The sequence below is a fragment of the Haliotis asinina genome, chromosome 13, assembly GCF_037392515.1.
Source record: "Haliotis asinina isolate JCU_RB_2024 chromosome 13, JCU_Hal_asi_v2, whole genome shotgun sequence".
In the NCBI taxonomy this organism is placed as follows: Eukaryota; Metazoa; Mollusca; class Gastropoda; order Lepetellida; family Haliotidae; genus Haliotis; species Haliotis asinina.
In genome coordinates, this window is record NC_090292.1 from 11,913,934 (window position 1) to 12,053,623 (window position 139,690).

Sequence of the window (139,690 nt, forward strand, 5' to 3'; positions counted from 1 at the left end):
AACATGCAATATATTGTACACGGCTTCTCAAATTTCAGCAAATCGCGTGTGATCGATTGTACACGTTCTATAAGCAGGAGGACACTGATGGTCAGTAGAAGTAGTTGTCTTTAGCGTGTCAGTTTCAAGCTGAAGGGTTGGCAGGCATATTGTACATGTAGACATCTAAGATTGTACGCCCTCGGGACAATGCAGTCTCTATTCGGTACAGATACAAAATCTGAAGGATTCATATGGTTCCGATCATTGAGGGAGTTGTGTCAGCAAGATAATTTAGTTTATTACAATGGCATGAGTTACTTGGTATAAAAACCTTTAGTATAGATTTACAATAAGTGTTAACAGACATTTGATCTCTCATAAATTGACATTTGGCTGCAACTAGTACCGAATTACGTGCATTATCAGAAATTATAGTCAGCAGATAAAATTCGTGAAAACACACCTATGTTTTTCTTTTAGGGAGAGCTCAAGTGTTTTGTTATTGCCTCAAAGTGTATTCTCACTGTCCTTGAAGACAATGGCTGTGGGTCCAGTATCAAGAATCTGTCCCAGTCCTTCGACTGTCGTTGGCCAATGTTCCATACTTTACAGTTTTGGAACTAAGAAAGCTTTGTGAAACCGGACCTCGACTTTTCGTCAGCCATCAAATTGTTTCATGGGTCACAGTGACCAGTGTTTGACAGTTGGAGTGCTGTTTCCGTTCAAGTCACCTCATGCGACCAGCATTAATTACAGTTGACGAATGACGAAACACCGTGTCCTCTCTGTTACAATAATGACTGAGTGAGACTGGATACATAGGGAAAGTGAACAGTATGTTCCCCACTCGACAACACTACAACAAACATCACAAGTGTGCCAGAAGTTGGTCTGTTTAGGCTGAGGAAGGGCTGCAACAACCGATGCAAGCGCAATCAGTTTTCACTTAAATGCACTGTACGCTGTAGGTACGAGGTCCAGTATTGATAACATTGACCCTGCTATATTTTTAAGATGTTTAAAGGTCACATGCAACCCAAAATCCAACATAATTAAAACACAAATATCACTTATTCAGGACATGTAATATACATTGCCACTTGTAAAAAAAACACAAATAAACAAAATTATAAGCGTACAATCGCGATTCAAAAGTGCAACATTTTGTACTTGGGCTTACTTCCCTCGAAACGAAGCCCTCGTAAGACCGAACTCAGTCATAGCGGGTACCGGTGCACTCAAGTGTAATGACGGCGTCCGATTTTGCTGGTTCATTTGCTGATACGCTGAGGGTTCATTGTGTGTATAGAAAGATGATCTGTTTGGTGGGCATTTTAGAAGTAAGGCGAGTTGCAAGAAAGTAAGATTCTTTATGAATAAAAACTTCATTTATTGTACTTGATGCGTCGTTTCAGTATGGATTCATATACCGTTGTCAAACATAATCATCTACACTAAAAGAAGTTATCCATAATAAATGTATGTAGTGATGTTGGGTTTTGGAAATACATGTTCTCTGAATTTGCGTTCGATCCAGTCAAAAATCCTTTCAGTAAAGATGGTGAACTACTGCGTGGCTGGAAACTGCCATTCGTCCAAGTAAAAAGCAGGACTTGAAACTAACAAGAGTTTGTACCAGTTTCAGTCTGATCCAGTCTTCTGAGAAAAATGGATGTAGTTTTTTTGCAACCCACGGACATAAAAACATGTCATGTGTACATGTGTATGAATGTTTGCCTAATTACATAATGTGGCAGAGACAGGACTGGGGTGCACGAGCCATAAATCAATTAATTTTTGTTTATGGCGTATAGTCTGATTGGTGTTAAGTTCATGTGGTCAATGATTGAAGCTGTGTATTGCATAATGTCTTTAGCAGACAAGCGGGCAGGCAGACTTATAGGTGTCAATAAACAGGACATTGAGCTTTCTCTGTGAAAGAAGCTGCTTACCACAATCAACAAGTTTTTTTCTTTTTATGTAACGAGTAGATTATTTACTTGTTTGTGTACACAACCAAGATTAGACTACTGCTCACGACCTCATACTCCGGGCATGCATACTGTTCAAGCTCCGCGAACCTATTCACTGCACATGCGTTATGGGTGTAGCGCAGCATAGCTATTCAAACCACTTTTCCCCCCAGCACTGGAGGAAATTTAGTGAATCTTTTGAACTCCGATTTCGCGGGCTTTTTTTCATCACGTTTTTTTTCAACTTTATAGGTTGAACTGGCATTTTTGATGATTTGTTAAGGTAATTGCATACCGAAGGGTATGAGAATGTGCAAAGTTGTGTTTTACGTTTTATGTGACCTTTAACCAGTATTTCAGGCCATTATCTGGGAGACAAATCATCCCATTGGTGCATTGATGACAGCCCCACATCCATAACGGGAATCAGAAATAGACCTGGGTGTAGAGCTGGGTAGATCATGATGTGGGAGGACATACACATATAGACCTGGGTGTAGTGCTGGGTGGATCATGGTGTTGGAGTACATAGACATATAGACCTAGGTGTAGTTCTGGGTACATCATGATGTGGGAGTATATAGACATATAGACTTGGGTGTAGAGCTGGGCAGTTCATGGTGTGGGAGTACACAGACATATAGACCTGGGTGTAGGGCCGAGTACATCATGGTGTTGCAGTACATAGACATATAGACCTGGATGTAGGGCTGGGTAGATCATGATGTGGAAGTACTTTGACATATATGCCTGGGTGTAGGGCCGGGTAAGTTATAGTTTGGGAGTACCTATACATATAGATCTGGCTTTTGGTTGGGTACATCATTGTGTGGGAGTACGTAGACATATAAACCTGGATGTAGGGCTAGGTAGATCATGGTGTGGGAGTACATAGACATGTAGACCCGGGTGTAGGGCTGGGTGGATCATCGTTTGGGAGTACTTGGACATAGAGACCTGGGTGTAGAGCTGGGTGGATCATCGTTTGGGAGACATGGACATGTAGACCTGGGTGTACGCCTTTGTGGCTCATGCTGTGGGAGAACATATACCTATAGACCGTGGTGTTGGGTTGGGTTGAGTTATTCGAGATAAAGGAGTTCAACCACGAAGGACAGAAGGAGTTGTCATTGGCAACGTTTTCGGGATGGATTTCAAGGCACCTCGCTTGTAAGCAGGGTACTTTGAAAACAACCACAGATGCGCACAGCCAATCAGAAAGTGACATTGATGTGTGAGGTAAGATAAACATGTAAATCTGTCATCAGAGTTTCCGGACAGTTTGTCAAAAATCAAAACAAATGCCATTTGAAGTTTACCAAAAACACATTATGTGAAAACTAAGATTTCTAATTGATAAGTTCTTTGTAACATTTGGGCGTAGAACATTTCGACAAGAAGTAGGCATACCCATGTGCACCAGCTGTGCTCCCCTTCTTGTGGCCTATGCCTGCTTGCGATGCCAAAATCGAAACAAGATAATTTGACTAACTCAAGGCTCTGGTATATCAATGTTTTGATTTCGTTCAATAGCCATCAAATCGCCAATTGCCTTCCGCTGATTTATCCCCATGAACTTGACATTAAGGCGACAAGTAAGACCGCCTCAACTTGTTCATATTTAGATCTGTGCATTAAGACCCCATCCCACAAGGGTATATAATAAACAGGGTCGTTTCAGCTTTCTAATAGTCAACTTTCCGTTCATGTCGAGTCATAGTCCAAACGTATTTCTGGGGATATACCAGCTATATCAAGCATGTAGTCTAGTGTGGTTTGTGTGGGACTATATTGAATTTTGACATCACGTTGTAAGGGATATGTGGATTTAGAGGTTTATGTGGGACTATATATGGTATTCTGGCCCAGGTGTTGGTCGTTTATGTGTGGCAATATGGGGGATATGGACCTGGGTAGAAGGGCTGTTTGCAATATCAGGCATTCATAGGACAATATTGAACATGATGATCTGGGTGTAGGCGCTGTTTGGATCAATAGGTATGTGTAGAACTGTCGTCTAGATTGCCCGAGGTGAAGGGCTGTTTTGGAAAATAATATTTACTTTTACTGTGTTTTAGGGTTTGTATCATTGTGTATTTGAGGGACACCAAACAATAATAAACGTTATAAGTCTTTCCGAATTAATCCATCAGAAGAATCTAAGGAGAAAAATGTCTGGGTGTTTCACATTTCCTTGTTTATGGATGTAATTTTGATTTTCACATGGAACATCTAGTTCATGGAACATAATACAAACATTCTGTAAATTAAGGGAACACAGCATTTTTCCGAATGATGTATTAATATTCTGTGTCTTGCTGTACAATATGGTTGTTTGTGGGGACGAAACTGACGCCACGTCATTACGGAATACAAGGGTGTAAGTGGGAAAAAACACTGTCATCAGCACAATATGAAAGTAATGATACCAATGACACCACTCCTTACTCTTTGATAAGTTAAGGTAACACTAATGCTTATCATTATAGAGCGCCCGGGTATCCTTGTGGTTAGAGCGTTCACTCGTCACGCCAAACACACGGGTTCGATTCCCCACAATGTGTGAAGCCCATTTCTGGTATTCCCCGTCGTGGAAAACGGCGTAAAAATGAACTTAGTCATCACTCATTCACATTCTTATAAGGGTAACGCTATTTTCAAGGCATTATCATTTGCAGAAACCCGAGGTCTTTCATTAACTGTCCGACGACCGTTATTATAGCCAAAATGAATAGAATTTTTAATAAAATAAGAATAAAAACAGTGGCATCGGTTTAGAAGCATTTACTGCCAACAACAAAACAACGGAGGTCACTGACACACATTTTACAAATATAGACACGTCATAGAACAACACACATGACGTCACTATTGAGAGTGACGAGATTCGTCCTCGACCTTTGCTCATAGTACAAGCCGCAATTGTTTTCAGTGATCAACAACGTTCAAGTCGATATTTTCATTGCTGTATGTTGTAATTTGTTATGGTTGGCACAGGCAGGAAAGTGCATCATGGCACAGGCACATGTGACGAATGTGAGCCAGATATATGGTGGATAATGAACACAAGTTCAATCGAGCCGTAGGTGATTGACCTTCAACAGCTGAGCTACTTATGACGTCACCTAACAACGGGCTTGATAATGGCCCGTCGTCAAGCATTTTGCGGGCATTATCAAGTTTCAGTGGCCCTCTCAATTTTGATTACGTGCGGTCGTTTTAATGATAATTCTATCCATTTTAGCTATAAAAAGTATTTAACCCTAATAGAAACCAGACGTCGTCTGGGGGAATTTAGCTGCATTACAATATCAGGGTCATAGTGTGATACCAGTCCTTATGTCATTCATTCCGCTACATTGTCCTGTACTGACATTTCACCATGACAACGCGGCTGCCTTACTGATGCGTCTTGCAATACCAGTGTTGATGTCACAGACTGGCCTTCAGCAAGGAAGATGAGCAAGACAGATGAATCGGGGTGACATTATATATATATGTTATATATTACCCATGAGGTTTTTTGTAGTATTCATCTACATTTCCGAGGGTAGATTGTCTTGTTTGTTGGTTTGTCTAAACCTGCAATCGCAACAATTGCTTTGAAATATATATATATATATATAAACCAACAAACAAGACAATCTACCCTCGGAAATGTAGATGAATACTACAAAAAACCTCATGGGTAATATATATATATATATATATATATATATATATATATATATCATCTACATTTCCGAGGGTAGATTGTCTTGTTTGTTGGTTTGTCTAAACCTGCAATCGCGACAATTGCTTGAAAAATGACAGCTCTATGGTTTCAAAGTCTACTGCCATCTTGTCACCTGCTCTGCTTGTTTTTCGAGATACAATTTGTTTTCACTGACAATTGTATTAGAATCGCTTGTTGGCATAATTTAATGTTTACAAATCGTACTGGTGGTTCTGTTACAAACGGTGTCATGCAAAGTCTTTTTGGTCATGATTCACAAACATATTTAACTACGAGTAGGAAGTATTTTTGATCGTTTACCTTGATGACACATGATTGATTCCCAAAACAAACTTGAGAACGTGACGCCAAGACTTTAAATAATGGCGTCGCCCTGTCGCAAACAGCCACCAGTCTGAGTATAAGTGGTGTTTAGAATTGTTTTCACCGAGTTACGAAATCTACAGTACCTACTACAGTACTACCTACAATACTGTCTTTGATTGGTGGACAGGAGGATTTTGCATGACATTGCTTATAACATAACAATTTCACTCTTTTAAGCGAGGCGGGGATCAATGCAATATTACTTACAATATTACTGTCACTTCGAACACAACCTCGCTTCCAAGGAAGAAATCGGTTTGTTCAAGTAAAATCCTTTATCAGCATTTACTACAACTAGTAAGAAGTTTAAATAGCGTCTTCTATCTTGGAAGCGAAGTAGGTGTCCAACCACCCAATTAATACGTACAGGCTTCGCACTCACAAGCAACATATATAGCTCAAACTGATAGTGATGGTGGAAATCTGTGCATGGTGACACCATCACTTGACACCTGGGAGCATTTGACGGCAACACAGCGATTCGGCATTTTTTTTGTTGACGTCGAGAGATCAGCAAATTCACAAGCTCACTCACGTTATATACAACAAACTGAAAATCGCTCCTATGACGTCACTGTTGGGCTCTGACGACAAAGATACGCAACCTGTTCGTGATTTCGTTGGAGGGCGAGAGTGAAGGAGATGACGTTTTGAAGTATTTTTAAGAATGACTTCGGCGTTCCGCTTAAGATTAACCACAATCCTTTCATATGTAATGGTTAAAACAGCACAGTGAGTGTGAGTCTATTTGTTCTTTAAAGGATCATGGAACCAGTTACATTATGTCTCTAATAGAATACCGCGATTCACTTTTCCACGTCTATATTGCTATCTTCATGATAGTGTATGATGCACTATGTCTACACTTTGACCTGAGTGCGATTTGACATTGCGTGTAAAGCGACTACATTGCCTTCCTGTGTGTTTGAGAAGCCTTTGTTATGTCGCGTCCGTAGGTTAAGATAACCTTGAAATGAGAAGTGCACAAGCGTGACCGAACAACCCAGGAAAGCTGGAGAGTGGATTCCTGAGGAATAAGTATTTCACCGAAGTTTTGTAACTGAAGGTGTTGCAATGCATAGGTCATAAGAACCTGGTTGTGGGGGCTGGGTAGATCAAGGGGAAGGTTTGGGACTACATGAGACATATAGACCTGAGCGTAGACTATATCGCGTGAAAGATATTTGGTGCCCTCAGACAGATAGACCTGGTTGTATAGTGGAGTAGACCACAGGGGATAGTTGTGGACTACATGCTACATATACAGACCGAGCTGTACGGTGGAGTAGATCACGGGGGGTAGTTGTGGACTACATGCTACATATACAGACCTGGGAGTAGGGTGGAGTAGATCACGGGGAAGATATAGGCTACAAGCTACATATACAGACATAGACACAGAACTAACTGTGATGTATGATTCAAGCTGTAGATGTCAAGTATACACCTTCCGTCTACTTAACTGCAGCGGTCGCAGTATACATGACCTTGCCATCATTACGAGGCATAATGAAACACCCAGCTATACCTAGAGAATTCTCTCTGTAGGATTGGGTAGATCAAGGGGAAGGTTCAGCACAGGGGACATATGAACCTGAGTGTAGGGACTGCGTAGATCAAGGGGAAGGTGTGGGACTACATGGGAGATACGGGAAGATAGCGGTCACCCCCCCACCCCCTCCACCCCACTTTTTAGAACTCCACAATGCCATCCCTCCTCCAAATCTAGCTGCAAGTGAGCTACGTCTGAAGTAAACCCAAGGTAAAAGGACAGACTGAACAGACGAAGGTTAGATTTTCCTAAGCAATAGTTGCAGATTGCAGCAATGACAAAGGTTACCTTGCTCCTCTGGAAGGTATTTCAGAACAACGAAACGCCCAGCTATACTCTGAGAATTCACACTCACACACATGCACTTACACACGCACGCGCACACACATATGAATTAACATGTGCAACGATGTACTCAATACGAGTCAACCACTGAGGCTGTCCTGTTAGTAGGCTCGTGCAACAAGCGGCACCCGTGGCGAGCCACCTCCTCGTGGTGGGTGCTGGGTAATGCCAAGAGCTCGCCGACACCCCCGTAGTGGACCCGGGGTGATATTTGGTCCGTTTGCCGTGGGTTGCGGCCCGTGTCGGTGGAGGAAGGGATCCTGGTGGTTCAGGGCAGTAGGGGCCTGCAACTGTGTTCCTGTTGCCTAATACACCACTTTGGCCCTGACTTCACCTAGACGGGAGGTTGAATGGGCCCGGTTTAAGGAATCGGCTGGTCATGCCAAGCCCTGAGCATTCTCATTGTTTCTGCTCAAATTTGACTTTTTCAAATGTTTGTAAATGGGCCTTTGTCATATAGCTTGTAGACCAGTAACATCTATTGATATATTGATGCCACATTAACCAAACTGTTATTACCTAGAGTCTTATGCCCAGAAGGCGATGGCTCATGGGTCAGTCTGGTGGATTTATTGATCTTGAATTGATACTTCTGCTGGAGTATATCATCCCAGTATCCTTGGTGCTGTCAGTAGGAAACCCACTGGCATATAGCATTGTCTTTATGATACTCCGTGGTGGGTGGGGAGCTGGGATGATGAAGTTCTATGACTTTACCATGATACCCCAAAACAACTCAAACGTACTTTAGAGGATAGTTCATCTTCTGATGATGACACAGTCTCCAAAGGCAAATCTGACCATTGGTCTCGTTATTTAGTGATTTCTTCTTCAGATGATGGTCCGTTGAAACTAAATCCTTTTTCTCTGTCAAAAGCGATTTATGGCATTGCTGGTGACGTTGTGTCAATGAAAAAGATGCGATCTGGTCTAATATTACTTGAATGCAAATCAGCGCTTCAGTCATCTACACTCTTAGCTGTTAAGCATCTCGTGTCCGTACCTGTTACTGTGTCCCCACACAAAACTCTCAACAGTTCTAAGGACATTGTCAGAGTCAGAGAACGTTGTCTGTTAGACATGTCTGAAGATGAGATAGCGTTTGAACTAAAAGACCAGGGTGTAACAGGTGTAAAACGTTTTACAAGTCTGCAAAATGGTCAGACTGTAAGCTTAAACACGTATCTGCTCAACTTTTCTGTTCCTGTTCCACCGTCATCCATCAAAGCAGGGTACTGCAATATCAATGTTGATAAGTACATACCGAACCTGCTTCGGTGTTATTCATGTCAAAAGTTTGGTCATGGTGCTAAATCTTGTACCAACAGCAAGAAATGTCATCGCTGTGGAGAACTTGCTCATGACATGTTAGATTGTCCAAACAACCCTAAATGCGTTAATTGCTCTGGCGATCATGCTGCCTCATCTAAATCTTGCCCTGTCTGGCAACAACAACATCACATTTTGAAACTTAAACATGAAAGAAACATTACATTTGCGGAGGCTAAACGTTTGGTTGCACATGATAACACTCCAACTGCAACTATGTCATACTCTGCAGCTGTTACCCCTCAACCTACTAAGACTGTTAAATCAGTTCAATGCCAGACTGAAATCACTTGGGTGAATACTGAGACCTATTCTACGTGTGAAATGCAAACTGTTGCTTCCACGCAAACAGCATCACAATCCTGTCCACAATCTCGTTCACCATCACCTGTTATAGTGAATGCTAGCAAGGCAGTGAACTATTCAAAAACGTCAGATCGGGTTCCAAAGAGTCAACGGAATCCGGTGCAAATATTAAATCAATATCAACTTTTGGAAGATATGGATGTCACTCCTCACCACCGTGTGCGCCAAAAAAGTCACTCACCACAGTCCAGGAACAGATCGCCTGTGTTACCACCTAATGTAACATGAATAATACACTTATCCAGTGGAACTGCAGAGACCTTAGGACCAACTTAAATGGAATACAATTATTAGTACAAGATTTTCAACCATCAGTTTTCTGTCTCCAGGAAACATATCTTAAGCAGACTGATAAATTTGACTTACGTCAGTACAGCTCACACCATTCCTTTTCTCCTCCGGGTGACAAAGCCGTGTTTTATCTTGTCTTGTCCTAATAGTTCCGACAGTTTTACCGTTCCACACTAACTTTATCCGTAGCTGTGATATTCTAGTTGTTTTACTGTCCTTTGACGACAGGTTTTTTAAAATAGTATGCACATTTCCCATTTCAATTTCCAATCTGTTCTCGTCATGATATGGCTGAAATATTGCCGATGTGACGTTAAATGCTAACTCACTCACTCACTCGTCCAACATGTATGGAATCCTGAAGGCAAGTTCTAGCCCGGATCTTCACTACGAAACTTTATGTTGATGTAGACATGAAATGTCAGGTTCAACACAATAATGTGCATTCCATAATCACCTAATGACATTACACAAACAAACAAAACATACAAATAAACAAGAGCAGTTTAGAACATGTCAAGACAAGAATATCTGGTACAAGTTAAACTAGGGAACTGTAGCAGTCACCTGTATTCCTCATTTCCAAGACTAAAATTCCCTGTCGCTTCAAGCGTGGAGAAGATTTTACCCATAAAAAATGTAAAATGAATGAGTTGATAAAAGATTGTTCTACCAAAAAAAAATAACATTAGAGAAAACAAATGATGATACAAAGCTGTACAATGTAATTTATACATTGTTTTATTATGTTAGGTTTAATGAAATCGGTGAAGAGATAAAGATTTTAGACTATTCTACATCTTCACTCCCGATTAGAATACACAAGAGTTAACACTCTCGGTGTTAAAAATTTGATCGAAAACTGGGTGGTCCAAACCAACGTCCGGTTCAGTGAAACCTTTCGTTTTTCACAACATTGCGTTCAGCTTACAGGTAATTCTTTAACCTTTCTTCCGATCGTATTCAGTTTGTCATGTTTGACCACTGACCAATCTTTGAAAACTTTGACCAAACGCAATAGTTCTCTGATTGACTTGGAAACAGCTCGTATTGGTCAATTTTCACATGGGAGAGAAAACGCATTGTTCATGTTTCATGCAATAATCGCACATGTGGAAATTGACCAATAAGAACTGTTTCCAAGTCAATCAAAGATACTTCTCGGGCCGGCATTACCAAAGTGTGGACACAACATTCTCTACCGAATGCCAAGCAGTTCGTATGAAACCCATGTTGCCTTCCTCAACCTTTTCTCGTATCTGCTTACGAATCTCTTCAAGACGCAGTTCTTCTTTCCTCAGCTCATATTCTTCCTTTTGTTTTCTCTGAATATCTTTAATTCTCTCAAGCTCTCTTCTTATTTCTTCCTGTGCTTTCTTTAGTTCTGCCCCTCGTTTCTTTACCTTCTCTTCCTTTTGCCTCAGTTCTAGGGCTTTTAGGCGTTTTATCAAGAAGTGTTCAACGTTTTGTTTTCGAAGATGTCGTTCTCCCAAAACAGCGGCTTCCCCTTTAAGTCTGTCCTCGAATTCCTTCTGCCTCATCCCTTCAAGTTTTTCCTTTTTCTCGGTTTCTTGCAGATCAGCCTCACATCTCTCATACATTTCATTTGTATAGCACTGGCCACCATTTTTATCAACCATATCATTTACCATGTCTATCAGGTGTTTGGTAAATTTCTCCTTTTCTTCATCCGTCCCTCTGTTGTTGGTAGTAATAAAGCGAAGACTTGTATCAAATAAGAAAAGCTTCAACATTACTGGGAAATCACATAAGTAGTCGTCAAGAGTTTTACCCTCCTCTTCCAAGTCATCTTGTCCAGTAAATACAACAATCACAAATTTTTTAGCTTCTTGTCCAAAGCACTGCAGGAACTTTTCCAGTGTATTTTTGTCTTCTTCGGTGAATCTCCCTATCCTTACGATGAAAAGAATGGCGTGTATTCCAGGAGATGACATCCCCACACATTTCATGATCTCTTGCTTGATGTCTTCATGGGATCGTCTTGTGTCACAAAAACCTGGGACATCCACAAGTTGCAAGTCGTACCCAAAGCGTTTGAAGGAATGCTGCTTGCATTTCTTTGTGACAGACACAGGACTGAATGATTGGAATACTTTTTCCTCCTTTCCGCTTCCAATTATTGTATTCCCTGTTTCACTTTTACCTGCTCCAGTCTTTCCAACAAGTACCATTCGAATTTCCCTCTTCAGAAAAGTGCTTGTATTTTCTGTGAAGAAGATAAATCATAGCTTCACACACTATTAACGATTATGCCATATTATACAACATCAATATCGACATCTGACTTTCAATCAGATGCCATTAGAAAGTGGTAAGATGAAATACTAGGTTTTGAGTGTTGACATTTTGAGCTTACTAGGAATTGTGCTCATAAATATAATCACAACCTAATATTTATTGACATGGTTGTAATGTTCCTGCTTTATTCAGTTCTGGCTATATTCTAAGGTAATGACAAGGAATCACCCGAGTCGTAACGAATCAGTCAGCTCAGTTTAAGTATCAAAACCTGCGACGAATCCCTCCCAAAGGTGCACAAAGACGGCGTCCGTGCTTCCGTAAAGTTACAACAGGAATTACATGAGTACGAATCCAACATGGCACCAGGTGTTTTGCGGAGAAAGCATCGGTGGTCTGCTCTACCTAGTACTACTTTGATACACAAAATTCAAGTGTTCCCTTGTATGTTGTGCAATATAATAAAGAATGGTGAACATATGTTACAGATTGATACAAACACGTCACAATTTAATTCTGGACTCACAAAAGTCCAGAAACTCTCAGCACTGTGGCCACTCTCTTACAAGGGATTTGTGTCATGATACTTATTAACATTTTTCTTTCATTTACAACCTCCAAAACATTTATTCTGGGCGAAATTAAACACTCTCATGGGCGAGTGAGTTTAAATTTTGAGTTTTCGAATAAAAACATTTTCATTTTTTCAACCCTCGCACATACACATAACAGCTGCATGTTTAATTTTGCCAAATCCCTTGTGAGTCCAGAATTAAATTGTGACGTGTTTACAGTTCCACGTATGCACTTATTCAGCTTCAAAGCAGTTTTCTCATTCATCTTGAATACATTTCTGGATAGTAAATAAATACCTTTGCCAGCCATTGCCCGTTCCAGTCTGTAACTAAAAGAAAATAGTATTAACACCATTGTCTACATTCCTACTCAATGTCAAAATTGTAGACACCTGTGAAGGTCCCGGGGTAGAATAGGCCTTCAGCAACTCATGCTGGTCATAAAGGGCGAATATGCTTGTCGTAAGAGGCGACTAACGGGATCGGGTGGTCAGACTTGCTGACTTGGTAGACACATGTCATTGGTTACCGATTGCGCAGATCGATGCCCTTTTTGTTCATCACTGGATTGTCTGATCCAGACTCGATTATTTATAGACCGCCGCCATATAGCCTGAATATTGCTGAGTGCGTCGAAAAACTAAACTCACTCACTCACTCACTCAAAATTGTAGACATTGTTGGTCTGTTGAAAAACTAAACTCACTCACTCACTCAAAATTGTAGACATTATTGGTCTGTTGAAAAACTAAACTCACTCACTCACTCACTCAAAATTGTAGACATTGTTGGTCTGTTGAAAGCAGCACGGTTGTTCTTCAGCTTGTAAACGTGTATTTATTCAACACACGTCAAGCGTTTCATCGTTTTAGGACTTCTTGCTTCTGTGACGTTGTGTTTAAAGGACTCATTGTGAACCCATACAGTGAATTATACATTTTGTTTTCAGTAATACAGTTTGACGCCCAAACAGAGACATGATTAGTAAACAAGGCACGTCGGTAAAATATGGTTATCATTGTCACGATATAACCCTGTAAACCCATTTGTTCAGCTGGGCCAGTCTCTTGTAAAGGATTTCACACCCAATGGGACCAGCTATTGTTACTATAGCATGGATACCTACTAAGGATGCACAATGAACACAACATTTGAAAGACCTATACAGGTTAAACTTCACGCATGGATGAGATCACTTTTCCTATGTCTTCAGGTATCATGACACATGATTCAGCATCTTAAAACATTCCTAAGTGCTCATTTATCAATCTGGGCATGCATGGTATCTCTTACCTCAACGAAACTTGGAACTCAAAAACCTGAACAGAGTAGGATCAGAATTGGTCCTGATTATGAGGCGACTAACGGGATCATGTCCTCAGGTTCGTTGACATGTTGATGCATGTCATAGTATCCTAACTACGCAAACTTTTACCATGATGCCAGTCTTCTGATTGTTTGTTCAAGCTGTTGACTCTATAATTGCTGAATGAAGATAGAAATGGTTGAATTGTGTGCTATGATACATGTAGACACAGTTTTAAGACAGGAATCGTTTAACGTGTAGCTGAATCCTATCCAGAATCAGCACTAAAAGTATCAGAAATACTCACCCCCTGCGTGCTCGTCCTCCCTAAGTCCGGTCCCAGCTGTAACCTTGTCCGTCACGCCAACCCCTGGCTTACTCATGCATTTCAGGTAGAGAGAGTCACATGACCCGACCAGTTCAACATCACATGTCATCTGGGTCAGGCGCCAAACTTCTGTCGAGACAAACAGAGAACACGTGACTTTCTACTGGAGTCAGGTAGAGGGAAAAAAAACAGACATCATTTATCCAAAGAAGACAAAGACAGCCATGCTGATTCATGGCCGAATCACGTGTCTCGAGAATCAGAAGAAGTCGCATAACAAGAATATATAAATGCAAATATATTCATGTATGTGTGCATAGACACAGACGGACAGACAGACAGACAGACAGACAGACAGACAGATAGACAGACAACATGACAGATTCCCTGACATTGTTCCTGTGTGTTGGTTTCTTTGATTTGTTTGTTTGTTCAAGGCTGCAGTCAGAAATATTGACCAGCTATATGGCAGCGGATCGTGATAGAGATCATGAACTTCCATTTACGCAACTGTGTTACGATGACATGTGGTAACCAAGTCACTGAGCCTGACCATCCGACCCCGTTGGTCGTCCATCAAGACAAGCATGGTCTACTTGAGGATCAGTTCTAACCTGGAGCAGTTGAGTTAACATCAACCAGTAAAATATGATCGTAATGATACTGTTCACAGTCTTTTAACCAAGTTGATTTAAATGTCGACAAATGAACTCAAGTGGCGTTTACCTTATCTACAATTGTTCAGGAATTATTCAAAGACGATTCTGCTTTTCGTAAGAGGCGACTAACGGGATTGGATGGTCAGGCTCGCTGACTTGGTTGACACGTCATCGGTCCCCTTTGCGAAGACCGATGCTCATGCTGTTAATCACTGGATTGTCTGGTCCAGACTCTATTATTTACAGACCCCCACCATATACCTGGAATATTGCTGAATATGAAAAACTAAACTCATTCACTCATGAATTATTATATCTTTTGAAATTGGTGCTGTTTGCACATAGTAAACACATTCAGTGTGAACGCGTACAATTCCTGAGGTAGAATGAGGCCTCAGTTTATCCTGGCTGGTGTGAAAAGCTGTTAGTGGTAGACACTGACTAGCTGGTATCTAACATGCAATATATCCCAACCCGGCCTTAACCCATATCCCTCGCTCTACTAACTTTCATGATAATGTTGTATTTTCAAAAAGGTCTTTGAATAGCATTCATACCGCATGAGTGACTGCATCAACGCTTCGTAGGGTAGCGCTACATTTTATCCACCACTGAATAAATCTGGTCCTCTGTTATCACAATGTATTACTCACGTCTTCCTTTTTCACATTTCTGCTTCATAATCACTGGATGCCCGAGGAATGGATTGTACCTACACGTGAAATGTTGCACTCACTTTATAAACAGGTAGAGAGGATGTCGTTAGTGGTTGTCCTTAGCGTGTCAGCTGAAAGGTATTTTTAGACTGAATGTTGTGTTTGCAGCTGTTGTTTAACGCGGGAGTCAGCGTTGTTCCACCTGTATGACAGATGTCTGTATATAGTCTTGTATGGACCAGACAATCCACTGATCAGCAACACTAATATCAATCATGGGGAAACGACGTTTGTTTATGTGACATTAATAAACTGAAAGTGATTATTTGGCTTGCGATTCCTAAATCTAAACTAATACGCCACGCCCACTAGCGACCTATTTGCGAGACATTCCGTGTCCAGTCTCCATTGGGCTTTCTAAAAAATATGCAAGTTGATCCCGAGGCACTTTCACTTGGTTCAATAATGCAATGGTCCGCATGTGTTGGACCTCCTCCTTCAACGTTTTACGCTTGACTGGAAGTCCTGATATGGTTACACAGTGTGACACATGACTGGTTCCCCAGAATGCGTGAAGCAAATTTATGGTGTCCAACTCCGTGATATTGCTGGAATATTGCTAAAAGCGACGCAAACCCATACTTACTAATTTCCTTACTTTCTGTAATGATGTACCCCCATTGGTACAATGTACGAAGCAAATTTGTGGAGTCCCTTGCTGGGATATTGCTGAACGCGGCGTAAAAGTGTACTCACTTATTCACTCACTGTATGGATGTCCTCGCATTGGTACAATGTACGAAACAAATTTGTGGAGTCTCTTGCCGTGGTTTTGCTGGGTTTTTGCTGAACGCGGCGTAAAAGCGTACTCACTCACTGTAAGGATGTCCCCACATGGGCACTTTGTATGAAGCCCATTTCACTCACTCCACTCACTCACTCACTCACTCACTCACTCACTCACTCACCCACCCACTCACCCACCCACTCACTCCACTCCACTCCACTCCACCCCACCTTACCCACTCACCCACTCACCCACTCACTCACTCCACTTCACTCCACTCCACCCCACCCTACCCACTCACTCACTCACTCACTCAGTCTTACGTTTAGGGTCACGGGAACAAATATACTCTAATCAAAAAGAAACACAAAGACCATATTGATGGATGAAAATTCAAATATGTTTCAAAATGATATTTGTTATACATCATTTTCCATCATAATGTTGTTTTGTGTACATTGAACGAACGCACTGCTCAAAAACGTATTTTCGGTAACTGTAATACACGTTTACGCTTGAAGTATCATCTTGCCTGCACATGGATGGATGAAATTTCAAATATTTCCCAAAGTTATAACTGTTATGATTTCAAATGTTGCAACTGCTGCTGAATGTGCCCGGGTCTGTTATGGAGCGGATGTTGGCATAAACCGTTCCTAATCGCGTACTCGAAGCTCCTCAGCTCGACTTCGAGCCAGAAGACCCTTTGATTCGACGACTATATCGACGTCGATGGGGGCACTTGTGCATTAAGGTTGGATTCTGAAAACTGCAAAACGTGCGACGTGTATAATGCAGTGTAAATCACGTTTTCTGCTACAGTGCTTAACAGGTGAGTACGTGTCTATTAACGTCGACATGAACGATTTGCTCAGAATTCAGTTCGGCAGGTTGACCAATATGGTAGTGAGAGTGTCATGATATGGGAGCCATGTCCTACACTCATACAGCTAACTGTTTGCGTCTTCAGGGCAATTTAACTGCTGTTCGAAAAAGAGACACAAGTTTACGGACTCACATAGTTCCAGACATTGAGGGAATGGCTCTAGAAAGATAGTTCCGGGCTTCACACAGCAGATGACACGATTCATTATTACAGTTTCAACATTACAGTGCTTCTGTGGCTAGATCGCTTGACGTCAACTCCATCTGGCAGACGTGGCAGACGGACATCAACTGTCGCATGTATTCAATGAAAAATGGTCCAGAATTCCATAACTTGGAAAAACCGGAAAATTGCTTCATGGGTTAGAGTGGCCAGGATGTAACATTTGCAGGGCTGTTTCCCTTTAAGTCACTTTTTGTGACCAGCATAAATTACTGCTGATTAATGTCAGTCTGTAAGATGGCAATCTGGTGAGATGTAATAGACAAACGACTTAGTTATTTTTTCATGCCATACTGACTGACCATGATATCTCCAGGTTACAGGTGCCCGGTACAAACCATCTTGTAGCACCTTGAAAGATTCCCGGCATACCGTGCCTGCTGTGTTTCACGAACCATCGGGTCAAATGGCCATTATCTTGAAGACGGATCAAATTAACTTACACCCATTCAACGAGTTTGATAGCGCCATATAGAATTCATATAGGTGTGAACACAAATCGAAAATCTTCTATCTAGACGCAAACAACCTGTACGGCTGGGCATGAGCCTATCTTTAAACACCAGAGAATTCGATTTCGAATGGAGGACGCTTCAGGCAGGCCTCACAAATTTACTACGCAACTGAGAGTGAACAAAGTCAGGGAGCCTGACCACCCGGTGTCTTATTATTACCATCGCATGGCGCGTTAAAAAAAATACAAAAAAATGTCACCAATACAAAAGCGTTTAGAAATTGTTATATTGGATAATCGGGGAATAACCTTTTGTAATTCCCCGTACTAACTTTGATTCATACTCACTGATTTCATGTTAAACACATATAACTACTTATTTAAGGACATTAGTCAAGGGCCTGTGCCAGAACTATTTATGCAAAAATATTCAGTCAAATTTAATTAACAGTATTAATGCCACCACATACTGATATGTTGTTCATACAAAACGCGCACAGGAATCAGGGGCATTACCACGTGGTTATGCATCAGAGTTCGAACAGCCTATCCACTATCTCTGCTTTCATTTTAGGCCTGTTCTGTTCAGTTCAGTTCTGTGATGTTACTTTACACTGTTCAGTCCTGCTCAACTGCTCCAGTTGATCTATGGTACAGACTAAATTTATTTACACACCATATACCACGAATATTGCTTAATCAGGCGTAAAACTAAACTCACTCACTCACGCTTTAACTAGCAGAAGTCGCCTCTGGTAGACTGTGTGGTATCGGGCAATATTTCCATCACGGGTTAAAACAACTGGTATGCCAATGAAATGTTCCGGCTCTTTAGACTTAGAAGTGATAGGGCCTCTCCGCTGGATCAGATGGCCTTAATTACTGTTATTATTCAGTGCATGAGATATCGTTCTTGATTTTAGATGGTTTTCAAGAAAGGCGACCATTTATTTTGGTCATCATCTTGTGTCTGTTGATCACACAGCTGTTAGTATTTGTTGCTGTAGCTGTTTGAAACTGTAATGTCGCTTCACGTGATGAACGTTTACGTGTAGCTGACATGATGCATGCAAGTACTTTCCAGTTTGGCAAACACGTGAATATTTCGAAGTCAGTCATTAACTGACTTTGAAACAGATATCAACAAACCCAAATGGTGACGATCGACCTCATTCAGGTCGTCAGTCAACAACAAGACTATAGGTTTTAAGAAATCGAACTGTACCATCCTATCAAAGAGCAGCGATTCTGTATCAGATTAATGATATTACAGTTACTGGTTAGAAAATAAGGAATCGCTTCCATGCAGCTCACTTGAATGCTCGACACCACCGGGTTTTGCCATCCTTGGATGATCGTTACATGGCTGTTACCAGGAGCGTAAAAACAACTGTCCCGCCAAGATCAATACTGACCATGTTGACATGAGACACTGCCCCTCTAAAAGAACATGCATACAAGTCAGTTACAGTCAATTATTATCCCCCTAGTTATAAGTTCTGCTATTTGTGAAGTGCATAGGAAATATTAGGAACTAGATCAATTAATCGATATACATTAATATTTTTGGACGATGTAAGTGTTTATTTTATAAAACAAATTTTGTCCTAAATGACGATAGGTCGATAGAATTATCGTGTGTTTAGTAAATTGCGAAGTATGAAAGGGACTCTTTCCTTGTTTCTGAATTTTTACGAATTTGCAAAATCCATTAACAGGAATGAGGAAAGTGTCTATCAACCTTCTGCTGCAGTTCAATGGTAAATTGTGAAATATAATTATCATATATTGATAATGTGCAATAAACGCATGTTTTCATACTGCAATTGCTATGTTTAGCAAGCTACTGACGAAGTACAATGCAAATGATGTTGGTTGTTTTGTTTTGTTAATACAGGAATAGAACTCGATTATGAGGGTATCCTGAGCATACAGTAAGTGACCAGTAACATAACAGTTATAACTAACGCTATTAGTGGATTTGGTTATAGCTTATTTGGATTTGGTGGCCGTCATGTGTTTCATTTAGATCGATATCCTTTTTAAAGTTGCAGTATGCTGACGTCAAATAGTTCTTTAAAAATACTATCGACAACTGGACTCTTTCCTCTTTCCTCATACTGATTTTTTTCAGAATTTGCAAAATTCAATAGCAGGAATGAGGAAAGAGTTCATGAACCCTCTTGAAAGCAATGACATTCCTGGCACAACTGCTTTTTTGTGGCACATCTATAGTTCGGAATATCATTTCAACAACTACAAATACTATGAATGTGACATTATCATTTTTTAGTGATCGTTGTTCGGAATAGCCCGACAAGGATGTTTAGTCGAGTCGACAGGAGTTAGAAAACAAATATAGAAATTTCATCAAGAAATACCAAAATGATCGAGGACTGGACTTACTTGTCTTTGTGTGTACATATGATTGCCACTGATCAGTTCTTCGTTAACATTACCTATTGCTTTATATCATAAAACACAACAGCAATTGGCTTGGTGTGGTGTTAGCTGTTCGGTAATACCCGACACCCATATATCATACATGTCTTAGTTTAAATGTCTAATTTTACAATAGAAAGGCAATGGTCTTTGTCATCAATATCATGTGTCCCAGTGACATCCGGCCAGATATACAAAATTTGAGAACAAATTCCGCGCTGGGAATGGACCACGTGTTTGGAATGAAAATCCAAGCTCAGATATTACACTATGTTTTCTCATTTTATGAGGGATTCGTTTGAAATCCCCGTTGCATACTCTGGTTCATAAATGGTAGGGCATGCGTGAAAACATTACCGTTTAAAAGAAGTAGAGAAAAGAAGACAGGTGCAATCCAATGATGTCCAAGCTGCGACACAATAAAACTAACGGACAACTTCAAAACGACAAACCACCACTATGAAAATGAAAAGTGAATTTGATACCAGGTGCAATAGAGAGCTTCGGAAATCTAGGCCCAGTAGAGAGGGTACGGCAGTCGTTGCGCTATGATAATACTTGAAATACTTATAATGCTTAAAAAGCTGATTACTATACTGAACTACAATAGAAACGCAAAAAAATCCCATAAACGTAAGCGTTCATGTTTATGGCGTCAATTAAAAACTTGACAGAGTTGAGTTTCTTTTGCTGTTCAGTATACTTAAATCCGCTACTGGGCTATGGAAGTCTGTCCCATTTCACCTCAAATATGCCCTTGTTTGATTACTTTTAAATTTTGCTTGAAGTCCCATCTGGTTTATAATCACTGACAATTGTTCACCCACTTAGAAGGTCGAGGTTGATTGCCATGAAAGTGTCATATCATTCTTATTATTATTAACTCCATGTGTCATTCAGAAGTGTCCATGTCATTCTTTTTGTCATTATTGCCTCATGTGTCATTCAGAAGGGCGAGGCTGAATACCACACATGAATTCAGCATGAGAAGAGATTACGATTGTGTCCCTTACATTGCTAGTATACTGCTAGATTTAGAGGAATATCGTCAGACTGACCTTTATGCCAAAGAGACGATGTATCCTACAAAGGTATATCTCAGTTTATAATGTCTATGTCATAGCAAGACACACATCAGCTGAACATACAAATTTTGATTTTACTGGTGGAACATCAAATATCATGTACAGCTATTGACAACATGTTACAAGACCTGTAAATGTTTGTGGGTTGAACCACGTCAAAAGACTCCAAAGTTCCTTCTTCTGGACATAAAGATGGCGACGCCAGTTCCCAGGACTCCCCCAACGATGACCATGGCGACACTCACACCCACGACAGCACCTGGGAGAAAATAATCAGCAGTGCGGATCATATTTCGTCAGTTAATCTTTAGTTATAAGGACGGCGGGGTAGCCTCGTGCAGTTCGCTCGTCACTTTGAAGACTTGGGTTCGATTCCCTATATGGGTACAATGTGTCCCCACCGCGATTATCTAAAACGACGTAAAACAATATTCACTCATTCATGCTATAATGTTCCTAAATTTAGTTTCAGTTTCAATAAAATCAGCAAATGCAATATTGTAATTTTCTTGATAATCGATCACATTACAGGTAAGAGCTTAAAAGGTGACCAGTTCTTTATTCAGGTGATTTGATCTTTCTATATACTTACAGTCAAGAATCTGTATGGAAATATCGCATCACCTGAATTGAGATGTTGTTCTTCCATAATGTTTGTCCTTATCTGACTCTCCAAATTGTAAAAAATGCCTCTCAAACGAGTGATCACAGTACTTGCAGGCATTGTAACTACTGCCTGTTTGAAGTTGCTGGCAGTGCAAAGTATTTGGAGCTGGTCAAATATACCACCGTATGTTCGCTCGCTGTAAAGGAGGCCTCAGACTACATTTATCCCGTTAAGTATTACTCTCTCCCGGAAGCAAAATAAGAGAATATAGTGCCTTGTTTAATTTTGCTTTTCTGTCTGTGCTGGTTGCACATGCACTGTTCAGCTTCAGACAAAACTTGCATATCATTGTATGTAAAGAGTGAGCTGATCAAACTTCAGTTCCTGGCGATCTGCAGCCCAGTTTAATATTGTATTGCTACGTAAAGAAATCAAATATTAGGGATAAATTGTAATTTCAGTTCTGCTTCTGCGATATGCTAGTTGTATTATTGTCTTTGGTCTACAGGTGTTTATAATTCAACCTTATGTACCAAGATTTAATACCTTGGTGACTATCTTGATGAAATACTGTCGATGTTACTAATACATTTTTCACCCATCTATTCGTTCATCAACCTCTCTAACTGGTAATTGGTGGTCGATAGGCCGATGTTATCACATAGAAAGCAAGGTACGAATATGTCTGACAGTGTCAATTCTGTGATATCTTATGAAATCAGATACATTATTTCAATTTTTGAGTACTAATGATCAATTATATTACCCATTTTTCTGTGCCATGCTAGAATTAATGTTATTGTATTTGAGGAGTCAGTCATGACGCCGCTCTTAGCAACATTCCAGGAATCTCACGGCTGTGGACACCAGACCTTTGCTTTCACACATTGTACCCATGTGAGGAATCGAACCTGGATCTTTGGCGTGACGAACCTGAACGACATCATCCATATCAGTAACTCTAGTCAGTTTGAGTTTTGTTCGGACCTGGGTTCGAGTCAATATGCGTTTCTGTCGAAGGTCACGTGACCGCCTCTCGTCCAATCAGGTAGTCGGTAAAATATGCCTACATAATAATAGGCAATAACGTTTGGTCGAAACCCGATTTAATTCACATGGACTCGCATCATTTTGTTCAAAAGTTCATGCTAAACGTCAGCAGTGAAACGCTACGAAACTCATGTTGGAAGTTTAGTAAGAATGGGCGAAATAGTCACAAAAGATCAAGTAAAGTGTTCTGTGAAATTTTGTAATGAAATTGTAAGAGAGGGAGTTAGTGAGTCTAGTTTCCGTCGCTGTTAGCAATATTTCAGCAACGTCACCGCGGGGGACATCAGAAATTGGTTTTACACATTAAACCCATGTCAGATATCGAACCTGGATCACCGGTGTGACGAGCAAACATTTTAAACACAGGTGATCCCACGGTGGGGAATCAGTAACAGATACATGGTCAGTGTGAAAAACGTCCGCATTATACTTGCACGGTTTCTTCGAAGCTCCTATTAATTAATTCTTGCGTCGGGCAGAATCTCAGATTGTGACACATGTGCTCGGGTTCTCACATCGACAATGAATATTATTTTCTCCTAAAATGTACTGCCTATGATACTCTAAGTACATAATATATTCCTGTGAACTAAATTTCTATCCATCATTGTACAAATGTAATACTTAGATGTCTATAGCTATAGACAATTCCACTGATCTATAAAATCTAGCCATGTGTCTATTTTATGCGAATGAGCTGTGAGCAAGTCATCTGTTGGCTGTATGATCTAACTTCACTAATGGTTCAATGGTCTGCATGCTCCGGAATAAAGAGAGAAAGATCAAGCACGCGCATTAATCAGTCCATATCTTACCTGTCTTGTATCCTTCCTGGTTGTTCCTACACCGACTGCTAGCCAGTGATGGACCAGGAAGACCTTGTGTTGTTACATGGGATTTCGCTGAGCGGGGCACATGGGTAGAGAAACGTTCAGAGGTAGAGGGGGTGGTCTTTCTCCCTGATTTTGTTTGTGTGATCCCGGATTGAGGAATGTTCGTCCGTTCAGACGGTTTCGCAGGTGTTGTTGAGGGGGAAGTGTTTCTCCTTGATTTTGTTTGTGTGATTCCAAATGGAGCCGCGTTTGTGGGTTCTGAGGACTTCACAGATGCTGTAGGTGATGCGGTTGATGATACCGCCGATGATGTTCCTGGTGCTGCCGAAGATGTATCTGGTGAAAGTGATGATGCTCCTTGTGTAAGTGATGTTGTTGCTGATGTTGAAGTCGTTTCACTTTCTTCAGTAATGTCCCGAAAGGACGTAGATATAGCCGGAATAGAGTGCAGAACCTAAAACATACGTTTGACTACATTCAGGTTATGTTTGTCCAAGTCTTGTCAAGTGACGTCAAAGACGTTTATTGTATTAAAGGCCATCGGCCCATATACAGGTTAATATAAATACACTGGGTGAGAATATACTGATTGTAGACACAATGAGAAGAGCAAAAATATAATATTTTTTAAAGAAACGGATGTAATCAGGAGGACTTTTTAGAGTAGGGTAAATAAAAATCTATAATTCCATCCAAGAGGTTATTTCTTAGTAAAAACAGTCCCATTCCATATTTTACAAATAAAGAAAATCTTAGAATATTTCATCGGCATCATTCGACTGCAAAACAGAAACAAGCCATTTCCTACTTGTCTCAGATAAGAAACATTCCTGCTATATAATTATTAAAATGCATTTCGTCTTCTATAGCAGAGTTACACAATGATTGATAAACATTATATCAGTCACGGGATTGTCTGGTTGTCGCTATTCGTGAGAAGACAATTAAACAAACAAACAAAACCCCCCAAAAACCGAAACAAAACAAAAGAGCACAACAACAAGAAAAAAACACAAAAAACCAACAAATCTACAGTTATCGTTACTGTAACCTGTCGAGATAGCATCTCTATTCACTTTTGTTTGAGTTTGCTTGCGCTAAACAATATTCCAGCTGTATGGCGTCTGTAAATAAACAACTATGGACCAAACAGTCCAGTGATCAACAGCATGAGCATCAGTTTACAAGAAAATGATTCGATGACATGTGTCAGCCAACTCAGCGGGTCTGACCTTTCGTTTGTTGCCTTTTATAACAAGCATGGGTTGTTGAAGAACGTTTGTTATCTTCACGGGTGATAGGATCGTATAACCTACGGTCTGGACGTTGGAGTTACATTACTATGACACAGGACGAGGATGAGCAACATGACTGGGTTCAGTGTTTATACTTTGCAACATACCCCAACTTGACCAGCAAATGTTGCTATTATCAGGAAATCATTATCCTTCACCAGCTTTGCAAATTTGGCCACAGCACTGTCCAGTGACAACTCTTTGAAGATCATTTTGACGTCACCCTTGATTGGTGGAGTATCCAGCAAGGTGAAGGTCACACTCACGTTCTTTGCCACATTCAACTGAACATTAAAGTGAAACAGCTTGGATTAAACAGGATCAGTGGAGATCTCATCGCTCTGCCACATGGGCCCAATGTTAGGATGTAAATTTATTTTGGGAATACATTTCCAACGAATGAGGAAAAATAACGTTAACATAACAAAACGTAGTTAGTGATTTCAAACAGGCCTTAAAAAGAAAAACGGACCTAAAGGTGAAGGTCAGTAATACAGCGAGGTGAAACGAAAAACAATACTTACCTGTAGATCAATTTCATTTATACGGTGAGGTGAAAGAAGAAACAGTACTTACCTGTAGATGAAAGTCAGTAATACGAAGAGGTGAAACGAGGATCAATGCCATTACTACGTAGAGGTGAAACAGGAAACACTACTTACCTGTAGATAAACGTCAGTAATTCGGAGAGGTGACACAAGGAACAATACTTAACTGTAGATGAACGCCAGTAATACAGAGAGGTGAAACAAGGAACAATTATTATCTGTAGATGAACGTCAGTAATACAGAGAGGTGAAACAAGGAACAATACTTACCTGCAAATGAATGTCAGTAATACAGAGAGGTGAAACAAGAAACTATGTCATTAGTACGGAGAGGTGAAACAAGGACCAATCCTTACCTGCAGATATATGCCATTAATATAAAGAGGTGAAACAAGGAACAATACTTACCTGTAGATGGAGAACATTAATATGTGAGGTGAAACAAGGATCAATACTTACCTGTAGATGAGTGTCATTTATACGGAGAGGTGAAATAGTCAATAGCTCTGGCATATATTTGAAGGCCATTGATATGATGAAGTTAAAACATAAGGAAACGTAAGCTTTATGTGAAAACTGTAAGGAAGGGGTGCCCATGTTAAATCTTGTAAACGGAGAGAGAGAATATACGATGAACACTTACCTTAAGGTCAATGTGATTGATCCGGAGTGGTGACAATGGAATCGAGTTAACTATGGCATTGAGTGTCTCGCGTTTGAACGTCTTTCTGTTTAAAGCTATCTGAGGTCTGTAGGAGCCTGTGGAAGGGAAGCGTTCCGTTGTATTTATCAACACTGTTATAAATTTAATATATACTACTCACACATTGCTAAGGATTAAATTAGGATTAGTGACGTTACACTGGACTGCAAGCAGTGTAGGTAGTTACATTATCTGTTTCACGGTGATGTAATGACAACCAGTGACGTTACGCTGGACTGCAAGCAGTGTAGGTAGTTACATTGTCTCTTTCACGGTGATGTAATGGCAACCAGTGACGTTACACTGGACTGCAAGCAGTGTAGGTAATTACATTGTCTGTTTCACGGTGATGTAATGACAACCAGTGACGTTACACTGGACTGCAAGCAGTGTAGGTAGTTACATTGTCTCTTTCACGGTGATGTTGCCATTTACACTGGACTGCAAGCAGTGTAGGTAGTTACATTGTCTCTTTCACGGTGATGTTGCCATTTACACTGGACTGCAAGCAGTGTAGGTAGTTACATTGTCTGTTTCACGGTGACGTAATGGCAACCAGTGACGTTACACTGGACTGCAAGCAATGTAGGTATTACATTGTCTGTTTCACGGTGATGTAATGACAACCAGTGACGTTACACTGGACTGCAAGCAGTGTAGGTAGTTACATTGTCTCTTTCACGGTGATGTAATGGCAACCAGTGACGTTACACTGGACTGCAAGCAGTGTAGGTAGTTACATTGTCTGTTTGACGGTGATGTTGCCATTTACACTGGACTGCAAGCAGTGTAGGTAGTTACATTGTCTGTTTCACGGTGATGTAATGGCAACCAGTGACGTTACACTGGACTGAAAGCAATGAAGGTAATTACATTGTCTGTTTCACGGTGATGTAATGGCAACCAGTGACGTTACATTGGACTGCAAGCAGTGTAGGTAGTTACTTTGTCTGTTTCACGGTGATGTAATGGCAACCAGTGATGTTACACTGGACTGCAAGCAGTGTAGGTAGTTACATTGTCTCTTTCACGGTGATGTAATGGCAACCAGTGACGTTACACTGGACTGCAAGCAGTGTAGGTAGTTACATTGTCTCTTTCACGGTGATGTAATGGCAACCAGTGACGTTACACTGGACTGCAAGCAGTGTAGGTAGTTACATTGTCTGTTTCACGGTAATGTAATGGCAACCAGTGACGTTATAAAGGTCTGCACTGACGCGGCGTTGCGATCTCATCATAACCATGTCTTCCGTTAAGTCTGCTTGGGTGACAGAACTGATAACTCACCAGGTACAGCAAACTGTAGAACCCTCTTCTTTTGATCTGTATAGCAGGAGCTGATGTCCCAGTCGAGGAGGTTGGGCTTGGCCTGGATATAGTTGTAGATGTTGAAGGTGTAGCTGTTGTTGTACTGAAACCACAAGAATTTACCTTTACGCTGCTTCTCACCAACATGCCGGCAGGGAAGATAATGAATGGGTATTGAACGCATGAAGTTTTTTGGGGATAAGAGTGAACGCTTTAACGACTAGGCTACACCACCGCTTCAGTGGCCAAAAGGAATTTCCTCAGTTTGAGTAGAACAGAAGAGTTCCACAGCAAGTCTATAAGTCATGAGGGGATTGCTAATGGATATGGTAAGGTTTAGTGAACTGGTTGCGAGAACGTGCCACTGGTTGGTTATTAATGACAAAATAACTATACCTGGAACAAACACGCACACAAGTATGCATGCATGCATGCATGCATGCATGCGATAAGCCCTGGTTTGTCCAACGTTTCGTCAGGGCTGAATATCGCTGGGTGGAACAATGTCCTAAATGACATCAAGGACATTTGTGAACTCACCAAGTTCAGGCAAATACTAAGACCTTAGCTTCTTGATACCACTTTTACCTGAGGTACTCTGATCAATTTCTTGGTCCCGGGGCTATGAAAATGTTACCTTAATCTATTTACTTACTATTATCATTATTAAAAATCATCTTCATACTGCCCCTATCACTCTGAAGAAAGATTCTGTCCTAAACTCAGTCATTGCTCCATTAGCCGTGCTACGGACTTAGTAACTGAGAGCTACTTCCAAGTATCCCCTCCCTCTTACTGTCCTGATGGTAGGTTCAGTCACCTAACTCCTCCATCCGGAACATGTTTAAGTCACCAATTACAGAAAGGTTAAAGGTACAGGGCGGTGGTCCCCACACTGTGCGAGTCAGAGATATTATTTACGGGCCGTGATGGACAACAACTCACTTCGGGCATACTGATCTGTATCTGCACTGGAACTCCATCGCTGTAGATCTCCTGGCTCTGCTGAACTCGGGAATATTGACTCTGAAACATACCGCAGTAGTCAGAACCCTAGAGATGTCGTAAGAAGGGTTCATTTAACGGACGTGTTTAAGGAGCATTCAAGGTATTTAAGAAAATGAATGTTTGATGGTTGGTTTGTTGGATGGTTGATTGGTTGGATGTCAGTTTAGTTGGCTGGTTGCATGGCTGGTTAGATGACAGGATGGATGGATAGAATGGATGGATAAAATGATGGATGATGGTTGGTTGGGTGGCCATTTGGTTGGTTTGTTGACGGGTGGTTGGATGGGTGGATGGTTGTTAAGATGAAGGGATGTTTGGTTGCTTGTGTGGATGGCTGATTACTTGAATGGATGGATGGGTGGATGTTAGTTGGACGAATGGATGGATGGATGGTGAATTTGATGGAGGGATTGGTGGATGGATGATTGGATGGCTGGTTGATCACCAATTCGTTGACTGGCTGCTTATTTTGTTGCTACGTGGCTGGATGGGTGGGTGGATGGACGGGTGGATGGCTGGCTGGCTGGTTGGTTTGCTGATTGTATTGATGGATGGATGATGAAGGGAGGGATGTGTGATGGATGGAGTGATGACTGTTTGGTTTACCAGCCGATTGGTTTGGTGCTTGTTTGGTTGACTGGATGGATGGAAGTATGGTTAGTTGGTTGAAAGAATGGTTGGATGGTTGGCTGAGTGGCTGACTGGATAGGCTTTGGTTGAATGGATGGACTGAAAGATTGTTGTATGGTTGGACGAATGGATGGAGGGTTGGTTATGTGGATGGTTGGATGATCCATTAATTCTCTGGCTGACTACTTGTTTTGTTTTGGTTGGTTCATTTATTCTTTCATTCATTGATCGGGTAGTAATCATAAAGAATTTCGCTTTGAGGACGACTTTTGCAGCGTAGGGGTGGAGATCATCCATGGTACACTGATGTCCATGTTTTGAAGTAAGGGATCATGTTTCCCCAATGGAAGGGGCGTTAGGTATAGATAATTAGTTAGTTGGTTGACTGGTATAGTTGACTGTATGTGTGTGTGTGTGTGCGTGCGTGCGTGCGTGCGTGCGTGCGTGTGTGTATGTATGTATGTATGTGTGGATGGATGGATGGAAGGATGGTTAGATGGCTGGTGGGTTGATAGTGTACTAACCGTGGCGAACCGCCATTCATAAGTGGAGTTCTGTTGCTCTATTGGCTTGTCTGTCTTGATAGCCACAAACCTGTCTGTGGGGATGTCTCGCGTCACCACCTGTCAACATAAAGAGGTAGGTTGCAGATGCAAATTGTACTCTGTGCAGATGATACATGCACGCGTCTTCCTGCACCTGTTCCTATGTAATTCAGAAAACATACCGGCTACTACTACTACCACCATTACTACTGTTACTGTTGCTGCTACTGTTGCTACTACTACTGCTGCTACTACTACTACTGCTGCTGCTGCTACTACTACTACTACTGCTGCTACTACTGCTGTTGTTGCCTCGATTGTTGCTAATGCTGCTGTTTTGCTACGACTACTGCTGCTGCTACTACCACTAAGGTGTTGCCTCGATAGTTACTGTCGCTGCTCTTTTGCTGCTGCTACTACTACCACTGCTGCTGCTGCTACTACTACTACTATTGTCTCAATTGTTACTGTCTCTGCTGTTTTGCTACTACTACTATTGCTGCTGCTACTACTATTGTTGATTCGATTGTCTCTGTTGTTGCTGTTTTGCAGCTACTACTACTGGTGCTACGGCTTCCTTCCTGTTGTTGCTGTTACTATTCATTCAGCCACGTTATATAATACAAGTACCACCACTATTGTTACTGCTGCCAGGACAGCGCAACCGCTGTTGCTGCTGCCAGAACTCTTACTACAACCACTAGTGCAACCGCTGTTACTGGTGCCAGGACTCTTACTACAACCACTAGTGCAACCGCTGTTACTGGTGCCAGAACTCTTACTACAACCACCAGCGCAACCGCTGTCACTGGTGCCAGGACTCTTACTACAACCACCAGCACAACCGCTGTTACTGCTGCCAGGACTCTTACTACAACCACTAGTGCAACCGCTGTTACTGGTGCCAGGACTCTTACTACAACCACTAGTGCAACCGCTGTTACTGGTGCCAGGACTCTTACTACAACCACCAGGCAACCGCTGTTACTGGTGCCAGGACTCTTACTACAACCACCTGCGCAACCGCTGTTACTGGTGCCAGGACTCTTACTACAACCACCAGCACAACCGCTGTTACTGGTGCCAGGACTCTTACTACAACCAACCGCTGTTACTGGTGCCAGGACTCTTACTACAATCACTAGTGCAACCGCTGTTACTGGTACCAGGACTCTTACTACAACCACCAGCACAACCGCTGTTACTGGTGCCAGGACTCTTACTACAATCACTAGTGCAACCGCTGTTACTGGTGCCAGGACTCTTACTACAACCACCAGCACAACCGCTGTTACTGGTGCCAGGACTCTTACTACAACCACTAGTGCAACCGCTGTTACTGGTACCAGGACTCTTACTACAACCACCAGGCAACCGCTGTTACTGGTGCCAGGACTCTTACTACAATCACCTGCGCAACCGCTGTTACTGGTGCCAGGACTCTTACTACAACCACCAGCACAACCGCTGTTACTGGTGCCAGGACTCTTACTACAACCACAAGCGCAACCGCTGTTACTGGTGCCAGGACTCTTACTACAACCACTAGTGCAACCGCTGTTACTGGTGCCAGGACTCTTACTACAACCACTAGTGCAACCGCTGTTACTGGTGCCAGGACTCTTACTACAACCACCAGCGCAACCGCTGTTACTGCTGCCAGGACTCTTACTACAACCACTAGTGCAACCGCTATTACTGGTGCCAGGAATCTTACTACAACCACTAGTGCAACCGCTGTTACTGGTGCCAGGACTCTTACTACAACCACCAGCACAACCGCTGTTACTGGTGCCAGGGCTCTTACTACAACCACTAGTGCAACCGCTGTTACTGCTGCTGCTGCTACTTTCACCACTTCTACTCCTACTTCTGACTAAAGCAACATCTGCAGCACAAGTAGCCTCTGCTAGTACCACTACTACTGTTTCGCAATGATTTCTGAAAAGTGAACAGACCCGTGAAACCAATAACACTGGATGAAACCAAACCAGCTATTGTCGCATTATTGTTATGGTGCAATATTAATTCTAAACTATTAAACTATTAAACTATTAAACGTATATATTAAACTACACGGTAAAATAATTCTTCCTCACAAAACTGTTGTAACACAAGGAGAAACACAAACGCATGCACGCTCCCTGGAGTCCCCTTCAATATGCAAACCCGCCATTCCTCCACCCCCAGCCCTCCCTATTAATAGACTCACCATGCCGTCATAACACCCCACAACAAACAATCATTTTATCTGTTTAAAAAGTAGGGTAGTCTATTGAGCGGCCTTTATACGGCAAACTAGAGCAATCCTGTTTCTCGACAACACTTTGGCAACTCTGAAACTGGTGATACTGGCGAGTTGTTGGAATGTTCACACTCATTCTAACAATTGGCCACAAACATCAATTTCAGAGTTATCGAGAAATAGGATTTATACTAACGAACATTTCCATCAAATTTTGGTGTTTTCAAAATCGAGCTTGACGTGTGAACTGTTGTCAAACTTGTGTAGTTCAGAAACAACTAATCGCAGTCAACGAAATTACCACGTGATATTTTCGCCGTCTGGTCAACACGAACATTTGACAATATGTGCTTGACTTGTGAAAACGCGAATTTGACAACTTCACAATTTTAACATGTCTTGTCAAAGTCTACTTGGCCGTGTGAAGGCCGCTTTACATGTCTCAGCAAAAGTCAAGAATTTAGCTATGAGAGAAGATGACGTTTCCCCGTAATAATACTACCTGTCCTTCGTATGAATAATCCTTGACGTCTATTGAGAATAACTGATGTGGTGTCTTTATTAGAATTGAGTTGTGATTCTTTCTGAAGTCTGCTAAATTGCGGTTTTCTATGAGTTGACAAGTGCAGTTCCCGGTTTCCAGATCCATGACGTAAGCAACTCCTGAACAAAATAGAACATACAGTCTTCATTAAGTTGATTTAGACGATGCATTATAAGCTGTATGTTGTAATACAGGCTGATGTACCGCTCTTTTTCAGCAGTGTCACCCGAGGTGGCAGGCGAGGGATAACACCTCTACAAAAGGACGTATTACCCGAGGGAGAAGTATACAATGCATTTTTTTAACCCCCATGTTGAATGTTATTATTTGATTTTATTTTGAAGATAGCCACAGAATGGCGTCTGTCTATCGACTGGATTTTTAAAATCCGTGAAACATATTCTGACACGCTTAAATCTGTTATAGAAATGGTGCAATTAAGTGGACAATTACATTAAGTGGGCAAACGATTCAATGCATAAAATATTTTAAATAAAGCAGTGAAAGTAGGTGAAATAAATGTCTACAAACTGAAGTCAAGAACAGCTGATCGAACGGGTTCAGAACTGCGAGCACTGCATTCGTCATGTTATGGCGTCTTACGATTGTTAGCGATATAGCTTCTCGGCGTGGCGGCGCGTAATATTTTTTACTCCTTCTCCTGGGAGGGATGACACGGAGGCTTGTTAAAGAGTCATGGACCAATGAAACTAAAGTATTTTACACGAAGGTAAAATTAAACAAATCTCATACATCTAAACTAGTGCTTAAAAGAAACTATACCCCGCAAAATATCACATAAAAATTCACAAATAGAAGTGATAACACCATGCTCAGCCGCGTCACACACGGACAGGCCGATCCTTTCCAAATGCAAACGGCGAAACAAGTTAACGAATCGCCAAAACGTCGCAAAACATCTGATGCAACACGAAATTGACGTGCATACTGACGTTGTGAACCAGCCCACGCGACACGTGAGCAGCAAATTGGTAAACAGAACACAACAGAAATATGCAATGGTTGTGGCAGATCAAAAGAGAGAGAACTGCCGAAATGGCCCGCAAGGATCCATCCACACCCTCAACCTCAAGTGCATGTGTCATTAGACTGATGCAACACCAAAGACAATCAGGTAATGCATCAGAGGGAAACATTCAAAACGTAGACAGCAATATCTTAGACAGATTAAAACAACAACATTTCTAATTCAGTGTTCGTCAAGATAATACTTTTACCTATTTCTTATAATAGATCAGTCCAGGAGAATCAAATAGATGAGACGTTGTTTATTCAGTACATTTATTACAGGTTCAACAGAGATAAGAAATAAATAGAACTGCTCACAATAAGTAGGGGATAATGAAAAGTAAAGACATATATACATATAAGTCAAAAAGGAAACTTCGCAAAATGTAGTTTCTAAACATAATGAATATTTTGTCTCTCATGATACATCTATGTATCCGAAATTGGATCCCTATCTTTCGACTCTAGAAAAAACGTTATTAGCCCACTCGAACCCATCCATTCGTCGTGCAAATGACGTTAGTGCCAAATCAAGTTTGTCACATGCAGTCGATCACGTGATCTTTGCGTCGAACTTTCCTTCGTTTGCATTGGCCTCAAGAATTGAAAAACACTTTTAAACCACAGTTCTAGCGGTACTTTAAATGCCACGATTGTCAGATGTTGTAAGCAGGCATGTTGTAAGCAGGAAGATCAGTTATTTATGTCGCAAGAGCAATGGGATGCAGCAGTCGTACTCTGTTTGACTTGCGAGATCGTCTACAACAAACTGGCAGCACTTCTGATCCCCCAGGGTCGGGTCGTCCACAGGTGACGTGAAGAGCAGAAGACCGTCAAATAATCTACGGGACAGATTTCTGCCTGCTACACGAAGCAGGGTTGAGACGGTTTGAGGTCGACATAAGGCTTCGTGGTCTTAGAAACCTAATGGAACTGATTGTGGCACTGCCAGTGTATCGAGTACATCAGAGATCTCAGCAACGAAACAATAACGACTTAACCATCTTACCATCTCTTGTTCTTTTATAGTGCCCTGAAGAAAGAATGTTAAGTTTTTTTTCTTGACTAAGTATAAAATCAAATGAATGTTTAATCACCGTTTGCAAGCTATGCACATGCGCAGATGAGTAAGTCAATGAACTGTTTTCAGCAAATGATCTTTGGTAACGGTGCGTATGACCTTTGTGGACACTCTCAGGTTCATAAGGGGTGGTAACCCAAATGTCACAGTCCGCTTAATAGGCCCACCATTAGCAACCCAGCAAACTTGACACCGACGTCTCATGCTCGTAATGAGTCGACCGATGTCAGGTTGGGGAATCCTCTGCCACTCCTCTTGGAGTGCCGCCTCCAGTTGTTCCAAGTCTTGACATGGGGGATGTCGTCGTTCGAGCATATCCCACACAATAAGGGACAGGTCTGGGGACATTGCTGGCCATGGGAGAGTTTGGATTCGGTGTACCTGGAGATGACCAAGGACAACTCGAGCACGGTGAGCCCTGGCGTTATTATCCTGGAACACAAAACTTTGACCGTGGCGACGTGCAAACGGCAGGACGTGTGGCGTGATGATGTTGTCACGGTAGCAGAGACCAGTGACTCTTCCTTGGCAAACGTGCAGATCAGTCCTACCAGTCATGGTGATCCCACCCCACACCATCACGGATCACCGTCCATATCGATTGTGTGGAATCATGGCAGCTGGATGTTGGCGTTCCCCACGGTGACGGTAAATAGAGCGGGGATTATAACAAACAGAACTGTGTCATCTGCATAGAGCAGACCTAGAACCTGTATCATTAAGCCCATTTCATCATCTATACATTTGATTTGAGCTCCCTCGGAGCCTGCTTTGTAAAGTTGAGACTCAAGTTCATGTATCGATAATGGTAAAAAGGGAGGTGATAGGTTTTCAACTTGTCGTGCGCAAGAGTAACAACGGAAATAATCCGATTGTTATTAATGGCGATGCAGGATTTAATGTTTTCGTAATTATTTTCGACAGCATTGAACAATTTATCATTACTGCCATGTCTTTGTAATTAATGCAACATTTCCAGTTCGCCAAACATTACAGATATTGATGTTCAAAAAGACATGTAAAGATTTTTGTATTATATCTAATTTCCACCTAAAGCGGATGAAAAAGATTGAGTGGAATAACACGTAAAGAATGAGCTATGCATTGTATCAAGGGAGTTGGCGTGGGTGCTGATCCTTCAGTTCATCAGAATGTGTGACTAATGGCACGTGTAACCAATGGGAGACAACCTTTAAACAGTCGCCTCTTACGTCAAGCATGCGTTGATGACAAAAAAATCACAACAAAACATTATTTTCAGTTAGTATGATGTCTTTGGCTCATAAGAAGGATTGTGATACTCTCAGAGTGTGATATGAGGGGTTTTTTTCACAAGTCATTTGAGGTGGGAGTTTTCATTTGCTGTCTGACACCACCTCCAAGTTAATCATGGATAGTTTTACTATTATGAATCTGATCACTTTCATTTTGACTTCTGTGTATTGCTAAAGGATGTAGAAATTATTTGGCATGATTTTGTTTACGAAAAAAAATTCAAAATGGCTGCCATCTTGTTTAGTCGTGTGTTGTAACATTCTCTGCACGCACATATACATAAAAATGAACACCAGATGTTTTCATTTACATCCAAAATTGATACTTTTGTCATCACAGCGCCGGAGTGTGACGGGCACTTTTGCATTACGCCACAATGTATGTGGCGTTACTACGCCATTCTCGTCTCGTAATTGAACACATTTGTGTTACGACGCAATGTATGCAACGCCACGATGGATGTCAGTTGTTATCGACTTGTACAGCCTTCTACAGTAAACTACTCAGTTGCATCCCGTTTCTTGGTTTGTAATTGCGTCACTCAGCTAGCATCACTGGTTGATATATTATGTTTATGTTTTCCGACGGATAAAACGTCTTATAGTTCGACTCATACTTTTAAAGCGACACGGTAACGTTCGCAATGCTTACATTCCCACAATGCAATAGTGGAATGTCTCTTGACTAGTTAGCTCATCTGAATGTATTGATCAAACTTACGTTGGTAGTAGAAGTACGATGTTCATATTGCCCCGAATGTTTTACTTTTATCACAGATGTAAGTAAAACAATTTAGAGGATATATTTAACGCGAACGTACATTGCCATCTTCTTTCGGTAAGGCTGGTAACGTAAGGGGCAGACACGTCAAAAGAATAGCCCTGAGCGAGCATTTGTAATTTATAGTACCGAAAGCGTCGTTTGTTTTCTGCCTGTGATTAATCGAAATTATTCTTAGACAGTATTACATTTGGCATCTCACAATAGAAATACAGTTTGCTCTGCCACCATGTATAGTGTAATAAATCACACTTTCGCCCTGAACAATTATAACGTTAAACGTAACTAACTGTAATAGTTCAGGGCTAATGGGTGCTTTATTACACTATACATGGTGGCAGAACGAACTATGTTTCTTAAATCAAGGCGGCCTTCGCCATCTTACCTGTAGTAAAATCGTGCACTTCAGTCACTCTGGGTCCAACATGGCTCCCGTACATACTTTGTGCAGGTGTGTGGGTGAATTTCGCTACCTCATACTCCATGTCATAACTCTCCTGCAGCCATACAAGTTCGTTTTTAAAAATGAACAATGTACATTTACGTGTCACTGAGATTATTAGACAACACAATTAGACAAACATGATATGGAAATACACACACACAACTACAAACACACAACTACACACACACAGCTACACACACACAACTACACACACAACTACACGCACACAAATACACACACAGATACACAAATGCACACACAAATACACACAAACACACACAGAGATGCACACACAAATACACACACACACACACACACACACTATCGACCCAAACCCCTAAAAAAACAAAACCAAAAAACACACAAAAAGTAAGGGAACAGTGTTCGCTTTAGGAAACAGTCCATGTATCAACTTGCTTATCTCTTTTGAACAATGCTGGAAGTATCTGACGAGAAATACTTTAAAATTGATTGTGTTTTGATCTTATGGTGTTGAAAGTTTTAGCATCATGATACGTATCGTATCGCCACCTTTATGTCGGGATTCGATTTAGTATCGTATCGAATCGTATCGTAACTCAAGTGCACGATACTTTGGCGTTATATGGTCATGACTACAGAAAAAGGCGACTAACGGGATCGGATGGTCAGACTCGTTCACTTGAGTAAAGTCATCGGTTTCCAAATGCGCAGATCGATGCTCATGTTGTTGATCATTGGATCGTCTGGTCCAGACTCAATATATTACAGACCGCCGCCATACAGCTGGAATAGTACTCAATGTGGCGTAAAACTAAACTCACTCACTCACTCATGACTACAATTTTAGCATCGTGATGTATCGTTTGTTGTAAAAAACGGCCTTGTATTTGCATCTTCAAACCAAAACATGTGTCTCATTAACCAATTTAGACAATGACCCACTTTTTAGCCGATCTGAATTTTCTCCTGTGAAACTATGGCTACACTGAATTCCAATTCTTCATTCATAAAAATGGTATTTACAAACGAATTTAATTTTTTGAACCTCGGTAGCATCGTATTTGTATATTTTATGGCGAGTTGTTGGCAGCATTTACTTAACTAAGACGCCATCGACCATCAGTTTGAAGGGGTCGCAAAAAGATTCACAATGCACCTGACTCACTGGTTACACCTGTTATGTGTTTCTGGCGCTTAATCAGTGTAGTTCTATAACGCACAATGTAATTGATATGATATCATTTCCGTGCCAGAACCGCCAAGCTCTTCTAGCGGCAAAGCCTTGTTTTGAGATTTCCACGATTTTCAGGTTTCCGTTTCTCAGAGCTCGCTTCATGGCAGAGCACGGTGTAGGACGTGTTTGCAGAGGATTGGAAGGAGCATAGAATTGCATTATACAAATGCTTAGATATACCTAAAGATACTGATAAATATATGTATCCAGTTAAATGAATTAATTGCAAGACAAGACTATTGTGTAATCAATGTTTTGGCTTGTTTTAAAGACCTTTAGAACAATGGAATGAACCTTCTGTCATGTCGACCCCTCTGTTTGTGGTATGTCTTACGCTCATTTCACTCACTACCTCCACTATGACCTGTAGACTCACCACGGTTTAGTGATGTGTCCTCCACTATATGACCTGTAGACTCACTTCGGTGTAGGTGATGTGTCCTCCACTATGACCTGTAGACTCACCTCGGTGTAGGTGATGTGTCCTCCACTATGACCTGTAGACTCACCTCGGTGTAGAGGATGTGTCCTCCACTATGACCTGTAGACTCACCTCGGTGTAGGTGATGTGTCCTCCAGCGTTGTCTATTGTTTCTATTGTAAATGATGCAGCAAGTGCGATGAATGGAAACGATTTCTTTGGCGTTCTACCAGGGCAGGTGATCAGATCAGGTGTCTGTGATAGACGTAAAAACTGTCAGACATATCCTTTTTTGTAACCGAAAAAAGAGGACTTTCACAAAATATCGTACTATCTCATTTGGCTCCCCACAGCATGCGATACGCTCCTCCATTACACACCTAAGCCCTTTACCTGAAGTGCTTAAAGCGTTCGCTCGTCACATCGAACACATGGGCTCGATTACCCGCATGGCTACAATGTGTGAGTCCCATTTCCAGTGTCACCCACCGTGACATGGCTCGGACATTGCTAAATAATAGTTAATACTGATTAAAACTCAACTCACTCCTTTACCTGAAATGCGTCCTCGGGCTGTACGAAGTTCCTGAACTGGAAGAAGTTGTAGACGTTCTCGTAGAACAGAACTGACGTCGCGTTGACGTCCTCCAACAAAACGATGGCCCGGACGGGGCTGTTAGGCCAGTTCAGAGCTGTGTCCCAGGTGTAAGGGTCTAAGTGGGAAGAACAGAGTTTCTCAGGTGGCAAAAATCTGAAATAATCGTTACTTGGTAATTGACAAAACCCGTTATACGCCCATATTACACGCAAGTAGAACGCTTCCTTTCTATTACACCAATGATACGCCCCTTCGCACCCAATGTTACAACTCCTAGCCTTTCCCACCGAAACCCAAACGATACGCTCCAATCCAGTGATAACACACACACACCCACACACTTCCCCCTCCATATTGCACCCAGGTGATACATTCCCTTCTCTGTTGTACCCAAGGATACGAGCCCTTCTACACCGAAAGATACCCCGCTTCCCTATTGTACGGGCTGAACACTGAGCATAGTCTCGGAACCTGTTTTTAAGTAAAGGTTCATTTTGATATCTAAAATTGTCAACACATCTGTGCAAGTGCCTGTGGTGTAAATGATTGTTCACTGAAATATTATATTAACCATTCAGAAACACACAGATTGGTGACGAAAACTTTTGCAAATTTACAACAATTTACATCCTGGCAATCTGATCACATGATCAGAAGCACATGGGCTCAGTCAGTCAGTCAGTAGGCCTCCATGAACACACCGAGTCATGGCAGAACACAGATGTGAGTAACGTCTTGAATTTATCTTCCTTCTATGCCCAAACGAGATACGAAAAAAACATATTTCACGTAAATGCTTATTTTTTAAATTAGGGATTTTGAATATTTGTACACTTCATTAGGTCCAATTTGTATTGTTTACTCAACAGGTATTTTGTTTATCTTTTTTAGTTTGAACCTCTCGTCCACTGTTTCACAACGATTGAACGTATATATGCTGCAACTCCGATAAATGGAAACAAACTTTGTTGAGAGTGTTTCAGCACAATGTGATTCTTACCACAACACCTATTACACCTAAATGCTGCGTTCCTTTCCCTATTACAGCATAATAATACGCCGCTATCCCTCCTGCACCAAAATGATGCGCTCTTTACATATTACATCCCATGATACGGTCCAGTCCATATTACACCCAGGTGATACTCCTCCTTCCATGTTATACCCAAGGACTCGGTCCCTTCCCTATTGTCACCCAAATAATACGCTTCATTCCCTGTTAAACCCAGTGATACAACCCCGTGCATCCTACACCCAAAAGATACGCTTCCTTCCAATGTTTAGCTCCCCTCTGTATAATATCCAGTGACACGCTCCACTCCCCACTACACCGAAATGACATGCTCTCTTCCCCATTATACCCAATGATGTATATGGTTCCTTTCCTATTATCTCCTTTTCCTATTATACTAAAATTTATGATAAGCTCTATTCCCTCCTAGACCCAACACAAATGATATGCTACGTCCTTAGTGCACCGAAATGATACACTCCCTTCCCCACAGCATGCGCAGCAACTGGAACGCCTCCTTCCCTTCTGCACCAAGCTGATACGCTACATTCCAAAATATTGTCGAATTGTTACATACATGATCATTATCAAAGTGCACAACTGATTGGCTGGCGACCCAAATAAAGATCGTAGCTAGAAACGAACTTATATCTCCTACCTGAGAAGTACCACAAGACATCAATTGTGTTGTTGTTGTCGCCGTCGATAATGACGTTGGTGACAGACCACTTCCTGACCTGGATGCCCCTGACGACGTCACTGCCTATGTAGGAGTAGCTGTGGCTTTTGTCGTACACGAATATGCCAGCGAGGGAAGATATCGTCCCTTTACCCTGAGCGTCCCCCGTGTAGCCGATTAGGTCAGACAAGTCGCCCGAACCCAGTCCTGATACCACACATGTTTCTGGAGTGTTGAACGAAATGCGCATTTACATACGTCATATCCGGTCTATATCGTTACCCCGTTACCGTCGTAAACGGATTATGTTAAGGTTAAACGCCACGCTCAGCATTATTCCAGTGATAAGAAGTCCTTCATTAAATAAACAATCTGAATCATTATGAATGATGTTATAAGGTGAAAATTGCATTCGTATACAAGAAACGATTTATACATCTTTCATTGAGATTGGCGGTTAGTTCGGCATAGCACCAATGCTATTACTATTGGGTAATAGATTAAGGGATGGAAAAGGGGAATAAATGTCAAACAACACAACAGAATAGATTCAAGTAGCAGTTTAAGCTGAGTCACGGATTAGAATTAAGGGAGATTTCCAATCACGAGGTACGACATGAGACCAGGGAATGATGTAACTTCTAACGAATCAGAGCGATTGTAGAGGGTCATGTGATAAGGGTGGAGCAGGCTCGAACACCTTAAAAAGATACCGTCAGCACTAAAATGGTGTGAGGTGCGGTGCGGGTTGAAGAGACACCAGAACGTTCACATCCCGAGAGCTTGCCCTACCCTGTCCAGGCCAAGACCAATTGTTATGAAGAGAGGGATCGAGTAAACCGATGTGAGTACAGAAACTTGTGTTGTGTTATTCATTGTATGCCTCAGTGCCAGTACATGAATGCTATGTATTAGTTAGGAATCCCGGTCGTCAGACCACTTATTCCTAGATGTAGCCCCCCGGAGAGACCAAGCGAGTATGCCACCAGAGCTGGCAGCACCCCAATAAGGCAGAACGGTCATCGTAACATGTAACTGGTTTACTAACACCCAAATCCCAGTTACGACAATGATAATAATACACATCTCATCCACAACCCACTCCCGACCTCACTAGCCTAAGTCATGAAAACATGCTAAATATAGGTGGTGAAAAACTAGCAATGGCATGTAAAAATGGGATTTCCCTCTAAACGAATTATACCAGCCTAAATCAAAACACAAACATGAAACGAACCAAACCTAAAAAAAGAACTAACCACCACCACCCACCCAAAAAAAAACAACAAAAAAAAACAAAAAAATAAAAAAATAAAAAAATAAAATAAAATAAAAAAAACAACATTGAAACGAAAACCACCCCAAGAAGTCAACACAAAGAAAATACACAAATACACACAATAAACAAAATATGAACGATAGTGTTTGAATGGTTTTGAACAATTTAAAGATACAGACTATTACAATGTTCTTAAGAGCCTTGAGCATGCCATCATGTCCAAAGACTTACATGTTAATTAACCCTTGCAAGAATAACTTTCACAAATTGTGTAAAAGTCATTTTGTTTTGATATTTTGCAAGCATCATGGAAATCTTCAGCTGGGAGTGAATAATTTTAATTAATCTTTCCGTTGATTGTTTATCAAATGGCACCTGATTAAGCACAATAGGTACAACTTAATTTTAATCCGTCCCTGAGACAGATGGTATGTGTAATAGATTCTGTTTAAATGTACTTGGCAAACAAGAACCGCATACCTAAACTCTGCTTTTCAAAGTAGAGCGTTTTAAAAAAAATGCTTGAAAGCAATATGTACGTCATTCCTAACTGTGAATACAACCCCTTCACTAATTCATTGCACACGAACTCAACATTTGAGGAACTGGCGCCAAAATACAGCACCTCGAATTAAAACCTTCATATCGATGGGTATAGAGATATGACAGCCCCGTTGCGAATCACTGTAAGTCGTTACGTATCTGCGGCCCTCAAGATGCCAAGATTGAATGAAGAGTGTACTGCTTGACGCGTGTTAGATGAGTCTGCCCAGAAAACGCTTGCGAGACAAATAGGCGGGACAGGGAATGTAGACGAATACACGTGGTTGCTACAGCTACGTGAGGTAGATCAACCTCTAGTTGAGCCATACATTGCAGGATGAAAGGAAAAGGATCCAGAACGCCAGATTTGACGACACATTCAGTCCATGCCCAGGCGGTGCACAGCAGTGATCGATGCTCGTGGTGGTCGCACCAGGCACTGACTTTGTCACAATGCCGTCATAGACAGAAGTCCCCAAGAAAATGACTGCATCTAGTGGAGGAAACGTGCTTAACCCTGTGCAAAATTTGGTTGTTGTACATTTTTTATACATTGTGTAATCCGATTATATAAAACACGTTAAAGGAAACTGATACTTTGGTTATGCCTTTCTTTTTTTGGGACCAGTGTAGTTGCCGTTGTCATTATCAGCGGAAGATGGAAACTGTGTATGTAGCTGAGATGATTTTCCAGTTGGTAGATAGCTATTGAAAACAATTCGCCGAAACTAAATTTACGGAAATTATTCTTGCAAGATCATCGTCATCATGGAAATGAGAACAAAGCAGCGTTAACCTAGTGATATTTGGTTAAAGCATCCGATTGTCACGTCGAAGACCAGCAGTAGTATAGACAATAGTGATTTAGGATAAGGTCATGAAAAAGACTTTTTGAGAAGGCCTCAAGGGCCCAAGGATGAGAGAAGGATATTCAAATGGGGCGCTTGAAAAGGACCTTATCCCAAACTACTATATACTACTATACTACTGCAGATACGCACGCAAAATTTGGTTAAAAGTGGCCGAATAGTTTTCGAGATCGAAGTGAACATGGGATTAGTTGTGAAAGGCTAAAATGTCCAACGTTTTGTCGTAATTAGGCGATAATTAATCTAATGAGGGCATCGAGAGTGTGCCAAACACTGGTTTTATAGGGTAACCATTTGGTGAGATGGATGCAAAATTTCACGAAAATCGGTCGCATATTTCAGGAAATACTCACTTTTTAGTGAGCATGGAGGTCGATCTGGCAAAAGGCTAACAATCCAACGTATCGTCGTATTGTTATATACACATGAGCATTAATTAAGCACCACCCATTTTCATGCTATAAGAATGTGTTTAACACAACATCCTAAGCCAACATGTACAGTAAAGGTGACATCAGTATTTGGTGCATCCTCCCTTCGCACGGATAACTGCTGCAACCATCCTCCTCATGCTGGAAATCAAATGCCGAATGCGCATCACTGGAATCTTCTGCCATTCCTCATGAAGAGCCTGTGCTAATTTCTGTAGATTTTGAACAGGTGGATCCCTTACTTGAACTTTACGCCCCAGATGGTCCCATGAATGTTCACTTGGGTTGAAATTAGGGATTCTCGCTGGCCAAGGTAATCTGTCAACTGCATTGTTCTGGAAGTATGCGATACCAGCTCTGGAACAATGGGGCCTAGCACTATCGTCCATAACCTGTTGGGTTGGTATCTCTTGTCATTGAGTGTCCCTTGAATGGTGTCAAGATTCAGCTTACAATCATAGGATCAAACTCGCCAACGACCATCAGCAATACAATGAAGAAAACGGCTGTCATCGGTCCAATGGATCCTGTGTCATGTCCTCAGATTGTGGTTTTGCCGTTGATTACACCACGCCAAACGTTGAGCCTTGTGTCTATCAGTGAGTAAGGGACGTCTGATCGGACGTGGACGACGAGTCCAGGAGACCTGAGCCTCCTTCGGATGGTGCTGGTTGAGACACACACTCTCTGAGATCTTTGGCATTGACCATGGGCCTGCGTCTCACTTGGCAAAGAATGGCACGGTCATCACGAGGAGTGGTCTTTCTCGGCCTTCCTGATCATGTGTGATCCTTGACGTAACCAGTGGCTCCATGTTTCCTAACAAGACGGCAAATGACAGTGTGATTGATATTCAGTCTGGACCCTATGTTGCGACAGGACAAACCAGCTTCATGCATGGGGAGCTCGGTTATAATTATATAGGGCTGGCGGAATAGCGAGGCGGCAGCTGTCTGAGGGTGAATGATATGCACATCTTCAGCCGTCTCGAGGGGTAGTCTGAGTGAGTGCAGTGTGTGTCGTATCAGTTATGATGTACGGCAGGCTGACCAGTGAGGCGATACCTGCCTGAAGATGAATCAAAGCATCTCTCTGCAGTCCTCCAATGATCACCTCGCTACTTTGTAATGATCTCCACGACGCAAATTAATCGCGAGGAAGGTTTCTCGGGCCTGTTTCGCTCCCTTGTGCTATGAGTTTCTTTTCTCTTCTTCGCTGAAGACAGGACACTTACTAGACTTGGTTCGAATCTCTTGCTTCATCTTGTGGGATTTGGTGAGTTTTTGCTTTCCGTGACCATGGTGGAAATATTATCTTCTATCAGGTTGAGCTTCGATTTGGTCAGAAGTCTGATTTTGTTGTGTTTCGTCACTTTGCGTTGCAGTCTGTGAGACAAGTATTTGAGCACAATCTGAAAAAAACTGTGGCTCCATCAAGGTTTGTTGTAGGGGCTGTTCCCTGTTGTTAATAAATACAGCGGCATTGGATTTCATGGCGTTTATGCCAGCGTATGTGTAATGCTTCCAAAAGTTACATTTTTGTGCTTGGGCATCACTAAGGAAATGTTCGATGATAAAGGTCAAACCTTGTATCATTGGTACCCAAGAGTATGGAGCTTTGCCAAAACATTTCAGTATTCCAAACGGGCGACTAGCATCTAACCCGTTTCTTCTGGTAATGTTGTTGCATAAATTCCCTTTTCATCAGAAGGAATAAAATTGTCCAATAGAACCCCCTTGCTTTTTCCTTCCACAAGATTGTGATCCTCACCAGTGACGAGATATGGGTAAGCCAGGATGAGATTGATAATTCAATTCAACTGAGTTTTGATGATGACATTTCGTTGCACGTTGTTTTGGAAGTGCAGTCTGCACAACGCATTTTCTTCCCCGAGTTCGTCGAATCCTTGTGTGTCCCTGAGATCAGAAACTGTGATAGTGGACTATGGAGTCATGTTTGCAATGACACTCATGGTTTTTGTCCGTATGTTACTAAATAATTTTCAGTTGGTCTTCAGATAATTTTGCGTACATGCATTTGAAGCCTATGAAATGTAGGTTGTCAGGTAAAAATAATTTAGTGATCGATACTGTGACTCCCTGCAGGCTGGTGCAGGCATTCACCTTCATCCACACGTAAACAGAGCAAGCGTGGTATTGTTGTTGCCTGGCCTGCCGGAGTTTGAACCCTTTCATTATCGGTTTGCCTTTGTAGACTTGGATGACCAGGTAGGAATTCGCAAGCACATTTTCTAGGATGTCTGCCAAATAATTGAATTCTGATACCACCTGCAGATTCACGTTTTGAGTCCCAGGTACGAGAATGCATGGCGTGTTTCAGGTGATGACAGTATGTTGAACAGTTTGCTGCCCAAGACTGTGGATATCGTCCATTCATCCGCTTAGTTGCAGACAAGGTCGTATTGCGTGATGCTGACCACTCCACCGTTGTCAACGAAATCACTTAGGTTTTTAACAGCACCTTTTGTAGCAGACACTTTGATGCCTTTGCCTTTGATTCTGGGCTAGTTAAAGCTGTGCATGTCCACGAGGTCAGAGATCGCGGGGGTGGGACACTTTCTCAGTCGCATGGCTAATTGTGTGCAGCAGTAGAACGCACTCACCGATAGCAGGTTCAGTTCCCACTTTCGAGTACGATGAAGTGAGTGATTTTCCTGATTGGACATTCTCAAGAGCGATGTGAGGAGAGAATTTCAGCCACAGCTTCCCTTTGTCATCAGTCGTGAACTTGGAGAACTTGGAATTACATGGGTAACTTTTTGTCTCGCTTTAACCCTTTAACCAGCAATGCCGGCAGCTACGACGTTGACAATATCTCACTGGACTTCAAAATGGTCAGGAGTTTGGAGCGGGCCCGACAGATTCACCACCTGTACTCTGGAAAGCTGTCCATTCTGTATGATTGAGTCCTGAGGCCCCAGACGATTGTCAAAGAGAAGAGTGATACACTGTGGATCGTCAATTTTGAACGTGCTGGCATGATCGATTATAGGCATCTTTATCATCGCCATTCAAAAGAGACAGCAAAAAGGTTTTTCAACTCCGAGATCACGAAAGTCGAAGTGACTGTTGAGGGCATGCCCAACCAGCTGTTCAGTGAAGGCTTGAGTCCTCACCAGCAGCGGGACAAGATAAAAAGGCTTTCGGCGATCAAATGCATGCCAGAAACCAGTACCACTCAGGAAGTACCTGGCCACCGAGTACGCGCTCTGATTGTTCATGCGACGCATGGATGATGACAGGCTGCACAGAGGGGGCATTGCTTCGACAACTGCAACAAGGGGATCACTGTCCAAATCACCAAGAAGGCTTGAGTCGAGGTCAAATTAAGCTTATACTTGTACCTGCTTATGGACGCACAACTCCATGTAGACAATGGAAGATCCAAGATCTATTGATCTGCCACGTGATCCTCACTGCGTGATCGTGTGTAGTCAGACTGGTTGCAGCAAACCGGCTGGAAGAAAACGATATATGTCGTATCTGGCCGCTCACTGCAGGGACAGGGATTCGGTCAAGGAAATGACATGATTTTGAGTAAACAAGAATGAGAACATGTGAAGGAGCGGCTCACCAAAAGGAAACTCGGAGCACTTGCGGTTGGTTTCAAAGTCAAACTACTTTGGCAACCACGAAATTCATATTCACGAAATGTCTGCTGAAGAGATCAACAAGCTGTGTGCAATATGCAAAGCAACAATTGGCACTGAAATGATGAAAGCCATAGGTACAAGGACCTGGCGTCATATTTCCTTCCTATTGTTCCAGACCATTGACTTTCTGGGAAGATCTAGGGATGATACCACTGCGCATGATGTCGGAGGAGGAGAAGAATGCTGCCTGTCTCTGAACAGCCTCCAGAGCAGATGGAGGAGGAAAAAGTGATTGATATCCTAACCCAAAAAAGGAGAATAGCCGCCGGTCAGTAAAGCAGCAGAGGAAAAACAAGGATGAAACTGCAACCACATTTAAGCACAATTTCAAATGGACATACTGTCGCCGATGAAAAATCAATTATATGTAAACCCTCATGTGATATCAACAACTAATTAAAAAGGTGGCCATAGGCTATGCATGTTGGAGCAAAATGATCATCAAACAACCAGCACCCAAGCTCGACATCAGCCTGCAAGACAGAGCCATGGTCGTATTCCACTTGGGACTGGCGTAAAGATTCATACTCTAACCCGGAAAAAAGGAGAATCCCAAGAGAGTAGCGGCCGGTCATAAAGGCTGGTCAGTAATGCAGCAGAAGAAAAACAATGTTTAAACTTATCGTCAATATGGATCCTGTGATCAGTTGTTGATATTTTTTTTTTGTTGCTAAGAAGACAGTGTTTTCCACATGGACTTTGAAAAAAGAGAAACAATCGGTGCCAGGGCAAGCTGCACTCTTTAACGTACTGAGACAGTGTTAGCTGGAACAGTCACACGGTGGCAGTGACTGAAAAAAAATTTCAACTCAACCTGACAGCCGGACTGGTGGCTCATAAATGGTGCCTGCCCATCTGGAAAGTTGCCTGCCCACCTTTCTAACTTACTTTTTTTTGCAATAACTTACAAACACGCGGCCATTTTGTAACAAGTACAAACGAATAAGTAACCCTCTCTTTGATTTGTTCTTATTGAACCATGTCACTACAGATATCCAGTCATAGCGGACCTTCCTAAGTCAACCAGTTTTAGTGTCCTATTGCTATCTTCACTGGCTGAAGACTAGTCCATGTATATTATGGAATATACTCGTAGCTTTCATTCATCTTTGTTACATCAAAATATGACATGACAATTAAAATGAAATGATCGTCCTGAGAGCGAACTGAAAGTAGGTCAAACCTAAACTTTCAGCCAGGCAATCGGGCTGGTGGGGAGAATTTCCAGGCAGCCCGACTCAAAATTTACCGGCCACGGGCAGTCGGGCAGTCGGGCAGGCCGATATTTCAATCACTGCATGGTGGGCGATATGTAAGGCACCGTGTCGCGAGGTACAATCATCAACTCCTCTTTGGTCAATGCTCTCCACGGCCCACGTACAAGTTCCGTTTACCATTTTTGCTGTCCACCAGGTTCATGTTTTCATGGACCATATCTAATCGGTGACACGTTTCCTGCTGTCTCACTTGTATTTCCTCAACTGGTACAAGTACCTGAAGCGCTCCGATAACTGTTTCTCTTCTGTTTTATCACGACGTGCCATTTTGATGGCCTCGACGGGTCCTTTGCCCATGAGTCTGGTGACTTCATGGCGTCCTAGCAAGAGTGTGACCCGTTTCATGTTCCTGCTTTTGGGGGTTGTGTGAGTCCCGTGAGTACTGGTGTGAGACGTGGATCGATTGAATCTCTCGACAATGGCTTGGCTTCATTTCAGCTGGACATCGCGCTTGGCCAGCAGCTGCAACACGGCTTCCGTGAACTTGCACCTGGGATCCACTTGCAATACAATGGGACACATCATTTGCAGATGCGTTTCAAGGCTTTGCCAACTTCGTTCGAATCAGTAAGGCCATACTTGTAGGTTTAGCGGTTCACTCTGTCGTGTGGGAGAAACAGGAAGCCAGCTTGGTGAATGCGATTCAACATCGAAACATCAAATTTTCTTCTGAGGATGTACCGGGGTCCCGACAGGTAGACTAGCTGCTTTGGCAAGACCTGAGCTGCTTTGGCAAGCTTTGACACAGCGTCCACAACTTTCCTGTACCCACACAGACTGTAATATATTTTCTCCAACAATGTGTGCGTGCATGTGTGAGCGTGTACGTGCAATTAATTGGTAGAATCGCAAGCACAGGTAGTGGCTCTGCTGAAGGCGATCCATCAATTCGTGTCCACGGGAGACAACGAGATTGTTGATATATCCTGTGTCCAAGGTTTCTCTGCATGTACATTCAGTGTTTGAGCGTTTTGTTCTTAAATATAGCTTCCTTGAATCTGTCATGCTTGATGTCCTTCTTTACCACGTGTTTTTCACACCTTGTGACATATTTGTGGATTGGCGTGCCGGCGCACTTGTCCTTCATCTTGCAGAGGACTTTTTTGTTGACTTGGCTGTGCATAAGGTGATCCTTGATGTTGCACAGAATGCATGTCTTTGTTCATATCCTCGTACACGTCCTCAGTGCGAGTTTCCTTCAGCTTTGCAACAGAAATCGTAGATCAGGTGTTTGAACAGGTCATGGATGCTCACCCCGACATGAACAGGCCAAATGAATTTGATATGGGTTTTGTTCATATGCAGCGGTGCCAAGTCGTCATGTTGAATGCCAGTCTGGCGGTAAAATTTTGGACTTGTTCTTCCTTTCTTGATCTCACGATCTTCACATTGATGCACTTTCTCCATGGTCTTGCCAGACATCAAGTTGTTCATGTGTTTGTACAGGTTTCTTTTTTGAAATCACTGGTGGCGAGTTCCATATCCAAATTTATGGCCCCATCCAAGGACATCCAAGGTCGAATTCGAGTGTTTGGTGGATTCTCGTTAGTTTTAAGCCCAGTGACAGGTACAGCTGCAGGTTGTGATAAAAAAGTTAAAAAGGTGATTGTTTGCTCAAGTGTACGACCAATTTTCATGATTATTATTATTTTTTTTTGTATGCACGTCAGATATTGATTCAAAGCTGCTCCTCGCCCAATGGTTATACACCCATTACAATATTTTAGTGTAATTGTTTAGGGATGAACACCGTTGCAGCTAAACCCATTGCCATAACCATCAGCTCCTGGTCTTGCTGAGATAGGGTGGGTATGTGAGCAAGAGGTCTGAGCTGATATGACGTTTGGAATACGAATGCTCACTTAGAAGTCCACATTTCAATAACTATACAGCCGATTTAGCCAAATTTTGCATGCACATCTATAGTAGTATAGCCGGTAGTGGTTATTGTCTATAGTACTCACGGGTTTGGTTTCGAACGTGGAGTCATTGTGTGATCACATTTCTGGTGTCTTCTGCTGAGATATTGCTTGAATATCCAAGTGGCATGAAACCATACTCAATCACTCACTCATTTGCAAAGGACATTATGCACCTTGTTGTGTCTAGGATTAAAACTAACTCACTTTCCTGCATGTTGATTGTGTGGACTTCCCTGTTGGTGACATTGATGATGGTCTTAGTGACAGAGCCCTCTATCTTATGAAGAAACGACAGTTGATTGGTAGTGTGGTCGAAAGCTTCATATGTTTCCGTGGACATGTTAAGCTCCGGCATGACCTTCTGGATGAAGACCTCATACACCAAAGGGAAGCTAGGCAAGGGGATGGGTTCTGTAAAATCATCATCATCATCATCATCATCATCATCATCATCATCATCAACAACAACAACAACAGCAACAACAACATTTCGGAAAATATCTGAACTCCCCAGCACTGACACCTTTTGCAGTAGCTCACTCTTTTCCATGAATCACCCCTTTCAAAATCACCAGAAACCAGTTTTCGTTTCTCTTCTGGCTCTCCTTTCTTCACATCTGCCATGTTAGCAAAGGAAGCCATCGGTTACTTCAGGGCAGATAACTCTTGATGTAGTAGGGTTCATTCTCTAGCCTACAAGAACTGTCTCCCATGTCTATGACATTCGAAGAGTAAAATGTGTGAAGCCCATTTCTGGTGTCACCCGCCATGATATTGCTGGGATATTGCTAAATGCGGCATAAATTAAACTCACTCACTCGCAATAAGATGGACTTCAAGAAAGAAACCTCACTGACCAATAGTCGTTGTTGGTGTCGTCACGGTCGGTGGAGTGGATATGGTTGTTGATTCGTCCACAGATATTTCTCGAAAGGAATTCGGAACTGGTTTGATGATGGTGGGCTGACAACATAAGCCAAACACGTGGTGAAGGATTATCTCTATACATGTACAGGGTGCACTGATCCGGCTTCAATTCAGAGTTGAGTTATACGGGATGAAAGTTATGTATCATATATAGTTAATCAGGTCCCAGTTAACCAAGGTGCAATTGTACTGAGTTTGATTACTAAACTCACTCACTTATTCACTCACTGTCTGCCTGTCTCACTCATTCACGTACTCGGCCATAGATTCACTCGCCAACTCACTCAACCACTCCCTCCATCACTCACTCACTCACTACTCACACTCTCACACTCAATCATACATCGACTCGCTCAGTCCCCCACTCACTCACCGACTGTCTGTCTGTGTTACTCACTCATTCACTCATTCACTCACAAATTCACTATCTCACTCAAGCACTTCCTCCCTCCCTCAGTACTCACACTCACAGATTCACTCGTGTACTCACTCACTCACTCAGACTCACTCACTCACTCACCTCGGGATTGTTGGGAATGTAGACGAAGAACTGATTCTGGCTGAACGTGCGCTGTAACATATCTCCAGCGACACCTAGCGGTGTCTGCGTCACATTGGCGCTGACAGGGACGGGTGGCACCCCCAGCATGTCGAAATTGACCAATACATTGTTCTTATACTCCAGCTGAAATACATTAATATTTAGAGCACACTGGACAGGTGGGTGAAGGGTCAAGAATGTTGATCGGATATCGTTTTGAAGTGAATGCTGAGAAGGGTTTTTTTTTGTAATACTATCACCAACGTACTCATTCTCCCTTTCTTTGAGGATAATTTTTCGTCTCCTACACACGTTTTCTACCGAGGTCGCCGATGCGCGATATTTAGCGGTTGTTTACATCGTTGACCGTTAAGAGGGAAGTGGCCCAAGTTTGCGAATGTTCAAACTTTTGCAGTGTAACGAATACTGGTGACTTTATAACAAAATGCACAAATCGTAACTTTTTCCCGCCCTTTCCGACAGGATTACTTTTCCATACACTTCATGACGTTACTTCCCCGTTATACCGTGAGAATGGGAGATGTCTCAGTGACGGATGACCTTGTTTTTCACCGAGCTCAAGATTAATGATACACCAGATGAATGAAGCAGTTGATAGATGCAGATGTTAGAGGAAGAGTCTCGTCATTTGAAAACAACAAGCATTCATACAAATGGTATTAGTTTTTTTCAGGCGATACCCGTAAGTACCATGAGAATAGTAAAAATAGTATGTATTGAGGCGGTGACAGATTTTGTATATTCTAACATGTTGTGCAATGATTAGAATTCATGTAAATAAATTCTTCAAAATTCATTACATAGTTTTAGTCATATTATGTATCCACCACACAACACAATAACATAAGCACTTTCCCACTTACGTCCTTTTGTCTTCATAGCCAGCTTGGGCAATCAGCTAAGCTTTACACCTTTTACACATTACAAGGTTTGTGGTCACTCCACATTCAATTGTCAGTTGTTGATATGACATGTGGATTTGCTGGGACATATCTTTGGACAAAGTCTTTGGATCGCATTCTGAGACAACCATTCGAAGAAGAGTTCGATTCCTCATAAGAACACTGTGTGAAGTCCTTTTCTGGTCTCCACGGCCGTGATAATGCTGGAATATTGCTAAAATATTGCGTATTGGGTAAAAAAATGCACCCTCCTTCACTCACCATCCCTGCGATGTTGATGATACAATACCGTACCTCAAAGTCTGCAAACCTTAGCGGGGATACTCCCGTTAGACCAATGGCAATCATGATGACACTCTATTCAAACAACGCAGAATGGGTCTGCATTACTGTACCTTAAAGTCTGCAACCCTTAGCGGGGATACTCCAGTTAGACCAATGGCAGTCATGATGACACTCTATTCAAACAACCCAGAATGGGTCTGTGTTACTGTACCTTAAAGTCTGCAACCCTTAGCGGGGATACTCCCGTTAGACCAATGGCAGTCATGATGACACTGTACATAAACAACCCAGAATGAGTCTGCATTACTGTACCTTAAAGTCTGCAACCCTTAGCGGGGATACTCCCGTTAGACCAATGGCAGTCATGATGACACTGTACATAAACAACCCAGAATGAGTCTGCATTACTGTACCTTAAAGTCTGCAACCCTTAGCGGGGATACTCCCGTTAGGCCAACGACAGTCATGATGACACTGTACTTAAACAACTCAGAATGAGCCTGTGTCATGTTACTGTAGGTACCTTGAACAAACAGAAGCATATTATCTCGACTGAGTCGCAATAGAAATGATATGCTCCGAATCCACACGTACATCTGACAAATGTGGAAAAGGAGTTCGGGATCAGTTTAACTCTACATTTCTCTTATATAGGAGAGTAATTCTGTGTAACGGCTAATTCTATGTATGTGGAGTATGGTGAGAGAGAGAGAGAGAGAGAGAGAGAGAGAGATAGAAAGAGAGAGAGAGAGAGGTGGGGAGGGGAGGGGGAAGGGGCAGAGACAAAGACAAACGGAGGGAGAAAGAGAGAGGGGACAGACAGAGAGCTAGATAGATGTAATGCGCAGAAATGTGATATATAGTGAAGTGAAGCTGGTTAGCTGAGGTGCGAAGAAAACGTGATATATAGTGAAGTGAAGCAGGTTAGTTGAGGTGTGAAGAAAACGTGATATACAGTGAAGTGAAGCTAGTTAGTTGAGATGCGAAGAAATGTGATATACAGTGAAGTGAAGCTAGTTAGTTGAGATGCGAAGAAATGTGATATATAGTGAAGAGAAGCTGGTTAGTTGAGATAGGAAATACCGGGCACGGCGAACTGGAACAGGCGTCTAGGGAGGTTCTGGTAACAGGGGCTCACATCCCACGTCGACAGGTCCGTGTTGAAGGGAAGCAGGTCATATATGTTGTACACGCTCTCCACCAGCCACTGCAATCACAGGTAAATAATTATCATCGTCCCTATCACCATCGCCATCATCGCTATCATCGCTATCGTCACCATCATCGTCATCATCATCGTCGTCGGCGTCGTCATTGTCATCATCGTCGTCATCGTCATCATTATCATCATTGTCGTCGGCGTCATCATTGTTATCATCACCACAAATACCATGAACCTCAGTTGGTCCAGTCCAGGTTCAAGGGAGAAAGTATTACCCTGATGCCTACGGTCTTGGGTTCGAATCCTGCTTCGTTCCGAATGTAGTCCCAGTCATTCGGGACTTTTTAGTGTTTTGGGGTTTAAAATTGTACAGGTGAATGCAGGAATGTTAAGCCTGAACACGCAGGCAAGAAAGCGAATGGGACTCCTCCAAAAAGCACAACTTCGAACCCATTAAGATCTTTCCGGATTATATGTAGATTTCCTACACTACAGCCTTCTGCATTACCCGGAGCTCTGTACAACTGCTTTCCCGATTGAGAAATCAACATTCTCCAGATCTACGCCAAGACATGGAGAGGTACAAAACCATCAGCACAATAAAATGTACTACGAAGTTTTCCTTTCACATTTGAATTTTGACGTAAAATCACGCATTGATTGATTGGAAGTGAGCTGTAGTCCTGAGCAGCAAACATAAAGCCATCAGTTTCACTTTTCAGGCCAGACAAATTCATCCAACCGAAATAGTCTACACACTGCATGTATGTTACTGCATAATGCACACGATGCAATGTCTTCTCAGAAAGCGTCTTCACAGTTAATATCTTCACCGCGATTTCTCCCATTGCTATACCGTCACGAATTGACTGGCATCATATTGACGCATTATCATCATCATTATTTTTATTACTTGCGGCATATAGATCTTCATCTGTACCAGGGTCCCTGCTTTCAGCGTCGACTCTTTTTCCTGTTGCATACAACAGCACGTTACTACACAAAAAAACCAACATCGTTTTAACATAGGTCTATAATATGTCTATTAGATCTATTGAAACAACATATGGTAGGGTAATCTGAATTTTCAGTTTGGAGTAGAAATATAAGCGTGAAAAAACTTTTCAAAGACATATATCGTATGAACGCACAACCGTCTCTCTTTATCACAACCCCTAGGCACAACGCATGGGATACACGTGCACATCCATGCGCCCCAATCGCGTTTGACGAGTTCTGTATGATTGAAAATATATGACTTCTCTATGATATTTTCTTGAAACAAGAGGGTTAAATAAGCCCGACCAGTTGTTACGAATACATTTTGAAAACGACATTGTCGCTTTGTCCAAAACATCCATAACACGGGTAATATGGATAAAGTGGATTAATGGATTAATGTTCTGACTAGTAACAATACATCAGCTGTGATACACATCTCTTCCTTTTGCCACCAGGAACGGGGATGCAGACGTGAAGTTCCGGTCTCACTTTACTAATCCTTGCAGTTGAAATATTAGGCATTATAATAAGGTCGAATCCCGATATAGAGAGCATAACACTTGTTGCTATAGAACACAAACCTGAACAATATGCTAAAGACACACAACTCTATCTGGATGTATCCGAAACAAGCGTTGAGGTTGAAAATGAAACACTGAATAAATTCTATCAAATGTCAGGACTTAAAATGAACATAAACAAGATTTCTTTCTTAACTGACACAATGGTGATTTTGAAATCTTAGAAATAACACTGAATGCTTCTCTTAAAGACCTGGGGGTAATTATCACAAGAATTATCACAAAACGTCTAGAATATATTAATACATTACTCGCTAGTTGGCATTAGCAAACTTCTAGCAATTTCTGCTCTTGTACATATTTTCTCTACAGTTCCTAACCTGCCAAAACATCATCGATGAACCCAATAAAAACAATCTGAAGACGTATGTGGAATAATAAAAAAGGTAAGATTAAAAGGTCAAATATGACTAGAACTTACGAGGATGGACGCCTCAGAATGGTTGGCAGAGAATGTTTCATCAATGCTTTGAAACTGTCATACCACTTAAGGAAGACTTCAAGCTTTAATAACACCTTTCCCTTTAATCTTTTACATTCGCTTGGCTCTAATGCTGTTGCTTGCTTTTCTGGCAAAGACAATCCTTATTGGAGAGATGTTTTATCAGCTTGGGAATATATTATGAAAAGCACGTCCAAATCTGGCTTCAGCCAATTTGGCCAACCCCTTTGCATAAATCCGCATGCATGATTAGGAAATGGCTTGATTGCGATACACATTATATCAGAGATGTGTAATGAAAAATGATTTCTCAACTTCGAAGATCTAAAACAGAGGAACAAAGTAAGAGGAATATTCTTAGATTATCACCATCTGTTAAATAACATTACAGTAAACTGGAGACCCCGTTTAGGTAACAAAATTATCCGCTTAAATCAGCTAAACATTAATAGTGTATACCAAGTTATGATCTCAAATGTTAAATGTCCAAGGATATTTTTGACACATTGATTGAGAACAACTATACCCCTAAGGTACTAGAGTATTGAAATACTGCCCTTGGGCATGATTTAATTTGGAGTGATGTATTCAAACACTACAGGAAATATACAAATGATTGTAAGCTGCTAGCTTTTTTCAATACAGGTCTATTTACAGACTGATTTATGCAAAGAAAGAACCATTGAAGATGAAGCTAGTGGCTACTGATACATGTAATCATGTGAAAATACCTCGTAAGACATATTACATATATTCTTTCACTGTGATTTAGTTAAAATGTAGAACCATTTCAAAATATCCACCTCCAGTGTAATGCCTACAAACTTCACCGTCATGTTTGGTGTGTGCTCAAACAAATACAATACTAAATCATATTAGTTTCCGAGCCCAAAGGTTCATTTATGTTTCGAGTATTAAACAACATAAACTCTCTACAACCGAAACGTATATAGCTGGGAAAAGCAATAACTTAGATCACTATAGCTACATAAGGCATGTGCAGTGGAAACATTTACCTATTCCATGACTGAGTACTGATGTGCTCTTATGATATCAACTGACATTTCCAGTCTCCTCCCAATTTTCAAAGAAGATATCATATTACTGCACCACCATTTCTCCTTAATTTCTCTTGGTTTTGAAGGTTTTTAAGAAGGTCGTTAAATCACTGTACATAGATCATTAACTTTGACAATCGTTTGAAGACACAGTTGTTTGTTTGTTTCAAGATATTGTTTGTTTGGGAACGCAAATTTCACGGCATACACCAGTCATCTCTCTCGAACGATTACTGTAACACACACCTGTGGTCATAAGGAATAGCAAGTGGTGATGTACTCTCACATCATTCATTACTGCTATATCAACACTGCTTGACCTCGTTTTAAGTTTTATAATTAAAAATGAAGCTATCTATAACTTTTCCATTCAGTATGTGCGAGACATTCGGAAGTAGCGCGACACGTTACGTGTTTGTATTTTCTATATATTTTTGTTATTAATTAAGTAATAATTATTACGGGGTCACAACGTTTAGTGTTTTGAATAATTATTATGATGTGTCACATTTCCTATAATAGCTGGTCAGCATTTTTAGGAATTTGGCAGCAGGCTTTCCGCAAATAGTATGCCCTTGACTTTCCATTTGTTTACTCCCGGGAAGTTATACACACACATTGCTGGAGTTTACATCATCAATTGCTGACAACGTATTATCTTCATAGTCGCCGTCAGACCGTTCACTACGTTACATTCTGCATAACTGATTCTCAAGACTTTGGTGAATTTGCTATATTATATTTTGTGACCCATTGCCTTAGATTTTGTCTCATTTGCATTGTATTGCGAAATTGACTTGTGACCTTGTATAAATTGCTATCTTTGGATAATAATGCAAAAATGTGAATGTTTTAGACTTGTCTTTGTTCTGTTTTGCTGGTTTACAGGGGGTTTCTTACATCGTTTGACACGGCAAATTCTTAACCGTAACACTCACAAAACTCAGCTTTGCGGACATTATTTCTTACGGTTACAGTATGGGTGCTGATTCAAGTCATGTTTTACCGTCGAAAAGTACCACTCCATGGTGCTGTTCCTGGGCAAGTCCGGAGGGAAGTCTGTACGTGTGGCCACGAACACATCGGTTGGCATGTTTCGAACAGTTTTCTGAAACAAAACTTTCTGCATCAAAAAGAGAGGACGAGAGAGCGAGAGAGTGAGAGGGAGTGAGAGGGTGTATGCATGTGCATGTGCGTGAGCGTGTGCGTGTGTATGCCTCTTTGTGTGTGTGTGTGTGAGAGAGAGAGAGAGAGAAAGCGATACATAGAGGTGAGATAGACAGCATGAGAGTGTGGATGAGAGAGGGAGAGAAGTGAGGGAGATTGAGTGTGTTTCAGATAGAGAGAGGGAGAGAGAGAGAGAAAGAAAGTGAAAGAGGGAAATATATGGAAACACAGAGGGAGGGAAATAATGAAAGAGACAGAGGAGTTGAGGGGTACAATAAGGGAAGAGAAAGGGAGTGTACAGGGAGACGGAAGGAGAAGGGAGAGAGAGGGAGTGTACAGGGAGACGGAAGGAGAGGGGACAGTCATTACTATAACAAATTATGCCACATAGTAGATATGTTTATGCAAACATTATAGTATTTTGTCCCCAGAATCATCACCATACCTAATTAGCTTCCTTGCATGTGAAAGTGTCGGTAACTCCATGTAAACAAACGGCTGTTGAGACATGTTCCCAACTGAGCAGATCGATGCTCATGCTGTTGATCACTTCATTGTCTTGTCCAGACACAATTGTTAACAGAGCGTCATATAGCTGGAATATTGCTGAGTGCGGCGTAAAACTAAATTCACTCACTCATCTGACCTCACCTCATCAACACTCACCCCACCCTGCCTCGCATCACCTCACTTAATATATTTAGGTTGAAGAACGGGTGTTGTTGATTAAAGAGAAGCGGATAACGCCCGCTACGTCAGCCTAAACCTTACTGTTCCTCTGTAGACGGCGTCAGTAACGTCCATGAAAAACATCTGCGCCGCAGTCCACATCCTCCCGTCATGCGACATAGAGTCAGATTTGTCTATACGTACAATGCTGCAGTTTCCTCTTTCCAAATCCATGATGTAAGACACGCCTACAAAAGAACGCAACAACAAAGATTTACACTTTACAACGTTACCAGTCAACCAAACGGAACCTGTAAACCCAGGCAGACGCACCTTTGTTTAAATAATAGTACCTCTAAGATATGGAACTGAGCATCTGTCCACAACGGCATGCTCGGGAATTCGATCCCCAATTACTTTATATGTGAAGATGAAAGAATATGGTACTTTTTGTTACCCTGTCTTTTCGCTAGGGGTTATTGGATAAAGCTGGTAAGCAAGTGAGTGAGTTTAGTTTTACGCCACTTTTAGCAATGTTCCAGCAATATCACTGCGGAGGACACCAGAAATGGCTTCACGCCTTGTGCCCATGTTGGAAATCGAACCCGGGCCTTCGGCGTGACAAGCGAACGCTATAACCACTAGGCTACCCTTCGAGACATTTGAGACCGGAATATGAAAACGTAAACACACAGCGTCACTACATAGAAAAGCTCGACACTTCGAAAAAATATATTTTCTTCATGCATAGAGTCAAATGTCGATTGAAACAAGGACTTTGGAAAGTTGGCTGGGTCGTTGTTTTACGCCGCAATAAGCAATATCCAAGCTATGTGGCGGCGGTCTGTAAATAATCGAGTCTGGGCCAGACAATCCAGTGATCAAGAGCACGAGCATCGATCTACGCAGTTGGGATACACTTTTATCTTACCTCACACTTAAATGTCGATTTCTGATTGACAGAGCGCTGTTCTGTTATGTTCAACTTACCCCACTTATAAGCGAGTAACATTTCTATCTGACAAATGTCATCGGTTCCCATTCGCGCAGATCTTTGCTGATGGTGTTGATCACTGGATTGTCTGGATTATTGACATACCCGCTCACTCTGTGAACAACCTATAACGTCAACCATGTCAGCGAACCTTATCAGCTGAAGATCAGTTGTGACAAGGATCTTCACGTGGCCGTCCCTTGTCACGACAGGCATGAGCTACTGAAGACCCAGATGTTTTGTAAGCAGACACCCACCTGCATTGAAGTCATCTATCTTCTCGGTATGGCTGTTTGCGTAGTATATGCGTTTAGTTAGTCTCATCTGTGCGTCCAACCATAACTGCCAAATAAGAAATGAACACACCTGCTTGCATTTTGCTTTTATACTGACACCACTTGGATAAAGTGAGTGAGTGTGTGAGTGAGTATGCTTTTACCGCGCTTTTACCAATATTCCAGCAATATCACTTAAGGAACACCCGAAATGGCCTTTACACATTGCAGGTACCATATCGTATCTTAATGATTATAAATACCTTTGCATAATATTCACTTATAGACCAGTATGATCACTAGAGAGAGTGAGTGCGTGAGTGAGTTAATATTTAACGTCACATCGGCAATATTTCAGCCATATCTTGACGGGAACTTTTAATACTGAAATGTAAGATATGTATTTCATAAATAAGCCTGTCGTCAATGAACAGTAAAACAACTAGAATATCACAGTTATATTTTAAAACTAGTGTGGAAAGTTAAAACTAATATCACTATCTGGACAAAACAATACAAAAACAGGCTATAGATCTCCAATAACTGAAGGTAGATCACCATACTAGGGACCATGGGGACTTACAATACTTTTGCTACCTGCATGGACCATAGCTGGATTTACATCATCCCCTCAGCCGCTGGGGATTGTATGAAATGCTAGCCAAACTTAAAATAGCATGAATACTACGATTAAAAACCTGGTAGACTTAAATTTACTACGAATGTTTTTGGACTTACGTACCCTATCAGGAGGACAATAATTTTACAATGCTTCAACCTTCCTTGAGGGTACAGCCACTAACAATTCTAGTTACTAATCTAAACTACCAATCAATAAAATATATCTATCTACAGAAACGTATCGCTCAAAATTCAACCATGAAATCGATTTCCTTTAAAAACCCAATGATTAAATGACAACTAACAGTGGTAAAAAGGTCCCTCATAGCTTTGACATTGAAGTATTTATCCGTTATGATGGAGAATTCAACACAGTCAAGCAGAATATGCTTGACCGTGGTTCTCTCATCACAAGGGATGCAAAATGGAGGATCTTCACCTTTCAACAGGTATGCATGTGTACATCTCGTATGACCAACACGACATCGTTGTAGTATGACCTCTTCAAATCTGGACTGACAACCCAAGTGGGTATAACCAAAGTCAGGTTTTATCTCATGTACTTTATTGATACCCACCTGGGTGTCCCACTTCTTTTGCATCAGATCACGCATATAAGATCTAATGGTGGCTTTGTAATCACTGTAAGGAATAAGAAGTGGTGTCACAGATTTATGGAGTGCTGCTTTAGCAGCAAGGTCAGCCTGTGTGTTACCAGAGATTCCTACATGGCTGTGTAACCAACAGAAGACGATGTCGTATTGGCCAGTAGCAAGATTATTATTCAATTAAATAATTTCAATTAAAAGTGGATGTTTACAAGAAATATTTTTAATAGCCCGAAGGCAAGTAAGAGAGTCGGAATAGATTATATATTGTTTACGTGTAGGGTGTATTTGAACATATCCAAGAGCCCTTAGTATGACATTAGCCTCTGCTGTAAAAATAGAACTGTTATCTGGTAGGCTAGAAGATATTGTTCTGGATCCAATGACAGTGGCACAAGCCACTGCGCCACCGTCCTTCGACCCATCTGTAAATAAGGATTTATAATTGCTATATTTATGTTTCAATTGATTATGTTCTTGTTATACTATAATTCATTCGTTTCTGATTTTTTAAAGGTAGTTAATGTTAGGTCAACTTGTGACCTAACCAACTGCCAAGGAGGAGAAGACAGAAGACGGGATGGAGCTATATATTCCAACTCAATGCCGGCTGAAGAAAGAAATGGTTTAATTCTTAAACCAAGAGGTGGAACAACAGAAGATTTCTTTTTGTATAAAATAAAATACTGTAAAGCTAGTTTTATACGTCGCTGCTCAAGAGGTGGTTCATCAGCCTAAACGTACAGGCTGTCAACAGGTGAAGTTCGAAAGGAGCCAAGACAAAGTCTTAGACCTTGATGGTGAACAAAATCTAAAAGTTTAAGGTTGCTTTCACAGGCTCCACCATATACAATGGAGCCATAATCAAGTTTTGACCCGATCAGAGATCGATAAAGCTGCAGGAGGGTAGCTTGATCTCCTCCCCACTTAGAATTTGAAACGACTTTCAACAAGTCAAGTGCCTTCAGGCATTTAGGTTTGAGGGATTTGATATGTGGTAGAAACGTTAAATGTGAGCGAAAAATTATTCCCAAGAGCTTGGCCTCCTTTACAACTTTTATGGGAGATCCATTTAGAAACAGTTCAGGATCTTTATGCGGTTTATACTTTCTACAACAGTGTATACAATTAGTTTTGGATTTAGAAATTTTAAAGCCGTTTTCAAGACACCATTTATTTATTTTATTTAAACACAGCTGCAGTTGCCGTTCAATAGTTTGCACATTTTTACCACAACAAGAAATATCAAAATCATCCACAAATAACGATCCATCAATTGAATTATTTAAAACTTTTGACAAACTATTCTCGAGATCAAAAAAGATAGACACAGCATGTTGTTTATTAATTAGTGTGTTTTTCACAAATGATTCCAGTCGCACTAGATGATCGACAGTACTTCTGTTTTTACGGAAACCACACTGTATATTTGTTATGAGGTTATTTGTTTCCAAGTACCAAACAAGTCGATTATTTATCATGCGTTCCATGGTCTTGCATACACAGCTTGTTAATGAAATCGGACGATAATTGGACGGATCCGTATGATCACGTCGAGGTTTAGGTATTGGTGCTACTATGGCATCACGCCATGAAGAAGGAAATTTCCCGGACGTCCAAATATCATCAAAATTTGATAAGAGTGTCTCTAAACAGGATTCTGGTAAGTGCTTCAGGAATTGATAATGTATGTTATCAGCTCCTGTAGCAGTGTCATGAGCTTGATCAAGAGCAGTATGGAGTTCATGAATAGAAAACGTTTCACTGTAATCCTCCCCATTATCAGAATTGAAATTAATAGTTTTTCTTTCTTGTTATTTTTGATATTGCTGAAATTCAGGTGCATAATTAGAAGAGGAAGAATGTTTAGCGGGAGTTTCGCCCAGTTTATTAGCAATATCTGATTTATCAGTACGTAATTGATCTCCATGTTTAAGATGATGAACACTAGATTTAGTACCTTTACCTTTAATTTTCTGGACCATGTTCCATACCTTGGACATGGGTGTCCGAGAATTTATTTTAGATACATAATTTTGCCAAGAGTGGCATTTTTTTCTTTTTAAAAGTACATCTCGCTTTAGCATTTAAAATTTTAAATGTATTTAAATTATGCACCATAGGATGGCGACGAAAATAATATTCTGCTTTTTTCCTTGCCTTCCTAGCTTGTTTGCATTCATTGCTGAACCATGGTTTTCGAATATGTGGAACTGCAGAGGACTTTAGTATACACTCATCAGCTATGGAATTCAGTTCATCAGAAAAAACATTTAACAGCATCAGGAACGTCAATAAAACGTTCATGTTTGACTTTTTCAGCACACAGTGTTTCATATAAAGCCCAGTTAGCCTTTTTAAAATTCCGTCGGGACGATGGAGGAACATTAGATGGAGTTACAGCTTTTAATATAGTAGGAAAATGGTCACTTCCACAGAGGTCATCGTGGTCTGACCATTCAAATTCATTTATTAGTTCAGAATTTGTAAGTGACAAATTGAGAGCAGAATAGGTCCCTGTACCAGGATGTAAATATGTGCTGGAACCATCATTATAAATACATAAATCATTGTCAGATCAAAAGTCCTCCAACAATTTACCTTTAGCCTTTGTATTTACACTACCCCAGAGTGGGTTGTGCCCATTTAAACCTCCCATTATAATACAGGACTTCGGGAGTTGATCATATAGAGCTTAAAGATCAGTTTTGGCAAACGTCGAAAACGGCAAAATATAAAGAGAACATAGTGTAAACGCTACATGTAAACTAATTCTCACAGCAACAGCCTGCATATTAGTGATAAGTGGAACAGGGCTTTTAATAACGTTTTGTCTGACTAGAATGGATGATCCACCAGTGGCCCTATCACCCGGAGGTGAAAAACAATGATATGCATTAAAATGACGAAGGTCAAATATATCTGTTTGTTTTAAATATGTCTCTTGGAGACATAATGCTGAAGATGGAAAATCCTTTACTAATAGCTGTAATTCATGTAAATTAGTCCTCAATATCCTCTGCAGTTCCACTGTACAATATTATTGGAATAAACATCTTTTGGGGTTATTTATTGGGGATCTACCCCTGATCTCTTTTGGAGGGCGACAAGCTATGTGCCCTAGAATGGACGTTTTCAGAAACGTCCATGTCTTCAAGAGACCCATATTCATTGAACAATTGAATTTTGTTTTGTGACCCTTTAGGAGCTCTGCCACTTTGTTGTTTTGAAGCATCAGGCTTAGGCCTCGGCTTACTTTTCACCGTTTGTTGACTATGAGCTGACGATTGAGACTTTGTGTGTGACTGAGATGATGATTTGTGATCAGAAGATGACTTTGAGGAAGTGATTCCTCAGTCTGTGATGATATAGCTTTGTACAAAAGCTGTTGAGAATCGCAATTTACCCAAGTCAAGGTAGTTTGGCAGCCTGTGGTTTATCTTGTTTTAGAGCTAGAGCTAGACCCCGATGATGTCTTTGCTACTGTAGCATATAACTTTCTGGAAGATCAGATCTCTTTATCAGTTGTTTGGCCTCGGAAAAAGAGATATTCTAAGTAAATTTTATTTTATTGATCTCCATTTGTTCTTTCTAGATAGGACACTGTTTAGAAAATGAAGGATGGTCGCCTTAGCATTTGGTGCATTTTTTTTATAATCACTGTCACAATCTTCTGTTGTGTGTGTTTTCACACCACAGTGAGCACACACAAGAGACAATGTGCAAGTATTTACACCGTGTCCATATTTCTAGCATTTAAAACACATGATCGGGTTGGGGATGTAGGTATCAACTTGTATGTTGCAGTAGCCTGCCTTCACTGATTTCGGAGCATTTGGACATGAACAAGTAAACAGATACGTATTTGTTCTGATGGTTTCGTTGTTTTGCGAGTTGAAAAGCGCTTGACATATAGTACACCTTGATCCTTACTTTTAGATCCTATATCAATTTCCGACATGTCATCAAACAATCGATCGCGATCTCTCACGATACCTTTACTTGTATTCAAGGTTTTGTGTGCAGAAACTGTGACGGGAATGCCCACGAAAGATTTAATAGTAATCTGATTTGTTGCTTGCTGCTTTTTCCCGCACTCGACTAGCAGGGCACCCGAACGTAAGTGTCTTATGTTCTTCACATCCCCAGCAATGCCTTGAATACCTTTGGATACAGTAAAGGGGTTCAACTTTAACGGTGTCTTGTCAGGAATCTCAATTACAATGAAACGTGGCCAATACTCAATCGATGTAGACGGTCTATGGTCAGTATCAACAGGGTCAATATCAAGTGGATGTTTTGTTTTTTTTGTTGGAGTTTCATAAGCCATGGTTTGTGTAATATGGTTCATCATGCGTGCTCCCCACCCACCACGGAGTATCACAAGGACAATACACCACTAAAAGCAAGCGGACCTCCAACTTGCAGCACCAAGGATACCCGGATGATATACTCCAGCAGAAAAATTAAAAGGTTAATAATTCTACCAGATTGGCCCATGAGTCACCGGCTTCTGGCCTACGACTCTCGGCAAAAACAAACAGCATTTCTGAGATCAAAACATTCGCCAAGTCTTTAAACACATTATAATTTCCAAATTTTCCAACAGTACATAAGTGTAGCACAGGGCTTGGCGTGACCAGCCGATTGGTCGAACCGGGTCTATTCGACCACCCGTCTAGGCGAAGTCAGGGCCAAAGTGGTGTATTGAGCAACAGGAACACGATTGCAGGCCCCTATTGCCCTCAACCACCAGGAACCCCTCCTCCGCTGACACAGGGCCGCAACCCACTGCAAACTTGTTGGTGGACCAAATATCCCCCCGGGTCCACAACGGGGCTGTCGGCGAGCTCTTCGCGTTACCCAGCACCCACTACGAGGAGGTGGCTCGCCACGGGTGCCCAATAGAGAGAAAAGCATGTTTTCCTATGTTTTGTAAAGGTTCTGATATGTCCCTAAAAGCAGTTATTAAAATGTTTAGCACTGAACTATTACCGATACCTATACATGATTGGAAAATCTGGGGTTATACATATCGATAACCAACCGAAAAAGTTCAAAGTGCCCTCTTTAAAAGATACCTTGCTCTAATTAAATACAGCTGATCCACCACAGTATTGTGAGAGATTAGACGGCATAACACGTATGTGAATTATTGGTGTAAACGCGTCCGCCACTGATGCAGACTGATCGGTATATAAACGAATAGATACCCGCACACTTCTTATATACTATGATGAAAGATCAGTATGACATCGGCAGCACAACCTGGGTGTCGCATATCAGGATTCTACTTTTTAAGTCTTGATTCTCATATCTCATATCTATATCGCCCAAGAGTGTGGCTATATGAAATATTTTTAAACAACAATGTATAATTTTAGAAATTCAGAACTGGTGTAAAAGCAATAGAACAAAATGTTTTTGTCACTACAGTTCTTAAAAATCATATAGATTGTTAACTACAGAGATTATGTTTTAGCAAACTCTATAGATGAAGATTTCAAAAAATGCACTCACTAAGCGTCTTTATACTTGGAGACAAGTGAAGTTAAGAACACGTTAGTCTATCTTCACCAAATATTTATTCTGGTATAAAACAAGACAAATGCAAATTATGGTGACACTGAATGATTTGTTGTACGAAATATTCAACAACAGTATTTAGTGGATAACAGGAATGAAACACGACTCAGCTCGTGATCTAATGTCTCATGAATGCCATTGGCCAGTATTCGATCAATAGTGCAGAATCAATTGGGAGCTTTACAACTTTCTGGGCTGCATGTATTGTGAGATAACAGGTTTTGGAAATCCTAGCAGCGATTCAGGACCAAAGATGGTGTCGAACTCGAGTAGGTGACGTCTTTGTTAGGGATACGACGCCAGTCCTCTTGCAGGTCAGTTGCCAAAGCATTCTTCGTTAACGTATGATTTAGCCATTCTGAATACGACGTGGTCCGATTGGGTCAAAGGTGCTCTTTTGGGGAAAGACCGGGTGGCCTCGTCCGTCAGACTTGAAGTGCTGGAGCCTGTTTTCGTCACTGAAGAGCACTCTTCGCCAGTTTCGCTGCTGCAAGTGTGGTACAGTCCTGGTCCATCTCAGAGTGGCACATCGGCGTTATCACGTAGTCGTTCCGCCCTTGAAAGGTCGACAGGCACAGGGGCCATGATGGCGGAGTTGTCTGGCCACAGTCTGTCTGCTGACTGGATGTCAGAGGCTTTTGGCGCTTGATGACATCACAGAAACATGAAACACCTGTAAATACCGGTCTCGTGTTGGGTAGTGGCCTTCAGTCTGTCTCTCTTTGGCCTGTCTGTAGTGCTGCTAGTCTGTCGTAGACATGTGACGCGTCTGGCGTCTGGGATTTGCAGCATCCCATGGTCCCATCCATATGCCCTTGTGTTGCTCCATTTTGTAGCATCCCATGGTCCCATCCCTATACCCTTGTGTTGCTCCATTTTGCAGCATCCCATGGTCCCATCCATTTTGCAGCATCCCATGGTCCCATCCATTTTGCAGCATCCCATGGTCCCATCCATATGCCCTTGTGTTGCTCCATTTTGCAGCATCCCATTGTCCCATCCATATGCCCTTGTGTTGCTCCCATTTGGAGCATCCCATGGTCCCATCCATATGCCCTTGTGTTGCTCCCATTCGGAGCATCCCATGGTCCCATCCATATGCCCTTGTGTTGCTCCCATTTGGAGCATACCGAGTGCCCTCTCCTTCTGCTCTGCTGTTAAACGAGGCATGGTCCTGGCTGTTAGTCGATTAACAAGATGAAAGATATTAAACCTGGTCAGTTTTTTTACCCACATTTGACAAGTTCAGCTTTGTAGACAATTTCCACTATACCCGTGTAAATCTGTTTGTTTCACTTCATACTACACCAAAGTTCACATGTTCACTGGGAATAGACATGTGTGTTCGAGAGATGTCTTTAGCTAGTATCGAACAGGTTGACAACTATTTTGGAAAATTGCAATCATTTTCATTTAGGTGGAGTTTCTTTTGGACGCCAGTTTAGTAGCAGAAATAGGTTCATTCCAAAATATTTATATTACTATGTCCTTCCCGAGAACTACAATGCATGTCTTACAATGAACTCGCATTGTATTTGAAAATAATGTTACATGATTCATATATTTTGCAATATGTTTCCACGTTATAGGAACTGAATTATCATTTCTTGTACAGCATAACCATTCTGAATTATGATATTGTACTTATCAGAAAAATACAAACATTTTAGTGGACATTCACTCCACACGGAAATTTGTATTTCAGCGCATTTTATTGAACATTAATATTATTTAATTCTTTTAAAATATTATTTGATTAACACAGATTTACACAGTCTGTTGCTACAGACAATAATTCTGTGTTTTCTCCAATTGCTTGAAATTGTCCAATTTCTTGCAAATGTCACGCATTTCCAAAAAATTCCGACAAAATTTGTAAATCCCAGACTCCACACCTGGTTATACGAGCATGAGTTGAATTGTTGCCAGTGTCAAACATTTCCTAACACTCATTATATTTTTAGTTTTTAGTTCATCAATAAAAATCGTGAAATTATTGTTATTGATGACGTAATCTGTATGCAAAACCTAACTTCATTGTAATGGTTGTGAGGTATAAACGAAAGATCAGTTGCACCCCCGTGTAAATGGTGAAACGTCCATCCAAATGATTTAACACGTGAAAGAATTATTTCTTCTTTCTGGGGGTGAATTGCCACGTGAACCGACTCAACTATAGAGAATTGTGCAGAATTATTGAGAAATGCCCTTAACCACCACATGATCTAAGTCGAACAAAAATCACTGGAATCTAATGATATTCTTACATTCTATTTCCTGAATCCACAGATTTCATTGATTTCTGATATCTGTGAAATCTGTGTTCATCCTTACCTGGGCATTGGTGATTACTTCAGTGTCTTTCAGTACTGTTTCAATCTGGACAGAAAAAGACGATGGTATACTAGGCATCGTCTTGCTTCCTCTCTGGTTGGGACAGTAGATGAGATCGGGTACCTGCCAAAACAGTAGTGCGTGAATGAGTCAGTCAGGTTTTACGCCGCACTCCATGGCGGTGGTCTGTAAATAATCGAGTCTGGACCTGACAATCCAGTGATCAACAACATGAGCATCGATATGCGCAACTAGGAACCGATGAAGTGTCAACCAAATCAGCGAGCCTGACCACCCGATCCTGTTCCTCGCCTCTTACTACGAGCTTAGTCGCCTTTAATGGCATGCCAAAACAGTAACTTCTTGAACACAGGAAGAAAGTCGAAAAAATGGTCAGAAAGATTAGTTTTAGGACTAAAAAATATTAAATAGACTTTACACATTATACTCATATCTCAGAAACATATTCAGAGAAGATAATACTTGCTATAAAAATGGGTAATTATGTTTACGTTGAGTGTGCAAACCATCTAATGCAGAAAATAGTTGGCAAAAAGCATTAAAACAGCTAATCGAACTCCGAACACTGTCATATTATGACGTCATACATAGCAGCGGAGCAATATATTTCTCGTAATTTCCCGGGTGACACGAAAACTTGTTGCAGCGTCATTGACTAAAGAACTTAAAGTGTATTATATGAAGTAATATAATACAAGTTGTTCAGTGGCCACAAGGGGAACGTGAGTTGATGTTGTTTATATTCTCTGTTTGGGGCTTGTGAAAACACGTGTATTATATCTGCTCGAACATCTCAATGTTAACTTTGAATTGTTTGAAGTGAGGTTACAATTGTTTGAAGTGAGGTTACAAATCTTTTTGTAGACATCGCTAGAATTTGCAGGCGACAAGAAAACAAGAGTTATTTCCTTTCCATCGATTGACATTCGCAAAACATCGGTAATTTCCGTTCATCATACGTGATTCAACGTTATTGGAGATAAAGAATTATAACTACGAAGAAGGTAGAGTAGCCTAGTTGTGAAAGCGTTCGCTCATCACACCGAGGACCCATGTTTGATTCCGAACATGGGTACAATATGTACAGCCCATTTCTGGTGTCCCCAGCAGTGATATTGCTGGAATATTGATAAAGGCGGCCTAAAACCATACTCAATCTTAATAATTCCGACTGAACCAGTGAGCAACTACATGAGCAACGATCTATTGGTAAACACATAAAATGATCCACGACCTGACAAATAACCCCAGTTTGCATACTTGGTAACGCCCCACAGAACGATCCACAATTCGTTGGGATTGTACCTGTTCCCAATTCGAGTGTGCTATAACAATTCATGCGTGAAACGCACGGGGAAAATGAACTTCTCGATATTTATCAGACAACCTGTCTCCCTTTTGTTTCAAGTAGATCGTTCTGTGGGGCGTTCTCAAGTATGGAAATTGGGGTCATTTGTCAGGTCGTGGATCATCTTATATGTGTTTATCAGTAAAACACTGTTTGTTGTTCTCACCTGTAAAGCGTCTTTGGTGGAAATAAAACCACTGAAGTGAAACATATCATAGATATGCTCAAAGTATTTATTGCCACCGAAAGGACCAGAGAAACCTTGAACCCAGGCTCGAACAGGAACCTGCGGGAGGCCACATCCAGTATCCCACGAGTTCAGATCTGTCACAATCAAGGTAACAGTTTTGCATAAAAAGTACAGTGATTGATGTGACGATGATTATGATGGTGATGATGGTGATGGTGATGATGATGATGATGATGGTGGTGATGATGATCATCGTCGTCGTCATCATCATCATCAGCAGCAGCAGCTGCATTACGTTCACTATCATCATCATTATCATCATTTCTGTCACTGAGTAGGTGCCTGGAAGGATAGTCTGGTGAGGTGTTTGTCCAGTCTAGTGAGTGAGTGAGTGAGTTTAGTTTTACGTCGCACTTAGCAATATTCCAGCTATATGGCGACGGTCTGTAAATAATCGAGTCTGGACCAGACAATCCAGTGATCAACAACATGAGCATCGATTTGCGCAATGGGGAACCGATGACATGTGTCAACCAAGTCAGCTAATCTGACCACCCGATCCCATTAGTCGCCTCTTACGACAAGCATAGTCACCTTTTATGGCAAGCATGGGTTGCTGAAGGCCTATTCTACCCAGGGACCTTCACGGGTCTTTGTCCAGTCTAAACACTGAGAGGAGTTCAGAATATTTTCAGTTGCAAAGATATACTTTTCCACAAGCTCAAGTATCATGCCTCAAACAAAGATTGAAACTACGCTTTTAGAAATCCAATCAATAATACAGGCTTGGGTGAGAAGAATCTGTACTCGGCTTCGTAGAATTGCGCAATCCCAAATGTAACATTGTAGCATAGGCCTTGAGACAATACCGTTGGTAAAGAGATTACTGTCAAATTTGCATGGTTTGATGAAGGCATCAAGAAAATACTGCTTGACAAGTATAAGACCGAACAAATGACCCCAGTTTGCATATATGCAAACTCCAGAACGTTTCATTTGAATCAAGAAGGAAACGGGTTGTCGCCTAAATATTGAAAAGTTCAATTTCCTCGTGCGAATCGTGTCGTGATGGTGTCTTGCTGAACTAAATCGCTCTGCGAGACACGTGTTAAACACTACCGCTATTGATTTCACGTTACGGTCAGTATGTATTGCACGTGCTTAATCTGCCAGTATCTCAGACTGGCAGGACTGTCTCAAGGGCTAATGAGTTTACTGACGTGCAGTCATCGTCTCAAGCAACAAGATATCCACACGGTGACCTCTGAAGTGTCTAGTCTCACCTGAAAAATACCACGTCACGTTCATGTTTGCATTGACAGTGGGCCAGCTCTGGTAGGATGTCCACTTCCGTACTCGGATTCCCCTCACGGTATCGTACCCTTGAAACACCTGGGTGCTGTCTCGACCGAGCTGGAGAATACTGGACACGTTTCCATGGTAACCAAATTGGCGGCTCAGCTCGGATGTCGGTAGATCCGTCACATTGCACGTCCCTGAAGATAAGTAAAAGTGAACCAAGGAAGGATGTTTAGTCAGTTCGTCTTTCAACGCCACAGCTTTATATCTATATACGTCTGCAGATAATGACGTCTGAACAAGAGCACCCGGTGATTAACAGATTTAGGATACAATGGGCTTGACAAATCGATCCCGTCAGTCGCCTCTTGTGACAAGCATGTGTCACTGAGATCTGTTCTAACGACGAAGAACTGGGTCAGCGGTTTTACATCAGTGGTCATACGTCAGAGGAGATACATAAGCAGTCACGCATCAGTTGTCATGGATCATTTTAATAGGTAAACTGTCACACATCATTGGTCATACGTAAGTGGCCATATGTAAGTAACCATATGTAAGTGACCATAATCATCCACCTACGTAAGTAGCCATACGTAAATGAGCATATCTAACTGGCCATACGACAGTGGATGTATGGCAACTGACGTATGGCCTTTTACGTATGGCCACCCACGCATGTCCACTGACGTATGGCCACTGACGTATGGCCACTGATGTATGCCCTTTGACACATGCCCACTGACGCATGGCCACTGACGTATGGCCACTGACGTATGCCCACTGATGTATGGCCACTGACGTATGCTCACTGACACATGTCCACTGACGTATGGCCACTGATGTATAGCCACTGACGTATGGCTACTGACTTAGGCCCACTGAGCCATGGCCACTGACGTATGCCCACTGACACATGCCAACTGACACATGCCCACTGATGTATGCCCACTGAGGTATGTCCACTGATGTATGGCCACTGATGCATGCTCATTGACATATGCCCACTAACGTATGCCCACGGATGTATGCCCACTGACACATGCCCACTGATGTATGGCCACTGACCTAGGCCCACTGACGTATGCCCACTGAGGTATTCTTACTGATGTATGGCCACTGACACATGGCCACTGATGTGTGCCAACTGACACATGTCCACTGACGTATGGCTACAGACTTAGGCCCACTGACCCATGGCCACCGACGTATGCCCTCTGACACATGCCAAATAACGTATTCCCACTGATGTATGCCCACTGACACATGCCCACTGATGTATGGCCACTGACCCATGGCCACTGACTTAGGCCCACTGACACGTGCCCACTGACGTATGCCCACAGAGGTATGCCACTTGCATATGGCCACTTAAATATGCCCACTGCCCACATATGGAATCTGGCGTATGGCAACTTACATATGACTACTGATGCATGACCACTGACGTATGTATGTTATGGTAGTAGAAACTGTCAGATAATTCACTTCATCTATGTTGTACTTACTTATAACACTTTATTTATCTATGAACATACTAAGTTGTCTATTATTTTCGTTTATTTGTATCCGTCACGATCTTGAAATTGCTACGTTGCTGGGACAGTATACAAGCATAAAAATGCTTGTGCACCAACCCAGGTTTCAGAAGTAAGTATGCTGACACGTATGGTCACTGATATATGACCACTGACATATGGCCACTTATGTATGAAAACTGACGTATGGCCACTGAAGTATGGAAACTGGCGTATGGCAACTTACACATGGCCACTGATGCATGGCCTCTTACGTATGGCCACTGATATATGGCCACTTATGTCTTGCCACTCACGTATGTGTGGAAACTGATGTACCCCACTGGCGTGCGGCTACTGACCTATGGCCACTGATGTATGGCCAGTTGCCTGTGGCCATTGTCACATGGCCACTGACATGTCCACTTTCATATGGCCCCTGATGAATGGCCACTTACATATGACCACTGACGTATTGCCACTTGCGTATAACCACTTATGTATGGCCACTAATACATGGGCACTTATGTATGGTAACTGGTGTGTGGCCATATGACCACACCACTTATGATAACAACTGACGTATGGCCTCTTACATATAGCTACTTACGTAGTCGCCATATATAACTAACCATGTGTAAGTGCTCACGTGTCAATGGCGATGTGTCATACCAGGGAGCCTACATAGAGAGGTAGAAGAAACTCCTCGAAACGCCGCTGAACGTATGCCTCGAACGTTAGTGACCAGTGTAGACAATATGGCCGCAGCTTAGTATTCAAGATTGAGCCCCGTTTATTTTCAACACCTGATTACATTCGCTGATTGAGTGTGTTTACAACTGAAAACCTACTGTAGAAGATAAGTTAACTATTTTGTCACTTCATTTTCAGTCAAATAATTGGTATTAGTGTCAGTATTAGGACGGTAGATTTGTAGTTCAGTTTCAGGTCGGTATGTTATAGCTCACTGGCTTCCATCCTCGATTCACCGCGAAGATATAACTTCTTTCACACATTCGTTAAATTTTTAAAAGGGGAAACATACCTTTAGTTGAAAGGTATTTCCAGGTAATAGTGATAGTTATATGGCTGAAAACAATGGTTACGGTGTGTGAAAAATATGATACTAGCTGTTTCAGTACTACTTGACATATGAATGGGTGTTTTGTGTCCTTATATATGTGTATCTCTTACATTGTATCTGTTTCTCTTGTATTTTATGTGTTTCCCTTGTATTGTATGTGTTTTCAATTTTAACCGTGCAAAACAAATTTCCTTAGGGATAATAAAGCGTTATCTTATCTTATCTCTTATCTTATCTTGTCGCCGATCTGTTCTGATCCGCCACTGAAATACTGCATGTCGTTGTTTGAGTGCTCCTAGTCATTGCTTCAAAACATCTTTCACATACACCTTTCATTCTTTCGAGGGGAATATACTATCAGGCGAAATGTGTTTGCATGTAATAGTGATAGTTCCATCATCTAAAAAACATGTTAGGGTGTATGTGAGGTGTGTGAAAAATGTGACATATCGCTGATTTTATCTGATCAGCTATGGAAATACTACACTACATTGTTCGAGTGTTTCTAGTTATTTTTCTAAAACTTCTTTCACATATACCTTTAATTTGTATGAAGCGAATATACCATCAGGTGATACTTGTTTGCTAGTAATAGTGATAGCTTTATGATTTTAGAAAACTTGTTAGGGTGTATGAGATGTGTATGACGATCTGATCTGATCCGCCATTGATGCTGGTGATGCTTGAGGGTTCTGTAGCTTCTTTTTTCTGGTTGATCCTTATATTTCTTGTTGATTTTATTATTTGACAAACCTGGAAAGGTGTTTATAACGCTTTGTCATAATTTTAAACTTTCTGCTTTTTTGAGTGGTGGGTGACAATGTCAGTTAACACAGCAATAAGATATCTGAGTATGCGAAAATTTTGAATTCCTAAACATGTTTTGGGGATGGTCGTGGTGTATCATTTATTCTTTCATTCATTCACATATGTGCTTCTTTTTTATTTATTGTTTTCATTCATTTACATATAATTCTTGCTCTTAATTCTTACTACAATTCACTCATTGTAAAATTCCGACTCACACAATATATAGGCAGAAGTTCTGTTAAACACAGTTAAAGTTGCGCTGGAAACGAGTCAGGTCACCAAGTGTGTTGGAGCATGACGAGGCACACGTTTATTAGAACAAATGGTAAAGAAAGCAAGGGACTGACCTATCTCTGTTATATATCATCCATGGGCATTCGTAATTTGACACACGTCAGTAGTTATCCGTAAGGAGATGACCGATGTTACGTCAACAATAATGGTCAAACATTAGTTGCCGCAAGTCAGTGGCTATACGTCAGCAGTTAGTGGTCATATGTCACCAGCCATACGTCAATGGCAGTGGACTCGGGCTTTCTCTCATTGTTCTTACCTGCTGCAGGAGACACTGTCAGAAGCTCATTCAGAGCATGTTGAAAGTAGTAGTATCTCGAAACACCAAGCACCTTGATACGGACAGCTGACTGTTGTGATGTCCCATTAAAATACTCCTCGATGCCTATTGTCTTGCTCTCTGTGACCGACGCCATCTCAATGTGTACCTCGTATGTGTTTGGTAATGGAGGTAGGGGAGGCTGACCTGTAGACAAAGATCTAGGAAGGTAAGAGGCATCAAAACCAAGAATACACACACACACACACACACACACACACACACATATACATACATACATACATACATACATATACATTTATATATATTTAATATATGTGTGTATATGTGTGTGTACCTCGCATGCACATTATCCACGTCCACAGTCAACCACTTTTACGTCTTGCATGCATATTATCTACCTCCACAGTCAACCACTTTTACGTCTTGCACGCATATTATCTACCTCCACAGTCAACCACTTTCACGTCTTGCACGCATATTATCTACCTCCACAGTCAACCACTTTTACGTCTTGAATGCATATTATCTACCTCCACAGTCAACCACTTTCACGTCTTGCACGCATATTATCTACCTCCACAGTCAACCACTTTTACGTCTTGCACGCATATTATCTACCTCCACAGTCAACCACTTTTACGTCTTGAATGCATATTATCTACCTCCACAGTCAACCACTTTTACGTCTTGAATGCATATTATCTACCTCCACAGTCAACCACTTTTACGTCTTGCATGCATATTATCTATCTCCATAGTCAACCACTTTTACGTCTTGAATGCATATTATCTACCTCCACAGTCAACCACTTTTACGTCTCATGATCATCGACATCAACGTGAACTTGCTCAGTGTCAACTCCTTTGATGGTTCTGTGAGTGACTCACCTGTGGCACCCGTTGATACATGAGTAAAAGCAGCTAATAATATCAAAATCCACATTCTCCTGCAAGAAATGAAACTAAGTTAGTCAAGGAAATTACAGGTAAAGAATGAGTGAGCAGGTTTTGTTTTTCACCGCTTTTACCGACATTCCAGCTATAGCACGGCGGAGTACACCAGAAATCGGCTTCACACATTGTGCCCATGTAAGGAATGGAACCCGGGTCTTCGGCGTGACGAGCGAAAGCTATTATCCACTAGGCTAAGCCTTCCACCATGTACACACACACACACACACACACCGCTCCAATACAGAATGAAGTTCCAGCGATACAAAAATGCCCCAACTGTTCGATGTTCCTGTACTGTTCATGCTGACATGATCCTTTCAATCATAAGAGGTTACGAATCTTTCAAGCATTGTTTCATTGAAATGTTAGATATAAATGTAACAAAATATATCGAGCACACTTGTCCATTTAATAATATTCCTTGCCGGACCTGACTGGACTTTGTGAATAGAAATTACCAGTGTTACATTATATAATTGTTTTGGTAGAACACAAACATATTTTTGATAACATTTCGAAAATAAAATTAAATAAAATGTATTTACAGCTGAACACTTTTACTTAAATCGTACACGTGTAGCTTAATTCGTGGCGAGTGTTTTCAGTGCCATATTTACAAGACCTATCAGTTCACATCTTGGATTACTTTGCGAAACTACGGTAAACTATTATTGCCGGTTATCTGACTCTTTCGACATATAGAGATTCTCTCACACATGCCTACTGATATTAATTATATCAACACAAGATGATAATATTACAAATAACTGAGGCTTGCCGAGGTTATGTTTACCTTTATCAACGAGGGTTAATTTAATTGCTCTAAGTAGAGACGAGGGTGAGATGGGTTATAACTGTTAATATCAACCATGAGGTTGTACGCTTCAGACTCAGTTATTTACAGACGTCATTAAATCATTAAAGTTGAATATTTCTGAGTAACACAGAGACAAACAAACATGATATGCCACCTTGATAAGGGGGATAACTCTTACTGTCAGACAAATGAGCAAAAACACTCGAGACAATACATGTGTTATATACTAAACAGTAAAAGAAACGTAAGTTTCGAAATAATGAAATTTCATAAAGTGTTTATGTTTATATCTTCTCTTTAAAAACTTGACAAAAACCAGAATTGCTTTTCTTTTGCCATTGAACTTATACCTAACACTTTAAATACTTTCAGAACATGTATGACGAACTATTCTACACGTCTTCTTATGGCAGACCACTCACCTTAACTTGCTAGTAACAGGCCTTTGTTTAAGTTGATAAATGAATCCTCGTGCATAAACTTTCGGATCAGTCGTCGTTATCAAATATTTGTAGTATCGCGTGTAGACTTCGGTCATAGGATACAGTCATTTTCCAGGGCAAGTGACAACATATTCGCGAAGCATTTGGCAATGTCTATGACATTTGCACAACCCGGTGATTTAGTTTACAAAGCGTTATCATCGGACTGATAACACTGGGTACACAACACAGGCCAACTGTCACTGGCGGAATGGTGAAGATGGTTGATAACACACATATTTATTTTTAGCTTCGTAGTCACTTATAATATTGTAAGAATATCCATGATCACATTCGACATCACCATTCGTCAGTTATCGTGCATGTGGCTATGTTCTATGATTATAGTAGAATTACACACCTATAATACGCACACATACAGGCTCATAAGCATACCTCAGGCGTTAGCGCATTATCACTTAGATGTGAATTGTTGCATTCATTTGCTTTTAACTTGGTCGTATGAATTATCATAGACCCATGTGGCTGAACAGTAACTCGGATAGAACAGGCGTATCGTCAAGTACATAGACTCCTGCTTAGGGTGTCTTAAACATCTGTTATTAGTGAGTTGTAAGTGAGTGAGTTTAGTTTTTGGAATATTCCAGCTACATGGCGGCTGTATGTAAATGACTGACCCTAACCAGACAATGCAGTGATCAATAACATGAACATCGAGGTGCGCAATGGGGAACAGATGACATGTGTCAAACAAATCAGCGTGCCTGACCAGTTAGTCTCTTCTTACGACAAGCATAGTGGCCAACATGGGCTGCTGAAGGTGTTGATGTGGATTGAATGAATAACATCAAACATTCTAACTCCATTCTTTTTTGTGAGTGAGTGAGTGACTGACTGAGTGAGTGAGTGAGTGAGTACGGTTTTACGCCGCCATGAGCAATATTCCTGCAAATATCACGGTGGGAATAACAAAAATGGGGTTCGTGTGGGGAATCGTACCCGCGCCTTCCGCATGACAATCAGAGGCTTTGAAGAATGAATAAACTTTTGTTTTCTGTACACTTTTAATCATCACATATGAAGTTGTGGTCATTCGTATGTTGAACACTAAATTCTTTCTTAAAACAAACGCGTGATTAATAATACCGAGCAATTGAATGTTGCCAAAAAGTTGCCTGCTTCACTCTCGCCCGCCATCGAAACCACAGGCAGGTGACCCCTGCAGCAAACCTGAAGTGACTTAATATATCAAGTGTGTAACAGGCTCGTCATTTTTCTGATTTCTCAGCGTCAACAAAGACATGCCGAATCGTTGCGTTGTGGTCAACTGCTCCGAAGGTTCAGGTGATGAACAGCTTTCCAACAGACTCTACACTTTGTACTAAATGGATTATGTTTTTGGGAGCAAAGCGAGCGTTGTAGAAGCCTGTAGTATATATTAAATCGGATTGATGGAACCCGATCTCGCTTCCAAAATAGAAAATGCTATTTTTTTAGATTTATTAAAATCAAACAAATTTGACAAATCAAAACTACTTACTAGTTGTAATATATGATTGATGATCAAAGGGATTTTCCATGACGCAACTTGTAACCGAACGATTACAACCACGGTAGCGGGGTTGTAGTCGAAGAGAGAATAATATACACTGTAAGTAGTGTTATACTGACATCCAATAGTGAAATTGCTGTGAACTATGCCATGCAAACTACAATGTCCTTCATGCAAAGACATACTATTTTACTACCGGTAGAAGGTAGTTTTTGTTTTGTTAGTCGGTGAAAACAAACCTGAAAAGCATTTATTCTCAGACCGGAGGATGTTCGCGACAGGGTGCTGCTATTTTAAAAAAATCCTCACGTCACGGGCTAAAACAGTTCGAGAATCAGTTAAATTATGTTTTGTTTTCATCCAGTTAGAAAATAAAACCTACTTCCTACTCTTACTTCAATACGAATTTCCATCATGACCAAAAGGATTCTGCATGACACAGCTTGTAACATAACGATTTCAGGCCCCCCTAAGTAATTGAAGGAATTACAGCAAATTTGAAGGAATTGCATCTCAAATGGAAACAAACGCAGCCCACTCGCGAAACAATTGCAGCGATATCGGTAGTTTAGCGGTAATAACAGAAACACATCGGCCCTATCGGAAGCAATGTCGGTAATACTGGAAACACGGTCGGCCATCTTCGGAGATTTTTCGGTCGCGAGCGGAAACTCACGCAGCAAAACATGGCGTCGTTGGAAGAAACACCCGTCTGGGTGAGTTGTGTTTTTCGTTCCTACTATTACGTTTTTATACCTATCCATCTTTGACAACCCGTGTTGAATGCGTTTAGGTATGAGGTGTTGTCGGGACAATAGCTTATGTTTTTAGGAAAAGATCGCCACTGCAGAACAGTGTCACAAGTTATGCCCCTGGAGATTGTTTACACCTGAACATCGAAGTCGTGCTGATGATTACGAACATCATGAACGTGCGCCATGAAGAAGTTTATGAGCCATAATTTTTCTTTCTATGAAGTGCAATTGACAAATTTAAACACATTTTACAAAAAAATGATGTTATATCTAGCGCACGTTCGTAATCATCGGCACGACTTCGATGTTCAGATGTAAACAACCTCCAGAGGCATGACTTGTGACACTCTTCTAGAGTGACTATCTTTTCCTAAAAACATAAGCTATTGCCCCGACAAACACCTCATACCTAAACGCATTCAACACGGGTTGTCACAGATGGATAGGTATAAAAATGTAATAGTGGGAACTAAAAACACAACTCACCCAGACGGGTGTTTCTTCCAACGACGCCATGTTTTGCTGCGTGAGTTTCCGCTCGCGACCGAAAAATCTCCGAAGATGGCCGACCGTGTTTCCAGTATTACCGACATTGCTTCCGATAGGGCCGATGTGTTTCTGTTATTACCGCTAAACTACCGATATCGCTGCAATTGTTTCGCGAGTGGGCTGAGTTTGTTTCCATTTGAGATGCAATTCCTTCAAATTTGCTGTAATTCCTTCTATTACTTAGGGGGGCCTGGATTTATAACTGTTATGTCAACAAGTGATTTTGACAGAATCGAATATGAAAACAAGTCGTGACTCTGAAGTTAGGTAAAGCAGGTGACAAGATTAAATGACAATAGGTACAGCTTTTATTTTTCAAAACATTTGTCACGATTTCCGGTTTAAACGATCCATTAAACAAGATAATTTATCACCGGAAACGTACACGAATTCTACAGCGACCCACATAGGCATGCCTCACATTACGTCACGTAGTCGAGCCCTTCTGGTTGAGTTTGTTCGCGGGAGAGAATTGTGCACTGCTGTAGAAAAGATCGATGTAAGGTAATTAAATGTGGAAATGAATAGTTTGAATGGCGGGGTTTCATTTATAACGGTGTCAATAAATGATGTATGTATCTGTGTCCCTGTAGAGTACATGTCAGTTTAATCATTGCGCTATCCCACCGCCGAAATTATCATTTGAAGCGGAAGTGATTTCCCTCCTATAATGTATGACACCGAACATTTTCCGTAACAGCTGAAGTTACAAATATACTAAATGTGACAAACATCTGAGTTGCTATCTGTATGATGTCATACTTCCGTCTATTTGTATTGATATATTTATTATATGACGTCTGTCAATACTCATTACAGTTGAAGCTATTAGTAAACTGTTTGACGTCACGCGTGTAAAAATGTGTCTTGTTCTGTATTCATTTAAATGTTTTAAAAGCATTTTTCTTTAGCAGTACATTTATTATCTTAAAATCGACATAACATTTTATTTGTCATATAATATGTCATTTCAGATCACAGCCTCAAGGTAGCACAGTTTTATGGAGCCTGGCAATTCAATATGCGGAGTTTATGCCCCTTTGTCACGGCAAGATTCGGTGATGGTAGAGAGATTTTCTGTAATATTTTCTCAAAAGCATACCTGTCTTCGTCGTAGGTCTTGGGTAGAAGAGGCCTTCAGCACCCATTACCTATGTTTGAAACTATGCCTGTCATAAAAGGCCACTATGCTTGTCGTAAGAGGCGATTAACGGGATCGGGTGGTCAGACTAGCTGACTTGGTTGACACATGTCATCGGTTCCCAGTCGTGCAGATCGATCCTCATGCTGTTGATCACTGGATTTTTGGTCCACACTCAATGACTAAACTCACTCAGTAAAGTGTTTTCAGTCAACCATCTACCTCACCTGGGCATCTGCTGAAATACACCTCACTCACTCACTCACTCACTCACTCACTCACTCACTCACTCGTAACATGTAGCAGTTCAGTGATAACACTACACGGTATGCTGACACAGTCATGACGTGCACCACCACATGACGTGCACCACCACATGACGTGCACGATATATGTGGCACCCACAACTATTCTGACAATTGCAATTGTTGCGGCACAATTTCATTGACCTTTTAACACCTGTCTTATCGTCAAAGTCCAAGTTTCCTAGACTTCAGTAGATAAATCCATGAAGATCCGGGTTAGAGTAGGTCTTTTAAGCAGTCCATATTTGTCGTGAGCTGCAACTAACGCGATCTTTGGTCAGGCCCGCTCAATATGTTGACGCTACCTGTCATCGTATCCCCATTGCGTAGACTGATGTTGATTGCATGATGTTGATTGTCTGGTACTGAGTACTATTTACATATAGGCCGAGTATTGTTGAGAACGGCACTAAACAATAACCAGTCAAAACACCAATCACCCAAGCAATTTCGTTATTCATCATCGCAAAGCATAATGTTGCCACATTGCAATTATTGTCTTATGTGCCTGAACCTGTGTGATCCGTTTAACAAAAATGACCCGTGAAGGTCCCGGGGTAGAATAGGCCGTCAGCAACCCATGTTTGCCATAAAAGGCCACTGTACTTGTCGTAAGAGGCGGCTAACAGGGTCTTGTGGTCAGACTCGCTGACTTGGTTGACACATGTCACCGGTTCCCAATTCGCTGATCGATGCTCATGTTGCCGGTCATTGGACTGTCTGGTCCAGGCTCGATTATTTACAGACCGCCGCAATATGGCTGGAATATTGCTGAGTGCGGCGTAAACCTAAACTCACTCATTCACTCACTCTTGTCAAAATGTTTTACTTGGACTAACTGTATATCATATGGTATGTTACAGTTTTGCGCTTTGATATGCTGCATGCCTTTCTCTACGTCTGAGAGAATCACAATGTAACAATGATAAAAGCATAATAAATATGCGGACCTCGCCTTGAAATGTCTCGCTTGGAACCCAATAAGATCTTGCTGATAAATGACAGAAAAAAACACAAATAACAATCAAACTGTATAACATATTACGCTTAATGTCTATAGCGTTGCCGGTAGATTTGGTCATGGATTTATTGGAACAAGTTCATGCACACTCAGGGACAAATACACACGTATAAACATTAGCGTTGTAACGACAATTGTCGAATATCCGATAGAAGTCAATCAATGGCAAAAACAAAAACCTGTCGATACATCGATAGAATGTGTGACTATCGATACTTCAGTTACTGACTTCCGTTGATAAATGTGCGGCGCAAAATACAGGAACTACAAGATTCGTTCGTGATTTAGAGTTATCCGCCCCTGTTACCTCGGAAACAAACACTCCTGCTTTCTTTTTCTGAGTTTCATGATTTTTTGACAGTTATAAACAGAAACTGAAACTACTGTTTTGTTTTGGTTTCTTTTTCATGGATTCTATGCATTGATTGGGGAAATGACTTCAAAATGAGACAATTTAAAGCGATGAAAACTAAATGAAATGGTATTGAATTAACTGGTCTCAACAAACTATCGCTATCACTCTATAAACAGTCACGCATATAGTAGTACACATTCATTCACAAACGCTAAGAAGAACAAACAAACTCACACATGCCCACACAGACACGCACAGACATATTCAAATCTTCTGGCACAGACACACACAGACACACACGCATACAAACACACACACATACAGACACACAAACACAAGTTCAGACACACACAAGCACAAATACAGACAAATACTTGCAGAACACACATACGCACACCTACAGACACATAGAAACGCATATATACCGACTCACAGACACACACAGACACACATACAGACACACACAGACACATAGAGACAGACACAAACACTTACATACAGACACACATACAGACACACAAACACACGTACAGACGCACACAAACACACGCATACAGACACATAGTAACACACACATACAGACACTCACAAACTCGTACTTTCAGAAACAAAAGCAAACAATAAATACAGACTCATTGTACTTGCGACAACACTTTCCAGTTTTAGCATTTTCGTCTGATAGAATGGAATCCTGTTGATCAAAATCATTTCTTATTTTTGCGTAAAGTTCAATGATTATATTATTCTATATCCTGGGTAATGACGGTACCAAGCGAGTAAGCACGTTAATATGAAACTCACCCGTATGCAACTCACACCCCATACAAAATACCCATCTGGGGAATCGAACCCGGAACCTAAGCGTAACTTTATCCAGCAAGCAGTCTCCAATCACCAATACTGAAATCACCTTAATGATCTTACTTTTGTTATAAAGTCTTATGTTCAGGAACAAGATTTTGAATGGGAAGCCAATATGCCTACAAATCTAAACTATGCATTCTTTGAAAGACTCAAAGATCAAATAACCACTGAAAAATTCTTGAAAAAGCCGTATGTTCAAGGTATAGGATAAATAGCAGCAATTAAATGTCGCATGCACTTGTACTCTTTATGAAATAATTCTCCAAATGAATATTAGTCATTCCAGGCATGTGTTGTCTGAAAATGAATTCTAACCCAGTTCTTCACGGGTAACAATACAGAAGCAATTAGAGACACCAATACCGTGATGGTTTCAAATGTCGTTTCTAGAATTCCAAGAATGAGAGGGCAAATATATTTGACATGGAAGTCATCCTGTATGAGCACAACATTCAAGTGAATCTTGATGCAGCAGCTGGAGTCTTCTGGAGGATGGTGTCTCCGCTCTCTGTGTGGATGTGTGTGTATGTGTGGACTTTAAAGCTCACACCCACCGAGACGTCGTTCAGACTCCACGCTGTTCCCTTCGGCTTCAAGATGTGTGTCCTTGTGTGCGATGACGTTGTCACGTGTCCATATGTCTACTTCTCCAGGTCAGATCTCACGTGTGTGGTCAACGCGTCAAGGCCACAGGTGAGGGAGCAGATCATTTGTATACAGCAACTAATTTTTGGTCAGTATTAGGGGAAGAAAGGTATGCTTGCATGTTGTTTGACGCCGCATTTGGCAAACAGCTATCAGCCTGTGGGATACCTGGTATGTGCCAGGAAGGATGTGTTTTTATTTTTTATTTCTTTTTTTTTCTGTATTTATTTATTTATTTTTGATAGTATCTTGTTTAGCGCGAAAGTCTTGTTATATAGCTACGGTCTTCTAGTAATCGAGTCTGGTCTAAACGAGCAAGCGCTCAACAACGTGAGCATCGACGTACGCAATTAGGATATGCTGACTTGTTTCAAGCAAGTCAGCGAACCTGACCACCCCATCCTGTTCGACAATTCTTCCAACAAGCCTAGCTGCTGAAAGACAGTTATCACCCTGGTGTTTATGGATGGATACAAGTATTATTCTTTCAGCAATCACCCCAAGCATATGACGTCGTGCAATCAACCAGGTTGCCGAACTTGACCAACCGATCCACTAAATCACCTCCTAGGGCCTGACTAGTTTGTTGCAGGAGACCATTCCTACCCGTAGTCCCCAAGAAGTGTACACGTGTCCTTGCGAGATGGACTTGTAGTATGAAGCAGTTGCACGCATTACGGAACAATGACACCACAGATCTGAAAGCAATCCGTTGATCATACCGACCGTTTCTGTCTCGAAAACATGACACATTTTTCCCATTTATTTAAGTTCTCCTGAATTCTGACGGTAGAGATATGCTTGTTGCCATGGTACCCGTTTTAAGTCATGCTCCCTAAATAAGAAACTCTTTTGTTTCGTGCCCCGTATGGTGTACAAAGCTGAAAACTGTTTCTGTAAAATATAGGCAATCATTCCTTTTTCTGAGGTTGAAATAATCTTATAAGCTTTGGACCTACCATTTCCATTTGCGTTGGAATAGAATACAGAAAGTCCTTCTTCCTTCAATGTACATCTGTCTGTAACTCTCTGACATGTATGCCTTGATCTGCAGTAAAACATGCTATGATCGATACTCATGCTGTTGATCACTGGACTGCCAACCCCACACTCGATTATTTACAAATCGCGGCCAAAAGAATGGAATATTGCGGTTTGCGGCGTAAAACTAAACTAAACTCTCTCAACACCAAAGGATATATCTGAAGGTTGTAGATTGAAGCAGTAAGATAAACGACTCTATCTGTATTGTTTCTCACTCACTCACTCTCACCGTCATGGCTCACCTATGTCTTAAGGCACTGAACACAAATGACGCACTATAATCGCGATTGTAATCTGCATAGTCAAACATCAGATTCTTTGACATACAGATGTTTTTGTTTGTTGACAAGGATTATGTCGGTGAGAGGGCATATGAAATGGGGTGCTGTCCTGGGTGTGAGAGAATCATCCGAACCAAGACAAAAGGATACAAGTGTGTACCACGTAAGATACATGATATTTCGTCATGGTCGTGACCTTCACGAGGGGGTATCGAAACATTCTAATTGTAGCTAGGAATGTATTGAAAGTGAGTGAGTGAGTGAGTGAGTGAGAGTGAGTGAGAGTGAGAGTGAGAGTGAGAGTGAGAGTGAGTGAGAGTGAGATTGAGATTGAGAGTGAGAGTGAGAGTGAGTGAGAGTGAGAGTGAGAGTGAGAGTGAGAGTGAGTGAGAGTGAGAGTGAGAGTGAGAGTGAGAGTGAGAGTGAGTGAGAGTGAGAGTGAGAGTGAGAGTGAGAGTGAGAGTGAGAGTGAGAGTGAGTGAGAGTGAGAGTGAGAGTGAGAGTGAGAGTGAGTGAGAGTGAGAGTGAGAGTGAGAGTGAGCGAGTGAGTATAGTTTTATGCAGGTTTTAGCAATATTTCTGCACTATAACTGCGAGGGCCTTCAAATATTGTATCTATGTGGGGAAATGTACTGAGAAATTATGATAAAAGACTGCAGGTAACATCTTTGATACTTATCTGGGTAATGCACCAAAACCTATTTACTTCACTTTATTCAGTCTTGTGCTTGTTGACTCTAAACACGAATAACCAAAATATGGAGAATCTAGAGACAGAACGAAGTAGGAAGAATTCACCGCGTCCGATATGTGCAATTGGGACCCGATGACACGTGTCAACCAAGTCAGCGAGCCTGACCACCCGATCCCTTTAGTCTCCTCTCACGACAAGCATAGTTGCCTTTTATGGCAAGCATTGTTTGCTGAAGGCCTATTCTAACCCGGACCTTCACGGGTCCATTCCAACAGACTATCTTGCAAATTGTTATACTATCGCAGGATCTGACTACTGCAACTTTGAGAGCAAGTTACGAGACGTCATTAAACAGAGACGTCACGTATGCTCTCAAACGGTTAGTGCCAGGACACACGGGTCAAGCAGCTACTATGGGGGCAAGATGACGTGGACTCGAAATCATGCGAGTGCACCTGGACCCTGTTTCAACAGGGATAGTCCACAATGTTACATAGTATTTCTTTTTCACGAAGCTCTCGTAATTTCAGGGGCGAACCTTCCATTGTGGGGAAAACCTTGGCTCACACATGATTGGTGGATAAAAGGATGGACAAGCTCCCAGTAATGTTTTAATTTAAAGCTTTGCACCCAAAAAAAAGCTACGCGTCATACGTTTAAGATCTCTTTTCTCGTAGCATTCGAACCTACTATATTGTGACATGGCAAGTTCGAATGCTACGAGAACATTTACGAGAGCTCTGTGAAATTGGGTCCTGATCTGGCAGCAAATGATTTTTTCTTCTTTGCAGAGTTGGATAATTCACTTCTATCTTTCGTGTGTCCTGGTAATAATTAGAAATGTTTCAAATACTCTCGTACAACGCTCTATACTTTCCCTCCCACCCAGCACAAGACCATGTTAAACTGTTAAAAAGAACATACTCCACCAAATTCTATTTGGGGGTTTCAGATAGGATTTTTATGAACAAAGTAATTGCACATGTGTCACTCTGTTTTCCGGAAAGGTCGGTTTCTCTCGAGTTGCCTCGGAATGACACAACAGGTGCAGGTGAAGGTCACGTTTACAAGCTTTTAATTTCAATAGTAATGCATGTGTGTATGTCTACTAGTGTTAATAGTTCTGTTGATGTGACAATATTTCTTTCGGGGGCAAATGCGTTCATACTTTTCATACGATACCTTGCGACACAATATCACTTTATGGGGATGGGTTCCATGTCAGGCCTCCCTTTCGAAAGGAACCACTTATATTATTCATGGCGTTTTACCGTATGCTTTACTAAGTTCATTCACAGGTTCACATTTCGGAGATAACGTCAGCTAGAGATTCGCCTGCAAGGTTATTGTTTTTCATGCAAGGATGTTTAACTGAGAGCATAATTAAATTTCATCAGATTTTTACTTATTTTTATCGCCTGATTTGGGCACATGAAAAAACCCAAAACAATGTGGCTGCCTGATCGGTTTTACCGCTGTCATTCAAAGACAGTGATCTTGTCAAGATCGATGACAGATAAGCTAGAAGAGTAGAAAGTCTAATCAAACCGCTTGAAACAGTTCAGGTGTATGTACTAGCATTTCTACACTCGTGTCGTAAACATGGACACTCGTGTGATACCCTCTATTTATCCCACTGAGATAAAACACTGTTTGTTTAACATGAACGCCTCACTCACACATAAGTGTCTGACATCATACTTGTCTCAATGAATTATCCCTTAACTGAAGGTAAACTAACAGACTAAAATGCACTGAAATACACAGACTGTAGCTGGCAAGCTACCAGACCGTTACCTTTAATCCGTTTGTTTGTACAGTAATTCCTTTTGTACAGTGACGGTTGATCCGACACGGCTGATAATACATTCATTCGTTTCATTTATTGTTTGATTCAGTATAGGGAGTTCCTCGTGGTGAATACAAGTCCTGAAGCTGCGTGCTGAAATTCAAGCCACAATTATCCAGTGCTGAATTGGCGGAACCCACTTATCTGGTGCTAGAAAGAGAGAAAATCGGTATAACATTTGTGCTAAAATGACAGGAAAAACTGTATTATGTGGGTGTGCAGCAATCAGTTTGTATAGGTTTTCATTTGAAAGTAAAAGTTTATCCCACCCCATTTTCTTGTGTTATTTGCGTGCCACGTTAAAGTGAGTGGGTGTCTCATCACATCACATTTTTATTGCTATTACTTATTTTACAAACTTTAAATAAATATTATTTTAGATACAATTTCTCCTTACTACTGACAGTACATATTTCATGCCATGAAACTGCCACAATGTAGGCCGTACACTAATAGCCTCGCTATCAAAACAACACGAGTTCCACCCTTCCTGTTTACAGCCAATGAAGAATTCACTGGACAATGACGCTTTAACAAGTTAACGTGTCACTCCTAGAAAAAATATTACCTTCAGTCACGGTAGCCACCAAACGCTCCACGGAGAGAGACGCTGTATGGCTATTAATCGTATGACGTCATAATGTGATGCAATGCTCAGAGTTCGAAAACCGTTCGATTAGCTGTTTTTGAGTTTACAAAGTAGACGTTTATTTCACTGACTGTCACTGTTTTGTTTAAATTATTTTATGCTTTGAATCGTTCGCACACTCAACTTAAACATAATTAACAATTATCCCAACAGTCTTAAGCTTGTCAGATTGTGATTCACTGATCTTAAAAATGCAGTCGAGAGGCAGACGCGCTTTTGTTTCAAGTGTCACATATTCCATAACGATTTTCCTAATAAAATAAAATGATAAATACGTTGTATGCGTCTGATGTTATAATTACTTTCGTGAGAAGGATACAGCTTATAGCATGGAAAGCATTTCACATACAACAGAAATCCATGTTATGGACAAACTGTGTGAATGTATTATCGTTAGCCACGTCTAGATATTTCCACACATTTATCTCGTTTCGACCCCGTAAGTAGATATAGATTTCATTCTACAGCACAGACAATAGAAACTATGTCAAAACAATGCTAAAACAATGCGGTAATTAGCTAAAACAATAGCCCATGACGCACATCCCTCATCCCTCATCCCTCATGTCGTGCTCCAATTAGCAAAGACAATGAAACCAGTGACCGTAAATCCCTCATCCCTCATTTATCCCTCATCCCTCATCCCTCATTTGTCCCACATTTCATCCCAAAAATAGCTACACGTGACAGTCATTATCTAAACATATCAATTTCATTAAGCCTAGTGATACATAATATCACCATGGTGAAAAGAAGTTAATGACGTTTAAGGAGAAATTATCAATGGATGTTTCACGTCTATTCAAATAAGTTGTTTATACAGAACAGTCACGACAGGGTGGCATGACCGGTTGATACCCAGTGCACGGTGTACTCTATATATAGAATCAACAAGCCAGGGGTAGCATGACTGGATGATGAAACTTAAACCTTTGAATAGTGCCATGTCATGATTAGTCATCCCTTTCACATTCTTTTTTTAAAAAACACACGTTCCACTACGTCTATAAATCTACCAATGAGCGATGGTGATTATTGTGTGTTGTCCAATGACATAGTTTGAATTCACCAATAGATGTGCGCATGCTCGCATCCATCACTGCTTACAGCAATGTTATTCCAACTGAGTACAAGCAACAGACAAGGTGTGTCTTTGCTGAACAGACATCATGGGAACAAGAGTTACAGATCGGTTCGTATTCTTTTATACAAAATCTTCACCATTTAGCCAGTACTATCCTGTTAGGATTGAAGTTGATGGTAAAATCTTCAACTGTGCTGAGCAGTATTATATGTACATGAAGGCAATGACGTTTGGCGATGTGGTTACAGCTGAACACATTTTAAGAGCCTCTTCTGCTGTTATGCAGAAGAGATTAGGAAGATGTGTGAAAAACTTTATTCAACACAAATGGGATGTTGTGAGCTACCATGTTGTGAAGAAAGTTACCCTGGCTAAGTTTACTCAGTCTTCCACTCTTCGACATGCATTAATGAACACCTCCACAAAAATATTAGCTGAAGCCAGTCCATATGATAGACGGTGGGGTGTTGGACTCTCTCTTCACGGTCCCAAGCTATTAAATCCATCTAACTGGAAGGGACAAAACCGGTTGGGGAAAGCTTTGATGGAGGTCAGACAAGAGCTTATGGACAAAGTTGTTGAGAGTGAAAAGTGTTAAATTCTTGTTTACAGTCAACTGAATGGTAAAGCAGCTTTCTATTCCTGGAAGCAAGTTCTACAATCATCACACACCTTGCACGAAACAGTTGTCATGCAATCTAACGAATGGTTTCAAGATCGCAGTGAATGTGTCAAGGATGCTAAGAGAAAGTTTCAAGATGATTCTAGGTCAACGAAAAGAATCATCATCAAGAAGACAAGAAAACTGTTCTTGTGTGTCGACGAAGTTGATGGTGGAAATCACATAAAGCATGCGGAAAATCTTCTCACTTTGTGTTACACTTTGGAACTGGCTAAGATTCTTAGACGGTTATCCTGTGATTTGTGTTTTGGATGTATGTTTGAACCTGAGGGAGAACTGGAGCACACGTGTAAGCACATGCTAGAACAGGATCACGTTGATGGTCTTTTCATGACGGCCATGAGTGAAATAAATGATGAACACGTGATTGATAAATGGTTGGAAGTATTTAGTGATGACACATCTCTGAATTACGTGAACATAGTTTCATACCGCTGCAAAGACTTTCGGGACACTCATTTTAAAACATCAGAGTGGCTTCATGATCTGAAGCAACGTGTGGTTAAGATGCTGTTGTTAGAAAATCGCTTTCAATAATTGTGAATGTATACATGAATGAATTCTATTAATTAAAGCATATGTTCCTTCCTATTCGTACCTTCATGTTATATATTGCCTGTTACAACTGGTTTCATTCAGTACGTGTGTGAGTTCACAAAAGATGAACAGGGTATTGTTAGAGAGGCACGAAAAAGCATTAGAAAAGTATTATTATGACCCTCACAATCCAGGAGCCTACTATGGTCCGTCCAAACTCCGACGGGTATTGAAGACAACACCTCAACCTGATGTTAAGCTCAGGAAGGTGAAATGGTTTGTCAACAACCAAGATCCTTACAGTTTACACAAACCAGTCAAGCATAGATTTAAAAGGATGAAAGTCAGAGTGAATTCCATGGACGAAATGTGGGATGTGGACCTTGCTGATCTTTCACGCTACAGCAAAGAAAATGAGGGTATCCGGTATTTGCTTGTCGTGATTGACATACTGAGTAGGTTTACTTTTGTCCTTCCTTTGGAAAATAAAAGGCCAGAGTCCGTGTTGAAAGCCTTTAAAAAAATACTTCAAGAAAGAAAACCAAGAAAAGTACGCGTAGATGGTGGTAGTGAGTTTAAGGGAGTGTTCAAATCTTTTTTGGAAAAACAAAATATTACCATTACTATTGCACGCAACGAAAACATTAAAAGTAATTATGTGGAACGCTTCAACAGAACACTGAAGTCGTTGATCACACGTTACATGACACGTAAGAACACCAAGCATTATCTCAGTGTTCTACCTGATTTGGTGTACAACTACAATAACACCCCACATTCGTCTTTACCCCTTCTATCACCTGCTCAAGTCAATAAAAGCAATGAATTGAAAGTTTGGCAACACTTGTATGTCAAACCCTTGTTGAAGTCAAAGGAAAAAAAGGTCAAGTGATAAAGAAATACAGATATAAAGTTGGTGATCTTGTTCGCATCCCATACCTGAGGAAACCGTTCAGCAAAGAACTTGATCTGAAGTGGACGGAAGAACTTTTCAAAGTAACAGAACGTTTCAAGAAACAAGACATACCTCTGTACAGAATTAAAGATTTTCATGGTGAACTTATTAAAGGGAGTTTTTACACTGCCGAACTGCAAAAGGTTAACAAAGGAGACGATATTGAGTGGCAAGTGGAAAAGATCTTAAAGAAGAAACGCATGAGAGGAAAAACGTATGTTTTGGTTCGTTGGTTAGGTTGGCCTAGTTCTTTTGATTCATATGTGGCAGAAAGTCAACTGAAAAACCTATGATGGAGAAATATGTGTTTCTCAAGAGTTCTGACACAAAAAATTCTTATTTCAAGGATAACAGCCCTTATCATTTTCGCATTAAGCTCAATCAAAGACTGCTGTTTGATGGATTTTGGGTCGTGTCTTTATCCGAGTTAAACTTTGGAAAGATAGACCTCACTCATGTGAACGATCCTTATGTAGATATACTGTGTAACCTGTGCGATAGTTCACTGGTGGGTAATACCCAGTTACCACTGTTAAGACGCATTGATCTGAGGAATGGACCCAACTTTTCCTTTGCTAATGAATACAATATCCATGTGATGGTCAAAGAGTCACCTGACATTGAAATCTGTATAAAAGCGAGCAGTGGAACACCACTGTCATTCTTGAAAGAGCAGACTTATGCAACACTTCACTTGAGACGTTATCCCTTTGCTGACTGAACATGGATTCCCTCCCTCTGTATATCCCAGATTATAGCAAATGGCAGAATTACTTCAAGAAACACATGACAAGTACTTCTCGTGTTGTGAATGGAAAAGCTCCCCCTAAAGTTATTCCATCTCACCGATCTGTTTCTCAACCGGAAGAACCTAAAATCGAACTGCAGATGACTTCAGAACAACAAAGTGTTGTGGAGAGAGCGGATGCTAAAGAAAAGCGTCATAGGTCTTTAAAAAGAGCTGCAGGTGAACAGATTGCCACAACCAAGAAGATACGTCAGACACGTAACATCGCCTCCAAGACAGCTAAAGTGCTCAAGTGTACTCCTGTGAAAGAAAACGACATCTTCAGTTGAGCATCATGTCTTTATTGAATAGCAAAACTTTTGAAGAGTTGGTACCGGATTCGCTCAACCTATTTACCTTACCTCCATATCAGACCAGTATCCAGCAACACTATTTTGTAGATGTACGCCCACTCAGTCAAATTAATGACTCGTCTCCACTGGAATTTCACATATCCAATTCGGGTAGTGATTACATTGATTTGAAGCGAACAAAACTGCATGTAAAACTCAAAGTCACCCATGCGGATGGATCGGTATTGGATGCAGACGAACACGTGGCACCTGTCAATTTGCTTTTGCAGGCACTGTTTTCTCAAATTTCAGTGTATATGCAGAACCAGTTGGTGTCTTCGACCAACAATCATTATGCTTACAAGAGCATGATGAAGACCTTGCTAAACTATGGAGCTGATGCGAAAAGCTCTCAAATGACATCGCAGCTGTTTTACAAAGATGAGGGTGAAGATAATGATGCCATTGAAACAACTGATTGTGTCACTGGAACCAATTACGGTTTGATTGCACGTGGTACCTACATCAAGAAGAGCAATGAACTGACCATGTCTGGACCTTTGTATGAAGATGTGTTTAGCATGAAAAGACATTTAATCAATGGAGTAGATTTGACTTTGAAATTGTACAGATCATCACCTACTTTCTGTTTGATGAGCGGTAAAGCCAACCAAGAGTATACCATTGAGCTACTCGATGCTTATCTGCAAGTATGCAAACTCAAAGTCAACCCGGCGCTGATTCTAGCTCACAACACCCTGTTCGAAAATAACTCCAATGCACTCTACCCTTTCACCAAGTCTGAGGTCAAGGTCAACAGCATCCCTGTTTCTCAACTGACGCATACCATTGATAATGTGTCCAACACCATTGCTAATCGTTACATCATCGCCTTTGTGGAAAGCAAGAGTCTGAATGGGTCATATGACAAGAATCCTTTCAACTTTCAATCCAGCATGCTCAAAACTGTCAGTCTCTATGTGAATGGTGTCAGTGTACCTGGGTGTCCAACTCGAGCTGTTGATGTAAACAGCTACGTAAACATGTTTGATGGCATGGGGTTTTGGAGAGAAAATCGAGTAAATTTCATATCCAGGGGACAATTTTTGTTAGGAAATGCACTGTTTGTCTTTGAACTGGAAGAGTTGTGTGGAGAATCCGAGTACCTCAATCTGGTGAAGACTGGAAATGTGCGGTTGGAAATCGAGTTCAAAGCTGCACTAACCAAAACGCTGAGCTGCATCATTCTCAGCGAAAGAAACTCCATCATCGAAATCGATCAAGCGCGAAACGTCTTCATCAAGTAAACACAGAGATGAAAGCTTCACAGTTGATGTGCGCCCTTCAGTGTGATTCAACCTTACAGACTCACGTCTTGGGGGTGTATGCCAGAGATACGCTTCCTATAATCGCACCTTTCATGCAAAGACAAGGTGTAGGATTTATTGTGAATACTGAGTCCAGTCAGAACAGTGGTCGCCACTGGGTTGCTATGTACTTTAAAAACAATACAGCAGAATTCTTCGATAGTTTAGCAGATCCTGTTGATGTTACATTTGATCGCTATTTAAAGACTTATGCTGGTTCTTACTTACGCAGTAATCACCGGTTACAATCTGTGAATTCAAATGTGTGTGGGTTCTATTGTTTGTACTATGTATTATGTAAATTTAAAGCATGCCAGAGTCTAAACCATATACTTCATCAGTTTGATGTACACAACTTCATGTGGAATGACGCCTTTGTATCTGAATATGTTTGTAATTATTTCAAATACTGCTCTGCTTCTTGTCTAGATTGTAACTGATGTTATATCTATGTATGAAAAAAAAATATCAATAAAATTAGTGTAGATGAGATTAGGTTTGTGTTGTGTATAAATATCACGGTATCAAGCCTAGTATTGCAGTTCTGTGCTAAAGAGCGATCTGAATACATCATGGGAGAATGTGTGTTACCATTTCAAACTCCTACTACTATATCGGTTGTGGGAGGATCTTCAAGTGGGAAAACCTTTTGGGTTGCACAGCTCTTAACACAAGCTAGCTGCATGTTCGATCCACCACCCAACCTGATTGTGTATTGGTATGCCGTGTGGCAGGATGCCTACAGCGAACTTGAGAGGACGATTCCCAACATTCGATTTAAAGATGCACTACCTACAGAAGAGGAGTTAAAATCATATTCTTCGGAATCCGATAAACGGTGTGTACTGGTAGTAGATGACTTCATGCAAGACATTTGTAAGAACCCTCTGTTTTTACATCTTTATACCACACTATCTCATCATCTGGGAATTACTGTCATTAACATTCAACAGTCAGCCTTTCCTAAAGGCGAATGTAACAGAACCATGTCTCTAAACACCCATTACTTTGTTCTGTTGTCTAACCCGCGTTCAGCACATGAATACAGAATTTTGGCATCGCAAATATTTCCAGGTCAAATTAAATATTTTATGGAATCCTTCCAAGATGCAGTTGGGAGAAAACAATATGGGTATCTTGTTTTGGATGCTTCACCCCATGCTGATGAACGCTATGGACGTTTACGCACAAACATATTTCCTGATGATGAAGTATGTACAGTCTACTTACAACAGTCCCAGAAGTAGGACTGAAATGATATATTCGTCTCTCTACAAGTGTTTTCATCATTTCACACTCACCGCTGAAGTTGAACAGAACCATGGATGTGTGCGGACGGTTCAATGATGTGCTCGCAGACTGTGTTGAAACAGAGCGTTACACTGAGGAGTATGGCTATAAGTTTAGTGACAGATTGAAGTCGTTCAACAACTGGCCTGTTCAAATGAAACAGTCGCCAAAAGCCATGGCTGAAGCAGGATTTATTTACACAGGACAGTCTGATAAAGTCTACTGCTTCAAATGTAGGCTTCGTGTACATCAATGGATACCCGATGATGATCCCATGACTGAACACTTCAGACTGTCTCCACACTGTAACTATATACACATGGTGTCTGAACCCATGGATACCAAGAAAGGTTAGACGTGAGCAACTTTGAATAAATATTAATCACCGTAGTTTTTCAAACTGACAACCTTCCATATAACAACCAATTCACGTCACTTCAGCCATAGTACAGTCAGCCCTCCCTCAGAATGTATGCAGTGAAAGAAAGGAATTGTCTGATCAACATTATCGAAAAACACAGAAAGGATGATGCAACATTGAAAGAAACAGCTTCTCGAATGTTGTTTACAGTGTCAGTGTGGGGAGACGATTACGCTGCTTTACAAACAGAACATCACTATGACTCATGGACTGAAGTCATTAAAGACTTCTTGTGGAATAACCTACTGTGTCCCAACATATTAGATGAAGACATATGGATAGATGGAAGGGTAGACTACGAATGTTTCTGTAGTGAAAACGAGCGAGTGGTTGCTAATAATATTTTTCGAAAGGCTATGTCTTTACAAGATTACGAAGACTCAAAACACAGTACCACTGTGTCTGTTAAGGGTGAAGATTTGTTGGAAAGTTGGCAAAGAGATCCTCCTCATGATTGTAGTCAGTGCAAAGAAGATGACAACAAAGAAGATGCGATTTTGGGTTTCTAGATAAATAACACTAACCAAAGATGTGTGTCTTCATTTGAGAGTGGAACAGCTACCCTACAGCATCAACATGAGTGGTCTGCTCCAAAAACATTCAGCTTTTCTTATGATGTTGGAACAAGCTAGTGTCAGGCAAAGAAAGGCTTTGTTAATACATGCCTCACGTGAACAGCTTATGTCAGTGATTACTCTTATATTTAACATTTTGAGAGGAATCATACCCTTACCACACAGTGATAAAATGCGTCTCTCACGCTACAAGAAGTGCATTCGATCTTTAGCCAGCAAGACAGTTAGTAGTCGCGAGAAACGTGAGCTGATTCTGACACATCATTCGGTTCTACCCATTTGCATAAAATCCTTTCAAGTATACCTCTCATCGATTCACAATGAGCAAGCCTATGGTTCTTCTGACAAGAGAGACCTACCAGAGGTTGATGAACAATCAAGAAGAACAGATTCTTCCTCAGACAGCGAATCAGATACTGAATCAGAATCCTCTGACGAGACAAGATCTGAAGATGATGAATCATAATAAGGGTTCTAGTGATGAAACGGTTGCATCTGTCATGGAACATAACATGGACTTTATGCTTCGTGTCCCCGAGCAGATCATTCGAGGGGTTTCGTCTACAAAGACCATTGGGAAGTTAATGAGCTTGTGGATATTTGTGAAAGAAAATATATTGAATGGTCAAATAGGACTAACAGGAGATCTAAGACTTGTGTTACCTAATGGTGAGGTATTACATGGTTCAAATATAGTGGACTTGCTCCGCTTTCTCATCATGAAAGCAGGTGCTGAGAGTCACCGACCAGTGGGATATAGAGAGTTTCATAAACTTTTGAGACATTTACACGTTCGCTAAACATCTCATGAAAAGCAGGCAAAAGAAAGACAAAAAGAAGAAGACTGTAAATACTTTATATATAAAACGCAAAGCGTCTCATGGTGTGCCTGGTGTGACAAACGTAAGGAAAACAATCGAACCATTTTAATGTACATCCATTCTTCTATACATATTATGTACAAGGAAATAAAAAAATGGATTACTAAATGACTAGTTGGTCTTGTTGTTTATCGTAAATGCATGTTGAGTTTGGTCAGCATCAGCAGTTTCTCTTTTCCTGTGTTGGAAAGCAAACCAGCGTTCAAACTGTTAATGTTGTCATACCAGTCGGTGTATCTATCATGGAAGTCTAGTCTGAGTTGTGTACGTTGATGACGTGCACTTTCTAACATGTTTTGATGAGATATTCCACTCAGAGCTTCTTCAAAATAGCGCTCCACCTTTTCATCACTATTCAGCATCACACACTGGTGATTGATTTGAAACGGATGACCAGTTTCACATCCATAGCAATCGTCTTCACACAATTTGGTGATTTTTGTCTGGAGTTCATTCAGGCAGAGCGTTTTGAGAATAGACTCGAACATTTGACGATGGTGTCTCAAGTCACGTGCACGCTCAAGAGACCGCCTTGTGGTGTTAATTTCACGCACTTCCACAGGATATACAGTGTTAGCAGGGATCACACCCTGTTCCATGAGCCGCTGCAGAACCCTCTGTGCTGCTTGATAAGCAGCCATTCGTGTTCTTCTTAAGGTTTGTCCTTCACGCAGCGTTTCACCATTGGCACCGATCAGTCTGTACATATATCTCTGAACATTCATTTTGACGCTGAAAATAAATTAATGATTAGATAAATAGTTAGATAAAAGGAGCAATATATATATTAGATAAATTATATATAATGAATGAGTAAAGGAAGCAATATATGGTGAATGAGTAAAGGACTCCATACATGGCAAATGCGTAAAGGAAGCACATACCTGTTGAGCACTGTTTTCTTGTGGAAAGATGTCTTCACATAAATAGTGAATGTATACAATTTTTTTCAGATTGGTGAATATCCATATGGAACGCTGTGAACAGCATCATCTAACAGATACCTCTTGTCGTCAACTGGTGTCAATGCCACTTTGTTTTGTCTCTCAGTGTACAAAGTGTTATTGTATGATCGAATCAAGTGAAAGGAACAACTGAACCTCTTCTGTTCAAATAATGATTGTTTATACATATCATGTCTGAGAAATTTCTTGATGACAGATTTCTTAATGCCTTTAGCTGTCTTTTTTTCGATGACGTTTTTAGATTTTTGCATCAGAAAAGAGTACATTTTGCTTTTTAGTCCCACAAACTCTAATATGATGCTCCCGCCTGCTTCATCCTTCATTTTACCAGTTACCTTGCGATTTTCATCCGAGTATAACCCTTTTGGATCATCAGGTGCATAGTTGGAAGTGTCAAACAAATGTTGATTGTATTTCATGAACACATAAGGATTCAAAAGGGGTTCATGTGAAGGTGCATGTACATGCATAAACAAACTGTCCGTGTCCGTCATCAAAAGGTCAAGTCTTTCTGGCCCATACTGCATTTGCATGACATCATAATAGAAAGTGTAAATTTCATATTTGGCTAAATCCAAGATGGTGAAGCCAACAGCAATGGGTTGATCTAAATGTACAGATAATTTCTCCAACTCTACTGCAGTCACGTCTTCTGAAAAAATTTTGACCTGTTTGAAGCTACTTTTAGCTGCACATTTTCGAAGTTTAGATCTCTGTGTTACCAACTGAACTGTTTTATGCTTTCGTTTATTCATGCAGAACCGTCCAAACACACAGTTGTTCATGAGTTTATAACGATCTTTATCACAGTCATCCTTGGCATTTTTGCGGTTACTCAAATTAAGATCGATGTAAGGTTTCAACCATGCTCCTTGTCTAAATTTTAACACTCTGTGCATTTTTGTACATATCAATCCATGTCTCAGGTACAGCTGTAACGTTTTGAAGTGAACCACGTAGTGGGAACGATCTTTTAGAGTAGTGAACAGTTTTTTACCGGATGATTTCTTTGAACCTTTACGCAACGATTTTTTGAGTGGGTTGAAATGAGTTAACAGTTTCTGGTGAGCAGGTGAAAACTCATCATAGGGAATGTCATCATGTGTAGGAGCCATGGGAAAAGCAGCATGAGCTTTGTGTAAGTGTTTGGGATACAACAAATCGACTTCAAGGATGTAACCTGTATCTCCTTCTGTATCGACAGTTGTCCAGTCAATGCTGTCATACTCTTCAGAACTGATGAAGCGATAGTTTCCAATGGGGAGCGGTTGTAGCATGACTGTTGCATACAGAGAGTTAACATCAAAGTAGAGAAGAAAGGAGGTGTCTTTCAGTGGATCAAAACCCGATAGGTGACAATTGTTAGCAACTGCATATTTCTTACTAATCATAGACACCCCACCACGAATGGAATTTTCAATGAAATTGTAAGTGTCGACATCAGTGAACAGATCAAGTTTGGCATCTGTGATTTTCATAGCAGCATCCAGACAAAAATCTGGCATGGAGTAATAATGACAAATGTCAAGACCATAGTCAGTCAAACACCCTGTTCTGAAGGTCTCTATGATGTCGGTTAATAGCAGCACATCAACACTCACATACAACCGGACAAAGTCGCTCATGGTTTCACAGTCAAACTCCTTCCATAATTCATGAACAAATGTATAGTCTTCCTGACTAATATTTTCATCAGACAAAGAACTGAAGAAGGATGCTTGAGAAGGTAAACAAGTCTCATTCAGTTTTCCCCAGTCATCCATGTATTCATAAGGAAAGGGAAGTTTCCTTGTTAACATGTTTCCATGATGGGGGAAGTGTTCTTTCAAATAGACAAATGACTCCACGCCTTTGTTCAGTTGGTTTTGTGTCAGTGCATCTAAGGAACTTTGCGGAAATTTGTAACTATCCAAAAAGACCAAATTGTTATCCACTGTAAACGATAGAAACTGTTCTGAGTTGTGAGGGATGACTGTAATGTCTCTGTCACCAAAGTGTTGTGCTACTTCCAGTATCAAGTGAGAATCATAACGTTCAGAGTTATGAAGCATGACAACCACTTTCTTGCGTAACTGAAAATTCAGGTTACATCGATTATGCAAAACTTGTCGAAAACGTCCTGTCAGGTGATCGTGGTCTAACACTCGATCAGTACCTAACAGTTCACTACACAAACCACAATGAGTAGCATTGGCGATGGTTATCTTATCTTGGACAGTGAGCTGCATGGGTTTGATAGAATCCAACAATGTCTGGATGCTGTCATATTCCCTTAAAATACTTTCAATAAAATGCTCAGCTGCCTGTTCTCCTACATAGGTTTGTACAGGTTTCGAATACCGTTCCTCCGTGCACACCACTTTGTAAGCATAAGCACAAGGTACATGTTTATTCAGTCGTGAACTACCCGGGCTGCTTTCTGGAATGAGCAAGGACTCAAAATCAGCCACGATAACAAACTTGGCTCTTTCTGTTTTGCTTTGAGAACGTAATCTAAACTGATACACCGCATCCTCTGGACTAGGCATAACGACTCTTTGTGGTTTGTCATAACAGTAGTCTTTATGCTTATCCAGACATTGTTGTGATGTATAACACCAAAGACATTTGCGACAGATGAACTGAGTGCAGTTATTACGTTGCTTGTTTCTGACTAACCCACTTAAACTGGTAATGAGACAGTAATGTGTATTTGGTTTAACGTCTACGTCCATGCGTTCATGTTCTTCTAACCCTAGGATGCCTTCAAAATCATCCGACTCACTTTCTTGTGAAAGCAACAACAAATCAATCTTCCTGTTTTCATCTGCATCCAGCCTATTACTGATGTACATGGGATACAAAGTATTATCTTCAAACCCATACACGTTGATACTCAACTCATTGGCTTCTTCAAATCGAGGAATTTGTTTTAAAGTCATGGGAAAGGTGAATCCTTCTAAATTCAAACGGTTTAAATAAGGACGATAATTTCCCTCTCGTTCTTTGTTATGAGAAGCCGGAAACAGTTTTGCTAAAATGCTGTAAGCAAAACAAAGATTATCGCCATTTTTTATGTTGATAATACTTTTGGATTTCTTGACAAGAGTTTGTGGTAGTGGAATATAACTACCACCTTTGAAAGGTTCAAACTTTACCACAGTGAGTTTCAAAAGTACGACGGCCGAGATATTCAAACCAGAATGAACCCCCTCATAATCATCCAGCGTCTGAAGCATCTTGTGTACGGCTTCAAGATACTGTTCATTTAAGTCACTACCCTCTGTAGCTATAGTCATGACACTTCTGAAATAAGCCTCATGGTAACTTGTGCTCTCATCTTCCCGACTAGGTTTGGCCATTCTAATATGGAGACACAACCCCCATTTTACGGCTTTTTTCTCACGAATTTCATCCTCAATTGTATCAATAACCTGACTTTGTTCACTAATCATGAAATTCAGTGGGTCCGTGCTATTCCGTCCGTCAAAGTCATAGTCTCTAACATCTCCCTGTAGGGAGTGGCTTGAACATGGACGTGAGGCGATATTGGTGGCGGGAGGGGCGTTAGGTGGGGGACATTGACGACAATAAACATTTTCGGAACAACTTTTGACATGACGTTTTAAATTGTCTTCCCGATTAAACGATCGATGGCAATGGTTGCAGGTAAACAATATGCCCACTCGTTCACAATGTCTCTGATGTCTTAACAAATGACATTTCTGTTTGAAACAATGTCTGCAAATTTCACATTGGAAGACAGGACATGTAGTTTGCTCAGACATTTTGTTATTTGTTGTTATTCACCTACTATAAAATTTGAATACGATTCACTATTGCATGCTTTTTTTCTGCGCCAACTTCTTTGTTTATCTGAAATAATTAAAGTTATGATAAAACGTTTCGAACAATGTTTTAAAAAATGATGCACAAAAAAGGCCAAAGACTAAGTATTCTGATTGTTACTCACTTCTCTGTTGCTTGTACGTTCGCTTGAAGAAGTCGAGTCTTGACTGTCTCTAGTCTTTGACGGACTGTTGAAGTGTGTTTCCGGTCGTGCATAACCTTACCCTTTTTATACCGTGTAAGTGCGCTATGTTGCTTGCTATTTCTCATGTCTTGTATCGGAAGAGGGATGCGACTGGGGTCGCCACGTTTTGAAAAAGTGTCACGATTACTTCGCTTCTGTTTTTCAACAGTACAAACGTGGTTGCTCGGTACATGCAGGGACGTTGATACAACGTGTTTTGGAAATGATAGAGGGGTGTGTCGCTCATATATACTGCTCACCATCACCCATGATGTTGTCTTGACTGATATTCTTGTATATGCGCGGATTCACATGGACACTCACGCGCGCGCGCACACACACACACACACACACACACACATACACACAGACACACACACAGACACACACACACACACACACACAAGCCATCGAACCACATGCGCGCACACAGAGTGAGAAGTCGACACTGCTAGACTATGGGTGAAAGTCCAACAAAGAATAAGAACAAGACTTTTCAAAGTAATTATTCGTTTTATTAAATTAATAATTCCTTTTCATTCCTGACGACCAAACCTCACCCCGCGTTCAGTGTGGTACGTGTCTTATTACAAGGACGTTGTTTGCTGGTGTTGTGGGGAAAGCGTAGGGGACCCGTGCCTGACACTGTGTCACTGCATCAAGAGGATCCCTTGATACCTTCTGACAGCAACAGGAAATGTAGACTAACGCTTAGTTTCTGAATACATATCATTTTGATAGTAACACACAAACACATTCAAATTCAAAAGGAGCATCAGGGAGACCAGAGATTATAGGGCTTGAGCGCTGCAGCTAGGGCTATGGTGTTTGGGAAATAATATGGTTCGGGGGCTGTGAGACAGACTACAATGGATATTATCATCTCGGATGGTACGGATCAAGACAGCCACATCGATTGCGAATACACTCAGCACAATCATACATTCAGCACAATCAGCGACAACGTGGTTGTGCAGTCTCGTACCACTTCTGAAATAATAAAATTTGTAAGAAGAACTCATGTGTGTAACGGTTTTTAACAGAATTAATGTTAAGTAACTTTACGGTAGGAGTACTACATCATTACATGAGAAGGGGCGTGATTGGACGAGTGGTAGTGACGTCGCACTGTATATCAGTGTGTTCTAAATCGGATTTGCAAATAATTTGAAAAAAACCCTTCTTGCTATAATTAGACTTTACACACACAATTATATGAACTGTTTAAGACAAAAAATGTGACTTACTCAAGACAGTAATCTATATAAATTTATTAGACACCGCATTGTGAGAAGCTGGTTTTGGTGAACATATGAGTAAATTCATTCATAACTAACGAAGCCGGAGGAACGTTTCAGATCACTATCACCAGCTCGCCGCTTTAACCGGAATGAACCCGGTTGTCGAGCGAACAATATGATTAAAGTCGGGTCATAGCTACAGGTGTAACCTAACCTATCACCCGTCGTCTACCTTCACCGCTTTTCATTCAAGACGATATGCTTACTAGAATGAACTCGCCTCACGCATATATTCAAGACTAACTAAACAAACTCAGTGAGCGGGTAAGCACGTGTTCCCGTTGGTGAGAAACATTGTGCAAGCACCGCCATTCATGTGTCCATTTAGATTGCCTCGCAGAATATCTACCACCAATCATGATACTAACAGCGCAGTGATAATAACGTATTTTAAAACTTGTACTTCTCACATCTTAGTAATAATTTATCCAACACTATGATGTAGGTAAGAACACTTTTTGTGAATTTCAGGTTCTCATAAAATTCGTAGTCGCCTACAATAGGATACAAGGTCATTATCAGTACACCTATCAACATGTATCATTTTGTGAATACCGTCTTTAATCAAGGCGATCGCACGAACAGAATTATAAACCACTTATCAATCAGATAAAGTAATCACATGATACTTAATACGTGATTGTGGTAACATAGATGATGATCAAAGTTACAAAGTACCTGCGCGTTAGGTTCTGCAACTTTTCAACAGAACACTAATCACATGGTTTAACATGTAATGTTTGCATCAAAATCTCTCCCACTTTGCTAGTGAATTCACTCTCACGTTTGTGTAAAGTCGAGGTACGTTCTAACGATTCTATCTAACGATCTATCACTTGTTACAGCATGATTATCATAACGAATTTCATTAAGAGTGGAAACATTGAGGATACACATCACATAACAGACATTTTAGATTCGGTAAAGTGTTACAAAGTAATTGAATCAGAAGCGTTAGTACTCTTTATAATTTTAAGTTCGTACTCTGTTCTTTGAGCATTAAATGAAACGCGAACAGGCATTACGTGAAATATTCCAACTAAAGCTGTTGCGAGCGGTGGTGCGTTTTAAGACGTAAACGAATTAGCAGACTCTTAAATGTGGAAAACGAGCTGTCTGCTGCTAACAATGTCTTTTCATCACTAATTCTACTGAATTTGAAAACATAGCAGGGAGGGTCTTGCACATCTCAGTTAAATAAACAGTAATTTAAAGCAAACCCATCTTGACCTACAGATCAAACCATCTTGACCTACAAATCAAACCTACTTGTCAGCACTTTTTTACACAATGGGCAATGGCGGAAAAAGTGGTGCATGGGCATGACACAGCGTTTCTCTTGCTGCTGATTAAGTTTCATTACAACGCATGAAATGGGATCGCGATGGGTTAGGGTTTGTATGTGACTTGATTAAAAAACGCTAGATCATAAAGACACTGTCGAGACGTCGCCAAGATAACCAGTCACATGACACCTTTCATGGTTGTTCTATATTACAGAGTACACCGTGCACTGGGTATCAACCGGTCATTCCACCCTGTCGTGACTGTTCTGTATAAACAACTTATTTGAATAGACGTGAAACATCCATTGATAATTTCTCCTTAAACGTCATTAACTTCTTTTCACCATGGTGATATTATGTATCACTAGGCTTAATGAAATTGATATGTTTAGATAATGACTGTCACGTGTAGCTATTTTTGGGATGAAATGTGGGCCAAATGAGGGATGAGGGATGAGGGATGAGGGATAAATGAGGGATGGGGGATTTACGGTCACTGGTTTCATTGTCTTTGCTAATTGGAGCACGAAATGAGGGATGAGGGATGAGGGATGTGGGTCATGGGCTATTGTTTTAGCTAATTACCGCATTGTTTTAGCATTGTTTTGACATAGTTTCTATTGTCTGTGCTGTAGAATGAAATTTATATCTACTCCCGTAGTATCAATGGTTGTTATCAGTGCCTACGATGACAATACACCGATATGACACTATCAGTTCACGAAGTACTCGACTCCCACCAGCCGACAGGACAACATGCTGAAGTTGTAGTCAACATTTAAACGTTTCATTTCCATCTGAAGGACCAGTATCCAGGCCCTCGTCAGACCGGAATCTTCACATTCCGGACCCCGAGTTTCAGAACGCCACTCGTATTCCTTCAATCAGAATAATTAGATTCGTAAATCCTAGTAACATAGTAGTTTCTACATCTGCTTCAACTGTCTGGATTAGCGAGGTGTCCTTTATCTAGGTGATACACAGCCGAAAGGTTGGGGATAAGTAACGAATAGTTATAACAAACAATGGCTTGTGCTGCATTTCGTTAGAAATATTTTATAGTGGATTATTTCCCTTTGCTCACAGACGTATATAGAAGACTTGAAGAGATGACGAGTACAACATAATGAATAACAACAGTTTGTCTATTGTAGCGACGCATGGGCGGAGATTCCCACAATCCGTTTGATTTCATTTGAGACTGATTAATTGCGCATGATGTGAAATTTCAGTTCCACGCGTGCAACTTGCACATCTGGCTGTTCTACCAGTAAGTGACCCCCCTTCTTAAAAAAAGTAGCAAGAGGTGTCAACGAAGTAATGATCGTTTATTAAACAACCTTTTAATTTGGGTATCCAAAATTTATTTGAATGTGTGTTAGTGAGTATTTCACCGGACTCGGACGAAACCAACCGGAGTTTTCAGTATTTGACGGCGATCTGTAAACAGTCGATATGAAGCTGAATTCAACCAAGTGAAGGAGAATGTCACAATTGTGAAAATGGAAAAGAAATGAGGCGGTCTTCATTTCACTGAGGGGAGTGTATTTCATGGTGGCATAGACATAGGTGAATGTTTCGGTATTCTCCCATTTGTCAGACATCCCAAGAGCCAGGCACGTTATAACAAGAAATCAAGTGGTTGACTGCACAGCGAATCTCCTGCCTGTTACCTCTTAATGAAATAGGAATTATCCATAAAAAATGAAAAAAATATTTTAAAAATTGTGAAGGTGAGCATCTTGTCAGTTGATTGTCAACATGTCCGAACAGCCGAGACAAGGTCGCCTTTTGACATGTCATTGTTGAGGAGTCGTGAGCAATGTCCTAAATTTCTTTCAAAACAGAAACTTCAGATGATTTAATGTTTCTGATTCGGACTTTGAGGCAACCAGCAGCAGCAGTTGCGTGTAGAGAGTGATAGCGAGAATGAATCGGCTTGTGAAAGTAACTGACGCCTGTTCGTTGTTAACTGACGTCTGTTCGCTGTAAACTGCCGTCTTTTCGTTGTTAACTGACTTCTGCTCGTTGTAATGTAGTCAGCCAAAATAGATAGCATATTACCTTAAAAACAATTCACTTAAACTATGAATTGAACGAGTACATACATATTTTCAATAAAGTTTAATAAAGTTAAATCGACCTGCCGTTTGTGTCATTTTATCTCCCCGTCATGCATACACAGAGTAGCTCAGATCAAGCTGAACAAGCTGTATATTCATTGCTCTTTCTTGAATATACTATCCCTAAAAGAAACGCAAAAAAATATTAATTACCTATTGTGTTAACATTTGAGCAAGATATCACGGCTTTGCAGCTCGTTGCAACCAAACAAGTATAACAAATGGCCGTCCCCGCACAAGATAGACACTGTCTTCTTCTAAACTGGTTTAAAACTTCATACATTAAAGTCTAATTTTGTGGACTACTTATACATGTTTGATAATACAACTTTTCCACAACAGATTTCGTTTCTATGCGTTTCTTTTTGTGATAGTATTCATGCATTTAAGAATAAAAAGAAATATGCTTATTTATAACCTAATATAGTGAAAGTCACCACATCATATAATATACTGAAATCATATAATGAAATGCGTCATTCATACAGCATAAGTAACTAACTTTCTTAAAGATTAGAGACGTTGCAATAATTTTAGAATCAAAGTGAAATTTTCTATTGAGAATGTGTTTAATGTTTTCTTGAATTTTCCACCTCTCAGGTCCAGATTTAAATAACAGTGGCAATGTTTCATTCTTGATTTGCTTCTTTACTTGAGTATTTTCTTCTAATTTCAAGTATTCTCTCCTTACTGTCAGTTTCTTTTAGAAACTAGGAATACTGAGTGTAAAACTGTCTCTGTAAGGCCTGTAAATAATCAAGTCTAGACCAGACACTCCAGTGATCAACAACATGAGCATCGACCTACGCCATTGGGATACAATGACCCTCCGTTCCCGCTAGTCACCTCCTACGACAAGCGTGGGTTACTGAAGACCAATTCGTAAGTAAGTAAGTGAGTGAGTGAGTGAGTGAGTGAGTGAGTGAGTGAGTGAGTGAGTGAGTGAGTGAGTGAGTGAGTGAGTGAGTGAGTGAGTGAGTGAGTGAGTGAGTGAGTGAGTGAGTGAGTAAGTAAGTAAGTAAGTAAGTGGCTCCATGTTGCAGATGTTCGCTATGATTCTTCACGCTGTGTGTGTTGCTCTGTGTGTCACGGTCGCCGCTGCAAATTTTGGACCAGATTACACAATCTGTAATCCTACCGACTTCTTGCAACAAGTCAAACAGCACCAGGGTAACATTTAGGACCAGATCACTGTCAGTATATACATGAAATTTTCTGCTGGCACTGCCCACTATTATATGCCCTATCGTTGAGTTGGTCTGATAAATCAATGTAAGGACCCGCTACCGCTGACTTCAGTATCAGATTCACAAACATTTTAACCCTTTCTCCAGGTGCGTTCATAGAAGCGCATGTGTACAAAGTGAGAAGGTTCTCATAGTATTATCTGTAAGGTGGACAGGCTTTCCGCTGTTGTTTCTCAAACAGTGTAGATCAGGGCGTCCCTCCACTAGTTCTCTGTTATTCTTAGGGACAGTATAAACTGGGAGATTAGGGCGCTCTCCATATTTCTTTGGTAGGTTTAGGCTTCATGACACTACTAGAAGCTGGCAGGTTTTGACGTCCTTTGGCTAGTTCTACTTATCTGGTAAATATGGGCGTCCTTTCACTAGTTTTACTTATCTGGTAGGTTTTGGCGTCCTTTCACTAGTTTTACTTTTACTTTTTTGGTAGATTTGTGCGTCCTTACACCGGTACTATGAATCTGGTAGTTTCTGACGTCATGTCATTATGAATACACAATACAATTAGAAAATGGTCAAACGCAACACATTTCATATTTATCATTACACTTTCTAAGTAAAGTCGAGATTTTAGTACCATTGATTGGTTGAGTCCCATTCGGGATTCGAACCTACACTCCCAACCGCCTACCCCGCTCAGTCACATAGGCTTCTGCTGACGGTGTGGGTTCGAATCCCCGAGAGACTCGAACCACAAGAGTACTAGAATCTGTACTTTACTAAGAAAGCGCAATCCCACATATATAAATGGGCAAGGTTTGGATCTCCTTCATGTTCCTGGGAATCGGAAGTTCCTTCACTATAACGAAGCCCACTATGTGAGTGGGCTTTTCTGTTATTCCAAATGTCATTGCATGTCAAGACTAGCAAAGTTTTATAATGAGTGTTCAATGAGAGACACACTCCCACATAAAGCTATAACATTCATGTCAAGGGTCCAAGAGGCCGGACCTGCCTGACCAGTGGAGCGTTAGAGTCGAGGCCAACATCCTGGACGGCAACTACAGCATTGACATATTGGAGTACTACGACTACGTTGGCAACCGTGCCTCCGTCATATACTGGATGGAAAACGTTAAGACGAAAATGATCTTCTTGTACAACACAAATGAACTGATCATCGTGCAATACGACAATGACGGTATGTGCCTAATATAGTCTAAAAGATTCGTCTGCCAGAATTGTGGCAGGTGGGTGGTTTGATTCCCGATGTAAAGGGAAGACCAGATCACTGACCTTTCAGAGGTTAACATGACTTCCCAGAGTTAATTGTGCCCGACAAACATAATAGGCAGCGATACAAAATTGAAGACCTTCGTAATTATCACTGAGGCAATATATTCGGGAGTAAAGAGACAATATTCTTCCAAGTATTTGTGAACACAAATTCCAGAATGTACCCCTCCGTAGAAGTACCACGTAGTCAAAAATTACAACAGCCTCTTTACTCACCCCCCCCAGACTCGTCACCACGCTGCCGCGTGAACGACCTGGCAAAGACCTCTGACAACACCACATTTGGAATGACTCGATACGCTAATGGCACAGAGCGAATTTTGCCTCCCCATCAGGCTTTGCGATTTGGTGGAGACGCACCGGCAGTGCCGCACCTTCAGACTAAGACCAAAGACGGTATAAGAGTTGAGTCTTGGAAATCCTGTTCCTATATCTCTGACAGAGATATAACCCTGCTGACTGAGCAACAGTTTAGTAAGTTGTATTGCCTCTTTGAGATTATTCACCTTTAATTGTCAGTTGCGGTCAAGAGGAATGCTGTTTGTTTGTTTATTTGTTTGTTCAACGTCGTACGCAGCAAAGTTTCAGCTATATTTGGCGATAGTATGAATCTACTCGAGTCTGGACCAGATAATCCAATGACTGTAATGTGAACATCGGTTCCAGCAGTCGAACCATACAGTTCAAATGGTACGAAAGTTCCAGTGTTCAAATGAAGATGGATAATACCAGTGAAGGCCCGGGTTCCAAATGAATTTCAGACTTGGAGGTTCAGACACGTTGACACATGTCATCGTATGCCAGTTCCGTAGATCGATGTTTGAGATATTGATCACTGGATTGTCTGGAAATTTGCTGAATGTGCCCTAAACACCAAAGCAACCAATCAAAAGCGGTTACCAAACATTTGCAACTATGACGCACGCATGTCAGGAATTGGTTGATGTGTTACATTCGCTTGTAACGCTGTACCAATGAAAAATTATCAATACTTGTTTTTTTGTGATTGGACAGCTGTCATTGCGAAACATAAGTCCCACATGAAATCAAACAACTTATTGAAAGGAAAAGTTATTTCACGAAAACCATTCCAAAGCCTCGTGTCTTTTATCTATTAATGCTATTCATTAGTAGTGATGCCTCGTAGTGGCATTCGCTTGTCTTGCGGAAGATCGGTATTGGGCTCAGGAAACAAAGTGTGACAGTTATTTCTGGCACTCCATTGAGATATTGTTAGAATATTTTTAAGATGGAGTACAGTCTTCATTTAGCGTTGACTCGTCAGACCCGGGTTCGATACCCCACATGGGTACACTATATGAAGCCCATTCTGGTGCCCATTGCTGGAATATTGTTCAAAGCGGCGTAAAACCATACTCACGCATTCATGTTGCCTGACACAGGCGCCTCTACTGGCTGGATATCAGCAAGTAATGTCGTCCTGCCGGTCAAGGCCACCGAAAAGGGCGTCGTCCACGTCAACTCTACCTACACTTATCACCTCAATAACGAGTACATCGTCGCCGACTTCCAAACCACAATACCCGTTGACGCCTTCACAGTAAGCTTTACAATTACATTACTGTATTCGAGTGACTCGGTTAGTTGGGTTGTTGTTGTTGATGTTGTCGTTGTTGTTGTTGTTGTTGTTGTTGTTGTTGTTGCTTAACGTCGCACTCAGTCTGTAACACCTATGGATCAAACAATCAAGTGACTGTGACGTAAGCATCGGTTTTCACAATTGGGATTCAGTGACATGGAGCGGACCCTGATCCTCAAAACGACCGTATCACTACGATTGCGGTAAGTCTGTGTTAAAGTATGGGAGTTACGATCACCTAAGCGCTGCGATCACTTTGAGGAACCGGGCCCAGACCACCCGATCCACTTTGTGAAGTAGACTCAGCAAAAATATAGACTTGATACTCATTATGTTTCAAATAGTGCTTTAAAACCTTTTCTTGAAAGAGTTCTTGTTGTGATTATGGTTAAATGCATGGTCAAGTGCATTACGTCACACATTCATTCTACTGGTCGGGCCAACGTAGCAAGGGGGGAGAGCACTGCATGCTAAAATCACGTTTCCACGTACCACAAGTCACGTAACCTGTTGATACACGTTCAGCTGGTCTCACGGTAGCAGAGTAGAATGTCATCTCAGAAAATCACGTTTTTTTGGTTAATTATTCGTTAATTAGCAATGCCACTACTGTCAAACTTTCAGCGTGAACGTGCCATTGGCATGCTGAATACGGGAACGTCCGTCACTGATGTTGAGAGGGTTATGGGATGCAGACCATCCATAATCTCCAGATACGTGTCCATCAAAAGGGCACCACAGCTGACCGCCCCCATCCGGGTCGACCACGTGTGACCAACAGATTGTCTAACGTCATTTGCGTAATCGGTTTGTCACTACCACATCCACTGGGAATGATTTGTTTGGAGGTCGAGTGACTGCCCAAACCATTCGAAATCGCTTGCGCTCTGCTCGTCTTCCATATCGTGACGAGAACAACTAATATCAAAATCAATTATATGTCTACTATAAAACCTGTCAACGACGGACAGTATAACAACTAGAATATCACAAATGGAATTAAAACTAGCATGGAAAGTTAAAAATAACATCACCATTTGGACAATACACTATAAAATCAGGCTATAGATCGCCAATAACTGAAGGTAGATCACCATACTAGGACCATGGGGACTTACAGTACCTTTGCTACCTACATGGACCCTAGTTGGATTTACACCATCCCTTCAGCCGCTGGCGAGTGTACAATATGCTAGCCACAATTAAAACAACAGGAATACTACGATTAAAAACAGTGGTAGACTTAAATTTACTATCAATGTTTTTGGACTTACGTACCCTCTCAGGAGTATAATAATTTTACAATACTTCAACCAGACAGTCAAGTGTTACATCATAGTATACTCATGGGTGGTCAGCAGCATTCACCATTCCGCAGTTGCTGCTGATATCTTTGCAAGTTTGACACCACCGAGTAACGTGTGTAAAACGCCTGGAGTGCTGTGCTCAAGGTTCAAGGGTGAGGCTTGGCGTCAATTGGCAACGTTGATGAGGAACAGTGAGGAATGGTCACGTCGTCATTCTTCTGAGGGGCAAACAACGTCCATGAATGATGATGTAAACACTGAAAGTGGTGGTGTCGGTGAGAATAGCGTGAGAGCATCGACAAATATTGGGATGCAGTTACGTCAAAACAGAACTGTTAGAGAAAAAGGCAGAATTGAACATTTGAGAGTTTTGAAAAATAAGACTGTTACTCTTTCTCAACATCTACTAAGAATAAAAACGAATTTGATCGTTTGAAACAAACCATTGACAACTTGCATTTAGTGAAATCTGGTCTTGCCAACTTTAATGATATGTTCATATATTATAAATCATGTGTAGATTTGTATTGTAGCCAGCTTGAGGAGGAAGATAGAGCTTTGGTGAGAGAGAGATCTAACAAGAACGAATCCTCATTCCTGTGCTTCAGAGACGCGTTAGTAAGTTGGGTTCAGTGTGCAGAAAGAGAAATGGCCAATGAGTTACATGATTCTGTGTCTCAGAAAAGTTCAGAGAGTAGTAGGATATCTTCTAAGTCTAAATATTCACAATGTTCTGGTACACCAAGCTCGTTTAAATCTTCACATACTCATGAAAAGCCAAACTTGCAGAGCTCCTTGCAGAGAAGTCCATGTTCCAAACTCGTGCTCAGGCTGAGATGAAGCTGAAAGAAGTAGAGCTTGATACCAAGATCGCTAAGACAGCGGCGAAAGAGAAGGTGTACTCGGAGGCAGATGCTGCAGGTCAACGTAAAGGTCGAGGTGATTCCACTGTAAGGTCAGGAAATGTCACGACTCCGTTGTCATCGTACCGACAGATAAGTCTACAGAAACTTAACTCCTACTTGCATCTGACTTTTTGCCAGTAATTCAGAGCTCATTGAATGATGCATTGCCAAACCCGGCTGCTGGTATTGCTGTTGATAATCAGCCCTCACTGTTTAACATGCTGTTCTAGAGACACAAAGACAGATGGGTCATTCTATGTTTCTTCCTAAACCGGAAGTACCCAAGTTTACCGTAGACCCGATAGAGTTTTCAGCCTTCCTAATGGCGTTCGACGCTAGGATTGCTCCACATGCATTAGGTGAGGCAGATAGACTTTACTACCTCAGTCAACAACTTCATGGTGAACCCAAAGATCTCATTTCTGGTTGTCTTCATATGGATCCTTTGATAGGGTATTCTACCGCAAGACCTGCTTTGCAAAGAGTATGGTGATCCTTATAGAATCTCTACAGCGTATTTAAACAAGATTCTTACGTGGTCTAATCTTGAGAATGAGGACAACGTAGGACTCAAGCAATTCTCTATTTTTCTGACAAAGTGTCTTCATGTAATGAGTGGTACTTCGCATATGACTGTCCTTAATCATGCACCAAACATGCAGTGTGTTGTTTTGAAGCTCCCTACGTATCTACAAGTTGAGGGATCGCGTTACAACTATGAAACTGAATGGGCCGGAGGAGGTGGAGTTCATGCATCCCGTTGATTTCTTTGACTTCGCTGCAAGATCTGCGAATGAACGTATTTACAGTAAACAGGCACTGCTCTCCAAACACGATGATACAAGCCGTAAGGATGGGTTCTGTGATAAGCATAAACAGTCAAACAAGTCTCAGTCTACAAGTTTTGCTACTCATGTCGGAAGTGACTGACAAATTTAAAGCAAAGGTATCCCTTGCTTTCTCTGCAAACATGATCTTGATGAGTGCAGGTTATTTTTACAAAAGTCTTTCTGAAAGACCAGAGTATTTGAAGGATAGTAACAGGTGTTTCAGTTTCTATGGGTTGACTGAAAAAGAGAACTTGTAAACTGTGTGGCATAGGGCGTCCTTCTGCTTTACATGATTACAATTTTGAATCAAGACAGGGGCAACCAGACAATGATTCCAAGGCGAAGTCATCCACTGGTGAGTCTAATATCATCACTGGAGTTACGTCCTGTGACAGTCAACGGTCCAAGGTGGAAGAGACCATGCTACAACCAATACTTCCTGTTAACGTTAAGGTAAATTAACACCAACGTTACTGAGGTTAAAAACGATGAACAGAACAGACCTCGTCAACACAACGGTGGTATCTGATATACTGGGGCGATACACTCCAGCAGCAGGATTAAACAAATAATCAGTCTACCAGAATGGCCCATGAGCCACAGCCTTCTGGGCATTAGACTCTAAGTTCATAACATCATATTAACAATGTAATTTTAAGCGTTAAATGAACAAAGAGCAACAAGACCAAAATTGAAACAATTTCAAATAAAGTTCGCGCAATTACATATATAATCTACGCTCAGGGCTTGGTATGACAAGCCGATTGATACAACCGGGCCCATTCTACCACCAGTCTAGATGAAGTAAGGGGTGTGTTGGGGAAAGGACCATTTTTCCAGGTTCCAACTGTTTCCCTCAAGCACCAGGATCCTGTCCTCCACCGACACTGGGACGCAACTCACGGTAAACAAGTTGCCCAATTTGGTCGACTGTAACGACCAGCAGTGAGGTGCTGTGGACACATTCTGTCTCGGGTCCACACGGGAAAGTTCAGTATTACGCCGCACTCAGCAATATTCCAGCTATATGGCGGTGGTCTGTAAATAATCCAGTCTGGATCAGACAATCCGGTGATCAACAAAATGAGCATCGATTTAGGAAGTGGGAACCGATGACATGTGTCAACCAAGTCAGCGAGTCTGAACACTCGATCCCGTTAGTCGCCTCTTACGACAAGCATAGTCGCCTCTTGTGGCAAGCATGGGTTGCTGAAGGCCTATTCTACCCCGGGACCTTCACGGGTCTCTTCACAAGAAAGTAACACACAGGAAGTAATGACAATGTGACTTTAGTAAGATATAACAATAAGCAAAATAGAGTACTGAACAATGTTGCTTTAGTTCAAGGAACATAATCTTTAACGTCACATCAGCAATATTTACCTCATTCATTCACTCACTCAAGGAACATAAACAACTTAGCAATATAGATTATTGAACAAAACAAAACAAAAAACTACAACAAACAGTTGTACTGCACGAAACCTGGACGAAACTTAATGGAAATCTAACGAAAACTTGTGCACTTTGACAATCAGTTAAGATTGAAAGGTCAATCGTCTTTCGTCATTTTGTGATGATATTCTCAACATTGATCGTCTTGGAGCTTGCGTGTGCCTACCTGCATTTTAAGACAGAAGGTGCTTCTCACTGTATATTAGGTCATATCGTGTTTTCCCAGAATAACCGCATTTGAGGTGTTTGTTTTGGAGGGACAGGTTTCACATTTGGCTAGAAAGACCTCTTCCCAGGTTGTACTTTTCCTAACTTTTTTAACATCAACGTTCAATTGATACATGAGTGTTTGAAATCAATTGAAAAAACATCGTTCAAGATTAAACTCACAATACAAACACCTTGCCATGTGGGGTTAGAACGGAAAATATTAGAAGCTTAGGCAAACACTTTACCACACGGCCATCGGGCCTACGAAAAGGAGAGATTAAATTATCTATTTATCTATAGTTACTGTCAATTATCTACTTATCTACTTATCTATAGTTACTGTCATTAAATTGCTTTTACGCGTGCTTCAGTTATTGTTATGTAGCTTCATTAAATGATTATCCGCATTGTAATTACCCATGATTGACCATCGGGGTCGGGAAATCCCTCCGCCCCTCGGAATTTCCCTCCCCCTACGGTTTTACATTTGTCTACCACAACCTCGGAGGCGTGTTTTCTCCTATACAAAACTGTCGCTTGGAATATTACTGAATTTACGGAGTCGTCAGTATGAAATGTTAGTTGATTACATCCTGCATGTTATGAATACATGAACTTTGCAATTGTCATACTTCGGAGATATGTTATAAGCAATGACCAACCATCCCTGTACATTTCGGTAGTTTTATCGTCAAAAGAAGTTAACAGGTGTCAGTGGATCTTACCTAGCGCTCGGCATTACTGTGAAAGAAATCAGGGCCTCATCTGCTATGGTTCAGTATACTGGACTGAGTGGGGTATCCATGTGTGACAGCACAAAGAACCTGCTCTTATCCAGCCCAGACTAGTAGTCACACGCAGGAAACAACCACCCGCACGGGCGTCAACGTCGCTGCAGAAGTGCAATAACATTGAATACGATGCTTCGCGATAGCATACATTAATTTACAGCCTAATTGGATGACAATACCAGCTATGTATTTGCAAATTCGTGTTTTACCGATGAAACATTTTTCGTGTGTTTTGCTGAACGGTATGTCATTCATAAACCTAGCCTAAAGGACCTCTCATCATATATGTGCCCAGAGCGGAATAAGTTTCACCTCTCATGAATGTAGCGAGGGTCATTGCCACAGTATTTCATAAAAAATCATACAGCTGATAGGAAATGGATTCAGTATCGACTTATCATACCATCACACTTACGATAATTTTATGAATACTCAGAGCACTTGGACTGGTGTTCACAGACCGCGGTGTGATGGAGATAACTCTTGATACAGATTCCTCTCACTGATACCTTGGACATGGTGGTGTGCCGATAAGAAATCACGCCTCATAACTTACGTACTCTCGGAAATATGTTAACTGTCATTAAGAAAGGGTCAATGATATATAGCACTTGTTAGGAAACGTTTCTAAAAAAAAACTAAGAGCTTCATGGTAATGCCATCATGACGAACAGATCAAAAGTTAAAACAGCAGGAGCAAAGCTCAGTTGTGTAGACCAACCCCAAACCTCCAAAATGATAAAGACAAACATAAGGCACTCGGTCATTCAATATCTTGTGTACCCTCATTGCACGTCACAGACACGGGCGCCCCTTGTTCTCGTGCTCCAGGGCCATAAGAAATAATGCGGAATAGCATTCAATTCCTCTGAAAGAGCTGTGGTGAGCTCTGACAGATCCACTGGTGCCAGATGTTGTGAGTATGTATACACGTGGATCGCGGTCATGGTAGGCATGCACAATTGGGTTCAGGTGTGGCGAGCATTCTGGACACTCCATACGCTTTACACCCGGCTGTCTGAGCTCCAATCACTCCCCACAAACACTGATACTATTACCAAAACAAACCTAATACAATCACACTTCAACTCACACTACCCCCAGCACACTCACTTCTACACAGATGCATCCATAGGTACAAAGGAACCAACAGGCATTGGCAGTCATCTATAACATACACCTCCTATAACCACAAACTTCCATTACTCAACCTACACAAGTGTTAGTGTGATTTTAGTTTTACGTCGCACTCAGCAAAATTCCAGCTATATGGCGGTGGTCTGTAAATTATCGAGTTTGAACCAGACAATCCAGTGATCAACAACATGAGCATCGATCTGTCAACCATGTCAGCGAGCCTGAACACTCGATCGCCTTAGTCGCCTCTTACGACAAGCAGAGTTGCCTTTTGTGGCAAGCATGGGTTGCTGAAGGCATATTCTACCCCGGGACCTTCCCCGGTCTGAACCTACACAAATATAAACAGCAGAACTGACAGCTATCCTCACTGCACTCTCTCCCTCCCTACCACTAACTACCTACTAATAACCGATTCACTCAGCTCCATCAAACAAAATGAACATTCAAAATCAAGAAATGACTTAATACGTAACATCACCCTACAGATTCACTCTGCACCCGTGGCGAGCCACCTCCTCGTGGTGGGTGCTGGGTAAGGCCAAGAGCTCGCCAACAGCCGAGTTGTGGACCCGGGGGCATATTTGGTCCACCAACCCGTTTGCCGTGGGTTGCGGCCCTATGCCGGTGGAGGAAGGGATCCTGGGGTTTGAGGGCATGGGAGCATGACCAGTGCTCTTAACGCTGAATACACCGCTTTGGCCCTGACTTCACCTAGACTGGTGGTTGAATGGGCCCGGTTCAACCAATTGGCTGGTCATACCAAGCCCTGTGCATGGATTATATGTAATTGCACAGAATGTGATTTGGAATTGTTTAAACTTTAGTCTTGGCACCCTTCGTTCAGAATATTATTTGACTTGAATTTTGTTTACATGACTTTTGCCTAGAGTCTTATGCCCAGAAGGCGATGGCTCATGGGCCAATCTGGTGGCAGAATTATTTTTTGGGTTTTTTTTCTGCTGGGGTATATCATCCGGGTATCCTTGGTGCTGCATAATAGATCAAAAGTAACTACGTCGTCGATACATTGCCAGACAGATTTGACGTGGGTTAAAGCAAATAATGCTCAGTGTGTTGCACCCGAACAGTCTACTCAAACCTTGACATCTTCCATTCCATTCCAAACAACATTGTGCAGTGGAACTGTACGGACTAACTTAATGAGATACAGCTATTAGTCCAGGATTTAACACCATGAGCAGTCTGTTTGTAGGAAACGTATCTGAAACAGACAGACATTTTTGCATTACGTCAATTCAAAGGCTATCATTGTTTCTCTCCCCAGGTGATCGGGCCACTGGAGCATCTTCTATCCTTGTGCGACAGGATATTATACACAGTCCTGCTACACTCAAAACTAATCTTCAAGCTGTAGCAATTCGACTTACTCTTGGTGTTGCGTTTACTTTATGCTCTCTGTATAGTCCTTCGTCAGCACTTCAGCAGACTGATCTATGATCAACTACCGAAGCCCTGTGTTATCATGGGTGATTTAAACAGCCACAACCCACTCTGGGGAGGTACACACACCAATGGTAAAGGTAAAATACTTGAGGAGTTTAAGTCTAACAACGACCTGTGCATATTCAATGACGATTCAAGCACGTACCTGCATCCAGCCACTGGCACATATTCTTCTTTAGATCTGTCGGTTTCAGATTCTTACCTATTTCATGAATTTGAATGGAAAGTTCACAATGATATTTGCGGAAGTGACCACTTCCCAACAATATTTCAGAAACAACTCCATCTGATTCTCCATCATTTACAAGATATAATTTTTCGAACGCTAGTTGGTCTTTGTATCAAACTATGTGTAACTCGAAACGACCAGAATGTTTCAATGATGTACTTGATTCGTTGCAGACATTTTCTGACTTTCTGAATGAAATTGCTGATAAGTGTATACCTAAGTCATCTACGACTCCATATGTACGAAAACCATGGTTTAATACAGATTCTAGACAAGACAGGAAAGCGAGGAAAAAGGCAGAAAATTATTTCCGTCACCATCCAACTGTCCACAACTTGAATAAATTTAAAATATTAAATGCGAAAGCACGTCGTACCTTCAAACAAAATAAACGACTTAATACACGCACGCCTATGTCCAAGGTGTGGAACATGGTTCAGAGAATAAAAGGCAAAAGTTCAAAATCAGCTGTTCACCATCTTAAAGATGGAGATAATTTATCAACTGACAAAACTCAAATTGAAAATACAATTGACGAAACTCTTGCCAACAATTCATCAACTGCGAAGTATGTCCCTTAGTTTCAGAAATATCAGAAACAAGAGGAAAAGAAAAAACTTAATTTTCATTCCAAAGATGGTGAAGATTATAATGAAGTCTTTTCATTGCATGAGTTATATATAGCTCTTGATCAAACTCATGACACTGCAGCGGGTGATGACAATATTTATTACCAGCTCCTGACACACTTGCCTGAACCATGTCCGATGACAATTTTACCATGAAACGTATGGTGAATGATAGATTAGTTTGGTATCTTGAAACCAATAATCTTATCACAAATATTTAATGTGGTTTCAGGAAATAAACATAGTACCATTGATCATCTGGTACGACTAGAATCTTTTGTTAAAAATGCTCTAGTACATAAACAACATGAGTATCGATTTTCTTTGATCTCGAGAAGGTATACGATACCACTTGGAAACATGGTGTTTTGAAGGATTTACGTGACTTCAGTTGAAGGGGTCGTTTACCTCTTTTTAGATTACAATTTTTAAAGGACAGGCAATTTCAAGTCCGAGTAGCTTTAACTCTGTCTGACCATTATAATCAGGATCATGGTATTCCACAAGGCAGTATTTTGTCTGTTACACACTTTAGTATCAAGATATAAAGTTTATCCAAGGTTTTAAAAGTTTTAAAGGATTCAATTGATGGATCACTTTTAGTGGATGATTTTAATATTTCTTGTCGCGGGAAAAATATGAATACTGTTGAACGGCAACTACAATTGTGCTTAAACAAAATAAACAAATGATGTCTTGAAAACAGCTTTAAATTTTCTAAATCAAAAATCAATTGTAGACATTTCTGTCGAAAATACAAACCGCATAAAGACCCAGATTTGTTTTTAAATAGCACTCCCATCAAAGTCGTTAAGGAGGCAAAGTTCTTGGGTCTGATTTTCGACTCACATTTAACTTTTCTCCCCCATATCAAGTTCCTAAAAAATAAAAGCTTGAATGCACTGGATTTATTAAAAGTCGTTTCTAATTCAAGGTGGGGAGGGGATCAAGTTACCCTCCTCCACTTATATAGATCTGCTCAAAAATTGACTATGGTTCCATCGTCTATGGTGGAGCCTGCAAGAGCAGCCTGAAACTATTAGATTTTGTCCATCAACAAGGTCTAAGACTTTGTCTTGGGTCCTTCAGAACTTCACCTGTTGACAGTCTCTACGTTGAAGCTGATGAACCATCTCTTACACAACGCCGTATAAAATTGTCTTTACAACATATTACTAAATTATACTCTAATGAATCTAACCCTGCATATAACTGTGTATTCAATCCATTTCATGAGGATTTGTACGACAAAAAGTCTTCTCTTGTTCCACCTCTCGGGCACAGAATTAAACCCTTTCTTTTATCGGTCGGCACTGAGCTGGAAAACATAGCTCCCTCCCGTCACCTTTCTTTTCCTCCTTGGCAGTTGGTTAGACCACGACCCGACCTAACCTTAACGTCATTTGTAAACTCAGAAACTAATGAATTACAGCATAAACAAGAATATAATCAATTAAAAACTACATATAGCAATTACAAACCCTTAGTTACAGATGGGTCCAGGGATGGTGGTGCAGTAGCTTGTGCCACTGTCATTGGATCCAGAACAATATCTTCTAGATTGCCAGATAGTAGTTCTATTTTCACAGCTGAAGCTAACGCCATACTGATGACTCTTGAATATATTCAAAGACACAAGAAACATAAACAGTATATAATCTATTCCGACTCTATTTCTTGCCTTCAGGCTATTAAAATTAGTTCTTGTAAACATCCACTTTTAATTGAAATTATTGAATTGTGTAATAATCTTGCTACTGGCCAATACGACATCGTCTTCTGTCGGTTACCCAGTCAGGTGGGCATATCCGGTAACGCCCACGTGACTGGGTAACCGACCACCACCTAGACACACTTATCACCAGACTAAGCACAGGTATCACAAATCTAAATCACACGCTATACACACAAAACAGACACCCAGATGGACTATGCGTTCACTGCCACCTACAGAAAACAAACATATCACAACTACACAAAACAATCGCAACCAAATACCACAATAATATTCAACTACTCTTTAAATCACTAAATCCAGCAAAAATATTTAAATCCATAGCAAAACTCCAACCTTATACATAAGATTTAGACAATCCCAAAGAAATTAACTCCATTCAAATAACCATCACACAGTAACTCTACCACTCGCTACCAGTACATCACTCCTGCCCCCATACCATCCTACCAGCTCCAGTAGTCACAGTATATTTATAATAAATCACCTCTCTCACAACATTACACCACTTACCCAAAAATACCACACAACAACTTAACAAACAGAGCCTTAGCCGAACCCTCTGGCCCCTACGCTCCTACCTGCACTACTGGCGAAGGGTGACGTCCACTTGACATCAAAAGTCAGTGCGCAGTTCTGGCTTTCAAATCGTCTTTCACTCACTCACTCACTCACTTCCATATATGATACGCCTGCACATATGTCTTTTTCTCCGGGTGTGAGACAATTAGAGCAAGCGTGGTGCATACATCAGACCCTTGTGATATCAAATCTGAGCTGGCTTGGGTGGCTTAACTGTGGGAAAACATAACGACAGTTGCACAGCTCAGATTTGAGTGAGTGAGTGAGTGAGTGATGCGACATCTTCCCTCATCAAAACTGAACTGACACGCAAAGTGATATCCGATAGTTTTATTCAAACACAGTTGCAGTTGCCTTTCAATAGGATGCATATTTCGCACTTCAAATGAAGCTGCCAGTGCACTGGTATACAAGTGAGGTCGGTTTGGAACTCTTACTTTGCTTACATAATTATTTTCTTTTTATTGAACACGTCAACGGTCGGCTGTAAATGGTGGGTGTTATGCGTATTTGTGAATGACGTTAATATTAATAAGCAATTATGAAATGTTACAGATGCAGAGAGTCTGGTGTTAAACATGGTTGATACATCTGGCACAGATGAATTTCCAGTGATGAGAGACCTGCGAATCCACCAGGCAGAGGTCTTCGTCGTGGTGTATGCACTGGACATCCAGGAATCGTTTCAGTATGCGATACGAATGTGCCATACAATCAAGGAAATAAAGGGTGAGTAAACGATGGCCATAACTTCGTGTTAGGGATGTTTCGATATGCAGTCACTTTGCTAGACTTGCGCTTAGTAATAAACATTTTTCCAGGTAACGAATTGGGGAATTCGCAGAATATGTTGGGAATTATAATTGGCAATCAAGTAGTGGAACCATCTCAGCGTATTACATGTCAATAAAATGCATGTATGTATATGAAGCTAATCGCATTCATGCAGTTCAGTGCATTGTACACTTGGAGAATTACCAATTGCGTGTGATGTGTACATTCCGTTACATTTTCAGAATGAAACAGATGTTAGCTCACAACGATCAGTAACATATGAGGACGGAGATCAGTTTATGAAGTCTTTGGACTCATCGTTCTTCATTGAAATTAGTTCACAGCTGGGCGATCATATCGACTGCCTTTTGACTCTTTTCGCTGTACAAGCTGACTCCAAAAATGAGATGTACAGGAAAAATCAGTTCGTCTGTAGTCGGGTTAATTATGTACCTGACCGGAGTATCAGTCAATCTGAATATGAAGCATACAGTGTGCCTGTCCGAAGGAAGCGGAAACAGAGACGATGCTCTGTTATGTGATATATCTTGAATCGCGTTAAGTAAAGAAGGACATTCTTCGATGAAAGAGTATCTTTTTCTGTCCACTAAAACAAAAGTTCCCGACTGCTGGTTCGGAATGGCGTTTCAGCTGATGTAGGAATGAATGAACTCGTGTTCAGTTATCAAGATGGTATTGTTGTATAAACGTCTCTAAAGGATAATGTTCTTGTGTTGTTTTCTATTCTTCCCGATAGCTACATTCAAGTGTTCATGTTTCCGTTACACTAAGCAAGTTGACACATCAGTATTGTGGGAGTATATATGTACATACATGTGCATAAACGTAATGATTGCAAGTTCTCAATGCAATATATTGTCTTGTACGATGTTTGGATGCCTATCTCTAAATTTACCTCCTATTGTTTCTTTGAAATTTTATGTGCAAAATATCTATGGTCCCCAAAAGGAGGAAATAAAGATGATAATGAGATCAGAGATATTGGCCCTTTAATTCCAAAATATTCCCAATACAATTGGGAATATACACCCATTCCAGTCTTTACAGAGGCAAATTTCCCTGTAAATAATCTCTCTTGTGCTAACAATACCATGAAAAATTTCTACTCTACTTATTGATAAGTTTTACAATGTTTAAACCATTTTTTTCCAGTCATGTTGCTTGCTACCAACTTAACATATTTGGTAAATCATCTTTAGAAATGAACTGATCATAAAAAGTCTAGAATGTCTGCATGGTATTAATAAATATGTAAACTACTGCATGTGAATGCTACCAGTCAGTGGTGGTCAGCAGGCTGTGGGGCATATCCTAGAATTTCTCTCGATTGGAAATCTTTATTTATTTATTGATACTGTTACGGTTAAGAATCTGCCCTGACAAAAGGTGTAAGAAATCCCCTGTGAACCAGCAAAACAGAACAAAGACATATCTAAAACATTCAAATATTGTATTATTTAGCAAAGAGAGGAAGTTATACAAGTCACAAATCAATTTAACAATACCGATTTCAAATACAATACAAATGAGACAAAACGTAAAGCAATGGGTAACACAAATATACAGCAAACTCACCAAAGTCTTAGTACTAGAGAGAAACAGTTATGCAGAATGTAACACAGCGAGCGGTCTGACGGCGTAGATCGTTGTCGGAGGCAGGAAGAAAGGTATACTCCAATAGTCCGCGTCCGTCTACAACACGGCAAGCAGCATTTATATATACATTCGGTTATTTCCTGAAAGTTCGAGCACATACGACTATCGCCACTAGAACAATCGTGGTCACGTGGTTATGGTTTTCAAAGGGAGGTAACTCTAAAGTACTGTCATAGAGGCGTGCCACTTAAAAAAAATTCTGTAGGAAATTTGACCCATAATAACTAACACTAAAACCTTAAATATTGTGACCCAATTACAACTACCACAATAACAATTAATAACAACTCAAATCACGGAAATACACCCTCGTAACAATATCTTCTAACAAGCCCAGTCAAAGTTATACGTCTGATATATCTAGATGTCAATACAGACAGATACATACATGTACTCCTCACAACAAAATAAGAAACGAGCATATTCAGTGTAATGTCTTTATTAATCTCGATAGCGAGTTTTGCCGACATGTTACTGAAATTAACATGCAAAAGGTTGGGCACATGCACCCTCATCGGTGTAAACCTACCTGCATTCGGTCCATTTGTACAACACGCGGATCCAAAGGTCATTTTTATGGATGATAAAGGTCACTTGATATTAATCCTGCTGAACATGCTTGGGGCAGTATTGGAAGTTTTGTTGACGGTCTCCATGTTCACGCCCACACTCTGGATGACCTTAACCAGGCGTTACAGTGAGAAGGGTATATGCGGGTACAGCAACGTGCAGTACATTGGACAACGTACTATGATCATGTGTTCCAGTTCTCCCGTCTGTGAATGGGTACCTCATAAGTATCGAAAAGGCATCCTCGGTTCGCCTAGTGGCTGCAAGAGCTGTATGGCCTCCCTGGGAATTGAGATTGACATCCAGTGATCACTATGAAAAAAGCGCCTTCAAAAGGCTGAGCTGTAATAATATAATGCCAAGGTTCAAGACAGACTCGTTCCAATTATTCAGACAAGTAGCGTTTGTATGATATTTTTCTTTCGAGGTGTCAAGTGCAATTAGACCGGTTTCACCACACAAGTCATAAATTGTGACATTCCCTTATCCCGTTGATATGTAATGTGTTGGATGTTTAAAATTATGTTTCGGCCCAAAGGGTTTGGTACCAAATATCAATGATATCATAATTATCCGTTTGTTCTTTATGCAAAAATGAGTTTCTTATTTTCATAACGTACTCATAATTCCGTAAGAATTATCAATTTGAGTGAGTGAGTGAGCTAAAATTTACGCCATATAGTGACGAGAAACATATGGTATAACTATAAGAAATATCTATCCCAAAGGACAGTAAACATTAGCAAGTTATCAAAATTTGAATCTAAAACCTAACCATTTCAATTAATAAAAGGCCTTGTTCAACATGAAGATCGATTTTACATGACTCTAATGCCAAGCCAGACTACCGTAGTGGGGATCATGGGTACAGTACTTTGGTTTCCTGTAATCGTAAGGAAAGTTAGCCATATATTAAAACATGTCAAAATATAGGAACATGAAATACTTGTTATTTGTAAAGTACCACAATACCGTCTAGACTAACATGCTATCATCAAAGACAATCTTTTTACAGTACAACCCTATTGGAAATCACTCCTATAATGATATTAGTCATCGACTGCGTCAACCTTGAGAGAGAAAATTCCACATATAAGCCTATAATTAGCAGGGTCTGTATGATGAAGACCAGGTTTAGTTTCAGAATGACGGCGGCGGGCCACCATGATGAAGGGAAATTGCCACTAGTTCATATTTTGTCCAAAACACTTGACAATAATTCAAGTCATGTGTCAGGTAAATGTTTAATTGATGATAGCGGATGTTAACAGCCCCTGTACCTGTGGCATGTACTTGCCCTAACGCAGTGTGCCATTCATAGACAGAACCGGGCCAGTTCTACCACCTGTTTAGGGAAAGTAAAGGCTGAAGTGGTGTGCTGCGCAAGGGAACACCGTTCCTGGAACCAGTGCTCTCAAATCATCCAGAATCCCATCTTCCATCGACACAGGGGTGCAACCGACAGTAAACAAGTTGACAGATTCGGCCTATTGCCGGAAATGATGTACTGTGGAACACATATGCTCCCGGGTCCATAGGAGGTGCCGAAGAGTTCGTTACCCAGAACCCACCACAAGCTCTTATCAATGACTCATCAATATGACTTAGTTATCAACATTTGCTCAAATCTTAACATGCGATTAAAAGGTGTATTGCATGGATTATCAGTGGTTGACACCATATGTCTATAATCTAAAATTTGTGGTTTCAAGGCTTAAATTGACATTTTGATATGAATTATCCGCAACCCACCTTCTTTGTGTGCTTTCAAAGTCTTCCTTCTATATTTATAGTATTGTTATAGTGTCTACTTCAGGACATCCATGTCCAAATATTTTTACTGACCAAAAACTATGTGGCCAGGGTATATGATATTTAGTTATTATTATTCAATCTGCAATCTTGATCTTTATCACTACCGCAGAGTACATTGTTTTGTCAGCTACCTTGTTCCTCTTTGTCACTTCCATTAATTACTGTATATGACATTTATGGCCTTTATTGGTCATCCCCCTTGGCTGTGTCTGTCATCACATCAGCTGTAGAAGGAAGTGCTATTAGCTTCTCTATCTGTCCATTGTTGAATCTTTGCCTGTCTATTGTTTTTAAAAACTATATATATGTATGCTCACATCTATACTGGATGTGAGAGACGTGAGACGTGAGAGGTGAGAAGTGAGATGTGAGTGTGGAGACCGGCATTCCGACTGTCTTTGTGGGGACGACCGCGAGCAGGATTATGCCGCTCGCAGGAAAGGCCCTGGGGTTGAGCTGGAAGTCCGCTCACCTCATTCATGTATACTTGTTTGTCATGTCTTGTGAAACCAACTAAAGAAGTTTGAACAACTAAACCGTGCCTTCGTCTTCACCAACGTATTCATCATTTGTCTTCGTCAAAGTATTGCATGTATGTAATTCTCCAGTCATCCTATCCATGAGCCGATTCGAAGTCGACGCACCAACCATATATGAACCTGTTGACAGTATATCCAAAATAAATTTGAAAAATACTGTTGCCAACTAAGTTATAGATGTTTTAGGATTATTACGTAAAATATGAGCATATGCACCAATCTTGATGTGGCTGATACAATAGTTATTTTCTTTTGTGTTTGTAGTCTGATTATTTCTTCTAGTCTTTTCCATGTGTTGATAACCTACAGATCATCTAGGTTTGTAATACATTCGATTCCCGTTACTTCGAATCAGCAGTTTGGAATTTGTTTGTCAGATCTTTACATAAAACAGAAAAGCATTTGCCTTTTGTCATATCTATGTTTGTTTTTAATACGAAATCAGTACGTTTTTGGAAAAACTCTAACTGAATCAGTGGCAGAGGTGTCAGTACTACCAAGAATTACATCAGTGTCATCAACATACTGTTGTCATATATTATATTGTATTCTTACAAATGGCTCTTCCGGGTTCGATATGAGAACTAGCAATATTTGCATTTATAAGGAAAATATAGTTTTTGAAATGCATTTAGAAATGTGACCAGCATGTAAACCATATGCATATACTTCATGCATATACTAACTCACAAATTGACTCTGAAAATGCATTTCTGCAGAATTGCTGGCATAATTTTATTTCCTGTAGAAAGTTCTGTTGAATGTTTTATTTCACTACCAGATTTATCTTAATTGAATATAATTACAGATCTCAGGTATCTTTGGATACCTTATTGTGGACTTTCCTTTGATGATGTGCTCATGATGGTACATTGTGATAGTCATAGTCATAAAACTATCCAGACGAATACCATTCTGTGTAAATACCTGTAATGGCTAAATATTTGGAAGATTGTGTAATAGACCGTCCTTTCACGGTATTTTTGCATCAGAATACGGATACCTGATTCATCAGTAGGAAACTGAAAATACACAGTGTGTACACCTCTGTGGGTATAAAGCATCCTCATGATGTTTTGAATGTATTTGTAAACTTATGGTAATAAAAAAGGATGACGATGATGATGTTGATACCTCCAAGACCGGTATGACGAATTTGAACTATTCATATCATTATGCCATTTGATGGTTTGGTTCAGTTCTGTGTTAGACTTATTCCATACACTGTTTCGGTCGTACTTCTTGGCAAAGTCGCCAGATGAGGCAGACTTTATCAGCCAGTACCCATTCGGCTACTACTGTTTTTAGTACTTAATACCTCCTGATTATTTGCTTCACGGCTGCGCTGTTTGTTGTTCTTAGCTCCCACCTGGCCTGATCCAATTATCTACTCCTTGTTATTCAAGTACAAGATGTTTGTCACAGCATTCAATAACTTTAATCACTTGGTTGTTGTCACTGTCAGCTTGAACATAGTGTAAGAACCTATACAGAAACGTTGCTATATGCAGTTAACACGGTGTTGATATTAATAAAACCTCATACCGCGTATGCAGCTCTTACATTCCTTGTGTAAGTTGGAAAAGAAACTAATGAAAGTGCTGCGCCGTGCTTGAGTTGTGAACTGAGGATTAAGCTGTCATTACATCGGTGATGTTTAAAATGACCTGCGGAGTAACAAGTTACTGTCCGCCGTCTCACTGAATGGAGACGGAAAAAATCCCATAGGAAAAAAATCCTTGGACAAAATTCCTTTCAAGAACATGGTACAATATCCTGTTTATATTTGTTATTGCTACACTTTTTCACCAAGACCCCAGTGAGTTAATTTTCATCTCATCATGACAGAAGCTAGTGAGATAAGTTGATTGGCATGTTTTCGTAACAAAGTGTTAAGTTGGCTGAAGTGTTAAGTTGAAGTGTTAAGTGTTAAGTTGTATAAATGTGTCTGTGATGATGACAGTTTATATCAGTGTTCTAGTGTATCATCTTCATATTATCAATGACATGTTTTTCAAACAGGAATAAAAAGAATTATGTTAGTCACTCGTGGATTCGCACAAAATACAGTGTTAAACTGTTTGAAAATACTCTAATCATTATGATTCATCCATCCACATCTAAACATATACAATAGAAGAAGTTGTTATCCATAAATATTGTATATTGAAATATTGGGTTTTGTACACACAGAACTGACAATCTGAGTTCACACCCAGTTCATGACCGGTCAAGTCAACCAGGAAAAATGGAGGCAGTTTGTTTGCAACCCACAGACGTAATAACATGTCGTGTGAACAGGAATCGCACATGCCTGTGTGTGTAATTACATTATGTGCCAGAGACAGACCCCAGGTGCACGAGCCATAAATCAATGCAGTTTGTGTATGCTGTATAGCCTGATAGGTGTTAGGTTGATAAATGATTGAAGTTGAGTATTGTACATTGTCATTAGCAGACATGCAGAGAGACAGGTGTCAATAAACAGACACTGAGTTTTGTCTGTGACAGAGACTGCTGGTCATAATCAATATATTTCTCTATGTTTCCATACACGTGATTTAAAAAAATTCAGTTTCCAGGCTGAACGGTGAAATTATCATTTCTAATACTACACATTTTTTTTCCCGGTTCACCCAAGCCCTAGGGAAACGTTTGAACTCCGATTTCGTGGGTTTTGTTTATCGCGTTATTTTTCAACTTTATAAGTTTAATTGCATTTTTGATAATTTGTTACCGAACCGAATCAGAATCTGCAAAGAACTGCTTTGTGTTGCATGTGACAACAAGAACAAAAAAATGGTGATTTACAAAAATTTACAAAATTTAAATGTCATGTTTACAAACATTTACAACGATTGTAAAGGTGATGTTTACAAGGCTTGTAAATTTTTGTAAATTTAGGAAGGATTTTACCACTACTTCTTTCAATTTTTGCCATATGTCAAGAATCCCCATGACTCTGTAAACTTACTAATTTATTATTTCTGTTGTTCTGTTAGAGTTCTTACTGTTGATATGCATAACGGATCTTGCATGTGACATATTTATTTATGAAAACTGAAGGAATAAGCCATATTTTGTATAGTCCATTTGTGCTTTATATCAATGCAACTGCGTCTGGTGCGTGAAAACATGAAAGTTGATGTGTACGGTCAGCATTGATCTATATACCAAATAATTGTGCCTGTTAAAGCAGATGTCTTGCCTTTGTTCGAGATCATCATCACAAGCTCATTCCGGTGATTTTACCACTCTACTCCGTGGGAACTATATGCATTCTCTAAATAACACCTGTCATTAGACCTTTTTTGTTGGTGCTCATTAACGGTTTTATGAGATTGGCGTATTCAAGATATCTCATAAACATGTCAATAGATAATTGGTTGTGATGTCAGTACGTGTGGATTGGAGCAAATACTCAAATGAATTAATAAAAATCATTGTGTAACAAGATTTATATAATCATTTACAAGAAGTGTGTTACAGAATATTTAAATGGTGCGTGCCGGTCTAACATTTGTTTGTTTATGTTCGGCGTAGATAAATTTTTCATGCGTCATTCATACATAAAACATAAGTTACATAACTGTACACTCTGCTTTGCAATTGGTAACTTTCGTAAATATAAGAAATTCTTTAAGTGCTACACAATCATACATCTGTGTCAACAGTGATAGTTCACTTCATACACAACTGACTCAACAAGATGGAAAAAACATTTTCCATTTTCTGTCATGGTCTTCCTTTCTGCTTGAAGATGTTTTTTGTCTTAAGTCTATGGTTACTTCGGTGAGCATCCACAATTTTACCATCAAGACATCAAAAATAATTATCTTACCAATAACATTCTCATAAATGCTCTATATTGATACAATCAGTTTGTATGTGTGGAATGCACTTTACAAAGGTAAATAAACCAAAGTTCTAATACAGGATTATCATATGACAAACTACGAGGTTAATTCTTCAATCATATTTAGTACCAAATCTAAACGAAGCAGTGACGAAGGCAGGCAGATCTTAAATTGGACAGATTATTAAGATCAGATAATTCACTATTTCCATATAAGATTGTCTTCAAGCTTTACCCATGTTTGTAATTTAAATTTATATACATATGGGACAACACATGCTGCATTTAAATTTTGTATTGTATGTTGTATGGTACCGGTGTCGATATAAACTGTAAAGCTGTTCACAATCCCATTTCACTTTTTATCAATAAAAAACAAACACAATAGCACAAAAAAATGAGATGTGTAAATCATTCCCTCTGCTGGTGATGGCTGTGTGGTATTAGTTAAACGACCAAACCCAGTTTAGCATGCCTTATAATCCTCTTACTCTTAAAATAAACAACTTCAGTCCAAAGAGGATACCACTAGTGGGATTATTTGTCTGATTTGAGTTAGTGTTTTGATAACGCTTAGTCTTGATGAACAATAGTCTATTTCAACAACATGGTCAATTGGTAAAATTCATATTAAAGTGACATACCTTTATTTACATGTTTCACAAACCGTTGTGTACACGTGCACTGCCCATTGTCTTTCTTGGTTGGAGAAGTTACAGAGAGGAAGAGTAACTCAAAGTAATTTGTCGACCTTTTCAGATCTAATTACATATATGAACACTCGATGGGAAAATGCAGTTGATCACTGCACACCAACATACGGACATTTCTGCTATCGTGAATTTGAGACTTTACATCTACAAAGCCGTTCAGAATGTCTGTCAGCGATATTTCTTCAGAGGGCACATTCAGCTCAGGTGAGTATATTGCAGATGACGCAAGTATATTATTTGTAAAATCAGTAAGGCAATCCTGATGACGCCATGTGTTCCTTCAGCAGCATGGTTGTTGAGAAATCTTACACTCAAGACTACCATATCATTTAGCAGGGAGCTCAATACACAGAGTCCTAGAGTATCCCTGCAATTCAGTAAGTGTTTAGTATATTGAATTACGATATGAGAACAACAGCCCGACTAATTGGCTGATCAAAGGTTTATTACATGTCATAAATATCCTTCCTGGGACTTAATCAGGCTATGGGGGTGGAATATATTCCCCAGATAACACCAGCTGTTTTTTGTGGTTGAGCTGAAGGATTACCTGTTGCATGTAATTTCAATTATAATGTATAATTAGTATAAGATTGATTTTGGACGTATTCTTACAGACGTAAAACGTTCTATTTTATGTTTTAAGAGATAGGTTTCATTAAAAACAACAATGACAGAGCAATACAGACTAATCCCAGTATTCATGCATATACGTATTTTGGGTTCCCATATCACACGTCATTATATGGATGGAATAGTGACTTTAATAGATATATCCTTTTCAAAATCGCTAAGGCATTTCAAAATCAAATTTGACACTAATATATTTTAAAAACTAAATTGATTGTTTATTTCTTTATAAATGTTTGTAACGTTTTCAGACAAGGTATTCTTATGCGATGTTGTATTAGCAGTAATTCGACTTTATTACAGACTTTAGTTGTAATACCTGATAGTCATTTTGTTAGTTTTTTCCCCATGAATTTACTTTCACACACAACTGTAAGGCAGGCTCTACAGAATGCTGAGTCTGTAAGAGGAATGACCCTAAATCCACAACAGACGTAGGAATATACTTTAATATGATTTAAATACAGTAACTGCAAGAGTTTCAATGCATTAAACAATTCAACAGGTAAAACTTCAGGTGTTTCTACAATAACCTCGACATGAATTTATCTTCATTGTGCTGACAATAAATTTAGAATTGTATTTGTTCACGTTAGAAACTGTTATTCCGCACGCTGAGTTTCAATGTATTGCAGTTCTGCTTAATGCTCTGTCCTATATCCATCAGTGCACAACAAAAAATGAGCCCAACCCACTGCCATATAAATAAGAATGCTCCTTTCTTGAGCTTCAAACGTGACTTTTGTTGCACAGTAAAATTATGCAACAAAATGTGATGTTCATGGGCGATTTTGTTCAACCGTTTGAATCGGGTGCATGTATTTGGTGACGACTTCTTGGTATAATTCTGTAATCACTCTATAATATACGTCAGTTTTATTGAAACTTAACGTTTCTGTCAGGGTATTGTATTTTGTTTGTTGCAGTGGCTATGACACGATGTTTGCAGACAAAAAAGGAAACCGTCTCAAGAAAGAAAAACAACCAAAACAAACACAATGATGTCATGAGAAAATGTTCCAGAAAAACTACAGTAAAACCAATTTAACTAGCTTTCGGGAATCAAGAATTAGATGAAACTGTTTTAAGAGGATGAACTACGTAACTTGGCTTACCATCAATTAACAAGGAAGAAGCCATATTAATTAATGAATCTTAACTGAGATGATATCAATTAACAAGGCATTAGGCCTTGTTAATGAACACTTACTGACATGACTTGCTCATCAATGAACAAGGGATTAGGCCTTGTTATGTGTTGAGGCTTTGTTCAAGGCTGGGAGATACAGTAACAATCACCCCACAGTATTAATCCGTGTGATCTTTCAAAGTTGTACCATACAACACCTGTGTTCTAATGCACTAAATAGACAAGTATCAATAATACTTGCTATGACATTATGAGAATAACCATTGATTTTATTTTCACATTGGTTACCATTCACTTAATGCAAGTATAATCATATTGACTGTTTTCTTTAGAAATCGAGTCGAAGGGATGCAACAGACAGACCTCCCCAGCCATAAGAAAGCAAAATATGAACACGTATTAAAGAATGCACACCTACAATGCTACCCCATTGTGCATTATCGCGATGATGACACTGCAAGATGTCAAAGCAGCCTACAACTCACCAGAAACAATTTCAAAATGTTTTTTATCCAATTCTTTATCCAATAAAGATGCAGCAGAGTAGTGAGGGAAATGGAGGCAGTGTGACTCGCCACACCTCAAATATGGTTCCTATGCCATGTGAATAAAATGACAATGCACAAAGTCGAACGAAGGCCATTCTGTGTTTTTACAGGCACAAGGTGGATAGAAACGTACTAGTATTTGGCGTTACCACTATTGATCACGAGATAAACAACACCCCAAAAACATAAGAAATATCAACATGTCAAATATTCCACCACCACAAGTACTAGTAACATACATTCCATTATATCAGTTCTGCTGTTTGTAAGAAAATAAATGAAATTACAAGCGTACAATCGCGGTTCAGAAGTGCAATATGTTGTACCAGGGAGCCTATATAGAGTATTGTAGAGTATCCCTGGTTGTACTTGGACTCTCTCGTAACGAAGTGAGTGAGTGAGTGAGTTAACATTTAACGTCACATCGGCAGTATTGCAGCCATATCGTGACGAGAGCATTCTTAAAAAAGGAATCTATGTATATGATAAAAACCTGTCGCCGAAGGACAGTAAAACAACTAGAATATCACAATAAGAAGTAAAACTAGCGTGAAAAGTTAAAACTAATATTCCTATTCAGACAATACAATATAAAAACAGGCTATATAGATCACCAACAACTGAAGGTAGATCACCATACTAGGGGCCATGGGGACTTACAGTACTTCTGCTACCTGCATGGTCTCTAGCTGGATTTACATCATCCCCTCAGTTGATGGTGATTGTAAGCAAGATTAGCCACAAATTAAAATGACACATATTCTACGGCTAAGACAAAATGGAAGATCAAATTTGACTTCAAATGTTTTGGGACTTACGTATCCTCTCAGGAGGACAATAATTTTACAGTGCTTTAACCCCCCTCGAGGATACAGCCACTAACACTCTAAGTTACTAATTCAAACTTCCAAGCATAAAATATTCATCTATTTACAATTCATTTAGCAAATCTAATTCTTTTAAAAATGCAATAATTAAATGAGAGCTAACAGAATTAAAAAGATCCTTCAAAGTTCGTGAATTAAAATATTTATCCCTTGTGATAGAGTATTCAACACAGTCAAGCAGGACATGCTTGACTGTGATTCTTTCATCACAAGGGATACAAAACGGAGGATCTTCACCTTTTAATAAATACTCGTGAGTATACCTCGTATGGCCAATGCGACATCGTCGCATAATGACCTCCTCAAATCTGGACTGACAACCCAAGTAAGTATAACCGATATAAGGTTTTATTTCATGTAATTTATTTATACCCACTTGGGTGTTCCACTTCTTCTGCATCAGATCACGGATATAAGATCTTATTGCAGCTTTATAATCTGAGTATGGAATAAGAAGTGGTGTCACAGATTTGCTGAGTGCTGCTTTAGCAGCAAGATCGGCCATTGTGTTACCAGAAATGCCAACGTGACTAGGTAACCAACAAAGAACAATGTAGCACTGGCCAGTAGCAAGATTATTTTACAATTCAATAATTTCTATCAAAAGTGGATGTTTACAAGAAATATTTTTAATAGCCTGAAGGCAAGAGAGAGAGTCTGAATAGATTATATACTGTTTATGTTTAGGGTGTCTTTGAATATATTGAAGAGCAGTTAATATGGCGTTTGCTTCTGCAGTAAAAATAGAGCTGATATCGGGAAGTCTAGAAGATATTGTTCTCGATCCAATGACAGTGGTACAAGCTACTGCACCACCGTCCTTGGATCCATCTGTAAATAAGGGTTTGTAATTGCTATATTTATGTTTTAATTGATTATATTCTTGTTTATATTGTAATTCATTAGTTTCTGATTTTTTAAATGAAGTTAATGTTAGGTCAACTTGTGGCCTAACCAACTGCCAAGGAGGAGAAGAAAGGAGACGGGAGGGAGCTATGTTTTCCAACTCAATTCTGGCCGAAGAAAGAAAGGGTTTAATTCTGTGTCCTAGAGGTGGAACAAGAGAAGACCTCTTGTCATACAGATTTTCATAAAGCGGATTGAACACACAGTCATAGGCTGGGTTAGATTTATTAGAATATAGTTTAGTAATGTATTGTAAAGACAATTTTATACGGCGTTGTTAAAGAGATGATTCATCAGCCTCAACATAGAGACTGGCAACAGG

At 40.7% G+C, this 139,690-nt stretch overlaps 3 protein-coding genes across 3 annotated transcripts; 1 reads left to right on the top strand and 2 right to left on the bottom strand.

Annotated features, from left to right (window-relative positions):
- Window positions 1–11,031: 11,031 nt before the first annotated feature.
- Window positions 11,032–14,519, bottom strand: LOC137260040 (GTPase IMAP family member 4-like). Its single transcript, XM_067797726.1, has 3 exons — window positions 14,388–14,519; window positions 13,072–13,103; window positions 11,032–12,167 (listed from the first exon to the last, which is right to left on the bottom strand). The coding sequence occupies exons 2-3, from the start codon at window positions 13,082–13,084 to the stop codon at window positions 11,113–11,115; spliced, it is 1,068 nt and encodes a 355-aa protein (XP_067653827.1). The 5' UTR covers window positions 13,085–13,103; window positions 14,388–14,519; the 3' UTR covers window positions 11,032–11,112.
- Window positions 14,520–21,653: 7,134 nt separating this feature from the next.
- Window positions 21,654–79,876, bottom strand: LOC137260217 (uncharacterized). Its single transcript, XM_067797913.1, has 25 exons — window positions 77,446–79,876; window positions 73,466–73,678; window positions 72,159–72,316; window positions 70,624–70,746; window positions 61,457–61,541; window positions 60,308–60,453; window positions 59,376–59,477; window positions 56,200–56,259; window positions 55,208–55,331; window positions 54,538–54,647; window positions 52,896–53,060; window positions 52,306–52,411; window positions 51,653–51,859; window positions 41,434–41,679; window positions 39,721–39,878; window positions 39,298–39,420; window positions 37,469–37,580; window positions 32,877–33,037; window positions 30,109–30,207; window positions 28,892–28,972; window positions 27,926–28,049; window positions 26,576–26,691; window positions 25,492–25,668; window positions 24,072–24,543; window positions 21,654–21,858 (listed from the first exon to the last, which is right to left on the bottom strand). Exons 1-25 carry the CDS (start codon window positions 77,762–77,764, stop codon window positions 21,755–21,757), a joined length of 3,891 nt encoding a protein of 1,296 aa, XP_067654014.1. The 5' UTR covers window positions 77,765–79,876; the 3' UTR covers window positions 21,654–21,754.
- A 16,217-nt stretch (window positions 79,877–96,093) lies between these two features.
- LOC137259340 (uncharacterized protein F54H12.2-like) lies at window positions 96,094–97,032 on the top strand. The gene has a single exon (XM_067797020.1). The coding sequence runs from the start codon at window positions 96,094–96,096 to the stop codon at window positions 97,030–97,032; it is 939 nt and encodes a 312-aa protein (XP_067653121.1).
- The last annotated feature ends 42,658 nt before the right edge of the window (window positions 97,033–139,690 follow it).

Bases quoted from the DNA above. Each gene is read 5' to 3' on its own strand.
- LOC137260217 (XM_067797913.1), bottom strand. From the start codon at position 77,764: ATGTATATGTATGTATGTATGTATGTATGTATATGTGTGTGTGTGTGT. The intron at 70,747-72,158 runs GTGAGAACAACA...CTGTTTTGGCAG, and splicing joins CCACCAAAGACGCTTTACAG to GTACCCGATCTCATCTACTG. The intron at 55,332-56,199 runs GTAATAAAAATA...CTGTGATTGCAG, and splicing joins TGAAGATCTATATGCCGCAA to TGGCTGGTGGAGAGCGTGTA.
- LOC137259340 (XM_067797020.1), top strand. From the start codon at position 96,094: ATGATGAAGACCTTGCTAAACTATGGAGCTGATGCGAAAAGCTCTCAA.